We start from the raw sequence: 144,179 nt of genomic DNA, 5'->3' as shown, positions 1-144,179 counted from the left end.
TTCTAGTATAGCTAATAATACTGAAAACATACCCCAGATGAATAGCTAGCTAATGTCATGTATTACCCCCCATGAAGGGTTGTGCAGCCCGAAGGCGGGACCCGACAATGGCTGGTCGACCACTGCCAAGTCAAAAATGTCTGTAAGTACGATGGGCCCGCCACACCCTGGTTCGAACTGCCAGGTGGACGTCCACACTCTACACTGAAAGCCACATCGACTATCCGTCTCCCACCCCCTCGTGGGGTGGTTAGTACCAATATGATCATAAATATCTTATCTATAAGCTACGGTACCGTGCTCTTGAACTGAACTAAACTAACAACCGGGTTCGGGTAACATATAGTACATGATAAAATAAAATTTAACGTAAATAGATTGATAGAATTTCTATAATTTCATAAATATGGCCTTGTGCCGAACATTTCATAAATATGGTCTCGTTCCAAACATTTCATAAATACGACCTCGTGTTGAATATTTCATAAATACGGCCTCGTGCCAAACATTTCATATATAAAACACAGCCTCGCCCCGGCTATCAATCACGGTCTTGCGCTAAATATCTCATACATATCATTCTGAATAATAAATCAATTATCATGTATTTTCAACATCATTTTGTATTGTAATATTTCATATTCCTGAAAACATGCTTCAATCAATCATATCATAATACTTCTCACGTAAAGTAATATTCATGCCACACATTTTTTGTATAAAACCATACTTAATATTCTAAAATCATAATTTCTGGCATCTCATACATATATATAAATACATTTCAACATAATAGCAGTATTTTCTCAAATATACATTTCCTTCATAATATACTTAAATAATACATGCTTTCTTGAAAATAAATTTACTGATAAATAATAATAATTTGCATAGAAAGTAACTGCTTTAATTTATTCCCTTACCTGACATTGAAAGAAACCCCCTAAAATTTTCGGTCCTGCACTCACAAGCTTCCCCGTTCAACTCCCTAAAAACGATAACTCACAGAACTAAACTTCGGTATTTTTATGTGAATATCATTTCCTATAACTGCAGTAAGACCAAATTTGGCATAAAAAGTGTTGGCCTAATAAGGTCTTTCAATCGGTTTTGGTAATAACAAACAAAGGACTATTTAACCTTTCCAAGTAAAGACAAATTCAGACGACTGAACTTCAGGTTCAAACATCTAAAGAATTACTTTAGACGTCTGAAGATTAAGTGCAGACGTCTGAAGAATTTATGGAGCAAAAAAAAAAGAGGCAGTAGCAGTTCAGACGTCTGAACTCGTAACTTCAGACATCTGAACCTAGCACCTCAGACGTCTAAACCTTATCTTTAGATGTCTGACCCTGTGTCCAGTTGAATTTTTAAAGGGTTTTATGAACTTTAGATGTCTGACCTCGAAACCTCAGACATCTGAACACTGTTCAACGGCAAATATTTTAAAATCTTATTTTTTAAATTATAGCCGTTTGAACCCCAAATTTTCTAATAAATTGGGAAATTATTTAAGGAAACTCTTGCAACAAGGAAACAAGTTTTGAAGCCCATAAATACATGGTTCTTGTTAATCAAAAATTACACCAAACATTGAAATTCTCTCAAGCTCTCTTGCTCTTAAAATCTCTCTTAATCAAACTCTTGCAAGCTGAAAGTATTGTGGTTCTAATTTTTTTACTCATCAATTCCTGAAGAAAGAATACTGATTTCTCATCTGGAGAAAAGGAATTTGGTGAAATCTCGGTTAAAGCTTCAAAAGTTTATTTCTCTCTTGATATTTACCTTTTGAAGTACATAGTTTCTATTTGTACTAATCTGCTCTTTGTGTGAGCATCTCTTATACACCAGCTTTTTAATATCTCTCTTGTAGATTTTGGACGATTCCAGGCTGTTGGATCGCTGATCAAACAAGGGTATATTTTTTGGAGAAGACGGGCTCTAGCCTTGACCAAGGAGTGGTTGTAAACAGGCATTGTTCCACCCTGTAACGAAACTGCTATAGTGGAACCCTTCGGTGTTTTGCCAAGGGCGAGGACGTAGGTTGTGTTGAAGCCGAACCTCATAAAAAATCTTGTATCTTTCTCTCTTCTTTACTTTATATTCTGTACTTGTTATTGTTGTATGATTTAAAAGTGCAGGTTGCAGGTTTTAAAGTGAGAAAGAAACAAAGACTCTTGATATTTAGAAAGTACGTTTTGATTAACCGTTTGCAGAAACCCAAAAGGGAGTATGTTGGTTAATCTGCGGAAACCTTGATCAAGAGAAGTACATACTAAGAGCTTACTCAAAGAAAGTGGCAAATATTTACAGGGAAATTAACAAAAGCACTAATCTTCTTGGTTGAATGGTTGAATTGCTTTGATTTCATTGATTGGCTTGTTGGTTTAAATTTCAGTATTTTCAAGTTTGATTATCAGTTTTCAATTGTGTTTTTCTTAGTATCATAAGAAAAAACTCATAATATTATTAAAATCGAAAAGAATCCAATTCACCTCCCCTCTTGGGAAGCTATTCCTAATTTCAGAAAGTCTTACCTCAACTCAGGAATGAATTTCGACTAGCTTCCACCAACGATCCGCTCTGGTAGATTTGGAGAGAACTTCCCCAGGAGCATCGTGGTGGCCTTAGATCGTCAATTTGACAAGCGATGGAGCCGAAATCGAAGAAAGAAGGGAGAGAAACCGAAGGGAGAGAAAGTTATTTTTCCTTATTTTTGTGTGTTTAAAATCCGAGTTTTACTTTTTATAGGGCTGGATTCATCGACGAGACATGTCACCTCATCGACGAGTCCTGTGGAAAGTTTGTCAATGAACCTGCACCTTCATCGACGAATTTCAGACTTCCCTAAAATCCTCTCTCGGTATCTTCCCGTTGACGAAACTTGGCTTCATCAACGAGGCCCTTTTGTACCCTCATCGATGAATCCCCTATGTTTGTCAACGAGGACCTCATAAATTCCCTCAGTTATTACTCCCAAAGTGCAATGTCGTTGATGAACGCGAAGCGTTTGTCGACGAAGTCGACTGCCTCCTTCTATTACTGTTTCCATTTCCCTTCCTCTCTATTTAAATTACATTATCATTATTCGGGTCATTACATGAACAACACCTCTCTCCTATTGCAGTCAATACTGGCATAACTGGATGACAACCAGTCCACCCCAAAGATGATATCAAAGCCAAACATGTCATACACCACAAGGTCAACCGGTAGCATCTTCCCTTGTATTTCAACTGAAAAGTCATGGACTACACAGTTACACCCGACCGCAGATCCAGACGGTGTAGCTACTACCAGTTCATAATCTAACCGTTGCACCTCTAATCCACACAATTTCAAAAATCCATGGGAAACAAAAGAATTCATTGCCCCAAAATCAAATAATACAACAGCTTATGAGAAAGCATGTAAATGATACCTATGACAACATCGCCCGCGTTCTCAACATCGGCTAGAGTCAGAGAAGAGACCCTGGGCCATACCTTCTTGCTGACCACCATGTTATGCCTGAGTATTACCCCTGTATGGCTGCTATGAGGTTCCACTATTCCTCTACATCTGACAATCTCTCATCTGATGTCCTTGCCTACCACACCACATACAAGCCCCTGTAGACAACCAACACTGCCCATGGTGTTTCTTACCATACAAGGAGCAACGTTGAACACGTGCGGTATTCTGGGACATACCACCACTCTTCTTCTTCCACTTACCCTGTCCTGCCCCAGACGAAGAATTAGGAGGTGCTGGCTTTTTCTTCGAGGTCTAAACGTCTGCGTCCTCTAGCAAACACTCCTCTGCTACCGTGACTTTATCAACCAACGTAGCAAAGTCCTGTAACTACAAGATCGCGGTCTTCTTACGGATCTCGCTCCCTCAGACCCCCCTGAAACTTCCAGGCTTTCTTCGCTTCATCAGGAATCACAAATGGAGCGAATCGAGATAAGTCCTGGAATTTGGCAAAATACTGCTGCACTGTCAGCGACTCCTGCGTCAAATTCATGAATTCCTCCATCTTCGCGTTTCTAACCATGGCCGAAAAATAATGTTCAAAGAAGAACTCTTTGAATCGGGCCCACATCAACGGTATTGGTATCGGTCGGTGCTCCTCCATCTGCTTTACAAACACCCACCATCTCTCAGCCTCCCCAACCAACTTGAATGTGGCGAAGGTGACTTTCTACCTTTCGGTGCAGTTCAAAATGTCCAGGATCTTCTTGATCTCCTGGATCTAAATCTCAACACGAACTGGATCTGCACTGCCCACAAAAGCTAAGGGCTTTAACCTAGTGAACTGCTCAATAAAGCAACCCAACTCAGTTGTAGGATGATCTTGCCCCTTATTCGTTCGCACAACCTCAGCCATAAGTTGTTGTGCAAAGTCACACAACACAGCCTCAGGGTCGGCACCCTCACTACTACTGCCTCCCACGTTGACAGTAATATCCCTGGATTCCATCCTAAAAACAATTACGAGAATCCATTAGAAAGGTAATAGCCTAAGAATTGACTGGTATTATCATGCTATAGACTCAATCCCTTAAATTCATATCCCCGATATTAACATACTCCATTCATTTGACATTATCATTCTAACTTGAATTCCGCCCTTCTACTAGGAAACGAAATCATCGATGGATTGCCGTGATTTCCTGAAACTTTCAACTAATCCAGAAAAACACAGAAGCCTATCAATGAATTTCCATTTCTAGATATACAAAACAAAATCCAAGGTCTTATCCTTGTCTTATAGTATTGTATATTCTAAACTACAGAACTAACAACTCCTAAATCTTAAACATATCCCTAACCAAACAACATGTATCAAAACACACTTTCGACTGGTTAAGGGCTCTGATACCAACTATAACGACCCAACCCTTTATCCGGACCAGCACCATTAACCCAAATACAAATTACATGTACATGTTCAAGATACATAGACAACCCGCCCTAAATAGGGACAAATGGGTGTAAACCATACATAATTACAATGTAAATGTTGCAGAAAAATATAAACATTCATTGGGATTTCTGCTAGACTTATACCATAGTTTACTATTACATCAAAGTTAGACATAAAATATAACCAGTTATTACAACCCTTCAAAAAAGAAACTTCATCTAAGTTTGATACATGACTTGAACGCTTACATAAGCTAAACCAAAAACAATCTCCCCAGTCACTCTAGCTACTAGGACCGACGTCTTGATGAACCTGAAAACAAAGGTTGTATAATGGGGTGAGACACCTCTCAGTAAGGAAGAAAGTGTTACAACAGTGTGTGACTGCATATATGCACATTTTCATAAAACTCATACATATTGTACATTTGTTTATAATACTTTAACATATAAAATTTATCTACACAATCAAGTATTTAAATCATGCATATGAATATTAGAACACTTCCAGCTTGGTATGACAATTCGCCTGTTTACCCTCGTGGCATGGGTTGTGCACTGATACCTCTGATAATGTCTTGTTCCTGCAGACAAAGCCGAGCATCTTTTATAGTCTGACCGCCCCCTAGTTTATTTTTACCAGTAGCTTACTAACTCCTCACAGGTTAACCATCTAAAGTACCCATACTAATCCCTCATGTATGGTTGTACTGTACTTCCAGCATCGGAACCGTGCTTATCATAGTTTAGAGTATTTTTCAACCCCATCACTGAAGTTTTTTTCAACTTATTTTGGTCGCAAACTGTGATTCCAGTATCATATATACAAATTATAGAAAAATATAGTAACCTGTGCAATTCCAGTATTTTCACAAATTCAGATAATCACATCGGGTTCAAACTGGTGCCTATCCACTCAGTTCACCCCTTTTTGTTTCATTGATACAGCTTGGTGTATAACCGGCCTCTGTTTTCCACATTTTCAGTATAAAAAATTGGAACTCCTTTCCCATAATCCATAGCATAGTATAGAAAATTCATACATTTCCATTTCAACATATATCACACGAGTTAAATCCAAAAATACGCTAAATGATAAAAATCCAGTAAACACCATTTAAATGGAAAAGTAAAGGATTCAAACATTTCCTAATACAGTATAAATGCAAATAAGTGATTTTTGTAAAATTTGGAGATCATATGCCAAAATCCTCATTTTTACCAAAAACAGTAAAATTGTAAAACCGGCATTTCTATTGTAGAATTTAGCAAATAAACATTTAAATCATAGATATAAGCATAACCTAACTTTTTAGCGGTTTAGTTTTCCAAAAATGTTGTTGTAATCAAATTCGCCTTACCTTAAACTTGAAATGAAACTATATACAAAACTAATCCAAACTGACAACTCGAGATCCTCAAAACCTAAAAATCACAAAACATAATCTTACTATAATTTCGACTACTATCCAAATATTCAATCAAAATTGAAATCAGATCCTTACCTCGATTTTTTGGGAAAACCTGAAAACCTTCAAAACAACGATCCAATTTGCTAAAGTTGTAGAACTTCCTCCACTAATCCCCGCAGGAACTTCCGTTTTTAGAAACAGACATCGAACGACGAAGAATCTTAGAGAGAGAGAGAGAGAGGATTTCCGCTGGTTTAGAGAGAGAGAGAGAGAGCTTTAGAAGAAACTTAGCTTCTCAGCAACCAAAAATTGATATTTATAGGGCCTTTGACTGAGTCAAACTCGTCAACGAGGCGGTGTCTTCATCGAAGAATCCGCCACACAGCTCGTCGACGAAACCATCCCTTTGTCGCCGAGCCCAAATTTTGGATGTTTCTCTGACTCGCTCGGTATTTGCTCGTTGACAACGCTCTGAATTTCGTCAACGAGGCTTTGAAGGATTTCATTGACGAATGTGACTGCTTCATTGACAAACCCAGATTATTTCGGGTTTGGGTCTCTACCTAAACTTCTAAAAGAACATGGACAAGCTGCTGTCAAGCTGTCAGCTTCGAGCACCCTTCAGTTTTTTTGTCATAACTTTTTATACATGACTCCAATTTTGACATTCTTGGTGTCAAACGAAAGTTAATAGAAAATCCCACATGAGAGATTTTAAAATAAGGAGTTTTTGATAGAGAAAAATGCACCTCAATGCGGATGTAGAAAAATTAATAACATTTGGAAAATCCTCTTTTTAGTGTTTTTCATTCCAAAAATGATTCTAACTTTTTTGAAATAATTTTTGACCTTATAAAAATATTTTCCAAGTATGTTAAAAGGTATCTAGGTCCAAGAAATTAACCTAAGAGCTTCATGCATCCATATTGAAATTATTTGAAGTACTTACATGAAATTTCCTATAGATTCTTTGAATTTTCAATTCTTGAATTCCTTAAGGTCTTTACACTTGCTTCATCTTTCTTTGAACTTTCATCAAGTTCTCTTTAATCCTCATGCTCTCATGATCTTCAAGCTTTATCTTTGAATCCATGCTTTAAGCTTCATATTGATCATCTTTCTTTGAAATATAAGTTTTCATGAATCCTTGTGAACACATGACCTTGCATTCATCATTGAATCCTGAAATGACATCACTTAACCAAATATGTTAAGTTCCACTTATTTGTTAGCATCAAAACAAGATGTTAAGCCTTGTAAGGCCAACAATATCATCTACGTATACTTGAACTAGGAGCATGTTATCATTCTTAGATTTTATGAATAGTGTTGTGTCTATCCTTCCTCTGATAAATCCATTATCTAGTAGAAAACCGCTTAGCCTTTCATTCCAAGCTCTAGGAGATTGCTTTAAACCATTCAAGGCTTTAGTTAGTTTATAAACTTGTTTTGGATACTTATGATTTTCAAAATCAGGGCGTTGTTCTACATATACCTCTTCACTTATGTAGCCATTTAAAAATACGCTTTTGACATCCATTTGATATAGTTTGAAATCCTTAAAAGCAACATAAGCTAACAACATATGAATGACTTCCATTCTAGTTGCAGGTGCAAAGGTTTCCTCAAAGTTTATTCCTTCTTCCTGGTTATATCCCTGAGCTACTAGTCTTGCCTTATTTCTAACAACTATCTCATGTTCATCTTTCTTGTTCTTATACATCCATTTTTTCCAATTACTGTCTTATCCTCAGGTCTTGGAACTAACGTCCATACTTTATTTCTCTCAAACTGGTTTAACTCTTCTTGCATGGACATCATCCAAGATTCATCCTTAATTGCTTCACTCACATTCTTAGGTTCTTCTTGAGATAAAAATGCACAATGACTAATCATATTTCTAAGTGAGGATTGTGTGGCTACTCCACGTGATGATTCACCTGTTATTTGATCAATGGGGTGATTATTTATGTACTTCCATTCTCTAGGTAGTTCATTAACCTCATTTTCAATTTAATTGATTTCAGCAGATGGTTCCTTAATTTCATTTCTCTTATCTGAATCATTTTCAATAGACAATTTTTCGAACTCCTTATTTATCTCAATTTCATCCTCATCAGTCTTTTTAGAGAAAGGATTTGACTCATCAAATACTACATGGATAGATTCTACAATAGTTAATGATCGTTTATTATATACCCTGTAGGCTTTACTATCTAACGCATATCCTAGAAAAATACCTTCATTTGATTTCACATCAAACTTTCCTAAGTGTTCATTGTTTCAAGCACAAAGCATTTACAGCCAAAGATATGAAAATATGAGATGTTTGGTCTATGGCCATTCCACTATTCGTAAAGAATTTTATTTAGAGATGGTCTAATCAAAACTCTATTTAAAACATAGCAGGCGGTATTCACTACCTCAGCCCAGAAGTACTTAGGTAACTTATGTTCATTAAGCATAGTTCTGGCCATTTCTTGTATAGACCTATTCTTTCTTTCAACTACACCGTTCTGTTGAGGTGTTCTAGGAGTTGAAAAGTTATGAGATATTCCTAATGAATCACAATATTCTTCCATACCTTGATTTTTAAATTCTCCATCCCTATCACTCCGGATATTTTTTATTGTATATCCTTTTGTATTTCAAATTTTCTGGCATAGTTTAATGAATTGTTCACAAGCTTCATCTTTTTGACCTAAAAATAGCACCCATGTATATCTAAAATAATCATCAACTATAACGAATGTGTATGTTTTTCCTCCTAAACTCTGAATTGGGTTTGGACCAAATAGATCTAAGTGTATCATTTGAAGTGGCCTAGTAGTAGAGATTACTTTCTTCTTCTTAAAACTAGATCTTGCTTGTTTTCCTAATTGACATGCATCACAGATTTTATCTTTCACGAATTTTGCCTTAGGCAATCCCTTAACTAAGTCTCCCTTAACTAGTTTAGATATTAAGTCCATGTTTGTGTGTCCTAGTCTCCTATGCCAAATCCAACTAATCTCATTCATAGCAGAAAAATAAGTTACGTGTTAAGAAGCAAAATTGTCAAAGCTAATGGTGTAGACATTTTCATAACAATCAGTAATAAACAATATTTTGTTTTTAGATTTGTTCTCTAGAGTGCATTTGTCATGTTCAAATGAGACTTTATAACCTTTATCACACAGTTGACTTATACTCAATAGATTATACTTTAATCCATCAACTAATAACACGTTATTAATGACAAAACAAGGTTCCTCACCATCCTTACCAACTCCAATGATTTTACCTTTTGAGTTATCCCTAAATCTAATGAATCCTCCATATTTGGATATGATAGTTGCAAATTTAGCTTTATCTCCTGTCATATGTCGTGAGCATTCACTATCCATATGCCACTTGTCCCTTGAAGTGGACAATCTCAAACACATCTACAAAGCATAATCAGATAACTAATTTTGGTACCCAGATTTTCTTGGGTCCATAAGGGTTAGTGTTAGACTCTCCTTTGACTTTCTAGATCTTTTTAATTTTAACATCTTTGTTCTTAAAATGACAGTCAAATTTTATGCGACCTGACCTTTTACATTTAAAACATGATATATCTATAAAAATCTTCCATTGGAATATAAAATTTTGACTCTCTTACAAAATATCTCATGTAAAGATGTCTCTGTTTTAGGTTATCCTTTCCATTAAAACCAAGACATTCCTTTTCTAGGGAGTTTCTTTGAGTTCCAAGGAGTTTTTCAAAATTAGTTTGACCTTTAGTAAATTTACAAATAATCTTAGATTTATCTTTCAAATTTTTTTCTAAATCCTCAATTTTCAAATCCTTGTCTCTTATTAAGGATGCATGAGATTCATTTTGACTTTCTACTAACTTTGAAAGTTCCTTCAATTTTAACTTCAAATCAAAATTTTTCCTATTCATTTTCTCAAGAATTTTAAGTGTATACAAACATTCTTATTGCAGTTCATCATAAAAGAGCATGCTATTTTCATTTTTTGAATCACTGGAATGATAAGATGAAGCAGAACAAACAGATTGTACCTCGTGGTCTTCGTGAGCCATTAGACACAGATTTGCAATCTTGTTATCATTGGATTCATATTATGAACTACTGGTACTGTGAGTATCCCAACCAACCTTTAGTGTCTTCTTCTTCTTCTTAGACGCTTTCTTCAGTTGGGGACAATCTGGCTTGATATGCCCAACTTCTCTACACTTATAGCACGTAGGGAGATCATCCTTTTGCTTCCTTTTGCTTAACTCTCCCTTTCTTATTTTTGAGCCCTTGAATTTTCTGGTGTATTTCTTGTTCTTTCTTAAGAACTTTCCAAATTTCTTAGTGAGAAGAGCCATGTTATCATCCGATTCTGAATCACTTCCTTCACTGGAGCTGTAAGATGATGCCTTAAGTGTTGTAACTTTCTTTACTTTATTTTGCTCATTCTTCCTTTCAGTTATTGCTAGTTCATAAGTAATAAGTGATACGATCAGTTCATCAACCGAAATCTCCTTCAGATTCCTTCCTTCTGCTGTTGCAGTAGCCTTAGCTTCCCAAACTGGCGGTAGTCTCCTAAATATTTTCCTAATCAACTCATAAGTAGGGTAAGATTTACCAATAGCTTTTAAAGAATTCGTGATGTGTGTGAATCTAGTGTATATGGATTGAATAGATTCATCAGCAGTCATTTTAAATGCCTCATATTCACTTGTAAGCATGTTTATCCTACTATATTTTACTTCCTTAGTACCTTCACATGTGACTTCTAATTTTTCCCAAATCTCTTTAGCAGTGTTACAGACCATTACCCTATTAAACTCATTTACATCTAGTGCACATAATAGCAAGTTCATTGCAGTAGCATTTATTTGCACAGATTTCCAGTCTTCCTATGTATATTCATCTTCAATCTTAGGAACATTTACCTTGTCAACTACTTTCATAGGAACATGATTTCCTTTAGATACAATTTTCCACACTTTCCAATCAACATTTAAAAGATATATACTCATTTTTCTTTTCCAATAGGTGTAATTTACACCGCAAAAAATAGGTGGTCTAGTGGATGAGTGTTTCTCACCGAATGGGGTTACACCGATGTGTGCCATGTGATCTTTTTACAAAAATAATGGGTAAGTCTATATAACCTCGCTCAAATACCAAATGTGAATTACGGTGTTATCCCAAGAGGGGCTGAATTAGGTATTTTTAAAAAACTATGATCCTTTAAAATCTAATTTCGAAAAACCTTCAATTACAAACTTTCAAGTTATCTAACAACAAGGTTAATGTTTCACAATTAATCAATCTAATATGTGTCTTTGTCAAGCACACACTTTTACCCTATTACTCACAGATGTAACAAGTGTTCAACACATACACAATGCATAAGTAATTTAAATACAATGCAAAAATTAAAAAGGAGTTAAAGGTCAGAGAGATGCAAACACGGTTTTACGAGGTTTAGCCAACCCGCGCTACGTCCTCGCCTTGAGCAACCCATTCAAGGATTCCACTAAATTCCTACTCCTTTAACCGGGACAGAGCTTCCCTTACAATCCGTTGCTTACAAGAGGTACAATTTCCTCCTACTTCGCTGCTTACAAAAGATAACAATTTTCTCCTCAAACCCGGTTCACAGCCCGAACCATGATTACAATATAGAATTATAATTATGCAAAACTCAATATTCTTTCTAACCAAGCTAGCGAGTACAATAGAAATTCCTAACACATATTCATATGATAGAACTTGAAACTCGGTATGAATATGACGATGTAATCGTTATATGAATGATATGCTTAAAAAAATTACCCTTTAATCAATATCTCCCAAAAATTGATTTTTTTAAAAATAAGAACTTTGGAGATCTTAGGGTTTAATTTCAAAAGACTTTATACAAGAATTGAAAAAAAGATCCTTTAAAATAATATTAAATAGTGCTCAAATATATGTTCTTGCTATCCAATAATTTGTAAGATTAAATCTTTGACTAAAATAAGTGACTTTGAATAATGCAAAGATTTAAACAAAACTTTTCACAAGATATTTCTCATGAATATATATTTAGAACCTTTAGACTTTTCAATCAAGAAGATTTCGCAATAACAAAATATCGAGTCTTTGAATGAAAATAGGAACTTGAAGATCAGCAAATATTCAATGTTTAGAAAATCCTTTCACAAATAAATTTTTATGTAACAAGACAAGGATTTTTCTTCTCAATAAGAATAATAGATGTATGAGTATAAGATATGAAAAATCTTCAAGATATCTATATATTGAAAACACAAACCAATCTCTTGTTTACCAAACCTCAATCCCCAAAGCTTGCTTTCAAGATGTGTAAATGAAATCCCTTTGAAAAGCTGAGATGATTTGCCTAAAGAGTATGAAATCAGTAGAATATTGGCAAAGTTTAGGTATGGAGACACACATAGCACAAGATGTGTGAATATCTCTCTAAAACTCTTGCTTCTTGCGTTTTTAGGGTTTTTTGGAATGTTTATAGATTTTTTAGAGTCAGTTTCATTGTTGCCCTTGATACTTGGAATATCCCCCCAGTTTTTATAACATTTAAATTTGAGAAAACTCATTTTCGGAAGTTTCCCGTTGAAGTTCAAAATTTAAAATCTCTGCAGGGTCAGTCAACTGAGTCACTTAACTGGACCTATTTTTGTATAGGTCAGTCGATTGGACAATTGGCTGAGACCATTCTGTATGTCCAGGAATTTTAGGAATTAATTGTCAGTCGTCTGAGTGAATATAGTTCAAATTGGTCAGTCGGCTGGACAGTCCATTTTGTCAATCAACTGTGTGAACATAGTTAATTCAAGTCAGTTGACTGGATAATTTAATTAACAATTTTAATTGTCAGTCGGCTGAGCAAGTACAGTTCATTTAGGTTAGTCGGTTGAACTGTTTCAACTTTTCAAAAACTTTCATTTTTAAGACTTTGATCCCTTATTGTTTGAAAAACTCAAATGTGACTTTTTAAAAAGCATTTTCCAAGGTTTTGAAATAAGGTCTCTAAGTCCATGTTTAACCCTAGAAGATTTTCATGAGATGCATGTGTCCTAAGATCAGTATAGGGTATATTTTGAGCTTCTAACTATATCATATAAAATATGCAAATACAATCAATTCTAAATACCCATTCCCATGACTATCTTGAACTTGACGCTTGCATCTTCATTCATCTACTCTTTTAGTTCAATGGATTATGCTAGGTTGTATTGCTTTAATTCTCGTGACTTCCATGACTTCCTCACCTTTTGTGCATGCTAAATAATGTTCCTTCTCACAATCTCAATGCATAGGTCAAATGACAAGTGATTTGTCATTATCAAAACAGGATTAGACTCATAGAGTCAACAGTTGAGCTATTGTAACAATCGTTTCAGAATTTCCAAGTTAAGCTATGTGAATAGTTGGAATTTTCTCCTAGCATGTGCATATTGTTGGAAGGACTTGAAGTGTGTCATTATGGAGCTCCAATGTCTAGTAGAAGTTTTTGTCTATAAAAGGAGGTCTTCAAAGGGATCCAAGAATAATAGAAGCATCATATACTTTGATATTTCATTCTCTCACAAGTCTTCAAGTTTCATTTGAGTTTTAGACTCAATTATCTCTCCAAGCTTTGTTCTTGATCATTTTCATTTTTGAGCTTAAGAGAGTTCTTGTGCTTTTATTTTCATAGCTAGTCTTTCAAAAGACTTTTATTTATTGTAATCATATTTAATGTAAGAAGATCATAGAGTTGAGCTTTCTTTCTTGGTTAGAATCAAGTGAGAGTTTCGGGTTTTTAAGCTTTCAAGCTTGGGGTAAACCAAGTTCGGTTTGGTTGTACGGGAAGTGTGGAGCTTGCCTATTGTGAAGGAGCCTCTGATTGGGAGTTTGTGTTTCGGTTCATTAGTGAAAGGTGTTAAGAAGAAGGATCTTAACATAAGTGAACATAGGCAAGTTATCGAACCTTTATAAAAATCCCAATGCTCTCCTCTTTACTATTCTTCTCTCTAATTTATTTACATTGCTTGTATTGTGCTTGATTGCTTAACTTCAATACTTTAAATACTTCACTTGTTCTACATCAATTAACTCATTTAGCATTCATACATTGGAACTTTGTGTTTTACTTGCACACTAGCACCAAAACATATTTGTTATGGAGAATACACACACTTAGCTACAAGACCATTACCACATTTTCAAGTCCCTCCAACCAAATTGCACATGAGTTTTCCTTCTCCCTCCCATTGCACCCTAGCATTTAGTTATAAAGAAATAAAGCTAGGGTTTGCCCAAAGACTGCACTCTTCCTTCCAAAAATACCCTTAAATACAAATGTAGGCTTCCCACCTTCTCTTAAAGGATGTTTAGAGACAAACCCCAGCTCGCTCAATGCAAAAAAAAAAAAATGCTTATAATAGGCTAAGGATACACAATTATCTGCTCAAAATTGACCTATAACCCATAACATGGAATTGGAGCCCATAATTGGCACAAAAGGCTTTAGTTTTCCCAAAAATAAAGAAATATGGAATATTCCAAAATTTTGAGGAAAATGCTAATTTAAAAATGTGTTCAGTCAAAATGGCCATTAATAGCTACCATATTTGGCTTATGCTTCACTTGAAGATATTATGCAAAGAAGGAGATGTCTATTTTGGCAGAGACTTCTAGAGCACAACAGGGTTGCCTTAGTAGACATTGAACCCTCCACTTGAACAAATCTAAAGAAAACACACTTGGATTAACCATTGGGATTTCAACCCCACCTTGAATGGATAAGAAGATAAACATATGTGGGTCATCCATAGGGATTTCAACCCTACCTTGGATGAATCCAAAGAAAATGTAAATGGATCATCCATAGGGATTTTGGCCCTACCTTGGATGGATTTGAAGAAACATGCATGGATCATCCATAGGGATTTCAACCCTACCTTTGATGGATTCAAAGAAATCATCCATAGGGATTTCAACCTTTTCCTCATATGGATCTAAAGTAAACAAAGCATAGATCATCTTTAAGGATATCAAACAAAGCATGGATCATCTATAAGGACATCTACCTACCTTGGATGGATTCGAAAGAAAAATATGCATAAATCACCTATAGGGGACTTCAACCGTACCTCAACTAATACGAAGAAAACATGTATAAATCACCCATAGAGATTTTTACCCTACCTAATATTTGATTTGAAAAAAAAAATACATGAATGATCTATAGGGATTTCAACCTTACCTTGGTTGGATCCGAAAGAAAATGATGCATAGATCATCTAAAGGGTTTTCTACCCTATCTTAATGGATCAAAAAGAAAAATTTGAATAGATCACCCGTAAGGATTTCAACTCTACCTTGGGTGGATCTAAAGGCAATATGTATGGATCATCCATAGGGATAACCCTAATTTGGATGGATCCAAAAGAAAGTGACGCATGGATCATCTATAGGAATTTGTGCCCTATCTCGGATGGATCTAAAAGGAAATTGTGCATGGATGTCCATCGTGATTTCAACCTTACATCGGGTGGATCCAAAAAAAATAAAATAAGACATGGATCATCGATAGGGATTTCATTTCGACCCCATAGTGGATGGATCTATAGGAAGCAAGCACAAATCATTCATAGGGTTTTCAACCCTACCTCAGATGTATCTGAATGAAACATAAAATGGATCATCTAAGGATTTTAACCCTACCTTAGATGGGTTCAAAGAAAGACAAATATAGATTATACATTAATTTTAACCTTACCTCAGATGGTTTTAAAGAAAAATATGTGTGAACATTTGGAGGAATTTCAACCCTACCTCAAACGAATTCAAAAAAAAACATGCGTGAATCATCTGTATGGATTTCGGCCTTACGTCATATGAATTTGAAGATGAACATGCAAGGATCATCAATAGGGATTTTGATCCTACCTTGGATGAATCCCTAGGAAACATGCATGGATCATCTATAGGGATTTCAAACCTACCTCGGATGTATATGAAGAAAACATGAATGAATCATCCATAGGGATTTTGACCCTACCTTGAATGGATTTAAAAAAAAAAAAAAAAAAACACATGGATCATCCATACAAATTTCTACCATATATTAGATGGATATGAAAGAAGTGGTGCATTAATTATCCATAGGGATTTCGACCCTACCTTGGATGGATCTAGAAGAAACAAGAATGGATAATTGTTGGTCTTACAAGGCTTAAAATCTTGTTATCTTGTTTTTATACTTACAAACAAGTGAAATTTAATGTATTTTTGTGAGTAATGATATTTTAGGGCTCATATATGATAAAGCAAGATCAAAGTGCTCACAAGGATCAAATGAAGCTTAAATAAGTCAAAACATGGATTTAAAGATGATATATCAAATCTTGAAGAATATGAGGTCATGCATGCCAAGGAATGTTTAAAGTTAAAAGATTCAAAGAAAGGCAAAGTGAGAAAGCTCAAAGAATATGAAAGCTTGAAGAAAAGATGGACTCAATCCAAGGACAAAGCATGAAGACTCAAGAACCTAGAATGAGAAAAGTCTTAGAAGTCTTTATGTAAGTACTTTAATGTTTAAAATATCATTTGAAATATTTTGAAACTCTTAGGTTAACTTCTTGGACCTAGATACCTTTTAAAATACTTGGAAAATATTTTTATAAGGTCAAAAATTATTTTAAAAAGGTTAAAATCATTTTTGGAATGAAAAGCACCAAAAAGAGTTTTCCCAAATGCTGTCAGTTTTTATACATCCACATTGAGGTGAATTTTTCTCTATCAAAAACTCCTTATTTTAAAATGTGTTCAACATGAAAGTTGTAGGTTTCTCTTAGATTTCTTTTGACACCAAAAACACCTAATTTGGAGTTATATAGAAAAAGTTATGGCCAACACACTAAAGTGGGATCACTTCTGTCAGCCATCTGAACACTGTTCACGGGAGGCACTTCAACTGTCTGAACAACACATAGAACCACTTCAGACATTTGAAGATTTTCTAGGACAAAAATAAAGCAAGCAGTAGCTATTCAGACGTCTGAACCCTACTTCAGACATCTGACCCTGTGTCTAGTTCATTTTTTAAAGGGTTTCAGGAACTTCAGATGACTGAACACAATTCTTCAGACATCTGAACACTGTTCAATGGGCAAATTTTTAAATTCTAATATTTTAAAATATAGTCGTTTTGAGCTCCAATTTTTCTAACAACTTGGAAAACTCTCTAAGGAAACTTTAGCAACATGGAAACAAGTTTGAAAGCCTATAAATACATGGTTTTGCAAATCAAAATACATCCAAGAATTGAAAAATCTATTTTGCGAAGCTGAAAGCACTCTTGTTCTTACAAGTTCTCTTGCTCACTCATTGCAAAACTCTTTTGCTAAGATATTCTGAAGTGCTAATCCTTCCTCCACTGAATTCCTACTGCTAATCCTCATCTAAGAAGGATATTGGTGAATTCTACACTTGAGCTTCATTATATTTCATATTGATATTTTACATTGAAGTATATAGTGCTGAAATTGTACTAAATTGCTCTTTGAGAGAGTATACTTGTATGCAAATTATATCTTGTTTTCTTGTAGTTCTTTGACATTCCAAGGATTGTTTGGATCATTGGTTAAGCAAGGGGATATTGCTTAGAGAGGCAGGCTCTAGCCTAAAGGAGTGACCGAACGAGGGGACATCGTTTAGAGAGGCGGGCTCTAGCCTAGTGAAGGAGTGTGTTGGCCTTACAAGGCTAAAATCTTGTTATCTTATTTTGATGCTAACAAACAAGTGAAATTTAATGTATTTGTGTGAGTAATGATATTTCAGGGTTCATATATGTGAAAGTAAGGTCAAAATGCTCACAAGGATCAAATATGATGGAAGCAAGGTCAAAGTGCTCACAAGGATCAAATGAAGCTTAAATGAGCTAAGACATGAATTACTTGTTGAAGAACATGAGGACATGAATAAGTTGTTGAAAGCCAAGGCATATTAAAGTCAAAAGATCCAAAGAAAGGCAATGTAAAAAAGCTTGAAGAAAAGATGGATTCAATCCAAGGACAAAGCATGAAGACTCAAGAACTTAGAATGGTAATATTTTAGAAGTCTTATGTAAGTGCTTTAATGTTTAAAATATCGTTTAAAATATTTTGAAACTCTTAGGTTAACTTCTTAGACCTAGAAACTTTTTTAAATACTTGAATAATATTTTTATAAGGTCAAAAATTATTTTAAAAAGGTTAGAATCGTTTTTGGAATAAAGAGCACCAAAAAGAGTTGTCAGTTTTTATACAACCGCATTGAGGTGAATTTTTCTCTATAAAACACTCATTATTTTAAAGAGTGGTAAACATGAAAGTTGTATTATTTTCTCTTAGCTTTCTTTTGACACCAAGAACACCTAATTTGGAGTTATACAGAAAAAGTTATGGCCAAAACACTGAAATGGGATCACTGCTGTCAGACATTTAAACACTGTTCAATGGGCAAATTTTTAAAATTCTAATATTTTAAATTATAGCCGTTTGAACCTTAAATATTCTAATAAATAGGGAAATTTTTTAAGGAAACTTTTGCAAGTTTGAAAGCCTATAAATACATGATTTTGCAAAACAAAAAAAAAAAAAAAACCCAAGAATTGAAAAATCTGTTTTAAGGAGCTGAAAGTACTCTTGTTCTTCCTAAGTTCTCTTGCTCACTCAATGAAAAATTCTTTTGCTGAGAACTCTGAAGTGCTGATCCTTCTTCCTTTGAATTCCTACTACTAATCCTCTTCTAAGAAGGATATTGGTGAATTCTACACTTGAGCTTCATTCTATTTCCTATTGATATTTTACATTTAAGTATATAGTGCTGAAATTGTACTAATTTGCTCTTTGAGAGAGTATACTTATACGCAGATTTTATCTTGTGTTTCTTGTAGTTCATTGACGTTCTAAGGTATTTGGATCATTGGCTAAGCAAGGGGATATTGCTTATAGATGCGGACTCTAGCCTATGTAAGGAGTGACCAAACGAGGGAATATCGTTTGAAGAAGGTAGGCTCTAGCCTTAACCAAGAAATGTTGTAATTGGTTTTGTTCCACCCGTCAACGGAACAGGTTTAGTGAATCCTTTGGTGGTTTGCCAAAGGCGAGGACGTAAGCTGGGTATAAGCTGAATCTCGTAAAAATCTCCGTCTCACTCTCTCTTTCCCTATTTTTTATTTTCAGTACATATTTAAAATTGCGTGGATGATTTAAATTAAAAATCAAATATACTACGCATATTTGAAAATCAAGTAACCTTAAAGATTAATTTTGATTTGGGTTGCGTAAACCGAAAGGGAGTACGTTGGTGAAACCATATCTTGTGGAAACCATACGGGAGTATGTTTCTTGGTTAAACACTCAAAGATAAATTAACTAAAAGTTTATTTGAGTTTTGAATATTTGGAAAGAGTGATTGAATGTTGTATTGAACATCATATTAAGCAAATCCATATATACAGGGCTTGATTAAAATTTATAACTAGGGCTTACTACAAAAGTTTTATTGTGTTTGTGAAAGGATTGTTGAATATTAAATTACATTCTTCACAAGGTTTTCAAATTCATAATCATGGGGCTTATATAAAAAAACAAACAATCTCAAGATTTTATATTACCAAAGTGTTAAAAACTTTATATCTTGGTTTGGTTGTTTGATGTTTAACTTGTATTTGGCAATTAAATTGATTGTTTGGTTTGAAGATTGTGTTTAATTGATTGGTTGTTTAATTATGTTATTGATTGGACAAAAGAACTAAGTTCTTGTGTGATTGGTGAAATTAAACAAACAAGTTAAAGAATTGGTTAAGTGTTTAAAGAAGTTAAGGATTCTTAAAAGAAGTTAAAAGAAATTTAAAAGCCAATTCACCCCCCCTCCTCTTGGGAAGCTATTCCTAATTTCAGAGTGTTTAAGCGTGGGGTATTGCTTGTAAAGGTTTTGTTCCATCCGTCAACGGAACAGGTTTAGTGAATCCTTTGATGGTTTGCCAAAGGCGAGGACGTAGGTTGGGTATAAGCTAAACCTCGTAAAAATCTCCGTCTCACTCTCTCTTTCCCTATTCTTTATTTTTAGTGCATATTTAAATTGTGTGGATGATTTAAATTTGAAAATCATATAAACTATGTATATTTGGAAATCAAACAAACTTAAGGTTTAATTTTGATTTGGGTTGCAGAAACCGAAAGGGAGTATGTTGGTTACACCATATCTTGCGGAAACCATACGGGAGTACGTTACTTGATTAACATCCCAAAATAAATTTACCAAGAGTTTATTTGAGTTCTAAATATTTGGAAAGAGTGATTGGATTCATCTATACAGGGTTTTACATCAGCAAACATAAAATTCTCATTCAATACGGGGCTTGGTTCAAATTTGGCTAATATCAACAAACAACCATTTTGAGTTTTTATATTCCATAAGTGCCGTGTATTGGCTTGTTTGTTTGCTTTCTAATTATAGTTGATTAGTTTGGTTGAATGATTGGATGTTTGTATGGTCAAGGATTAAATAAAGAAACTAAGTTCTTGAGTGTTTAACAAATTAAACAAATAAGTCACAAATTGGTTAAAAGAAATAAAATAATTTTAAGAATTCTAAAAATGAATTAAAAGAAATTTTTAAAAGCCAATTCACCCCCCCCCCCTCTTGGGAAGTTATTCCTAATTTCAATAATCTATAAGGATGTTAACTCTACCTCAAATGAATTGAAGAAAAATAGGATTGGATTAATCTCAAGGATTTGTAAAACCATAAACTATTGGCTTGAAAACACTAAAAGGGTCAACGTCATGGATTAGAGACTCTAAAATGATAGTTCTGGAAGTGAGGAGAGGTTGATCTCAAGGATTAGAGATTCAAATCTAATGATTATACAAACTGTGAGTAGTACTCATAAAAGGTATATGGGAGTGGAACCAAGAGATTTGGTGCCCTAAATTGTCACTTAAGAAATGATGAAGACTGGCCTTAGGGGTTAGGGACTCAAAATAATCAATTATGAAAATGATGGGAGTGGCCTTAAGGGTTAAGATCTTGAACTAACAATTATGGAATTGATGAAGGGAATGACCTCACGGGTTAGGGACCCAAACTTTTCGATTATGAAAATGATGAAATGATTAATCTTAGGGTTTAAGGACCCCAAACTAACTTCCCCAAGTGATAAAACAAGTGCATAGAGAGTAGAAGTAAGAGTTCTTATCCTGAACTAACAAATCTAAAATGACAATGAAAAATACAAAACAATTGCATATATATATATAGAAGGAGATGCAAGAATTGACATTACATTTACCTAAAAAAGCATCATGAAATTGATTTGCTTCATCATTGCCTGAAGCTATGGATTATGGAAATCTCTTGTTTATATTGACTTAGGAAGGCTTCAAAGAACCTTTTGAAAGATATTTGCATCAGGATGATGATTTGAATTAGGGTGGTTGATTCAATAGGCTTCTAACTATCTTAAAAAAATCCAAGACAAACATATGAGATTACATCAACAAGTATGCATGTAATCAATGGATTAATACAAATAAAAGATGAACATGAGAAATATATAGCAAATGCAAACTCAAAAAGAAAGAAATCTACTAATTCCCACTGACCACCTTCTCCAACCTCATGTTTTTTATTCTAGGGCTTTTCCCCTTAGTCTTTCCTCCCAATTGAAGGTGAATTTTCTTTGTCCTTTTAGTGCACACCTAGCCCTTATTTATAAAGAAATAGAATGAGGAATTGTCCTAAAGCTATGCTCCTTCAAAATACCCCTTAAAAATGAATTGAGGCTTCCCACCTTGCCCAAAAGGCCGTCTTGGTATCCTACCTTATTGTAAGTAAGGAATGTTTAAAATATGATATGGATACACAATTATCCTTACAAAATTGGTCTCCAACCCCACAACATGGAATTGGAGCCTAGAATTGACAAAATGATAAAGACTTTAGCTTTCCCACAAACAAATAAATATGGATTATTAGATATTTTGAAAAAAATGCTAACTTAAAAATGCATTCGGTTAAAATGGTCATAGATTAACAAGACTAATTTTAAAAAATATAGAATAATTTGTAGTATTCATCACATAAGATACCTAACTCTGCCTGTGATGCACTTAATGTCCTAATTTTTTCACACACAGCCGGTCCCAAGCCCGGGTAAAGGAGAAGGGTTGCGTTAGGTAGCTGACAACCATCGTAAAATTTGTCAGATCACTATGATATGAATCCTTAACGAATATTTGCTAGAGCATCCCCTATGACTGACACGTTGCATTTGAACCACCTAGGTGTAGCGAAAAGTTGGTGAGGGTGGGCTAGGTCGTCGCCTTGAAGCGATGCGCCATGTCGGCACCCGGGTATGGTGTCAAATATGTGAGGGTTCCTGCATCATTCTAGACGTGGGCAGGAAAAAATAGTAGTTCAAGAAACTAGGATTAGATTAGCAACTTGGAATATAAGGACACTTATGGGTAAAAACATGGAAATTGTGAATACAATGATTAGAATAAGAATAAATATAATTTGTCTTCAAAAACTAAGCGGGTGGGGGAGAAAGCTAGAAAAATCGATAAATCAGGATTTAAACTTTGGTACACTAGAAAAGAAAAATATAAGAATGGAGTAGGCCTTATTATAAACAAAAACTTAAAAGATAGCGTTGTGGATGTAACTAGAGTAAGGGTTAGAATCATAAAAATCAAGATGGTATTAGGACAAGAGATAATAAATATCATTAGTGCTTACGCTTCTCAAGTTGGCTTAGTAGAAAATCTTAAGAGACAATTTTGGAAAGATATGGATAGTATTATACAAGGCATACCAGGGACTGAGAAAAAAATTATAGGAGGAGATCTGAATGGACACATTGGAAAAGATAATAAAAATTATGAGAGGATACATAGAGGATATGGATATGGAGACAAAAATGAGTATGGGGAGATGATCTTAGACTTTGTTATGTCATATGATTTTAGTATAATGAATACTTACTTTCAGAAGAGAGAAGAACACTTAATAACCTTTAAAAGTGGACAAAATAGAAGTCAAATAGATTTTATTTTTATTTTTTTAACTAGGAGGGTAGATCATTTATCATGCAAGGATTGTAAAGTTATTCCAAGTGAAAGCCTAACCACACAACACAGAGTCTTAGTGTTAGATATATGTATTAAAAAATGGAAGAAAAGGGATAAAATAAACCAGTGTACGAGACTTAGATGGTGGAACCTAAAAGGAGGAAATATAATAAAATTTAAAGATAAAATGATCAAAGATGGGGATTGGACCATAGAGGATGGGATAGATATAAATACTCTTTGGAATAGATTAGCTAGCTCTATTAAAAAGATACCAAAATAGATTTTAGGTGAATCAAGGGGAAGATTCTCGAATAGTAAAGAGAGTTGGTGGTGGGATAAAGATGTACAAAAAATCACAAACAAAAAGAATTTGGTATAAAACATGACAAAAATGTAGAAACAGAGATAACTTTGAAAAATATAAGGAGGCAAGAAAAGATGCAAAAAGGGCCATTAGTGAAGCTAAATATAGATCTTTTAATAGTTTGTATGATAGATTACGTACAAAAGAAAGGAAAAGAGATATATTTAAACTTGCTAAAGTTAGAGAAAGGAAGAGTAAAGATTTAGGAAATGTAAAATGTATAAAAAGTGAGGATGATATTGTAACGACCTACTTCAATTTTCACATTTTTTTCCTTTTATAATAAAACCAATATAATAAATCTAGTAGATCATGATCCACCTGGACCCGTGGGTACCAGGGATACATCAGAAAATAGCACGGAAGCCTAAGCAGTAGGAAACATAAAATCATAAATAACTTATAACCATATAAAATACCATCTATCATAATACCAGAGTTACTATATCCATTGTAATTACATATGTAAACCACCCAAAAGAGTCCTAGGGTCACTTCCCACAAAAATCCATCTGACCCTATCACAAAATACATACCCTTCAAAGAGGGCAGATCAGCCGTAACTATCACAGTGGAGCTTTATCCGCTCTCCTATTCGGGGCTCCTAAAATGTTTATGAAATTTAGGGGTGAGACACCTCTCAATAAGGTAAATAAACTAATACTAGTGTGTGGCAACATGAGTTTGTTCGTGTTATACATAAAAGCATACATAAGCATATTAAGTAAATATGTTTGTATCATTTCTAGGAAAAACATGTATAAATATACCATGATAGAACATACTGGATTTTCATAACATAAATCATCTCATATAGTAATGATATGAAAACAATCCTAGTAGGTTAGCTGGTTGTTATCATGTATTACCCCCACATGACTGGGTTGTGTGGCTCGAAGGCGGGACCTGACAATGGTTGGCCAACCACTGCCAAGTCAAAAGTACAGTCTGTAAGTCTGATGGGTCTGTCATACCTAGTCCGTACACCAAAGGTGCTCACACTTCTCAAAAACCACATCGACTATCCATCCTCATGCTACTCCGTACAGCAGCGTTAACACAATATCGTGATGATCACGAACACATAGCAGCGGTATCGTGCAAATGCTAGCCTAGATCAAGCTAACCAGATTCTGATAACATATAGCATATAATCAAACTGTGATACATGGATATTTCATACTATTAATTTCCAAATCAATATCATCACATCATTTTGCATATATACATCATGAAAATCATTGGCCCGTATGCCGGCATTTCATATTTTTACGATAACTTGGCCCATACACCGGAAAATTATATCCATAGCTCAACTCGTACGCCAGAAAATCATATCCATAGCTCGGCCCGTACATCGAAAATCATATCCATAGCTCAGCCCATACGCCGACAAATCATATTCATAGTTCGGCTCATACGCCAGCAAAATATATCCATAGCTTGGCTTGTACGCCGGAAAAACATATATAAAATTCTCGGTCCGTACTCCAATTTTCATTACAAAAATCTATACCATTATTATGTTCCCAAAAAATAGTTATTCATAACAAATTCTACTCATGCCACACAAAATGGGTATTTCGTATATTTCAAACATATTGTCATTTTTAACAGTATTTTCCAACATAATGCCTAAATATATATAAAGACATATATTTCCTTGAAATCAAATGCTATAAAATCATACTTATAATTTTCATAATCAACTAACTTAGTTTATCCCCTTACTTGTTCTTAAAAAGCCCCTAAGATAAACAGTCATGCACCCGCAGGATTTCCCATTCAACACCCTGAAAATGATATTTTTCATAACTAAATTTCAGTATTTCTACGCGAACTATGCTTTTTACAACTATTAAGAAGTCAAATACTGAGTAGAAAACCTTACCCTAAATTTGGGATGAATTTCCAAACTCGACCCACCGACGATCCGCTCCAACAGATATGCAGAGAACTTCCCCAAGAGTGTTGTGGTTGCTTCAAATCGTCGAACCGGCAGAAGATTGGTTTGAAATCTTAGAGAGAAGTTAGGGAAAACGAAATAAGGAGAGAGAGAGAGAGAGAGAGAGAGAGAGAGAGAGAAAGAAAGAAATTTTCGCAGGTTTTCGGCCATAAAATGAGGGTTAAACCTATTTATACACTGACCTTCGTCGAAGAGCCACGTCACCTCATCGACGATGTCATGAAGACAACTCATCGATGAACTCTCTCCTCGTCGATGAAATTTAGAATCACCCAAAACCCCCTCTCGGTATTTTCTCGTCGATGAGCCCAATACGTTGCGTCATTGACGAAGACTTGTTGTGCCCCCTTTTTATTTCCTTTTATCCCTATTTTATTATTTAAATATTATAATTTCTTTGGATTGCTACATTCTCCCCTCATTATAAAATTTCGTCCTCAAAATTTGCTATTCACGTAGTTCATCATCCTTTAAAACAAAATGGTCAACTTATTTTATTACTTACCCTCACTTATGGCAAAGGAATACCATAGTTACATTCCGAGTCCTAGGGGATTACATAGACATAATAAAATTCTCCCAAAACTAAAATATCACTTACTAATTAAACTATTACACATAACTGCAAAAGAAATATAACCTAATTATTCACATTTTACCTTGGTTAAACTTCTTGAAATAATTGCGGATACTTCTGTCTCATTTGCTCCTCAGACTCCCAAGAAGCCTTTTCTTCGATATGATTCCTCCACAAAACTTTGACCAGAGGAATCTTTTTGTTACGTAACTCTTGTACTTTCCTATCCAGAATCTGTACTAGCACCTCCTCGTACACAAGTGAATCACTGAGCTCTAATTCACCATAACTGAAAATATGAAAAAGGTCTGGGACGTATTTCCTCAACATGGAAATGTGGAATACGTCGTGCATCTTGGATAATATGGGTGACAATGCTAGCCTGTAGGCCACCGGCCCAACTTTATCTAGAATCTCAAATGGACCGATAAACCTAGGGCTAAGTTTATCCTTCTTTCCAAATCGCATAACCCCTTTTAATGGAACTATCTTCAGAAATATATGATCCCCAACATCGAATTCCAATTCCCTACGGCGGTTATCAGCGTAGCTTTTCTATAGGCTCTAAGCTGCACTGATTCTGTCTCTGATAAGCCGAACCTTATCATACGCTTGCTGAACAAGCTCTGGTCCCACAATTCGCCGCTCATCCACTTCATCCCAAAATAAAGGAGAACGACATCTCCTACCGTACAATGCTTCAAATGGTGTCATGCCAATGCTGGTCTGATAACTGTTATTATACGTGAATTCCACCAGCGACATGAACTGAGTCCAACTATCCCTAAAACCTAATAAATATGCTCGAAGCATATCCTCTAATATTTGTATCTTCCTCTTAGTATGCCCATCTGATTGAGGATGGAATGTCATGCTAAACGATAACTGAGACCCTAGTACTTCCTGCAAACTTTTCCAAAAACATGACGTAAAGCACGAGTCTCGATGTGACACAATAGATATTGGCACCCCATGAGAATGAACTATCTCTTGAATGTAAATCACTGCCAAATGATTGAGGGAGTAGCTAATCTTGATAGGTAAGAAATGGGCAGTCTTAGTCAAACAGTCAACAATCACCCAAATGGCATTCTGGCCCTACAATGTCGTCGGCAGTCCTGACACAAAATCCATAGATATATGATCTCACTTCCATTCTAGGATAAATAATGGTTGTAACTACCCTACCGGTCTCTGGTGCTCAGCTTTTACCTACCGGCATATCAAGCACTGGGCTACATATTCAGCAATCTCTTTCTTCATACCACTCCACCAATACAACTCTCGCAGATCCTTATATATCTTCGTACTGCCACGATGAACTGTGTACAAAGATCTGTGAGCCTCTTCCAAGATAGTCTTTTTGATCTTAGTATCGATAGGAATGCATAATCTAGAACAGAACCGCAAAGCTCCGTCGTCTGCAACACTAAATTCCTCCCCCTGACCACTTTGCACTTTATCCATCACCTCTACTAATTTTGGCTCTTCTTTCTGAGTAACTTTAATTCTTTCCTGCAGAGTAGGTTGCACTACTAAACTGGCAATACATACCTGAGGATCACTTCCAACTAATTTGATGCCGAGTCTCTTTAGATCCATCATAATTGGATACTGGATCTCCATAACTACCAACGTTGATTCACTAGACTTCTTGTTCAACGCGTCAACTACCGCGTTAGCCTTCCCTGGGTGGTAACTGATAGTGCAGTCAAAATCCTTAATTAGCTCCAACCACAACTTCTCTGCCTCATGTTCATTTCCTTCTGCGTGAAAAAGTACTTCAAACTCTTGTAGTCAGAAAAGATCTCACACCGCTAGCCATATAGGTAATGCCTCCAAATCTTCAATACGTGTACAACTGCAGCCAATTCAAGATCATGGATAGGGTAGTTCTTTTCATATGCTTTCAACTATCTGGAAGCATACGCCACCACCCCTGCCATGTTGCATCAACATACATCCAAGTCCTTTCAAGGATGCATCACTGTAAATGACATAACCCTCACCCCCTGATAAGATGATCAATATTGGTGTTGTGACTAGCCTCTGCTTCAATTCCTAGAAACTCTACTCACAGTTGTCGTCCCACTCAAATATGACATTTTTCCTATTCAGTCATGTTAAAGGTCCTGATAATACTGAGAATCCCTCAACGAAATGACGGTAATACCCAACTAACCCGAAGAAACTCCTGATTTCCTAGACATTCCTTGGTCTAGCCCAATTCACGACCGCCTTAATCTTACTAGGATCCATAGAAATACCATCTCCAAAAATAACATGCCCCAAAAACATGACCTTCTCAAGCTAGAAGTCACATTTACTGAATTTAGCGTACAACTTCTTTTCCCGAAGCGTTTGCTGAACCTGCCTCAAGTGCATCTCATGCTCCTCATAACTCCTCGAATAGACCAGTACATCATCAATAAAAATAACAACAAACTGATCTAGATATGGATGAAAAATCATATTCATCAAATTCATAAATATAACAGGAGCATTCGTGAAACCAAATGGTATAACAAGGAACTCGTAATGCCCCGTACCTAGTCTTGAAGGCCGTCTTTGAGACGTCTTCGACTTTCACTTTTACCTGATGATAGTCGGATCTGAGGTCAATCTTCGAATACACTCATGTACCCTGGAGCTGGTCAAACAAATCATCTATACGGGGTAGAGGATATTTGTTCTTGACTGTCACTTTATTAATCTCCCTATAATCTATTCACATCTTCATAGACCCGTCCTTTTTCTTCACAAATAATACTGGAGCTCCCCACGGAAATACACTAGATCATATGAAGCCCTTATCAAGCAGATCTTGCAACTGATTCTTCAATTCTGCCAATTCTATCGGCGCTATTTGGTAAGGTACTTTGGAAATCGGCGTTGTACCTAAAAGTATATCAATAGGAAAATCTACCTCACGATCAGGTGGCAAGCCTGGTAACTCATCTGGGAACACATTTGTAAACTCTTTTACTATAGGCGTGCTAGCAAGTTTCAATTCATTCTCTGACATCTCCTTCATAACTACCACAAACCCCTAACAACCACTCAACAATAGTCTTCTGGCCTGGATAGCTAAAACTAGCTAAGGCGGGGATTGCACTTGCAACCCTACGAACTTAAATTCTGCTCGTCTTGGAGGTCTAAATATCACTTCTCGTGAATGACACTCTATGTTGGCAAAATTAGTTGCTAGCCAATTCATGCCGAAGATCTCATCGAATCTATGCATATCCAGCACTATTAAATCGACCTACAAGATTTTTCCTTGAATCTCTAATGAACAACCCCAGAGCATCCTATTACACCTCACTGCTATCTTAGTCAGTGTGGATACCAATAATTCAGTATCTAACAACTGTGTTTCTGCCCCACATAGTCTAGTGCACTCCAAAGACACAAACGAGTGTGTAGCTCCTGAATAAAATGATGCAATAACTTTAAAAGAAAGCATACTAACCATACTTGTCACCACGTCACCGACTATCTCAACATCATCTGGCGTCAGAGCGAACACTCTGGCTGGAGTCATATTCCTCTACTAAGCCCCACGTGGCGCCTGGTAACCTCCTTTGTACAGTCTGGGTGCAGGAGCTGCATCTGGTGGTGTAAGATAGTCTCGCACCATGTGCCCTGGTCTACCGCAGCGATAGCAGACAACTCCACTTGCTCGACACTCTCCCCGGTGTCTCCTCCCACAAGTCTAACAAATAGGGGGACCCTACACTGCCTGAACCTCACGTTCTCCAGTCTCCTGCCTCCATCCTCTGCCATGGTTTCCTATCCTCCACTGATTCTATCTAGGACTCTGCTAATAGTCTAAAGATGCAGATCTCTTCCTCTATCCGCGCTCCTCTGCATCCAGACACTCACCAACCTCTGCCAAGGTTGCTCTATCAACTAGCTTAGCAAAATCTTGGACTCGTAGCACTACCACTTGCTTGAATATACTTCGCCTCAAACCTCTTTCAAACTGCCTCGCTTTCTTCACCTCATCAGGGACAATATACGGAGCAAAACGAGAAAGCTCGATAAAACGCATCACATACTACTGGACTGCTAATTGTTCTTGCTTCAAACTTAGGAACTCCTCCACTTTAACCTCCCTGACAGTAGCTGGAAAATATCTATCGAAGAACAATTCCTTAAACCGATCCCAATTCATGGCTATCAGTGTAGTCCTCTACTGCTCCAAAAGCCTCACAGCAGTCCACCACCTCTCCGTTTCTCCTATTAGTTTATAGGTGACGAAGAGAACCCTCTGTTCTTCTGTACACTGTAGCACCACCAAGACTTTCTTGGTCCCCTGCATCCAGTTCTCAGCAGCTGCAGGATCGAGTCCTCTTGAGAATTTTGGAGGATTCATCTTCGTAAACTTCTCTATAATGCACCTATGGCCTGCCAACAGACCACCCTGCTCCCTAGAGCTCCTAGCAATCTCAGCCATAACCTGCTGAGTCACGCTACGTAATACTGTGTCAGAGTCTGTCCCACCTGCACCTGAGGGCCTTGCCCCATCACTGCCACTCGCATAGGCACTACCTCCTCCTGGATCCATCTTGAAAAACAACAAACACAACCTAGAAATCCTATCCTTATAATTTACCCTCTTAACCTAGCCTCTTATCTCAACACTCTCAACTTATTTCTAACCTCAGTTCTACATTCTAGGAACATAACCCGATAATAGTTTACTATGGTTTTCATGAAATCGTCACCTCAGAAAAAACATAAAAACCACCATGGAAGTCCCGCCTCTAGACTATAGAACAAAATCTTAAATCACTTTCCTATACTCTAGTATCGTTTCCGCTGCACTCTAGAGTCTATAGAACCTAGCAACCTAGGCTCTAATACCAGACTGTAACGACTTGCTTCAATTTTCACTTTTTTTTTCTTTTATAATAAAACCAATATAATAAATCCAACAGATCATAATCCACCTGGATCCATGGGTACCAGGGATACATCAGAAAATAGCATGGAAGCCTAAGCAGTAGGAAACCTTAAATCATAAATAATTCATAATATCATATACAATACCATCCATCACAACACTAGAGGTACTATATCCATTGTAATTACATATGTAAACCACCCAAAAGAGTTCTAGGGTCACTTCCCACAAAAATCCATCTGACCCTATTACAAAATACATACCCTTCAGAGAGGGCATATCAGTCGTAACTATCACAGCAGAGCTTTATCCGCTCTTCTATCCGGGGCTCCTGAAATGTTTATGAAATTTAAGGGTGTGACACCTCTCAGTAAGGGAAATAAACTAATACTAGTGTGTGGCAACATGCGTTTGTCCGTATTATACATACAAGCATATATAAGCATATCAAGTAAATATGTGTAAAGATCCGGAAGTTTAAAAGGATTAAAATAATTTAGAAATAAATAAAATAACAAATAAATAAATAAAAAGAATGACATGGGAAAAAAAATTAGTTAAGTAACTAAATTATTAGTTGTTAAATTAAATATTATCACATTGGATTTAAAAAATAATAATAATTAAAATAAGATATATATATATATATATATATATATAAGTAAGTTAATATATATATAAATATATAAGTTAAAGTAATATAATATATATTAATATATATATATATATATATATATATAAAGTAATTTGAAGAAGAAAGAAGAAGTAGAGAAGTAGCACGCGGCCCCCCACCCTCCTGAAAAATTTTATTTCTCCTGCACGCCAGCCACTTCCATCTCCGCCTTTCTCCTTCTCTCAATTTCTCGGTGAATTGGTAGCGGATCGGGAAACGGAAGGTGCCATTGGATTCCTAGTTTCGCTGCCGACATTTCTACTGGAGCAGATTGGTTGTGGGAACGACTTAGGCACTGCTCCTGGGGAAAGGTAATTTTTTCCCATTTTCTCAATTTTACTTTAAATCTGCTGTTAAATCGGTGAATGGGTACCACCACGTGGTCCTAGTTGTCGTCGTCGTCATCATTTTGATGTACGTAATTTTTCAATTGGGATTTTCTAAGCCCTACTTCAAAGCGAAAGTGGGATTTGGGAAATTTGGCAAATTAGTTAAATATGCGGGTATAACTGTAAATTGAAAATTATGACCCTAGAAAATATTTAAATAGTATGTTATTTAGAAATAATTTAAATGAAATTAGGGTTTTTGAATCAGGGCTCGGGTAAGCGCCGCGGGTGTAATTTTGGGTCCCGCAGGCATAATTTAGAAAATTAAGTGGGAGTGTTAAATATTAGTTTAAATGTTAATTTGAGGTGTGTGGAGCCTAGGGAAGGCTAGATGGGTAGTATTTTGGGGAAATGAATTAATTAATTTGGAAAATTTAGTAATTTGACTATATTTAAGGGTATATTTAATTATTTAGAATTTATGGGCCTAGAAATTATTAAAATAATATTTTATTCAGGAATAATTTATTGGAACTAGGAATTTAATTTCAGGATTCGGGTGAACGCCACAGGCATCTTTTCGGGGTCCCTGTTGGCGTAGTTCAAGAAACAAGGTAAGGGAGAAATTTATATATTAAATCAGGTTTTTCATGAATTAAAAATGAACATGTGTTATTTATATATATATGTTTTTATGTGGGTTTAAAATGCCAGCCATGAAATTTATGTTTTCTGAGCCTAGGAATGTTGATATAGTTATGTATGTGTGAAAGTAAACAAACGAAAGTGAAAGGAATTTTCTAAGGAATTATGTAAGAAATGAAGTGTATTTTGAGCATGTAAATGTTAAATGTGGGTTGGCTTATTTTATGAGAAATATGTATGACTTTTACTGCTAAATTATATGTTAAATGTGTGAGATGCAGACTAAGTAAGTAAAACAATGAGAATAAAATATGATATGGACAATGTTGCTTGTGTATGTTAAAGGCAACCATGTAAATGTAAGACAGCTGAAAGAGAGCCATGTTAGCAGATCTAACACACTTCTGTGAAGACTAACTGATGACAGCTAAAAGGAGCTGTGTTAGCAGATTTAGCACGTTTCTACGTAGACTAACTGATGATGGCTAAAGACCAGCTGTAGTATGAAGTAATGAAATGAAAGAGAGCCATGTTAGCAGATCTAGTACACTTCTGTGAAAACTAACTGATGACAGCTAAAAGGAGCTGTGTTAGCAGATTTAGCACGTTTCTACGTAGACTAATTGATGATGGCTAAAGACCAGCTGTAGTACGAAGTAATGAAATGAAATGTTATGCAATGAAATGACTGATGAAATGGTAATGAAATGTAATGACAAAGGCAAATGATGTAAATGGGAAAAAGTCACTTAAAGTGAAATGAAATGCAAAGTTAAGTTATGAACAGGAATGAATGTGCATGAATGTATAATGACAGAATAGAATGATGTATTATGATAATAGAAGTATGTATGTATGTATGTAGAACATGTTATGATTGGGCGAGGCATACTCTTCGCCTGAGGGCTTGCTGAGTAAGGCGAGTGCACTAGTAGCTTTAGATGTGGCAGTAGCTGCATAAAACACTAGGGCAGAGGGAACCTACTTGTATGGGCGGGTAGGATTCCCTATCCTTAGGGCCTTTGCCGGTAAACTATTGTTGAACTGTGTGAGTACGAGATTAATCTACCACTTGAGGGCTTACTGAGTAAGGTGAGTGCTCTGATATGTTTTAATTGTGACCTTAGGGTTACCTAAGTATCAAAGCAGAGGGGTGCTACTTGTATGGGCGGGTAATCACCCCTATCCTTGGGTAATCTCGTGCGTTAAATATTTGCATGTGATTGTTTAGGTTCAGAAAATGATTTCAATATTATATGATAATTTGCAAATGAAATAAAAATGATATCTATCTATCTCATATTGGCCACACGCTGTTTTAATATGTGTATTTCTTCCCTTACTGAGATGTGTCTCACCTGAATATGATTTTTTCTTTTTCAGGACATCCTCGAGGTCGAGCTTAGGGAGCTCGACGGTATTTATCATTTTGAGGGACTTAAAGAGAAAGGGTATATTTTCGAAACACTTTGAGGGAATGTAAATATTTATGTTTTAAGTTTTTATGTTTTAATCCTGTTGAGAACAGGATGGTTGTGAAAATACGGAAATGCTTTTGGAGATGTATGTATATATGGGAATGCAGGTGTTGGATGGATACTTTGGATTATAGATAGAAATTAGTAAACTCTGGTATTGTGCTATATGGAGATTTTGTTTATGTTTTCCGCTACGTATGTTATGTTAATTATGGATTATCAAGGATTTTATCCGATATAAAGCGCTGGACCCGGGTTTAAGGGTTTAGGGCGTTACAATATGTTTATATCATTTTTGGGAAAAACATGTATAAATATACCATGGTAGAACATTCTGGATTTTCATAACATAAATCATCTCATATAGTAATAATACGAAGACAATCTTGGTAGGTTAGTTGGTCGTTGTCATGTATTACCCCCACATGATTGGGTTGTGTGGCTCGAAGGCGGGACCTGACAATGGTTGGCCAACCACTACCAAGTCAAAAGTACAATTTGTAAATCCGATGGGTCTGCCACACCTGGTTCATACACTAGGGGCACTCACACTTCTTAAAACCATATCGACTATCCGTCATCACACTACTCCATACAGTAGTGTTAACATAATATCGTGATAATTACGAACACATAGCAGCGGTACCATGTAAGTGCTAGCCTAAACCAAGTCAACTAGTTTCTGATAACATATAGCATATAATCAAACTATGATACATAGATATTTCATACTATTAATTGCCAAATCAATATCATCACATCATTTTGCATATATACATCATGAAAATCATCGGCCCGTATGCCGACATTTCATATTTTTACCATAACTTGGCCCGTACGCGCGACAAATCATATCCATAGCTTGGCTTGTATGCCGGCAAATCATATCCATAGCTCGTCCCGTATGCTGACAAATCATATCCATAGCTTGGTCCGTATGCTGGCAAATCATATTCATAGCTCGACCCATACGCTGGCAAAACATATTCATAGCTCAACCCGTACGCCGACAAAACTTATATAAAATTCTCGGTCTGTATGCCGATTTTCATTTCAAAATTCCATATCATTATCATGTTCCTAGAAAACAGTTATTCATAACAAATTCTACTCATGCCACACAAAAATGGGTATTTCGTATATTTCAAACATATTGTCATTTTTAATAGTATTTTCCAACATAATGCCTAAATATATATAAATACATATATTTTCTTGAAATCAAATGTTATAAAATCATACTTATAATTTTGATAATCAACTAGCTTAGTTTATCTCCTTACCTGATTCTTGAAAACCCCCTAAGATAAATAGTCCTGCACCTGCAAGATTCCCCTTTCAACACCCTAAAAATGATATTTTCTAGAACTAAATTTCAGTATTTCTATGCGTACTACGCTTTCTACAACTGTCAAGAAGTTAAATACTAAGTAGAAAGTCTTACCCTGAATTTGGGATGAATTTCCAAACTCGACCCACCTTCGATCCACTCCAGCAGATATGCAGAGAACTTCCCTAGGAGTGTCGTGGTGGCTTTAGATCATCGAACCGGCAGAAGATTGGCCCGAAATCTTAGAGAGAAGTTAGAGAAAACGAAATAAGGAGAGAGAGAGAGACATTCCCGCAGGTTTTCAACCATAAAATGAGGGTTAAACCTATTTATACACTGACCTTTGTCGACGAGCCACGTCACCTTGTTGACGAGGTCATGAAGACAACTCGTCGACGAACTCTCTCCTCATCGACGAAATTCAAAATCACCCAATACCCCCTCTCGGTATTTTTTGTCGACGAAGTGCACCCTCGTCGACAAGCCCAATACGTCGCGTCGTCAACGAAGACCTGCTGTACCCCCTTTTTATTTTCTTTTCTCCCTCTTTTATTATTTAAATATTATAATTTCTCTGGGTCGCTATAGATATTGTCTTGGTTAAGGACGAAGATATTAAAGAAATATGGTGAAGTTACTTTAGTAAGTTGTTTAATGAAAACCAAATAGAAGGCTTAAACTAAGAATTGTCAAATAAGAAAAAGACTAAAAATATAAAATTTTTTCGCAAAATTAGAGTTAACGAAGTTAAGTTTGCACTATAAAAAATGAAAAATGGGAAAGCTATGGGATTAGATAACAACCCAATTGAAGTTTGGAAATGCTTGGGTGATAACAGAATTATATGGTTAACTAATTTATTTAATACAATTATAAAAACTAAGAAAATGTCAGATGAATGGAGGAAAAACATTTTAATGCCTATACACAAAAATAAAGGAGATATTCAAAATTGTAGTAACTATCGTGGAATTAAACTTATGAGTCATACAATGAAACTATGAGAAAGGGTAGTTGAACAAAGATTAAAGGTTAGAAACGAAGATCTCAGAAAATCAATTTAATTTTATGCCTAGGAGATCTACCACAGAAGTTATTTATCTTTTAAGAAGATTAATGGAAAAGTTTAGGGAAAAGAAGAGAGATTTGCATATGATATTTATTGATCTTGAAAAAGCACATGATAGGATACCTAGGGAAGTTCTATGGAGGGTTTTAGAAAAAAAAAAAAGGTGTATGTTATAGGTATACCGATATCATTAAGGATATGTATGATGGAGTACTGACTAGTATAAGGACTATAGATGGGGAAATTAGAGAATTTCCAATTATCATAGGTGTATATCAAGAATTGACTTTGAGTCCTTATTGTTTTGCTTTAGTGATGAACCAATTGACTAGGAGTATTCAAAAGGAGGTTCCATGGTATATGTTGTTTGTAGATGATATTGTGTTAATTGACAAAACTAGGAACAGAGTAGAGACTGAGTTAGAATTATGAGGAGAAGTTTTGGAATCTAGAAGCTTTAGTATATGTAGAAATAAAATAGAATATATGAAATGTAATTTTAGTAATGATGGGAGGAATATTGGAGATAAAGTTAAACTCGATGATGAAGAAATAAATAGCACTTGTAGATTTCGATACCTTGGAACTATTATGCAAGCTGAAGGAGAAATTGAAGATGATGTAATGCATATAGTTAAAACAGGTTAGGTAAAATGGAGAAGTACTTCAAGTGTGCTACGTAATTGTAGAATACCCTTAAAATTGAAAGGGAAGTTTTATATAACAGTTATAAAACTAGCTATGTAAAAATCCCAAAAACAGAGATATAAAAAAATTAGTGGATTGATTTCAAAAAAATAAATAAATAAATAAAATAAAAAAATAATTAATTAAATTTTTAATTAATTAACTAATTAATTAATTGGATTTAAAATAAAAAAATTAATAAAAAAATATTAATTAATTAATTAATTAATTGGATATTAAAAAAAAGAAAAAAAAAGAAAAAAATCATAATAATTAAAATTTATTTTTTTTATTTTTTTAAATAAATATATTATTTTTAATATTAATTAAATATATATTTATTATTATTATTATTATTATTATTATTATTATTATTATTATTATTATTATTATTATTATAAATCTAATATCCTGAAGCTTCAAACTTCTCTACAGCCACCCCCCCACCTTTCTTCTTCTTCTTCTTTTATTTTATTTTATTTTATTTTATTTTCTCAGCAACTCTCTGCAATCTCTCTCTCTCCTCACGTTCTCTCTCCCTCTCTCCTCGATTTCGTGACGGATTTTCGTCCGATCGAAGATCCGAAGATACCACTGGACTCCATTCGCCGTTGCCATCATTTCTACCGAAGTGGATCGGTGGTAGGAGCGACATAAGCGTATTCCCTGGGGTAAGCTATTTTTCCATTTTTCTTTAATTTCTTGCAAAATGTAAGCCCAATTGATGAACGGACACCGCCACGAGAATCTAGGGATGATTCTCTACAAGTCTAGTGGGACGGAATTCTCGTGGGGGTGTCGGGCCAAAACTCCAAATTTGGGGTGCGGTAATTATTAAGAGACTTATTTTTAATTAATTAGCATTAATTTAGAAATGCTAAAATATTAAGCATTTGGGACTAAAGTAGGATTTCTGGAATTTATGCCCCGGGTGAGCGTCACGGGTGTAATTTTGGGACCCGCAGGCAAAATTCAGAAAATTAGGTGGAGATATTAAATAATAGTTTAAATATTAATTTGAGGTATATGAAGCTTAGGGAAGGCTAGATGAGTATTATTTTGGAGAAATAGATTAATTAATCTGAGAAAAATGTAAATTGTAGGAGTTAAATTTCGGGCGCCAAGGGCGTGAAATTTTGGGTCATAAGGAATTTATCAATAGTTAGGTAAGAGAATAAACTAAAGCAGTAATTTTTCATACAAATTATTATTGATTATGAGTAAATTTATTTTCAGAAAAGCATATGTTATATTGTGTATTACGAATAAAATGTACAATTGGGAAAATACTGTTATGATGATTAAAATGTATATGTATGTATGAGATGTAAGGAATTCATGATTTTAGAATATGAAGTATGACTTTTAATAGCATATGTGTGGCATGAATATTATTTTATGTGAAATGTATTATGATGTGAAAGATTTTACGAACAAAGCATAATTTCAGGTATTATGAAAATATGAGTTATGTTGTGATGGTTTTGATGATTATGTGATAAATAATGTATTTTCAGTATATATATACCTGAAATAATTTTGGCGCGAGGCCATATATTTATGTTATCGGTACGAGGCCGTATTTATGTTTTTGGCGCGAGGCCATATATTTATGTTATCGGCACGAGGCCGTATTTATGTTATTGGCGCGAGGCCATGTATTTATGTTATCGGCACGAGTCTGTATTTATGCTATCGGCACGAGGCAGTATTTATATTATTGGCGCGAGGCCATATTTACTATGATTTTGGCGCGAGGCCATATGTATGATTTCGGCGCGAGGCCGTATCTATGTTTTCGGCACGAGGCCGTAATGATGTTACGTATGATCATGTATTATATGTTTTCACAACCAGGATGTTAGTTTATTTCAGACCAGGAGCTCGGTACCGTAGCTATGGGTTAATTTTGGCACGAGGCCTTATTAGTACTACCGTCCCACGAGGAGATGGGAGATGGATAGTTGATGTGGCTTTTAGTAGAGTGTGGACGTCCACCTGGTAGTCCGGACCAGGCTGTGGCGGGCTCATCGTACTTACAGACATATTTGATTCGGCAGTGGTCGACCAGCCATTGTCGGGTCCCGCCTTCGGGCTGCACAACTCGTCATGGGGGGTAATACATGACATCAGCTAGCTATTCATCCTGGGTTTGTTTTCAGTACTACAGTTATAACAGATGATTTTATATATGATATGAATTATTAACAGATGTGAAAATATATGTTTACCCAGTACGATATGATGATGTTTATGGAATTATGAAATGTACTATATACGTATAAATGTATTAAATATTCATGTTGTCATACAGCTGTATTTATTTTATTTTCCCTTACTGAGAAGTGTCTCACTCCCAAACTTAATTAATTTTTCAGGAGCCCCTGAGAGACCGATGGGTTAGGGCCGCCGTTGAGCTAGTGAGATTACCCTATGAGAAGGGTAAGATTTTGTAATAGGGTCAGAGTTATTTTGTGTTTGACCCTAGAGATATTTTAATGTATGTGAGGATGTATAGAATGCTTTGGTATTATGTTTTATGATTGGATGTTTGAGATTTTATGTTTACTGTTGCTAGGTTTTTCGCTGTGTTTGACAGGTGTCCCCGCTACCCACGGGTTCGGGTTGACCATTTTATTTATTATGTGATATTTTATGTTAAGAAATTGAGGGACGTTACAAGCTATGCTATATGGATCAGAATGTTGGGCAACAAAGAAACATAATATCCAAAAAGTAAAAGTTATCGAGATGATAATGCTTAGATGGATGAGTGATATAACATTGAAAGATAAATTAAGGAATGAACATATTTGTGGTAAATTAGGTGTAACTCCTATAGAAAATAAGATAAGGGAGAGACGACTCAGATGGTATGGACACTTGCAACGTAGGCCACATAGTATACCTGTAAGGAAGAGTGACTTAGTTACTATGAGAGACAATAGAAGGGGTAGAGGTAAACCTAAAATAACTTGAGAGAAGATAGTAAAGATTTAATATCTTTTAATCTATCAAAAGAAATGATTTATGATCGCACAAATTGACGGAAAAAGATTCATATCACCGACCTCACTTAGTAAAACTAAAATTTGGTTTTGTTGTTGTTGTTGTGTTGTTGTTGTAGTAGCATATAAGATACTTCTTTATTTTTTCTGAGTCCAATTAAAGGGAATTTATGTTTTTTTTTTTTTTAAATTAAGAAGGATAATCAAAAGCCTCCTAAGAAATCGTGACTAGGACACAGTTCTATTACTGCAGATTGCAAAACGAAGAAAATGTGGAGGCTGAGTAGCCTCTTGCTTATTGCAGAAGAGGGTGGATAGGATTAGAAGGGAGTTGATCACCGGGTGCCGGGTGGGGTGTCAGAGTCGGGTAACGGTTGCCTTCTTCGAAAACCCAACACTTACTCCCTGCGCTCTCCTTTCCCTCCAAACCCGCCCAGATTTGGAGCCGCTTCCAACCCGGCGATGAGAGTACTGCTGACCGAAGATCGTGCGGCCGGCGCCGTTGCTGCCGGTGGAGGAGGTTACAGAGATGCCGAATCCCTCTTCAGATCGAAGCCCATATCTGAAATTCGCAATGTGGAGGTCGCCACCAGTAAGCAGATCCAGGACAAGAAGGAGGAGCTCAGGCAGCTGGTCGGCAATCGCTACCGCGATCTCATCGAGTCCGCCGACTCCATCGTCCTCATGAAGTCCTCCTCCGAGTCGATCTCCGCCAACATCTCTGCCATCCGCGACGGTATCCGTTCGCTCTCCGGCGGAGACAATAACGCGTCCGCCTTCGAAATCACGCCCAAATTGAAGACTCCTGATCTCACCAGAGCCAGAACATACGGCATTGCCTGCCGAGTAAAGTACCTCGTCGACACGCCAGAGAATATCTGGGGTTGTCTGGATGAGTCGATGTTTCTGGAGGCCGCCGCCCGGTACATCCGTGCAAAGCTGGTCCACCACAGCCTCCTAAAAAATGCCGACACCGATAACAGCAACATCTTGTCCAATTTTCCATTGCTCCAGCATCAGTGGCAGATTGTGGAGAGCTTCAAGACTCAGATTGCCCAGAGGAGTCGCGAAAGATTGTTGGAGCAGGGGCTTGGCATCGGTGCCTATGCGGACGCTCTGGCTGCAGCTGCTGTCATTGATGACCTTGACCCAAAGCAGGTTTTGGGTTTGCTCCTTGATTCGAGGAGATCGTGGATATCCCAAAAATTAGGTGCTTGTTCCGCAAATGCCACTTATTCTGTCGTTGTTTGTGTTTTTTGCGATGTATTGAGCATTATTCAGGTTAGTATAGGCCAAGTGGGGGAGTTGTTTTTGCAAGTGTTGAATGACATGCCCTTGTATTATAAAGTGATATTGGGTTCTCCTCCTGCTTCTCAATTGTTTGGTGGGATCCCAAACCCTGACCAGGAGGTGAGGCTGTGGATATTATTTAGGGATAAGCTAGAGTCGGTGACAGTGGTGCTTGACCGGGAGTTCATTTCCAACACTTGTTTGAATTGGTTGCGGAATTGTGGCCGAGAGATAATTGCTCGGATAAATGGGAGGTATTTGATTGATGCTATTGGCAGCGGTGAAGAGCTTGCTTCGGCTGAGAAATTGATACGGGAGATGATGGATAGCAAGGAAGTCTTGGAAGGGAGTTTGGATTGGCTCAGGAGCGTTTTTGGTTCTGAAATAGAGTTGCCTTGGAGCAGGATTCGAGAACTTGTTTTGAGTAATGATTCAGATCTATGGGATGAAATATTTGAAGATGCTTTTGTTCAGAGGATGAAAGCAATTATTGAATTGAAATTTGAGGAGTTACCAAGAGTTGCGAATGTGATTGATTCAGTTCGAGCAATTGCAATTACTCCTGGAGACAAGATTGATTTCCAGGTCTACTTGAACAGGCCTTCTACTGGTGGTGGGATTTGGTTTATGGAGCCAAATGTTAAAAGGACGGGTCTAGTCTCTGGTTTTAAAGTTCAACCTGAGGAGAATGATTTCCTTGGTCGTTTGAATGCATATCTTGGTCCTGAAGTTAGTCGAATTAGGGATGCAGTAGATAGCTGCTGTCACAGAGTGCTTGAGGAACTGTTATGTTTCTTAGAATCTCCAAAGGCTTCTTTAAGGTTGAAGGATCTAGCACTGTTTCTACAAAATAAGTGTTATGATAGCATATCAACCATACTTATGGAGCTTAAGTATGAGCTTGAGCAGCTATATGTTGCTATGGACAATGGCAACAAAGAGGGTGAGCATGTGCCTCCAACTATAATTGTTGAAAGATCTCTTTTCATTGGGCGGTTCTTGTTTGCACTCCAAAACCACTCAAAAAATGTTCCAGTGGTCCTTGGTTCACCGAGGTTCTGGGTCAATGAAACTGTTGCTGCAGTTTTTGACAGGTTACCATTCCTGTTGAGACATTCTGGTGTCACCATGGATTCTCCTATGTCTGATAGTCCTGGACGGCAGATGCTAACTCCTTCCAGAAGGCATACTTCGTTGGCTACTGCTGCGTTGCTTGGAGCAATTGACACTGCAAGCCCAAAACTTGAAGAACTTAGTAATATTACCAGGGATCTTTCCATTAGAGCTCACAGCTTGTGGATCTCATGGGTATCTGATAAACTTTCAGCTATTCTCTTGCAGGATCTCAAAAAAGACGAAGCATTATCAGCAACAGCTCCCTTGAGAGTAAGTGGCTTTTGTTTTCACTTTTTTGATTATGTTTTTGTGGTTTTTTCTTCCTGTATTTATTCTCATATATTTTATGCACTCATGCCTTTATTTTTACCATGCCTCTGTTTTACTTTTAAGATTTATCAAAATTGAATTAATTCAAAAAGGTTCTTATAGACTCTCGGGAGATGGTTGCATGACCTCGTAGATTATCATCCAGTTGTGATAGAAGTTAGAGAACTTCACATAAAGTAGTAGATTTGTTGCTTCTGTTGTAAGATGATTGAGTGTTTTTAATCAGTTAGACTGTTAGAGTGATGGAACTTAGATGTAGCCTTTTTATAATTTAGCTTCTGATGCAGAAAAAAAATTGATAAAATAAACTCTACCACTAATCAGTTATAAAAATTGACAAACCCTTAGGCCTCTTTTGGAACTTGGAAATATTGGATAATGAAAAGGAAAATACGAAGGAATCCATTTTTTCATGTTTGGTTATCAAGGAAGTGAAAGACAAAAAAAGAAAAAAGTGCCAAATCAATGAACAAAAATTTGATTTTATACGTTATTAACATTTGATCTATCTCAATATTTAAAACAAATTTTCATTTTTAATAGTATTTGATGTAGAGAGAAAACACAGTGAAAAAATGAATTTCCTTCTTGTTTTCCTTTCCTTCCTTTTCCCGAATCTCCAAACAAAATTCTTGATTCAAATGGACCCTTGACCTTAACTTAGGGTTTGGCTACAGGTGGAAAAAGAGAAGTGGAGAAAATAATTAAAAGAAAACCTTAAAATAGAGATTAAGACAGGGCAAATAAAAAACTAGTGCCATGTGGGTTAAGAGATAAAATTGATGGACAGTGAATGGACAAGTTACCATCTGACATGTTGTTTTGCCAAAAAATCAAAAAGAAAAAAACTATAGAAAACTCGGGTTGATGTGCATTGGACAACTTAATTTTTTTGATTTTTTGAAAGTGAATTTTGACGGCTAATTTATTTATTTATTTATTTAATTGACTTTTACTGGATGCTTAGTATGCCTTACGAGTTTTTTGTGGGCAAAATTAAGGAAAAAGATTTAGGTGGGTTGAAGGTGCATGCTTCATTTTTTTAATTGTGAAGCAGGCCTTATCCCTCCCCCTTATTTCTCTTGTGCTTGATTGTATAACGGCATAACTGAAATGGTAGCATTTCCTTGAAAGTTTTTTTTTTTTTTCCCCTTGTGCTATTATGAGTAGACATCTTATGCAAAATATATTTATGGGGCAGATGCCAATAAAATGTTTTCATTTTGTTCCTTTATTTTGTACACAAACAGCATTGTTTGTTTTTTCCTGAAATGATTATGTTCATACTTTGTCATCATATTATATGGTAAAGACATTTATTTTACATCTCTAAAATATTGGGCAGGGTTGGGAAGAGACGATAGTCAAGCAAGAGCAATCTAGCGAGAGCCACTCCGAGATGAAAATTTTACTCCCATCCATGCCATCTCTTTATGTCACCTCATTTCTATTTCAAGCATGCGATGAAATTCATCGAGTTGGAGGCCATGTGCTTGACAAATCCATTTTGCAAAAATTTGCACTAACATTGCTGGAAAAGGTATGTAGCTTTTCTGGACTTAGTTCCTTGAGCTCTCATGCAATATCCCAGCCCTTTTGTTAATATTGTTGTTATATTTGAATCTTTATTGTTTCTCTCATGCTACATCAGACCCTTTTGTGGCTAGTTTTGTCTTAGGTGTTGACTTATGGATTATTAATATGGACAATGATATTGATGAGTACGAATATTGAGTACTTGGAATTCATCTCTTAGGAATGCCTATTGGATGTGTATCTACAGAAGTTGTTTGTCTTGCTGCCTAAATTTCACAATTTTAAAAGGTGAGGCACCCTTTTAGAAAACCTCTCCCGACCAAAGATCCTCCCTAAACTAAATCATATTTCCATTACCAACTTTGAACTGGGCAAGTGGAAAGAACAAATGAGCAATCTGGGAAACGGTCTTCAAGGGGCTTGTGTGAGAAACATCACCATTACCTCTAGCATCCACCCACTCCATCGAACTCCATACTTCTTATAACATTGTTTCACATGAATAACCTAGGGAAACCTCAATAACCAATTCCCAAGTCCCAAATCTCCGGTCATTTGTTTATACACAACCTTTTTTGTTTTTTGGAAAATATTATCATAGGTTATGTGCAAGTAATTGGAAAGGATGGATAGGGCAAATAATTTGAAAAAGGTGGTGCATAATTGAGTGTTGGACCTCCTTGCAAACAAGTTGGGCAAATAATTGAAAAAGGTGGTGTATAATTGAATGTTGGGCCTCCTTGCAAACAATTTTTGATACTACACTGTAATTGAATGTTGCCTTAAAAGCTTTAGCTATGGGAGGGATGGAAAATAGGGTGATTCAATTAAGTAGCATATGTAGTAGAAGCTGTTTGAATCTTGCTAGCTCATCAACTTTGTGTTTAATTGGGAGGTTTTTGTGGAAAAAAGAAGCACGAGCAATTCTATTAATTAAGCAATTGGTTTTGCACTATGAAATACTTTCTGAATTACAATCACAGAACAAGACCCTCTGGTAAATTGGAAATAACATGAAGGATGAACAACATAAACCAAAAATGCATCACATGAAGACAAACAGGAGAAAATAACAAATCTCATGTTATGGTTATCCTCTGGACCTTTGCTTTGTTGTTTGAGGTCTTCCATATTAGAGACTCCTATTTTGATGACACTTACTAATTCAAAAGCTTGCCAACTCACTTTGCCGATTTCTCTGAGATTCTGCAGGGGTGTATGGGTGCAATATCCCGATGAGCCAAAACCAAAGCTCTTATTTTCAAAAAGGTTTTTTTTTTTTGGATTGGATGGATTGATTACTTGATGAATCGTGGGATAAAAAAGACCTTATCAATTTTGTCAATTATTTGATAATTAGAATGGTTTGGAGGCTAATATTTTGTGTTATTTGATTAAAAAGGTAGGAAAATATGTAGTTATTGGTCAATTAGGCTTTCTGAGGGTGCCTTTGTTTTGCAGGCCAAGCTAGGATATAGGACAGGATGTGCAAACAGATAATTGTCCCATGCATGTGGTATAGGGGTGCCCACCCTGGCCTGGCTTCTCTTAGGCAGGGATAAAATCCCAAAAAAGATAAAAAAAGAAAAGAAAATTTCCAACCCTATTCCTTTTGTTTTAAATGATGGAAGAGAGTAGGGAAAATGTTGTGCAGCTCCATCCTCTTCCCTTCTAGTGCCCCGATTCTCATACCCCAGTTTGACCTTTGTGCTCAATTATCACGAGCTTCTTCCAGCATCATTCCAGATAATGTTTGCTGGCACCATTTTCCATTTTATCCTTCAACCATTGCCTCCAATCATAAGATCCTTTTCTCTATAAAGTTATATTAATTATTGTTGTAAAGTTCGAGATAGAGGAGAGAAGAAGAGAAGAAGAGGAGAGAAGAGGAGAAGTGAAAAGAGAAAAAAACTGGGTGATAGTTTCTGGCAGTCCATGGATAGCTCCAGGTCTGCCCTTCTTATATATTTTTAATAAGAATAGAGTGTTAAGGACAAAAATACGCCCTTAAGACAACCTAATTACTAAAATAACATGTTCTCTTCTAACACTTCCCCTCAATCTGGAGGTGTACAAATATCACCCTAATCCCAGCTTATAACAACAATTAGACAAGGCGGGCTTAAATAAAGGCTTCATAAACACATCGCCTAATTTATCTATTGATTTCACAAAGGGAGTCCTCACAGCCATCTTCAATGCAACATCCCTCACAAAACAATTGTCAACCTCTATATGCTTTGTTCTCTCTTGAAGTACTGGATTGCTAGCAATATAAATGGTAGCCTGATTATCTCAAGACATATATATTGGCTTTGTTACCAAGAATTCTATCTCAGACATAAGACACTTCAGCCACATAAGACATAGCTCGATATTCTGCTTCAGCACTAGATCTTGTTATCTTAGTTTGTTTCTTGCTACACCAGGTAACAAGATTACCTCCTACAAATGTACAATACCAGTAATAGACTTTCAATCATCAACAGATTTAGCCCAAACTGCATTAGAGTATACCACAATCTCACAATTTCTGTTACATTAATATATCTAACCTCTACCAAGGGAGCCTTTGAGATATCACAAAGTCTTACAAGTTGCATCCCTATGTGGTTGTTTGGGATTCCATAAACTGACTCACCACTCCCATTGCAAATGATATGTTAGGTCTTGCGCTAATCAAGTAGATCAACGTGCCAGTTAATTGCCTATATTGATGTTTGTCTTTGAAGTTCAGCCCAACATCCCTTGACAACTTTACACTGGGATCCTTAGGAGTATCAATTGGTCTAGCTCCCAAAAAACGAGTCTCGTTTAGTTAGTCCAATGTACATTTTTGTTGAGATAGATTCAACCTTTCCTGCATCGTACAATCTCAATACCAAGAAAGTAATGCAGATTACTGAAGTCCTTGATTTGAAATTTTGCTTGAAGCCATTGCTTAACATCTGCAATCCCGTGCTGGTCACTACCAGTGAGGATGATATCATCAACATAAACTACTAGAAGCACAACACTTGTCTTCTTTTTGCAGGCAAAAACTGAATGATCAAAGTAGTTTGGATAAAGCCAAATCCAGAGGCTATAACACTACATTTGTGAAAGCAAGCTCGAAGAGAGTGCTTAAGACCACAAATGGCCTTATGCAACCTACATACTTTACCATCCTCCCCCTGAGCAACATACCCAAGAGTTTGCTCCATGTATACCTTGTCATGCAAATCTGTATATAAAAATGTATTTTTCACATCCAACTGGTATGAGGGCCAATCAAAATTCATTACCAATAAGATTAATACATGAACATAATTTAGATGAGCAACAAGAGTGAAGGTCTCAAAATGATCTATCACATATATTTGGGTGTACCCCTTGGCAACCAACCAAGCCCATGAAGATATTGGTGTAGACACCTAACCAACTCCTTACTAGGAGAGACATCCACCAAGTCCTATGCCCTCGTGTGGTCAAGTCATCCATTTTTACATCCACTGCATGCTTCCACCAGGGTTAGCCAATGCTTCAACATTAGAGGAAGGGATAGAATCTTGGAAATAGACGAGGCAAAAGAATGCTTAGGACTAGGAAGGTGAAGAACTGAAGCACAATGAGCAATAGGAACACAATTAAGGATTGTTGCACATGTTCGAGTTCCTTTCTAGTGAGAAATTGGCAAGTCCAAGTTACACTTGGATGGATCTCCAGAATCAGAAGCCGAATTAGTGATGGGTAAAGGAGGTGCCTGCATGGTGGTGTGTGATGTTTGCGCTTGCTTTTTGCATCATTTATAAACCCTCAATTGTTCCTTTGGATTAGTAACTAATGGATTTGGATGAGGAGCAGAAGATTTCTCGAGAGGGACAAGGGTAACAATAGGAGGATAAACACAAGAGGGAGGACCATAAATCATTGATGGAATCAAAATAGATCCATCCAATATGACACTAGAGAAGTAAGTTGTCCCCTCAAAAAAGTTGTGACATCAGCATTAACATTAGTGTGAGGATCATAACTTCTATATCCTTTCTAAGTTCTTGAGTTCCCAACGTAGATGCATTTAACAGCACAAGAGAAATTGTCTTGACTAGTATGTGGAACGTGAACGAAACATGTGCACCCAAAGACTCGAGGCACAATAGAGAACATGGATGTTTCTAGGTACATGATGGAGAATGTCCTCCTAGAACACTTGAGAGCCATCCTTGTTGAGTAGAGAACAAGCTGTAAGAAGAGCATCAGCCCAAAAGTGTTTAGGAACATACATATGAAGGAGTAGAGACTGTGATATGTCAAGTAAATGTTGATTTTTTCATTCAGCTATTCCATTCTGTTGAGGGGTATGTATATATGATGTTTGATGAATGATCCCTTTGGTCAAGCTAAAAGACTGAAGCTCATTTTGAAGAAATTCTAGTGCATTATCAGATTGGAAAATTTGAATAACAATGCTAAACTAAGTTTTTATTTCCTAGTAGAGTTGAGCAAATACATTAAATAAATTCAGATCTATCTTGTAACAAATAGATTCATGTCATATGCAGAAAATTATCCACAAAGAACACAAAATAGTGATGACCAATCAAATTCTTGACTCTACATGGACCCCAAATATATGAATAAGAGAAAACAGTCATTTACTGCGAGGTTTGACTCTGGATGGAAAAGATGTCCTAATTTGCTTACCCATTTGGCACATAGAACACTCAAAACGAGAAAAAAATTTGAACATAGGGAAAACTTGTGTAGCTTTTGAAGGGATAAATGACCCAAGCGAGCATGCCACTGAGCAAGAGTAGAAATCATAGAATAGTTAGGAGACTTAGTTAATGACTAACTGATAGCAGGTTCAAGGGAAACTAGGCTCATATGACACAAACGAAAGAGTAGTAGAAGGAATTGAAAGAAAATTGCCGGAACTAGAAACCAATGTAAACTGAACCATTAGCAAGAGTAACCTTATAGTGTAAAATAGTGGGATTCAATGACTTAAACAAAGTAGTACTACCAGTCAAATGAGAGGAGGCAACAAAATCTATAACCCAAGGTGAGGAGGATGAATAGGCAAGAAGCCCATACCTGAATGGGCCATAGAAGCATTAGGTGTAAAAGATTGAGTTTGGTGTTGAACCGTGCTAAAAAGATTGTTAAACTCCTCTTGGACATGGTAGATTATGTACTCAAACTCCCAGTAGAGTTGCTAGGTGCATTTGAAGTGTCAATAGTAAAATCACCATAGCAAGAGACTTATTGGCCCGAGTTGTCCCAATGAGATCCCAACAGTGATCAATGTTATGATTTTCCTTGCTGCCATGTGTGCAAATGTGAGATTTGCCATGACGAATTCCTCGTCCTAACACAGATTTGTTGCCATGACCACTATCCAAACCTCACCCTTGTCCTCCAAAACTTCCCCTATATGGTTAAGAGGCAATATCCATTGCTGAATTATCATGGTAAGGAGCTTGAGAAGAAATCAGGCAGCACACACTAGCACAAAACAGCACTTTCAGGACCTCAAAAAACCAAAGCTTAAAACAATTCAGACCTTCCAAATTTCCAGAACTTCAAACAGAAGCTATGGCTACAGAAATGAGCTTACAATACCCTAGGAGGAATAATTTAACCACAAAGAACTGGGCAGACCACTGCAAAGTACTGCTGACATTTAATGAACTACCTGGCAGCAGGTATAGACATTTTGTGGCAGCAACTGGAAACGAATGCTGGCAAGAACAGGTAACAAGTCTTTTAACACCAATCGAAACCAACCAGCAATTGGTACATGATTGCAAGTAATCAATCACAAATGCATGGCCTCAAAACAGCATTATCAGCAAATCACAACTTGAGCACATCTGGTAGCAAGCCTGTGGAACAGAGGAACAGCAGCAGCAGCATACTAGAAACAGAATATAACTGACTTCACATTGGAAAATCACATCGAAAGCGCACTGCTTCCTACCAAGGATGCTGCACAACCTAACCTAGAAGAAGGGTGTTTTTAAAAACTCTCAAACCAGCCAAAAAGTCAGTTTTGAGGATTGATTAGGGGAGGATAAAAAAAAAGAAAAAAAAAGAAAAAAAAAGAAAAAAGCAGAGTATAAAAATCAATTCAGATAAATCAGATATGAAAGAGATCAATGCTTTGATACTATGTCAGATTACCACTTTAACTAAAAGCTTAAACTGTTTGGTTGTGGGTCAATGATGTATATCAAGCTTTAACACTCCCTCACATGTGCAGCCTGAGTACGTGGAGAGATAAACGCGTAATATATGACACTCATTACAGGGAAATAATTTTTTAAACCCCACATAACAAATGTGGGCAACTAGATTAGAACTCAGGACCTCCTAGTAACTAGCTCTGATACCATGTTGTGAAGTTAGAGATGGAGAGAAGAAGAAAAAAGAAGAGGAGAAGAGAAAAAAAGGAAAAACTGGGTGGCAGTTTCCTGGAGTCTATGTACAGCTCCATGTCTTCACTCTTTTGTATTAATAATAATAATAAAGTCTGAAGGACAAAAATACCTCCCATTCAATTACTATTGAAGGATATTTTAGACCCTTGAACAATTAGCCTGCACTATCTTGTGTTAAGCCAGATGTTGTCTCAGATAGGATATAAGTATAACAATTATCCTACCCCTTATCTAATGCTGACTAAACACAGTGAGGATAACTGTTATATCCAGTCCAGTCCAGTCCAATCTAGTCCTGTCTTGGCCTGTTCAGTCCAATCCAGGTAAAGGGGCTATAGTATAGGATTATGATTAGATGAAGAAATCTTTTAAATCTAGGGAATTGGAGATGTCCAGAGCTTTTGAATGGTAGCTTCAAAAATATTTTGTAGATTTTGGATCTAACTGAAAGAAATATGGTCAAGCTTTAAAGGTAATAAATGTGGGGTTTGTTTATGGTTGAATTTAGATGAAATTTCGAAAATTAGAAGAAAGAGGGAGTAACAGATGTTGCATGGCAGGAAGAAGGTGCTGTGGCCATTAATTTTTCTTGAAGCATAAAAAACCCTTTTAATTGGTGCATTTGCATGTTTTAAGCCCTTTTCCTTGAAAAATGTTCTTTTTAAAATGTATTTTGGATCTTTTAGTAAGGTTTGTAATTTTTTTTTTTACCATGGTTTTAAAATAATATTGACAGAAAATATAGATATTTTCATTTTCATTAATCATGTAGAGCACTTGTGAGGAGGAGTGAGTTAGGTATTGTAGTTAGGATTTTGCAGCCCTTAATATAGTAGAGGAAAATGCTGTCGATTAGGTGAATTGGAGAAAAAGAATTCATGTAGCCAACCCCACCTAGTGGGACTTAAGGCTGCTTCTTCTTCTTGTTGTATTTTTCATTAATCATGTGTTATAAATAAATTAATGAAACTAAATACACTAGCTTGTCATATGATATACTTGATTAATCTATTAGGCACACAACACGTACAATAAATTGAACAAGTTCCACCATTTTTTTTTTCTCCAGTCAGTAAAGATAAAATTCATTGCAGGGCATCAAGGGGGGTGCCGTCCAGCGACTAATACAGTGCCAAAAAGAAGAAACCACCCTTAAAACATGGTTTGAAGAAGTCCAGAATAGTACTGAGTGCCTATCATGCATAATTCACTATACCAATTTCCAATTGGCTATAGTGCTAGCCCATTCATCTTTGATCATATTCAGCTGGGTTGCTGATCCTTTGAAGGCTCTCCCATTTCCTTCCCTCCCCACAATACAAAAATGACAAGGGGAATAAGAGTCAAAGCTTTCTTCCTTTGCTCGACTGAAATCCTTCCCAAGATCATGTTTCTTTCTCCACTGTCATAACAGTGAAATGGCCAAATTCTAGAGGTGTCTGGTTGAAGAACAGCATAGAAGAATCTGGTCAATTCTCTTAGCATTTCCTTGCAAAAATAACATCTGTTAGCCAGGGGTAGTCCCCTTTTCTGCAAGTTATTTAATGTGAAGGTTTTTCCAATGGTTGCCTCCCAAGCAAGAAAAGCAGCATTTATGGAGGCAGGGGTCTTCCGAATTAGCATCTGGGGGAACTTTCTGCTGGTTGCCACTGGGGATATGCTGCAGTAGGAGCTGAATGTAAAGCTGCCATGTTGTCCAACGTCCACTTTGGTTCATCAGGGACATTTTGGAAATGAACTGCAATCGCAAAGCTCTTAATTGCCCAATCATGGGATTTCCTTACAAGTCAGATGTCTCAAGTGATCCCATTGGTTGAAAGTTGGAGATGGCTGCTTATAACTGCAACTGCATCTTTATGGCAGGCCAAGCTCATAATAATAGGAAACCTTGTGCTAAGAGGAGAGAGGCCACACCAATTGTCATGCCAAAAGAAAATGTTATCCCCATTTCTAAATTTGATGAAGGATAAAAAAATCTTCCCAATCCTTTCAAATATATTTCCAAACTCCTGCACCATATGATTCTCCAACTTCTTTAGAAATCCAACCATTGTGGTCAAGACCATATTTTGAAACAATTTTTATCCAGAATTGACAAGCCTCCAAAGCTGTTTCCCAAGGAGGGCTTTGTTGAAGGCAGAGTGGAAGTTGAGCCCTAAGCTCTTATTTTCTATAGTTTGCTTGACAACCTCACATATGAGATGATGGTGTTTGAACTCATCTCCAATGTTTCGTCAACGTAATCTTCTTTCAATGTAAATCTTTTTGCACAATTGAGCAAGAAATGGGAAAGAGAGACATGAAGTAGACCGGTAAATTTGGGGGTACTCTTGATGAGCTTGTCTACGCCCTTTTGATAGGTAATTGCTTTTTCAATCAGCAAGTTTTTCTGCAAATCCCTCAATGATAGGATCCCAAATTCCTTTGTAAATTTAGCTCCAAGAGGGAGACCAAGGTATGTTAGATGAAAAAGATCCTAGCTTGCTGCTCAATATGCCAGCAAGGAGGGTACTCTCAGTCCTGTGCCCATTGGAATAATTTTGCTTTTTTTCAAACTGACTTTCAGCTCTGAGATTGCTCCAAAGCAAGAAGAATACACATTAAATTGAGGATTGGCCTTGCAGAAAATAGTTGTTTCATCACTTGTAAGCAAAGAGAAGTTGGGAGACGTCCATTTCTTTACCATTCTTCCAATGCTAAGACCTTTGAGGGGACCTTTCTTGGTGGCTTTTTGCTGCAGGAAACTCAACATTTACATTACTATGATGACCAATAATGGGGAGAGGGGGTCTCCTTGCCTTAACCCTTCGGAAGATTTGAAAAAATCATGGGGACAGCTCTTTGATGGGCACTCAAAATGTTGGAGTGGTAAAACATTGATGCAGTGTTTTAAAAGGCAAAAGCATATGGTGAGGCATTTTACCCCTGATGAGGCAACACATAAGCTTCAAGATGTTGAGGCATAAGCCTTTTGAGAATTTAATTTTTTTTTTTTAATTTTTAAAATAAGTTATATATACTAAAACCAATATGAAATTTATTAAGGTTAAAATTTTTGTTTGAATTTTAAAACTAAAAAATAGTTTAGGAAAGAAAATTTAAAGTCTATATGCATAAACCAAGCTAAGCTAAGTGCCCATACATGGTGTCACGGGCCAAATATTTCACACGATCGTGCGATGCTAGCTAAAACCCTCTTGTTTAACTAGCCAACCTATCGTTTACCACAATTGACCCACAAAACACTTTCATTGTCATTCAAGCAAATATGAGCAGAAGTAGTAAGCAATTAATGAAAGCAGTGGTACTTAAGCAATATTCATTGAAGCAACGTAATTCATTAACAATCCCTCCATTAACATTGTGTTTCTAGCGAGAGAGGCAAGTAGGCTAAACATGTTGACAATAGCTAGTGAGTTTTACAAGTTGATGAACACTCACCCTCCCCTAAAGAGCTTTTTATGCTATTCTCACTTTGGCACTAGGAAACATCAAAGTGACTGAGGAGTCATACTGCCTTTTTTAGCATAAGGGAAAACTATTTTTGAAAAATAACCCTACACTAGTATTTACGTGATGAAAACTTATCCCAAATGCATGAGACAAGCGAGCATAGGCAAGCATATGGGCCTGAACAAGCTCGGCTCGTGATGCTCCCCCACTTATGCGGTTGACGTCTTCGTAGGCTTTGACGCTAGGTACACTTCAACTTTGTCCATGAATGGTTGCATATCTTCCGCAGAAACCTAGCTGATTCTTCATCGCCAAGGCCTTTCCACTCTCTAAGAACTCCTGCCACTTCTTTCTTGTAGATGTGAACTCTCTATCTGTAAGGATGTCTTCAACTTCACATCTATTAGGTTGCATTGTCTTCGATTTTGCTCTATTTGATTGACTTCTGCTTGGATCTTTCGGCAATGTTTTAAAAGGCGAAGGCGTAAGGCGAGATGTTTTACCCTCTGCGAGCTAGGTGTAAGCCTTAAGCATGGTTTTAAATAACGGCCGTTACATAGCGTAACGGCCGATACGTAACGGAAATCAGAGGGCCCGCAACCGATACGGGCCGATATTGTGGTTCGGAAAAAATTCACGGCCGTAACGGACGTTACGGAGGCGTAACGGCATGTAACGGCCGATACTCCAACGTTACATGTCGTAACGTCCGTTACGGACCGTTACATGGCCGACAGGTAGCATATTCGCTGAAGGGCAGCAGGCAGCAGCGCTGCTTTCCTCCTCTCCCCAGTCCCCACACCCATCTGCCATTCAAAGGGTAAAAAGGAAAGTTACAAAAACCTTGAAAATTTGTTGGCCTTCGGCAATAAGAAGGCTTCGAAGCCTGAGAGTGAGCACACCGAGGCTACCGAGCAGATCTACTCAGAATTGCAGACTTGCAGTTCCAGGCTTCCAGTTCCAGCAACTTGGCGAGTCACCGGCGACGGCGAAAGGTCTCAGCAGCTCCGCCAGTCGTCGCAGTCGGCACCTTCCTCCGCCAGTCGTCGCAGTCGGCACCTTCCTCTGCCAGTCGTCGCAGTCGCCACCAGCCAGCCTCTCGATTTCAGCTTCGGAGGCTCGGAGCTTGGAGTCATCGCTGGCTCGCTACTTTGTGCTTCGCTCCTTCGACTGTTCGAGGCTCCTCCGAGTTCCCTCGAATCCCTCCCCTCTCTCGGTCTGACTCGACTACAGGCCTCAGCGTATGAGACACTCTAACACCCACAGCACTTTTCATTATGTTTTTTTTGTTTTTTAAATTATATTTTGTTGTACCACAGCCCTTTTCATTCTTTTCATTCTGTTTATTTTTTTAAATTATATTTTGTTGTAAAATAGGTTTGTTAAATTGAATTAAAAAAAAAGTAATTTAATAGAGTAAAAAATTAGAAATCATTAATAATTATGTAAAATAAAATTTTCTTAATTTATAAATATTTTAATTGTATTATATTTTTTGAAAGATAATTATGAAAATTAATTCCATGACATAGCAAGCAATTATTAATATTATATAATTAATATTTTTTAAGGTTAGTAAATAATTAATATTTACCAATAATAATTGAAGCCTTTTTTATAATAATATTTGAATATCAATAATCCACTATTGCATTCACCATCTAAACAAAGCATTAAAATAATGTATGTACACAAGACATCCATGTGATGGCATTTTATATTATCTAGGCTTAATTGAGCTCTATTTTTCACCATTCTTAAAGAATTCCAAGGAATACTCTGCACAATTATTATAATATTTAGTCTTAGGATTTGCCAAACTTATAGAAATAAAATTAATTCATGGCACCAATTGGCTAACATACTATTTATGTCAGCTGGATAAAGTGGTCATTTTGATAAAGAAGATATCATATTCACTCCCATCTATTGAAAAAATATTAAATAATATTCATATTATAAAAGAAAAAAAAATTAAATAACATCTGTCACCCATTTTATGTTACATGTGTATCTACTTGCCATTTCTTGAGTAGGTTGACCCTGTTTATTAATATTTTTTAAGTTTTAAAACATTATTTTGACCTTAAATTTAAAATTAGGTAAAATAAATGTTTACATCTATTTTTTGTTTTTAGTTATCAAATAAAGTAAAAATTAATAACTTAATAAAAAAAAAATTAACCTAATAGTTAATACATTAATAAATTTGATTTTTACTAATTACTACTGGAATTTGTAGAAAAATTTAATTTTAATCCATATACTGAGAAAATGTTTAAAAAATTAAATAGTCAATTTGTAATGTATGGATCTCTATTTGTGATGCTATGATGTATATGAAAGTAGAGCAAAAATCTTTTTCACCTGTTAATTTCTTATAGTTATAAATGAAAGTAAAATCAAGCTATAAAAAATAATGAAAATATCTTTTTAAAGATAAAGGAATATATTTTTTTTGTAATAAAATATCTAATATTTTATAATTTTGTTTATTTAAATATAAAAATAATAAACATTACTTATTATTTTTAATCAAATATTATACTTATTTTTACGTAATAAGTATTTAAAATTAGGACTATTTAGTACTTATTATTTAATATTTACTAAATTACTAATTATATTATTCCTGTCATTGTAGGAAGGTTGTAACTTTGTATTTTCTTTATATTTTGTGTAGAGATCATCAAATTAAGTCTATCAATATGTCACGTGATAGAGGAAATGAAAACTTACCTAGTGAAGATATTGGATGGCATTTTGGTACTGCGGTAGACGGTAATAGACATGTTATTATGTGTAAGTTATGTGGGAAGATAATCAAAGGGGGCATTACACGCTTGAAACAACACTTGGCACATAAAAAGGGTCAAGTAGTTTGATGCTCAAATGTGACCACACAAGTAAGAGAACAAATGATGAAACATCTACAATAGTATGCTGAGAAGAAAAGAGATAAACAAAAAAGGCAAGAAGAAGTAGAAGCCCAAATTAGAGGAGATTTTGAGAATTTGAGCGATGAAGAAGACTTGGAAGAAGAAAGTATGAGATTTGCTCGACAAGAAAGCATGCGATCACAACAACAATGGGAAGAGAGACAAAGATTTCGAGCAAGAACAACTGGAAGGGGTAATATTTATGAAGAGGGAGGTGGCTCTGGCAGTGGTGCTACCAGTGGTTTCAATAGAGCAGGAGCTCGATCTTATAGTGGTCGAGAAGCTGGAGGTAGTGGACGACAATGGATCAATCCTGATGCCCCTGAAGCTAGACTAAAGGCAATGGATCTATTTTAGAAAGAAGCAAGAGTGCGAAACAACCAAAACTCAACACAAAGTTACTGAAAGGTTTAAGAAGTAAATTAGGAAAAGCGGTTGGAAAATTCCTAATTTATAATCGGATTCCAGCGAATGTAGCTGACTCTCCATTTATGCAGCCTATGCTTGATATTGCTGCAGAGGTTGGAAAGGGGGTGAAGGGTCCATCACCCTATGAGATATCTGAAATTTATTTGGAGCAAGAGTATCAAGAAATGAAAAATTATATAGCTTCTTTTGCTGGAATTTGGAAGGAAAGAGGTGTAACACTTATGTGTGATGGTTGGTCAGGACCAACTAGAAAACACATTATAAACTTTTTAGTTTATTGCGATAGAGGCACCGTGTTTCATAAATCAGTTGATGCCTCTGATGTGCCAAGCAGAACAACTGATAATTATTTCAGGTAATTTTCTAATTTTAATTGTATATGCAAATAGTATTATGGACTTGCATGTTTTTAATTAAATAGTAGTAATTATTGAATTTATAATTTCATTTCAGATTAATGGATGAGGTGGTTGAAGAAATTGGAGAGGAGAATGTTGTCCAAGTAGTGACTGATAATGAAGCTGCAATGAAGGCAGGAGGAAAATTATTAATGCAGAAGAGGCCCAATCTCTATTGGATAGCATGTGCAGCTCATTGCATAGACCTTATTCTTGAAGATATTGGTAAGAAAAGTAACGTGAAGAAGGTCTTAGAAGATGCAAGAACAATAACCTCATTTATTTACAACCACACATGGACAGTGAATTTCATGAAGAAATTCACAAATAATAGAGAGTTACTTCGCCCTGCCATCACTCGATTTGCCACAAATTTCATTGCTTTGGAGACTATTGTCAGGCATAAACAAGCACTAAGGGAAATGTTTACATCTGATGCTTGGAAAAACTCAAGGTTTGGAATGGCAAAATCAGGCCCAGCATATGATTCAAAGAAAATTATCTTAGGCAAAGAGTTTTGGCAAAAGGCCTCTGATATAATTAAAGTGCAAGAACCCTTGGTGAAAGTTCTTAAATTGGTTGATGGTGATGAAAAACCAACCATGGGCTTCATATACGAGGCAATTGATAGGGCAAAGTTGGTCATTCAAAAAGATTGCCGGTTTTACAAAGACTATTGGAAAATTATTGACAACCGGTGGAGTTTTCAGTTGCACCAAGATTTGCACGCTGCTGGTAAGTGTAAATCAAATACAATTTCTTATTATTTTAACTTTTAAATTATGCATAGTTGCATTAGAAAACTATTGATTAATATGTTTCTAAATTTAATTGTAGGGTATTTTTTGAACCCACAATTTCTTTATGGTGCCCCACCCTCTCCTGAAGTTGCTAGAGAAGTCATGGATGGAGTTAAAAAAGTGATAACCAAGTTGGTACCCGATATAGATACTCAAATTCGGGCTATTAATCAAGTAAGTATTGGTTCCATTAAATTGAATAATGAATTGTTCTAGTATTCTGTAATACTTTCAAGAATAATTATTAATACATCTAATTAATTAATTATATTTCACAATCATCATTTTTTAGTTGTTGCTATATCGAGATAGGCAGGAGACTTTTGGAACCCCGTTGGCTCAAAGGGCAGTGAAACAAACAAATCCTGATAAATATGGCTATATAGCTAAATAATGGAGAATTACTCTATTTTCTTTCTTTGTGTTCAAGTTTGACTGTTGAAATACGCTATACTAACATAAAACTCTTTTTAATTATTCATACTGCTGAATGGTGGATTCATTATGGCTTGTGTGCTCCTGAGCTCCAAAGAATAGCAATTAGAGTTCTAAGCCAGACCACATCAGCTTCGAACTGTGAGCGTAATTGGAGCACCTTTAGCCTCATCCATACGAAAACAAGAAATAGATTAAAGTACATGAGACTACAAAAACTTGTTTTCGTACATTACAACATGAGGTTAAAGTTAAGACGTACAATGAGAAGAAGCCAACGAGAAATTGAAGAGGGTTTCAATCCTATCAATTTGGACTACATTTTCGAAGAAGATGATCCTTTAAGTCAATGGTTAGAGGAGAGAGAAACACCACTACTCGACGGTCAGGACAATTCAAATTGGTTAAATGAAGAGGTTGGTGGTACTACAGAAGGAGGTGATCAACCACCAATAAACGCGCATGATGATTCATGTTCAAGCCCTGAACGTACACAAAGTGATGACAATCTTGGTTTGAGCCCACCAAGTGATGATGATGGTAATAGTGGTGCTGGAGCTGGGGTTGGGGGGGGTGGCAGTGGTGGTGGTGGAGGCGGCGGTGTAGAATATAATTATGGATATGATACAGGGACATCATTTGGAAGGGATATATATCCTTCTGATCCTTATGGACTACATGACATACCTGAAAATTATGACTTGGGTATTCCTCCAGGGAACCAATCTTCACAACCCAGGAGAAGTAGGAGTGCTCGTGGTGACCCTAGCGATTCTACTGAAGATTCATATGGTGTGGTTCGTAGTTTTGGCGACTTTGGTTTAGATGGTTCATCATCACAATCATATGGATCTCATCCAGCATATCCACATTATGCATCTCGTGACTCACATTTTTATCCCAGTGGATCAGGAATCTCAGGATATAGTGAGTCTTCTTCTACACACTACCCAGAGCCAGCCCCTGCCCCAACTTATAGACATTATTCAGGAGAATTTTCATCACCAGTACATTTTCAAGAGCAACAACAAAATGATGCAAACTTGGGTTCATTCAACTATATATTTCCACAAGGATGGGGAGATAATTTCCCATCCCAATCTCAAGATACAGATGCAAATTATGAAGACCCTCCACGTCATTCTTTTTGGTGGTGACATGTGTTATATTATAAATTTGTAATATTGTATTCATGTATTTTCAACTATTTATTGATATTTGATATTAATCACTTTTTAAATTCATGTATGTGTAATGTGTATATTGAGTATTAAGTCTATTGAGTATTGATTCATTTTTAGTAACTTTATGACTTAAATTAATTGATTCTTACATTTCTACATCTTTTTACTCATTAAAGTAATGTAAACTATAAAAAAATATGCTTTTTTTTGTAAACAACGCACTAAAATTAATATAAAAATCATAATGCCTATTAAAAAGCATTTGTAGGTTGAATGAAAGCCTTCAAAATTCATTAAAAATCATGTATTAATGGATTTCATGCTTATTTTTTAATTTTCGCATGGTTGTGCATGCGTGAAAAAAATTCACGACCGTTACGCCCGCTTCCCGTTACGTAACACCCGCGTCTCCCGCGACCCGCGACACTCGCGACCTTTTCGCGACGTTACCCGCGACCGCGATTTCGAACCATGGCCTTAAGGCATTGGGGGGTAAGCATTTTGGGACTATATTTTTTTAAAATAATTAATAATTAAAATTAATTTATATATAGTAATAAAATGAGAAAAATTTTAGAATAATGGAGAATGGGTCGAGAGACGAGAGGTTCGAATGGGTTGTCAATGAGAGATGAGACGTCGGAAGGGGTCGTTGGAGGCAAATGAGAGGTTGGAAGGGATCGTCGACTCGTTAGAGAGATGAGAAGCTGAAGGAGTCTTTGAAGCCAGATGTAGGGCGAGAAAGAAACGAGAGCTCCGAAGGGGTCGTCAAAGAGATATAATACGTTGGAAGGAGTCGTCGGAGGCAGATCAGAGGTTGGAAGGGATCGTGGACTTGTCGGAGAGAGATGAGAAGCTTGGCAGAATCGTCGGAAGTCGTTGTCGAAGAGAGAGGAGTTGGAGGAATTGTCAGAGAGATACGAGAGCTTGTAGTAAAGAAGCTTTGTTGAGAGAGGGGGTTTTCACGCTCCTATCAGGTTGCGCTTTATTTATTTATTATATATATATATATATATATATATATATATAATCTTAAATCAGGTGCTCCCGAAAGGCGTACGCCTTCCCAAATGAGGCGTAAAAGGCGCGCCTTACGAAAGCCTTTTAAAACATTGATCTTTGGTGTCAGCGTTGAATGATTTGAGGTAGCTGACGTGAAACACATGATGCTATTTCATCCAAGTTGGTGGTTCAATTCTGTAATAGGCCTTCCCGACTTTTGCCAAGATGGGGACTGGTCCTTCATATTTACGAAGTAGTCTCTTATCTCGTCCCTGTAGTGACCTGATCTGTTTAGGATTGAGCTTAACAAGCATCAAGTCACCTACGTTGAAGTGCTGCGGTCTTTTCCCTTGATCTGCCCAATTCATTCTTCATCCGCTGAAAAGCTTTCTTCAGGTAGTCTTGGGCAATCTCTGCATTCTGTCTTCGTTCTCCAGTGAAGATGTGCGCCCTCGAACTTTTTCCTCTGCATGGCTCATTCACTGTGTGAGGTAACAGCGGTTGCTGGCCTGTAACGAGCTCAAAAGGGCTTTTTGAAATGGAACTGAGCCACATCAAGTAGTTGCACCCAATTCTTTTGATTAGCGTTGACGAAATGGTACAACTACTCTTCTAGTAGCCTATTGAATCTCTCCGTCTATTTGTTTGTCTATGGATGGTTGCTCGAAGAGATGTCAAGATGTGAACTGAGGATTATGAAAAGTTATGTCCAGAAGTTGTCGGTGAATCTTGAGTCTTGATCACTAACAATATCTTAGGGAACACCCCAATACTTCACAATATTCTTGAAGAGTAGTTGTGTCATCTCCTCTGCCGAACAGTACTTTGGTGTGGGTATAAACGTACCATACTTCGAAAACCTATCTATAACCATAAGTATAGACCTTCCGTCTCCCACTCCGGGTAAGTTGGTGATGAAGTCCAGTGAGACACTTTCCTATGGTTTGGATGGTACTAGTAGGGGCTCTAGCAGCCCTGCAATCTTCTTTCGTTCCAACTTGTCTTGTTGGCAGGTGAGACAAGTTCAGGTATAATCAACCACATCATCACACATGTGCAGCCAATAACACCTCTACTTCAGTAAGGCCAAATTGCGCTGCCATCTTGGATGTCCAGCCCACATGCTATCATGATACTTTCTCAACAACATCTTCCTCAGATCTCCTGCTCGTGACACAAAGAGCCAGCTACTATGGGTCATCAACAATCCATCTTCCATCCAGAATTGACGTGATTTCCCCTCTTCGGTTAACTTCATAAGGTTCTATGTAATTGGATCTTAGGCTAAATTTTCTTCAATGCGCTCCTGCATCATCGTGGTAACAGTACTCATGGTCAAGTGTGTTACCATCTGCAAGGCTTGCCAGCTTGGCCTCGGTGCATTGGCAACTTGGTTCAGGCGCCCTGCCTTGTGCTTAAATGAGAAATCAAATTCTGCCAAGAATTCCTGCCATCGACCTTACTTGGGTGTCAACTTCGGCTTTGTGAAGAAGTGGCTAACACCTGAGTTATCCGTTTTCACCACAAACCTTGACCCAAGTAATGCTACCACATGCAGAGACAATGCATCACCATTAGCATATTCTTCTCTTGATCCGTGTACTTCCGTTTCGCTTCACAAAGCTTATGACTCTCGTACGCAGCTGGATGCCCGTCCTGTAACAAGACTCCTTCAAGGGCATAGTTTGATGCATCTGTTTGTATCTCGAAGGGTTTCACGACGTCCGGAAGAGCAAGTATCGGATCTCTTATCATGGCATCCTTCAAGTCATCAAAGGATCCCTAACACTTCTCTGTCCAGTTCCACCCTTGACTCTTATTTAGTAGTTTTTTCATAGGAGCAGTTCTCCCTGAGTACCCCTCTACGAACTTCCTGTAATAGTTGGCAAGACCAAGAAAGGAATGCAGCTCCTTTGCTGTTGTTGGAATCTTCCATTCTTGAATCCCTATTACCTTCTCCATGTCCATCCTGATATAAACTTGCTCAATCACATGACCAAGGAATTTGATGCTTTGCTGAGCAAAAGAGAACTTCTCTTTCTTCACATATAGATTGTTCCCCTTCAGTCTATTGAGCACCTTCCATAGATGCTCTTTTTGTATCTTTGGAGTGGAACTGTAGACAACAATATCATCTAGGTACACCATGACAAACTTGTCAAGATACTCACAAAATACCTGGTTCATCAAAGTACAGAATGTTGCAGGCGCATTTGTCAACCCAAATGGCATCACCATGAATTCATATGCCCCATACCGTGTCACAAAAGTTGTCTTCGGCACATCCCCATCACCAATTCTCACCTGATATTAGCCTAACCTCAAGTCGTGTTTAGTGGAGTACTTGGCATGACTCAGCTGATCCAACAGATAAGCAATCAATGAAATAAGATACTTGTTGCGCACTGTCACCTTGTTAAACGTGTGGTAGTCTACACACATTCGCATGCGCCCATCCTGTTTCCTTTGAAACAACATCGGTGCTCTGAACGGTGCTTTGGAAGGGCGAATATATCCTGTTTCCAACAAATCATCAAGTTGTTTTCTCAACTCTGCTAGCTCTGGAGGCATCATCCGATGTGACCCCTTAGTAGGTGGTTTCACGCCTGGCAATAACTCGATCTCATGCTCTACACCCCGTTGTGGAGTCAAGTTATGAGGCAACTTATCCGACATCACCTCCTTGTACTCATATAGCTTGGATGGTCGTAGGCACCGGCTCTTGGCCTACTTCTTCATCTATCAACACTGTGGCTAGATATGTCTGCTCACCCCTTCTCATCCCTTCTTGAGTTGCATGGCTAAAGGAACTTCTCATCGTCTCCTTTCTTTGCAACAACTTGCACCATGTAAGGTTGATCTCCCATCAGACACAGGGAACCAGTAAAAGGCATCGGCACTGCCTTAGTCTCCCTTAAGAATTCCATTCCCAAAATGAGTTGGAAGTCCTTCAACGGCACCGCTGTGAAATTCGCATGATGTGCCCACTATCCAAGCTTCACAGTCACTTTCTTGGCTACTCCCAGAGTAGGCTAGGTTATAGAATTCACTGCTTTCATGCATCTTGAATCCTTCTCCAAGGATAAGTTGAGTCCCTTTGCTTCTGCCTATGAAACAAAAATATGGGTAGCCCCGGTATCTACCATAGCACAGGTACTCTTCCCATTGATCCTCAAGTCCACAAACATCAGTCTTTTCGCTTGTGTAACTTTCGGTGCTTTCACCTGCTTTTCCAATGCATTCACCAGCCGCATTGCACCCATCCTTGGGGTATTTCCCATCACTTTCCACTACTTGCTCTACAGTGGAAGCTTGTAAGACATTGAGTGATAACTTTGTGAGGGCCTTGACACAAGTAGCATGAAATTATACTTTTTCCAGTGGGTGTGTTGAACCCTCGAGACAATGAAGCTTCTTTTGAAGTTGATGTCTTATAGTCGGCTCCCCCGCTTTTGGGTTTGCCCTTTTGAAAAACTTTCTGCTATTTCCTCGTACGCCAAACTCTTTGGACGAAGTGGTATAATCACCAGCGTAGTCAATCAAGCATTTTGCGGCAACTTGTGCGATAGACTAGTCTTGAACTCTTTGCCTATGAAGTTTTGTTCTTGCTCACAGTTTCAATCCCTCGAGAAAGTAGAACAACTTGTCCTTTTCCGGCATGTCCTTGATATCCAACATCAACGCATAAATTGTTTCACGTATTCCCTGATTGTCCAATATGCTTGAGGTCTCTTAACTTCTTCCTAGCATTGTACTCATCATTCTCAGGAAAGAATTGGGCCTTAAGTTCTCTTTTTAAGTCTGCCCAACAATCCACTGCACATCGTCCATTTTCAATTTTAGTGTACTTAGTACACCATCACAGTTTGGTGTCACCAACCAAGTACATAGTCGCAGTATCCACTTTCACCTGTTTTGAGTTCGTCCTCAAAGCGCGAAAATACTGCTCCATATCAAACAAGATGTTCTCCAACTCCTTGGCATCATGGGTACTCCCATACATCCTGGGTTTTGGTACCTTGGTCTTACTAAACCCCAGAGTATTAGAGTTTCCCATAGCAAGAATCATCATATTCATCTTTGCAGTCAGATAAACTATCCAAGCTTGCAAGGTTTCCACAATGCGGTGAAAGTCCTCTGACATTTCCACCATAAACTTTGTTGATGCTTTTGTGATCCCTCCAATTCATCAACACGTTCCGTTAGTCGAGCCATCTCTATGGCCACATTGTTGGTTGCCGTCTCAGCCTGTGCTTCCAGCACACTAATTCTCTCAGCATTGGTTGGCATGATCATTTACCAATGCTTTACCAATCCCACAACGAAAGCAACTGAATTCATGTAGCAACTAATCGAGCTCTAATACCAAGTGTTACGAGTTGAGTATTTCACCCCTTTGTAAAAGGACCGTGCAGCACTAGCTAAAACCCTCTTGTTTAACTAGCCAATCTATCATTTACCACAGTTCACCCACATAACACTTTCATTGTCATTCAAGCAAATATAAGCTTAAGCAAATATAAGCAAAAGCAGTAAGCAATTTATGAAAGCAGTGGCAAGCAGTAAACATTGAAGCAACGTAATTCATTAAAAACACCTCCGTTAACATTGTGTGTCTAGTAAGGGAGGCAAGTAGGCTAAACACTTTGACAATAGCTAGTGAGTTTTACAAGTTGATGAACACTCACCCTCCCCTAAAAAGCCTTCTATGCTATTTTCACTCTGGCACTAGGAAACATCAAAGTGATCGAGGAGTCATACTGCTTTTTTTAGCATAGGGGAGAGCTATTTTTGAAAAATAACCCTACACTAGTATTTACATAATGGAAACCCATCCCAAATGCACTAGACGAGCTGTCAAAGGCAAGCATAATGCCTTCAACAAGCTCGGCTCGTGATGGCTATGCTGCAATCGAGGGACAAGAGGGAGAGGACAGTTGAAGAGAGGTCTAGACGAGTGGTGTGTATATATATCAGTTATAAATTTTGTTGTCTGAATTTTAAAACTAAAAAATAATTTAGGAAAGAAAATATAAAGTCTAAATGCATAAACCAAGCTAAGCCAAGTGTTTATACACTGCAATGCTACAGCCGAGGGAGGGGAGGGAGAGGATAGTCGAAGAGAGGTCTAGATGAGAGGTGTGTATATATATATATATATATATGGAGAGGGAAAGCGAGAGGGAGATTTGAAGATGCCTTGCAGTTGTCTAGTTGGTGAGAGAGAGTGCAAAAAAAAGATTGGGGATTATGGTCTGCTGGAGAGCAATGACAGCGTTAGGGAAGCAGTGAAAGAGAAGATTGCGAATTGTACTGTTGGAGAGTGACGATAGGCATTGGTAGGGCAGTCTCATCAAAGAAGATTGAGAGCTTCATCGAAGGAAGGCTGCATCTTTGAGGGAGCTGCTTTGCTAAGGAGGAACATTGTAGCTTGCACAAACGATGGGCATTTGATCCCTAATTTGTATCTTTCTATTTTTTTAATAGATTTTAAATATTTTTTAAAATTAAGTTAATAGCTTGGAAGCACTTGTTGCAAAAGAGATACAGGTGATACAACAAATTCAAGAAAATGATGATACGACATGTAGGGATATGCTAATTAGTTTGTTGAGTAATTGGGTAAAATGGAAGACCAAAACTCAATGTAAGTCTCTCCCTCTATTTATAATATATGTAAGTACAATTGGAATGACCATAGTACCCTTACTAACTAGCACTTATTACTAACAAAACTATCACATAAAAATAATAATGCTAAAAGACTAAAGAACCATTAACACTCCCCCTAAAGCTGGACCATATATATCATATGCTCCTAGCTTGCTACAAATGAATTTCACATGTGCACCTCCCAAGGCTTAGTGACAAATCAGCAAGTTGAAACTCAGACTTCACATGAGTGGTCGTAATGAGATTGTGTACAAGTTTCTCTCGAATAAAGTGGCTATCAACTTTAATGTGCTTTGTCCGCTCATGGAAGATACGGTTGGAGGCAATATGAATAGCAGCTCGATTATCACACATCAAGTCAATAGGTTGAGAATGTGGAAAGCCTAGTTCTTTTAACATGTTCTTTAGCCAAACAAGTTCACATGTAGTGTGTTCCATAGCCCTGTACTTCAACCCAACACTCAACTTGGCAACAACAATTTGTTACTTACCTTTCCAAGACACCAAATTACCACTGATAAAGGTACCATATCCGGTTGTGGATCTTCGATCTGAAGGTGATCCGTCCCAATCTGCATGTGTATATCCTTGAATATGAGTGTGACCCCGATCCTGATATAAGAGACCTCTCCCTGGTGCACCTTTGAGATATCTCAAAATGCAAATTACTGCATCCTAGTGACTTGTTCTCAGGGAACTGAGAAAATAACTCGCAACACTTGTTGCGAAGGATATATTTAGTTGAGTGACTGTGAGATAATTCGACTTTCCTATGAGTCTTCGGTATCGACCTAGGTTGGGCAACAAATCACCCATATCTGGCATTAACTTACTATTGGTATCCATAGGTGTATTAATATGTTTGGATCCCAACATCTGCGTCTCATCTAAAAGATCAAGAACATACTTCCTTTATGACAAGACAGTTCTCGTATGAGATCTCGATACTTCTATACCTAAGAAGTACTTCAATGGTCCTAAGTCTTTGGTCTGAAACTTACTCTGTAGAAAAAGTTTTAGGTCTTGGATGCCATGATCATCATCACGAGTGATCACAATGTCATCCACATATACAATAAGAAAAATACTGCTTGGTGGAGTATGACGATAAAATGCAGAGTGATCTAGTGTACACTGATGAAGGCCAAACTCAAGTACTACAACACTAAAATAGTCAAATCATGCTCTCAAAGATTGTTTTAATCCATACAATGACTTTTTGAGCCAACATACTAAGCTTGACTTCTTTTGAGCAAAAAAACCCAGGGGGTTGCTCCATATATACCTTCTCATGAAGATCACCATATAAGAAAGCATTCTTCACATCTAACTGATGTAGAAGCCAATGACAAGTGGTGGCTAAAGAAATGAACAAACACACTGAGACAAGTTTAGCAACTTGGGAGAATGTGTCTGAATAATCCAAGCCATACACTTGAGTATACGCCTTAGCAACAAGGGGGGCTTGCCGACAAGCTACTGAACCATCAGGATTGACTTTCACATTGTACACCTGGCGACAACCAACTACATACTTATTAGGAGGAAGAGGTACCTAATCCCAATTATCATTATCATGTAGTGCATGCATCTCTTCGATCATTGCCGTCCTCCACCCAGAATGGGATAAAGCCTAAGAATAGATCTTGGAAGACCAACAGAAGACAGAGTACTGGAAAAACAGTAATAAGAGGGTGACGAGAAATCATAACAAACAAAATTAGAGATAGAATGTTGGGTACAAGTGCGTTTACCTATTTGAACAACTATTGGAGGATCAACATCACGAGAAATAGGGTCATCTACAAGGGAACTAGAGGAATGGTAGTAGAAGTTGGAGGAGGCACTTCCCCCTTGAGTCGCCGTGTGTATACCTTCAAATTGGGATGATTTAAGCGACGAGAAGGACTCAAAATGGAAGAAATTGTAGGAGGATTGGACACAGATACTAGGTTTGGATTTGGAAGGCGAGGCAGAGGAAGGGGCTCATCAAGGTCAACAAAACTCAAGGAATCAAAGTAGTTTGGTGTAGACTCAAAAAAAGTGACATTAGCAGAGACATAATCGATGTAAAGTAGGACTATAACATTGATATCCCTTTTGAGTATAGAAATAATCTAGAAGAATACATTTGATAGCACGAGGATCCAACTTAGCCATTCTTGGAGACAACTGATGGACAAAGGAAAAAACCAAATATAAGAGGAGGAAGGGAGAAAAAGGAGCCTTAGGAAAGATAATTGAATATGGGATTTTACAACCTAGAATAGAGGATGGCATTTTATTGATGAGGGAGCAAGCTATGAGCACAACATGTCAGCAACACTCCAAAAGACTTTGGGGACATTCATTTGATACAATAGGGTATGAATGATTTCAAGAATATGTCTGTTTTTCCGCTCTACAACTCCATTTTTTTGTGGAGTGTGGGCACTAGAGGACTGATGGATCATACCAAAGTTAGTCATATAAGTACTAAATTGGGTACTGAAGTACTCCTTAGCATTATCAATACGAAGTATCCAGATTGACATGTCAAATTGAGTCTTTATTTGGGAACAGAAAGCAGAAAAGATATCAAACAACTCGGAACGATCTTTCATTAAATATAACCAAGTCATCCTAGAGTAGTCATCAACAAATGTAACAAAGTACTGAAACCCTAACTTTGATGTCACATGACTAGGACCCCAAATATCAGAATGGACAAGCATGAAAGGACTAACTAGCCATTTGTCGACCTGGGGAACAAAGGGAGCACAATGATGCTTGCCTAATTGATAGGACTCACACTCAAGATTAGACACAGAATTCAATGTAGGAACTAGCTGTTTCAATTTGTCCAAGGATGGATGACCATGGCGACAATGGATTTGAAGTGGTGTAGCTATGACTATGGAGGCAATGGGGTGGAGAAGGCGACTCAAAGTAGTAGAGTCCACGAGCCTTACGTCTTGTGCCAATTGTCTTTCCAATCTTTAGATCCTAAATAACCACAGAAGCAGGAAGGAATGGGATAGAACAATTTAGTGACTTTGTAAGCTTACTAACTGACATAAGATTGAAAGGAGATTTAGGAATGCGTAAAGCAAAAGAAAGAGAGAGAGAGGAGTAGAATTTACTGTTCCTACCCCCTTAACAGCAATAGTAGACCCATCAGCAAGGGTAACTTGAGGGAGACTTTTAGGATATTGGAGATCAGAAAAAGAAGCTGGTTGCACCTGTTATATGCTCAGTGGTAGCCGAATTGATAATCCAAGGACTGGAAGGATCCATATGACATGCAGACTGTAGGACTACCTTTCTGGGCAAAAGAAGTAATGTGATAAGATGCTTGTTGAGACAATTGATACTGTAGAAACCTTGAATACTACTCCTCTGATATAGTCACAGTACGCAGTTCACTCAAACAAGTGACTAACGAAGAAATCATGCTTTCGGGATTTGCAAACGCCATCCCAACATTCACAAACTCAGACCAATGATTATAAGATTAATTGCTGGAACAATTGGAACAACCACAAACAAGGTGACCCACCATGAACAAGCCACAGATAAATCAGTACACAGCTGCCATAGCACCAAGAAACTCACATGCAGCCCCAAGAAAGCAATACTCAGCACTAAAACAATTGGAGAGGTGACCCACTGAAACTACCACGAACAATCAACAACGTCAGGTGCAGCCACAAGAAAGCAACACTGCCACAGCCTCACAAAAAAAGGAAAAGAAAAAAGAACAGCTTATGAGCAGTGCCACTGCCCCAAGAAGGTCACTAATGACCATTACCCAAACAACAACTAATGAATTACCATGAGTGCATTGTCACAACAAAAATTGGATCTTGGAGAAAAAACACATGCCCAACAGCTTTATTTTTTAGTAAATGGAAGGAATTAGAATAGTGAATCAAAAAACACAGAAAATCCCATTGTTTCAGACCCAATAAACTCATTAACAATTGATTCACAAAGCATCAAACAACCATTCCTTGGGTGCCGTACTGCCACGGACGAGGTGAGCAACTTAGTGACGCATATAGCATCGCCGCAGACTCAACTGAACATATGAATGCTGCCACGGTCCAAAAAACTCACAAAGAAGCCTTCACAAGCCTTGAACAGACATTAACGGAATGCCGCGAGTGCATAGTTGGAAAAGGTTGATTTTTTGTGCAAAAAACTGATCTAACAGCTTGATAATATAGTCTAGAGAAGGGATCAGAGCATGGCAGAGAGGAAAAAAAGAAAAAAAGGTGGCAGGAAATTCACTCACGCACCAGCGCGTGGGGTCTGCCCTGCCAGCATTTGGCCAGCACTGGGGGGTGCATGGGGGCTCCTACGGCAATGAGGTTTTGTGGGGCGAGTCGTCCCGCCGGGGGGGGGGGGTCTTTTATGGGTGTATCGCTGGTTTTGTGAAATAATATGGGATGGAGGTGAATCTAGGAAGGACAGCCGCAGGAATGGTGTTTTCTGGTGACAGCTAAGGAGAGTAGGGTTTAGTTTGGATCATGCTCTGATACCATGTTGAGTAATTGGGTAAAAATGGAAGATCTAAACTCAATGATAGGTCTTTCCCTCTATTTATAATATATGTAAGTACAATTGGAATGACCATAATACCCTTGCTAACTCACTTATTACTAACGAAACACATAATACTAATAATGCTAAAAGACTAAATAACCATGAACATAGTTAATATAAAAAATATATATTTTGGCATGTTTTTCCTTTTAAATGACAAATACTGTGGTAATTTTGATTTAGAATGAAATATAAGCACCATGCATTCAAAATTATCATACATATTTTATAAACTACGCTTGTACAATCATCAACTGCATTCTCAAAACAGAATATTGGTCCAACAACAATGAAACAACTTGAAGGGCATGGCTGATTTTGGGCAATGGGTATAGCTTATCAAGAAATTGAGAAAAAAAAATAGATTTAAAGGAGATTGGTAAACTAATGATGGCTTTAGAGAAAAGGGGGAATTCTAGAGGCTGGAAGGTCCAGTGCTCTACAAGGTTGGTGCGGTGGCACTAGGGTTCCAAAGTCCCAACTACCCTAATGTCAGAGAATCTTTCGACTCTTGAGTCTCTCAACCTCTCCTAAAATTTTTTCTAAGTTTTTATTGGCAGAATTAAAGGGCTCACACAAAAAGATGCAGGGTTCTGGTGCAAGAAGTGTCCTTGCTGCATCGGGAAGTGTTCCAGATACAGTGTTCTGTACATAGAAAACACCTGTTCACCATGATTTTGCCCTTTCTTTTGAGGGTGATCTGTAGTCAAAATTCTCTTGCAAGTTGCTTTCCAGGCAGAGAAAGCAACATTAGTATGGACCCTATATATACCCAGATAGCCTTCCAAGGGAAGTTTTCCGGCCTATCATTCTAGTGTTCCTTAGGTATCTTTCTGTAGCGTAAGTGCACTTTAAAGTAATCCCTTTCGGTAGCATCTGTCCTTGTGCTCACACACATCAACCACTTTCTGGTACGACAAATTAAAAATCAAAGCCACATTGCAGAGCACAACTGTTGGCCTGTGTATTTTACATTCTCTTTGTTTTGAAATGAAAAACATCAATATTTATCTATTAAATTTGCTGGGCAATAATGCAATTGTTAGTCTCTGAAGTTGGACTTCTTGTGATGTGATGTTGAGATGTGCTAAACATGTATTCCATTTTCAATTTTTGTTATTTTCTTAATATGTCTGCAGTCTGAGTGCCGGGTTGATCTACTTGGATATATTTGTTTTAAATGCTCATGGTCAACATACAAATTGTGTTTGTTCTTATATATTGAAAATGCAAGTGTTTGTGTAGGTCGTTGGTGCTTATGGGGACTTCATTTCAAGTAATCAGGCCTATGAATCTCAAGTGTCAGAGAAAGGAGTTTTGCAAGTTTTGTTGGACGTGAAATTTGCTGCAGATGTTCTCTCTGGGGGAGATTTAAATACAAATGAGGACTTACCTAAAAGTCAAAAAGCAAGATTGCCTTTAAGAAGGAAGCAGGATCAAAACCAGACGAAGTCGATCATTAGAGAGCATGTCAATACGTTGGTAAATCGTCTTTCGCAAAGGCTTGATCCAATAGACTGGCTAACGTAAGCTTTTGTTACTAGGCCTTGACCTTTGCTAAAGATTTGATTTAGAAATTTGTTCATTATTGTTGTCATAGATTTTAATTTGTGTTACGATTACAAGTTAGGATCAGAGGCTGAAGTCCTCTCTTTTCTTGCACGTTTTTCTTTTAAAGAACATAGCTACCCATTCTGGATTTCAAAAGAGATCTTTATAACCAGATGGTTGTGGTTTAATGTAGTGGTTGGCCAAACATAGAACTATATATTGTCAGGGTGTAAATGGATTAATTAATAAATTCTAGAAATTAGCACATTTGAGTGTAAAAGAGGGTTTAAAGTCCAACTGTGATAATAATATTATGTCAAAAGCAGAAGCTTTGTTGTTCCATATTTTAATCCAAAAAGCCATATTTTTTTCTTCAGTATATATACAAGCATAAAACACTTGGTTCCTAATGTGAACTTTTTTTTGTTATTACCAAGGATTGGCATGCAATCTGCATTATTTAAACAATATCAACGAAATTTTTTAATGTTAGTAGAATAGTAGATGTATTTTTCATACTATATTTGCATGAAGCATCCTGCTTCCTGCAAATTTTAATGCTAAGAAAAATAATCATCTCTATATATTAAAGACCTGGACAGGAGTGAATATTGAATGTGGTCAATTTTTATGTGCTACCTATTTTGCCCCCATTTTGTGGCCCCCAGGCTACTTTTATGGGCATTTTTGAGTAAATAAAGAGGGAGTGGGGTGCTAGAACTGATAGCTTCTACGGCATGCACAAACGCACGCATTCCTTTCTTGGCCATGTGATGCAGGGGCAGCATCAAGGTTCTGCAGCCATGGAGAAATTATAAGAGAAGAAGGAAGGGGAAGGGAGGAGAGAGGATATACCAGGGTGAACACTCACATTCACTTCAATTCAAATTCATCAAAAACTGCCTTCAACATGACTTTCACACACCATTTATAAGAAAGCCTCTAAGCATATGAAATTACACACATAGCCCTAAAACTACACAATTACTACAAACAGGACCCCAACATAAATAATCCTAATACAAGCAACTACACACACATACTTAAAATAACTAAATAATTGGCACATTTGGCTCTGAATAATTCACCCTATTCTTTGACATAGGCCTCGTAATTGAGTCGAAATGATCCATCCAAATAGCCGCTTCTTGTCCTATATCAATTCTCTCCTTCCGAAAAGAACTCGACGTTGGGGAAAGTACCTAGGAGTCCATCACCGTGAATAGAATCATCTTGTTTCATAAGAAAGGAACCAACAAGTACGCTTCAACTTGGTGAGTGGAAGAATTCGTGATGGCATCAACTTATACTTCTTTTTGTCAATGAAGAGAGAATAAGAATTCTCATATCCATCATGCTTCACCTTCCTTCAAATAACCATGGTTGGTCCAAAAGAATGTGACAAATTTTGAGACGAAGGATAACACATTGCACTGTCCATAATGGAACCATTCTTGAAAGTAAGTAAGCAGCGATCATGGACCTTCAAGTTGGTGTTATTCACCCAAGAAATTTTGTATGGTTCAGGATGAGGCTCAATTTCCAAAGTTAACTTCTTCACAGCTTCTTCAGAAACTACATTTGAGCAACTACCAGGATTAATAACCAAAGTACAAAGTTGTTTTTGGTATATTACTTGAGTTTAAAAGATGTTGGTCTGCCTCCAATCCTCTCTCTTTAACCTTGTGGGAAGAAGAGCATATATCGACCTTGTGGGAAGAGAGCATATATCGACCTTGTGGGAAGAGAGCATATATCGAAGCACTAAATAAGTTCTCAAAATGCCATCATCATCTAAGTCACTTGGAATTTCTGTTTCAGCTTCAACTACCTTAGTATCATCATCTTCATCTTCTTCCTTTTCTGCAACAGCCATGAATTGGTTAGGACATTGTGCAGCTCGATGTCCAAAACCTTGACATTTAAAGCATTTGAGTGATGGTTGGCTCTTAGAAGTTGTTCCAGAATGTTCAGGAGTGGTATTAGTCTGAACACCTTTACCCAATTGCTTGATTGTCTTCTCTCATACCACTCCACTAGTGCTCTTCTCAAACCGAAGGGCTGATGTAGCTCTAGGAGGATTGCATTGCATGTCCTCCTCAATCTGAGTGGCAACCTGTGTTGCATCCCCAACTGTGATGAGATGACATGCAGCAAGTTTGGAGGCAATGGCTGGCTTCGACCCTTTTCTGTACAAATCTATCAAAGAATAGGCCTCCTAATTGGGTTGAAATGATCCATCCAAATGGCCGCTTCTCGCCCTACTTCACCATCTCTTTTTCTTTTTATTCTCCTAACTGAAAGTAAGAACCTGGAATACAAGTTTGAGGAGATGAATTAAGATGGTGGATGAAGGCGCAGCTTTTGTTTTGGGAGGGAGGCTGAATTTGCCCTCACCGGCCTGGCTGTTCCCACCTCCACCGCCTGGCCTCGTTTTCAATCTTTTCCCACAGTTGATAGGATTTCATTATTGCATGTAGTTCTCCTCCAAAAAATTATCCATTTTCCTAACAGAAATTCTGGTTAATTAAACAGTTCTTTGTGCAGCTTTGGTTTTGTTTTAGCTCTAGCAATGGTTTGTCCTCCTTTTGTGCTTTTCCTTTCTTCCTTTTCTCTTGTGCATATGCCATTTTTAGTATGTTCTTGTGGTAATGAAAAGGGTTAAGAAATTTAATTCATGTCTAGAACATGTTCCTAACAAAGCGTTTCAGGCCTAAAACATTTCAAGTTGGAAAAATCTGTAGCCTTGGCCAAAATATAGTAATCAGTTTGGCATATGACAAGATAGGAGACAAGATGCTTATGAATGTGGAACTGAACTAAACACATGATTTATGTTAGTACTGAAATGTTGTTGGAATGGTGATATGCATTTGTAGGCTACTAGTTTTTGTACTTGAAGGTTAGTGGTTTGAATAGCATTACTAAGTTAGCAAGTGAAAAACAAGGAAGAACTCATGGTGATTCTATATTTCTTTGAATATTTTCTGTACATCAGGCAGTGTCTTCTTTTGGTCTTTTTTTAATGTGTATGTATTGTTTTGTAACACCATAATGTCAACACGAAAAAATATTAGAAACCTCTTCTTGACTTTCAAGATAAAAAAATTTATTTTTTGAAAATTTATTTGTTTGCATTATTTTCCACTATTTTCAGCTAATTATCAGCAAGCTCTTTGGTTTCAATCTTCTCTGGATTTCTTTGTTCTATATATACTAGCCATGGGCATGTACTGTGTGCGTGCTCCCTGGCTTTCTATTTTTAAAAAAATTTTAAAAAATTATAAAGAAAATAACAAAAAATTAAATAGTACAAGGGCATTTTGGGATAGTTGTAGATAGTTATAAGAGTATTTTAGAATAATTATGGGTAGCTATAGGGATCAATTTGACATAATTATAAGGGTATTTTGGGATAGTTGTGGATTGTTAAAGGTGCATTTTGGAATAATCATTGGTAGTTAGCTGCAATGCAAAGCCTCCCCCCCCCCCCCCCCTACTAGTCTTCATAAACACATGAAATACTTGTGTTGATGAGATTTGATAATAACTATAGGCATTTAAGTCGCGTTATAGTTTTATATTGTTTCATTTAAAAACAGGGTGCATTCTAGCTATTAAGTGTTAGGCATTTGAAAATTTGAAAACAGATGTATATTGATATTACAATCTTGCAATTGTTTTAGGGACAACAATAGAAAATTGCGACTTAACTTTTCCACTCAGACATAATTTTTTTTCCCGGATGGTTAATCATATTGTTAGATGTGCATCTTATGTAGTGTAGAGGCATGTTTGGATATTATTTTTAATTAAGATAATCATCTCTTCTAACCTCATCTTTTGTTTGAGCACATTTTAGGTATGAACCATACCTTTGGGAGAATGAGAGGCAGTCGTATCTGCGTCATGCTGTCCTTTTTGGTTTCTTTGTGCAACTCAATCGAATGTACATGGATTCAGTACAAAAGTTGCCTACTAATTCTGAATCAAATATAATGAGATGTTCTGTGGTCCCTCGCTTCAAATACCTTCCTATCAGGTTTGATGCTTTTATTTTAAATGCAACATTTGTACACTTATTTATTGCATCATGTTTCTTTTTTTTGGTATATTTTATTCCACAATTACAAATCTGTTAACTTGGTTGTATTTTCCTCAAACTGGTATTGAATACCTAATAAGTTCATAGCAAACTTTACTCATGCTCACTTAGATTGTTTACTTAGCACTTCACATTGCATTCCTCCCCTCCACTTCCCTCCTTTGCTTAAAAATAGGAGGCTGTGGGTTTGCTGCCATAGATTGACCATATTTGGAGTGATTTTCTTACATTTAAGCTCATCTGTTATCCAGTGCTCCTGCATTGTCTTCAAGGGGAACAACTAAGACATCTATTCCCACCTCTCTGGATGATGTTTCACGAAGTTCCTGGAAGGCTTATTCGAATGGAGAGCTCTCTCAAAATATTGATTTTGATGACAACATGAGTTTGGGGGTTGCTGCACCATTCTTCAAGTCTTTCATGCAGGTAAAGCTTTCTATGGTTTCCATTTTCTACCCTATAATGATCTGTCTTATAGTCACTCATGCAGGTAAAGCTTTCTATGCTTTACATTTTGACACTTTGGGATATCCTACTGCTAAGCGCATATTGAGGGTTGTCTTAAGGGCATACCCCCAAGCTTTTTGTGGGATGATATATATAATGAGTTCAATTCTTGTGATGCAGTGGGATGACTGGATTTAGTGTATGACCCTTTTTCTTATATCTCTAGCTTAATGCCATTATGCCCCTGGTTAGGCTGAGCTGTTGAGCGAAAGCCTGCTGTCCTTATAGTGGTCTACTAGATGAGGATCTCTGTCTGGGCTGTCTGTCTAAATCCTTCCCAGTGGGTACAGGTTTTGGCTCCTTTGGTTTGGGCCTGTCCATCCAAGTCCCTTCTCGTATTTGTTCTCCAGTTAGCTCTTATGCCCAAGGAGTGTTGCCATGAGCATTTACTGTTTGCCCGGAGCCCAAAAAAGAAAGAAAATGAAAAGTGATGGTAGATTTGAGAATGCAACGAAGCATAGTTATTATTATTATTATTATTTTGTAAATTGTAATAACTTCTACTTCATAGTTTGCTTTCAATAATGATGCTAGTCAACTGTGTTGGAATTACTTTTGCAATCATTTCATCGACTTAAATGAAGCAGCTCTTTCTTTACATGTACCAGGGAAATATACTAAATTGCTTTCTGCTGAATTCCTTGTCCTAGATCTTATTCTTCTTCTCTAATAAACTCCTTCTGCTATGACGTAGTATCTACATCTAGACTCAAAATTTGTGAGCTATTGGAGCCGACAGAGACTTAGTCTAGTCATTTTGTCTGGCTGAGAATTAATTATGAAAATCTTGAAGACAAGAAAAAAATGGGAGTACAAAAAATTCAGTTGAGCAATTATTTTAAGAATATAAAATTTTCATTTACTAGATTTGCTCAAACATAGTGAATGGAGAAGTTTAAGATCTTGCTATAAAAAGCTCTCACTGTTGTAGATACTGCTCATTATGATCGGATGGCCTAGCAGTAATTTTCTTGGGCACCTTTCCAGTAAAAAACCCCTCTTACAGACTAGTTACTGCCTGAAATTGGCAGGTGCTCACCTAACAAAATTTCAGTACTTCGACATTTCTTTCCAAAAGGCTGATGGCTTCTGCATTGTTTTGGGTGTTATTTGACTTCAAAATTAATTGAAACTGGAAAGCCTGACAGCAATTTTCTTTTTTGTTTGAAAATGAGCAGGTTGGAAGCAGATTTGGAGAGAGTACGCTGAAACTAGGATCTATATTAACTGATGGGCAAGTAGGCAGATTCAAAGACAAGTCAGCGGCTGCCATGTCGACATTTGGAGATATTTTGCCAGTTCAAGCTGCGGGTCTTTTTTCCTCCCTTACAGCCAACAGATCAGATACTTGATTACTGCTAAACCATTCAGTCCTTGTTTAAGCTTCAATTGAAATTCATCCATGAAAAGCGGCTCTACAAGAATTTGCAGAAGGGGATTTTGTTGCAGATACAGGGTGCACTTCACTTGAGAGCATTTAGAGAGCAAACATGTACAGAATACGCAGTTTGAGAATGGAGAGATGGAAACTTGAAAGTGATTCGGGAAATGAAATGTTGGAAAAACGGATTACTCGATGAATGAAAAGGAGTGAAGAAAAGGACAACTAAATTAAGCCAACTGCGGGAATCACCAGAACTTCTGTAGGCCTGGCATTTATCAATCTGGGACTTTTAGGGACTGAAGGTTATAAAATCAAGTGAGGTTTGGCCAGTATAAATTTTTTTTTTTGAGTTATTTGTGAAATGTGTGAGATTAGTTCAAAGGAAAGCAAATATATACAGATTATCAGGTCAGCTCGAAAGCCCATTCCGGAATTACCAATGTGCCTGGGGATTGGAATTACACTCCTCTTTTTTGTTCGCGCAGATGTATGCACTGGTGTTTCATACACATGTATTTTTTTAAAAAAATTTATTCCATCAACTTGCTCATTTTCATTACTTTATTATTATTATTATTATTGCTTTTTGTGTGCCAGATTGAGAAACCTACAACATAAAACAGGAAAAATAAAGGAGAAAAGATTACAACTGCCAAACAGAGGATAGACGGCCACTAATAAAAGGTGTCTTCGCTGCAGAGGGAGAGCTATTTTTTTCCCCTTCAAGATTTTTGGTGATTGAGCTGCTGCGTTGTGTTTGTAGGAAGTCTCTGAAGGCTAATGGTATGATATCTGAACATTTCAACAGATTTTACGTAGAAGAATTTAGTGAAGAAGGCAAAGGTGAGAAAAAGAAAAGGATCAAGAGATAAAAGAAGTAAATTTTCATTTTTACGATTACATTTTATTTATCTAAGCTTCAATGTCAAATGACCATGGAGGTTGAACTCAAGATTAGTTGAAAATTTGGGCTACTTGTCAAATTTCTATAATAATTCTTGTTTGTTTTTTTTTTCTCTACTTTTTGAACCTTCTATTCAAGTTATAATCAAATCTCTTCAGTTGGAGCAATGCTGCTACCTTTTGTTCCAAGAAAAATCCAAAGAGTTCAAGTTATGTTGATCAGTGCATATGATGAAATTTTGCATGCATGATGTTTAAGTTTGTGATTGTCTTGGACTAAGTTGAGCTTTTCCATGTTCGAGTCTATTAAAAGTTTAATTGAACTTGAGTTCCAATTTATACCACACTTTAATATGCTTTGTTAAGCTTATTTATTATTTAAATGAATGAGTTGACAAACTCTTATTGTGGTTAGCTGGTGAGATGCTCAGAAACAGATTGATTCTTTCAGAGCTTTTTACTTTGGCATGTGAGAGGGTCTTAGGATTTTGTTAGACAAAAAGGTTAAAGGGGTGAGAGTTACCCGGGGGGGGGGGGGGGGGGGGGGGGGGGGGGGGGGTGGGGGGTGGTGTTGGATATCCTAATTTATATACAATCAGTATTTTACAATCTAGGGTCTTACTAGTAATCTCAAAGCAATAACAATTTAAATGCTAACAATATTTAAGCAAGCACAATAATCACAATAAAATGAAGCATACAAGTGTGGAAATAAAGGGAAGAGAGCGCAAACACAGGATTTTTAACGAGATTTGGCAAACCCACCTACGCCCTTGCTTTGGACAAAACACCCGAGGATTCCACTATCCGCTCTTTAAAATAAAGCGGAGCTTCTCGTTATGTGAAGAGTATCTACCTCTTTACAATTCGTCGCTTACACGAGGCGTAGCTACCTCTTTACAATTCATTGCTTACACGAGGCGTAGCTACCTCTTTACAATTCGTTGCTTTCACACGAGACGTAGCTACCTCAGTACAATTCACAATCTGAACAGTAAATACAAATGACATGATATTTAGTGCGTATAAGAAGATGCTTCTTAAACAAGCTGATTTGTACAAAGAAATCCTAAACACTCTCAAATGATATTACTTGAAGTTCAATAGAGTAAATGTGAATTTTTCTCAAGAATATATTGTAATCTTTGAATAAAATATATATGATAAGAACTTCAAAGATTTAAACCCAACTATATATTCCTTTTAAAATATATTTCAAAATGAATGTAGGAGAAGTTGGAGTTTGGCTCTCAAAAAATATTTTTGCAAATAAGAGAACATGAGTGTAGATTTGAAAATATATGCTCCTAGAACTAAATGATGTTCTCCAAATATGATTTTCAAAAAGTAGGAGAATCAAAATAATCTTTCTCAAAGGAATTTGCAAGAGAAGAGAGTAGGAGAAAGAATATGCTCTTTAAATTTTTGAAATAGAGGATGAAAAATATGCCCAAATGAATAAAGATATGAATCAATATGCACAAAAGTCATTTTAAGTCTTGTGTGCATCATATTTATAGTCAGAAATCATTTGTGACCGTTTTATGATGGGAGGAAGAAATAATATTATATTTTGAAAAGTAGCCATTGTCGTAATCCGATAATATATATATATATATATATAAAATAAATAAAGGAGATATTTTGAGATATTTATATATAAATATCTTGGAGGAGATATTTATTTTGATTACTTAAAGGCTAAGTTAGGTTTTTCTTTATAAACTCTCTCTCTCTCTCTCTCTCTCTCTCTCTCTCTCTCTCTCTCTCTCTAAGATTTCCAAGCTGTGTGTTGTCGGAATCGACGATCCAATGTCGCTACGTGGATCAGGGAAGGAATCTCTACAGGTTCTATGGATCAAAATTTCATTTCGGAGTCAATTTTTGCTTTTGGTCTGGTAGATCTGAAGTATATGAGATTATAATGAAGTGTTGTTCTTTGAGTATTAGGTTTTGGGGTTTTCATGCTGTTGTTTTGAACCGTTTAGGTTCGGGGTTCGGAAAGCTAGGGCTTGAGTTCTGAGCCGTTTCGGACTTCGATTCACACGCAAGTAAGGGGGTTATGTTAATACAGTGATTTATAGAATATGAATTGATTGAAATGTTGAAATAACTTTTAGATATCGAGTTACGACGATTTTAGTGTTTTCAGGCTTCGGTTCGGTAAACCGACTTTATTTTCAAAACCAACTGGTCAATTTCAAATGTTATATTTTTAGAATATTGTACTTGTCATTCCGGACCTTTTCACCATTTGGAAATGTTGTTTTCGTTGTTTAAAACCCGTATTGTCATATTAACTGTTTATATTTACTTTTGGGTTGTTTTTGAATGTGGAAAATTGTGTGGCAAGGGTTGATGTTGTGAAACACTAGAACTGTTGTGAAAATGTAGGAAGTTTATTTGATGGCTACGGGCTGGATTTCACGTAATGATGTGTTTTGTGAAATGATTTCAAAAGAGTGTTTAAATTGTTTAAATTGCATGATATGCTTTAGGGACCCTGGGGACTGATAGTGTAGGCATGGATCTGTTGCCAGTGAGTGCACCATACTTTTGATCTATATGAACCTAGACTATATTGAGACAATAGGGGCAGTCTTAGTGTGAGTTTGCCTCTTGATTGTGTACCCAGGCTATATTGAGATAGTAGGGGTGGTCAACCCTTATTGTGGGAATTTATACAAGGTATAGAGTTTGAGGGCGTGTCCTATCTTGCATATCTGTACATTTATATAATTGTTGTTGTATACTATGGGGCTGTTCATATGATGAAAATGGGCTACGTATTTTACAATTATGAAAACAATTATTATATATGTTTATGTTTTTGTTAAACACTTAAAGCATGCTGGCCACACATTGTTATTAGCTTAATCGCCCCTTACTGAGAGGTGTCTCACCCTATCATACAAACTATCTTTTTAGGTCCTTATCGAGGTTGAGATTAGTAAGGACTAGGGCGGGGTAGCGATCTATTTTTTAGTGAGCGTCTCCACAAGCTCGATTTTGTAGGTTATGTTTAGGTTTTCAAACCTTGTAAAATGTTGTAAGACTTGAGGATGCATTGAGTATCATACAGTATTGTATACGGATGTTGGAATAACTGTATGTATCTATCAGGAAGTTAGAACTCTAGTAATAGTTTGATCGATGTTTATGTTTTCCGCTACGTATATATCTTTTAAGAAGTATATCAGGTACACAGAAATCACTATAGTAACACCCGGATCGTAAGTTGGGATTGGGGCGTTACATGTGGTATCAGAGCCTAGGTTTGCTAGGTTCTGCAGACTTTGACCCTCAGTGAGTAAATTACCAGAGTTTTGGTTGTGATGAGATAGAGTTAGAGAGTTAGTCGGGTTTTAGTTTGGAGGCTTGGAGGTGGGATTTCTTTCAATGGTCTTCTGTGCTCTTTTAGGAATGACGATTTCAGTAAAACCATGGTAAATCCATCGATGTTTCATTTCTAGGTTGAGAGATTTGACTTGAATGTCGAGATGAGAGGTTAGACGGTCTAGTGTGTATGGGCTGTCGGTGTCTTGAATACATGTTGTTTAATCTTCTTGTTCCATATTTTGCATTTATCGTGTTAAATGTGGAATGATTAAGTTGGCTTTTACCTGTGTACACGATGGAACCTAGAGGGAAGGGGATTATGGTAGGAGGCGATAATCACCAGGATGCCTCCAGTGAGGATGAGACTGAGGCTTATGTGTTCCTCTGCGATATAGCGAGACATGCCAAGAAGGAACCCAGGAGGGGTTCCAGGGAGCAAGATCAGATGGTTGCAGATAGAGGCTGCACGTACCAGCAGTTCTCCAGAACGAATCTGCTGGCATTTTTGGGAGGGCCGAACCCGATTGCGGCGGAGGACTGGTTACAAGAGATGAAGGATTTGATGGAGGTGTCTGAGTGCACAGAGGAACATAAGGTTAAATACGCCGCCCTCAAGCTGGTGGGGGAGGCTAAGAGATGGTGGCGATTAGCTAGGTTGGTTAAGGAGCAGTGCCTAGGGTACGTGTCGACTACCTGGAGTCGCTTTAGGGAGGTTTTCTTCACACGATACTTCCCCATTGCCACCCATGAGGTGAAGTTTGAGGAGTTCCTCCACTTGACTTTGGGATCGATGCCGGTGCAGTAGTATGCGGCCAGGTTTGTGGAGTTATCTCGATTTGCGTCTCACATGGTTTCAAATGAGCCGAAGAAGGCTCGTATGTTTGAGAGGGGCCTAAAGTAGGCTATACGCGCGCAGGTGGCAGCGTTGATAGTCCAGGGCTTTTACGAGCTTGTGGATAAAGCCATGGTGGCTGAAGCCAGCATGTAGAAGGGGGAAAGAGAGGCGAATCAGAAGAAGAGGCCTTTTCCCTAGAATTTGTAGTCAAGCTCCGGTAAGAGTTATTGGAAGAAATCCAGTGGTCTTTCGGGCCAACAGCAGCAGCAGCAGTTGGGATCTTAGGCTTCCTAGGGGAGTTCGGAGAAGCCAATGTGTCCCAAGTGCAAGAAACAGCACTGAGGCGAGTGCAAGTCTCGATTCATGGGCCGCTACAGGTGCGGGGAGTCAGGGCATCTGATACAGGACTGTAGGGTGACAGTGACTCTCCCGTCAGCATAGGCTCAAAACTGAGGTGGTAACCAGGCACCTTGAGGTGGTCACCAGGGAGGCACCACTAAGGCTAGGGTGTACTTGATGACACCGAGCGATGTGGAGAATGCCGACAATGTGGTGACAGGTACCATTTACAGCTTCCCATATAATGATGTAGTTCTTTTTTATTCTGGTGCAACCCAATTCTTTATATCTTGAGAATTTATTAAACGGCGTGGAGTGGAGGCTGAACCGTTAGAGGTCGAGTTAGGTGTGGATACACCATCAGGGTTAGTGGTGGTATGCAGTAGAGTGGTCAGGGATTAGCTGATAGAGATTTAGGGGAGGAGGCTTCCTGCTAGTCTAATCGTGTTTGATATGCACGAGTTTGATGTAATCCTAGGGATGGATTGGTTGGCATCCAATTTTGCAAGCATTGACTTCCATAGGAAGGAAGTAGTGTTTAGGCCTCCCAGAGAGCAGGAATTTCTATTTGTTGGGTCGTGTGTACGTTCTGCACCACGGATCCTCTCGAAGATGCAGGCGAGACAGTTGCTTCTTAAGGGTTGTCGGGGATACTTGATGAGTGTGAAAGAGTTACCTAAGGAGGGATTGAAGTTGGAGGATATCCCGGTGATAAGGGAGTTCTCTGATGTCTTTCCTGAAGACTTGTCAGGGTTGCCTCCAAACAGTGAAGTGGAGTTTGCTATTGAGTTAGCACTGAGGATGGCACCAATCTCCAAGGCGCTTTACAAAATGGCTCTAGATGAGTTGAAAGAGTTAAAGGAGTAGTTGCAGGAACTTTTGGACAAGGGGTTCATCAGGCTGAGCATGTCACTCTCGGGTGCGCCTGTGTTTTTTGTGAAAAAGAAGGATGGGTCAATGAGGATGTGCATCGATTACTGGGAGATCAATAAGGTGACCGTGAAGAAGAGATATCTGTTGCCTTGATTGACGACTTGTTTGAGCAGTTGCAGGGCACTCAGGTCTTTTCGAAGATCGATTTATGGTCTGAGTATCACCAGCTGAAGGTGAAAGTAGAGGATGTATCAAAATTGCTTTCCAAACCCGGTATAGCCATTACGAGTTTTTGGTTATGTTGTTTGGTTTGACGAATGCACCTGCAACATTCATAGACTTGATGAATAGGGTGTTCCATGAGTACCTGGATAAATTTGTGGCGGTGTTCATCGATGACATCTTGGTGTATTCGAAGAGTCCAGCAGAGTATGATGCTCATCTTAGAGTAGTCCTTCAGGTACTTAGAGAGAAGAAACTATTTGTTAAATTCAAGAAATGTGAATTCTGGCTTAAGCAAGTTGCATTTCTAGGGCACGTGGTGTCCAAGGAGGGGATTTCAGTTGACCTAGGTAAAGTTAAGGTGGTAGTTGACTGGGCGAGACCAAGGAACGTGCATGAGGTTCGTAGTTTCTTAGGTCTGGCCAAGTATTATTGTCAATTCGTCGAGGGCTTTTCTAAGCTGTCGGGCCCCTTGATGCAGCTTACCAGGAAGAGTAGCAAGTTTGCGTGGACTGGAGACTGCGAGTAGAATTTCCAAGAGTTGAAGCGGCGCTTGGTCACAACTCTAGTGTTGATCATTCCATCAGGGGATGGTGGTTTCGTAATCTACAATGATGCGTCCTTTAAGGGACTAGGTAGTGTTTTGATGCAATAGGGTAAGGTAGGTTCCTACACTTCTCGTCAGCTCAAGGAGTATGAGAAGAATTATCCTATGCATGATTTGGAGCTGGCGGCAGTTGTGTTTGCTCTAAAGATCTGGCGGCATTATCTGTATGGTGAGAAGTGCGAGATCTTTACCGATCATAAGAGTCTCAAATACTTCTTCACCCAGAAGGAGTTGAATATAAGACAGCGCAGGTGGCTCAAATTGATCAAAGACTACGACTGTACCATAAGCTATCACCCCGGAAAAGCTAATGTGGTAGTTGATGCGCTGAGTTGGAAGTCAGTGGAGGCGTTGGTTTCAGCAGTTGTGGGGCAGCATCAGATCAGGATAGATCTAGAGAGATTGAGGATAGAGCTAGTGGACAAGGATCCCCAAGCCTTCGTAGCCGGGTTGGTGGTTCAATCAACCTTATGAGAACGAATCAAAGCTGCTCAGTTGAACGACGCGAAGTTGGTAAAGATTGTGGAGAAACTGCAGAGTAAACCATATTCAAACTTTAATGTCTCTGAGGATGGAGTTCTCAGATTCCACACCAGGATGTGTGTACTAGACGACGCAAAGATAAAGAGGATGATTCTGGAGGAGGCTCATCGCTCTCTCTATACTGTTCATCTAGGGAGCACGAAAAATGTATAGAGATCAGCTAGAATCATTTTGGTGGAGTAATATGAAGAAGGAAGTGGCCGGGTTTGTTGGGCAATGCCTGACATGTCAGCAGGTGAAGGATGAGCATCAGAGACCAGCAGGACCACTAAAGTCGCTTGACATTCCCAAGTGGAAGTGGGAACACATCTCGATGTATTTTTTTTCGGGGTTATCTTCAGCGGTGCCCAGACAACTATCTGAGTGGTGGTGGATTGGTTGATGAAGATGGCACACTTCATTCCAATCAGAGTCAGCTCTTCTATGAATAGACTGGAAGAATTGTATGTACATGAGGTAGTACGGCTCCATGGCGTCCTGGTGTCTATCGTTTCAAATTGAGACCCACGTTTCACGTCTCAGTTCTGGAAGGGGTTGCAGGATGCCTTGGGGTCACAGCTCACATTTAGCACAACGTTTCACCCGCAGACGGATGGGCAGTCTAAAAGGATGGTTTAGATTTTGGAGGATATGCTGCGGGCATGCGTGTTGGATTTCTGTAACAGTTGGATCAGTTATCTACCACTCATAGAATTTGCTTATAATAACAGCTACCAGACCAGTATTGAGATGGCACCATATGAGGCCTTGTATGGTCATCGGTGTTGATCTCCGTTGTACTGGGATGAGGTAGGTGAGCAGCAGATTTTGGGACCGGAGTTGATTCAGTAGACCTCTGTGAAGGTCGAGCTTATCAAAGAAAGGATTAGATCAACTCAGAGTCGGCAGAAGAGTTATGCCAATACTCGCCAACGAAAACTGAAATTTGATATTAGAGATATGGTATTTCTGAGGGTTGCTCCTATGAAAGAAGTGATGAGGTTCGGGAGGAAAGGCAAGTTGAGTCCTTGGTACATTGGGCCATTCGAGATCCTGGAAAGGATAGGTCCAGTTGCTTATCGGGTAGCCTTACCCCCGACCTTATCTAGGGTGCATGATGTGTTTCACGTATCAGTGTTGAGGAAGTATGTGCCAGATCCATTGCACATGATCAGTTATGAGTCCTTAGAAATCAGTGAAGCGCTAGATTCTGGTGAGGTATCAATTCAGATTTTGGATCAGAAGGTATGGAAGCTACGTACCGAGGAGATACCATTGGTAAAGGTGCTATGGTATAACCACGAGATTGAGGAGGCTTCTTGGGAATTAGAGGTCGAGATACATCAGAAGTATCCTAAACTATTCAGAGATATTCAGAGTTAGACAGGTAATGTAGATATGTGAGTGTTTCCCTTTTTGCTTATGGTAAGGGTATGTGGATTGTCTCTAGGAGAGTTTGTATATGTAATGTGAGCTTCCGAGACTATTGTATGTAACCACAGTATTCCTCCGCCATAAGTGAGGGTAGGTAATGAATTTGAAACAGGGTTGCTATGTGGGTGGTCGCCGGCTCTTCTTAGAGATAGAACAGTTAGAGTTCAGATGATGTGGTAGGAACAATTAGCAAATTTCGAGAATGAAATTTTAAAAGGAGGGGAGATTGTAGTAACCATATTAAAATATATATAATAAATAAACAAATAAAGGAGATATTTTGAGATATTTATGTATAAATATCTTGGAGGAGATATTTATTTTGATTACTTAAAGGCTAAGTTAGGTTTTTCTTTATAAACTCTCATTCTCTCTCTCTCTCTCTCTCTCTCTCTCTCTCTCTCTCTCTCTCTCTCTCTCTCTCCAAGATTTTCGAGCCATGTGTTGCTGGAATCGATGATCTGACGTCGCTACGTGGATCAATGAAGGAATCTCTACAAGTTCTATGGATCAAAATTTCATTTCAGAGATTTCCGAGTTTTTTTTCAAAAATTGAGGTAAGGGTGGATTTTCGCTTTTGGTCCAGTAGATTTGTAGTATACGAGATTATACTAAAGTGTTGTTCTTCGAGTATTAGGTTTTGGGGTTTTCGTGCCGTTGTTTTGAATCGTTTAGGTTTGGGGTTCGGAAAGCTAGGGCTTGAGTTTCAATTCGTTTCGGACTCCAATTCACACGAAAATAAGGCAGTTATGTTAATACAATGATTTATACAATATGAATTGATCGAAATATTGATATAACTTTTAGATATCGAGTTACAGTGGTTTTAGGGTTTTCGGGCCTCGGTTCGATAAATCGGCTTTATTTTCAAAACCAATTGGTCAAATTCAAATGTTATATTTTTAGAATATTGTGCTTGTCATTCCGGACCTTTTCGCCATTTGGAAATGTTGTTTTCGTTGTTTAAAACCCGTACTGTGATATTAACTATTTATATTTACTTTTGGGTTATTTTCGAATGTGGAAAACTATGTGGTAGGGGTTGATGTTGTGAAATACTGGAACTGTTGTGAAAATGGAGGAAGTTTATTTGACGGCTACAGACCTGATTTCACGTAATGATGTGTTTTGTGAAATGATTTCAAAAGAGTGTTTAAATTACTTAAATTGCATGATATGCTTTAGGAACCCTGGGGACTGATAGTGTAGGCACGGATCCGTTGCCAGTGAGGGCACCATACTTTTGATCTATATGAACCCAGGCTGTATTGAGACAGTAGGGGCAGTCAACCCCAATTGTAAGGATTTATACATGGTATAGAGTTTGAGGGTGTTTCCTATCCTACATATCTGTATATTTATGTAATTGTTGTTATATACTATGGGGTTGTTCATATGATGAAAATGGGCTACGTATTTTACAATTATGGAAATGATGATTATATTATGTTTTTGTTAAACACTTAAAGCATGCTAGCCACACTGTTATTAGCTTAATTATCCCTTACTGAGAGGTGTCTCACCCTATCATACAAACTGTCTTTTCAGGTCCTTATCGAGGTTGAGATTAGCAAGGACTGGGGTAGGGTAGTGATCTGTTTTTGAGTGAGCGTCTCCACGAGCTCGATTTTGTAGGTTATGTTATAGGTTTCAAAACTTGTAAAATGTTGTAAAACTTGAGGATGCGTTGAGTATCATACAGTATTGTATATGGATGTTGGAATAACTGCATATATCTATTAGGCAGTTAGAACTCTAGTAATAGTTTGATGGATGTTTATGTTTTCCGCTGCGTATATATCTGTTGAGAAGTATATCAAGTACACAAATGTCACTATAGTAACGCCCCAGGCCGTAGGTTGGGACCGAGGCGTTACGGCCATTTTATAGCCGTTGAACCAGTCTATCACCGTAGAAAATCGTCGACGGTTTTTCTGGGCTTTCCCAAACCGTCGACAATTTCTCGTAGGCCGGACTCATTTTTGAAATTGATATATATATTTATATATTATTTCAAAGATATATTGACAATACAATCGCATGCTTGATTTCTTATCGACATCACTTTGAGTGTTGTTACACATATTTGCATTGAGCTTATAGTTCTTATCTGGTTAATGTGCATCGGTTAATACTGGTACAAATTTTCTTATTAGAGAAGCACATATTTTATACACAAAATTTATATTGTGAATATGTTGTATTCTAGGCAAGGCTTGAAAGGGTGATAATCTAGTCCAGAAGGATTGTATGTAAAGGTTAAGGTTAGCCCTGATAATTTGACCTAGTTGTATACGGTGCCGCTCCACCCGTTAAGTGAGCATTAATGGAATCCTTGGGCTTACGAGCTAAGGTAGGGACGTAGGCAGTATTGGCCTAACCTCGACATCATATCTTGTGTGTGCTTTTAAATTCCTGCACTTTAATTTCCTGCACATGTTTGCTTATATTTAATTTATTATGAACATGTGCATGATTCAAATATTGTGAATGATTGGGATGAACTGAGCCTGTTGAACTTGCCTTGATTATCAGCTTAGTTAAATTCTTGTTGAGTAATTGGTATTTGTTCTATACAAACCCTAGGTTGTGGTATACTTCTATTGGATTAGTTATACCTAGGAAATAAGTTTTAAAATTCCAATTCACCCCCCTCTTGGGAATACACCAATTCCAACAATAAATCATATGACTAAAGAGCTAATAAGGATGCAAGCAAACTACAAAGGAATAAAATATTTAGAAATACTTTGCCTTGAAAGTAAAATTGAGGATTGAAATAAAATAATTTACAACTTCACTAAAGGAAAGGAGAACTTTGATAAAATGATTGAATCACAAATAATGTCTTTGGATAAAGAAGGCATAAGATTCAATGGAGTTGAGAACACAAGGAAAAAGAACCTTTACATGGGGTACTTTGCAAAAGCCTCTAAAGACTATGCTAACACCTCTTCAAATTCTTACACTCACACCACATGCTTCCTATGTAAGAAGAAAGGACACATAATGTAATGCCCCGAACCCACCAAGTGGGGCCCAAAGGTCACGTGTTTCATTCACCTGTTCCTGATACCATAAACTACAATCATGCAACGGAAATAAATAAACAACCTCTATTTAAATACTAGAGTTTATCTATAAATTCCAAAAAAAAAATAGCATATATCTATTTATATTACATCACAGTATTTAAAAACATAAACTATACATAAACTGTTCTTACAATCGCCCCAAAATTTACCAAAACACTACCCTGCCCTGAACTCTAAGGTCGATCACCTGGTGGACCTGAAAATATAATCATTTGCTAGGGTGAGACACATCTTAGTAAGGAAGAATAAATTATAGCAGTGTGTGACAAAGAGTTTAATTAAATAAAGAATATAATCATTTGTATTTCATCATTAGTAAATAAAGCACAATCAAATTACACTTATACATAATTACTTTTAGTGAAAATTTTTGAAAATAGGGAAGATTACCCGCCCATACAAGTAGCTTCCCTATGCTCTGATACTAATATCAGGGCACTCACCTTACTCAGTAAGCCCTTGGGTTATGTACATAGGTAAAGTCTCCGAGAATAGGGAAGGTTACCCACCCATACAAGTAACTTCCCTCTGCTCTAGTACCTAATTGAAAATTACCAGGGCACTCACCTTTCTCAGCAAACCCTCGGCAGAAAGTTTTACTTTGCCATAAATATACATATTATTAAATCCACATATCATTTATCTTATCAAATCACATTCCATGTAAATTATCCACATAGGACAATATTGTCCACACATGACTCACATCCACACAAAATACATGGTCCACACAGGACTCACATCCACATAGAATACACGGTCTACATAGACTCACTCCAGCTTCCGCAACACGTGGTTCACACAGACACCACTATTCACCAATATCCAATCCCCATGACCTACCCGTAGTATATTATTAGAATAATCTCCTCAAGCCTACCAATGCTTTACCACAATATATAATGACAATATATGAACTCCTCAGGCCTGCCAACATATATCGTGATTATATCTAGGCAATATAACGAACTCCTCAGGTCTACCAACGTTATATTGTGATACACACGAATAACCACACAAAATGACCCAATCACACATACCACATTATTCATCACAACAATCACAAATAGATAGTATTCATAACCAATCCATATTCATAAATAAACTGTATCCACAACCAGCGGATATTCACAAGCAGTCAGTATTTACTACCAATCAACATTCACAACAGCCAGTTAAATTATGAAAGTTGTATTCCTACCACATAATTTCTTTTCCAAATATATATATATATATATATATATAATAATTATTTTTCCAAATGCCTATTTGTTTAGATAAATCATACATATATATTTATACTCGAATTTAACCGGTTTAAAATTAAATAAAAATCTGCTATAATTAATCCCCCTTACCTGCTTTCTAAAAAGCCTACTAAAATCCAAACTACACCCGAGGCGTACAAAACTCTAAACCCTGAAATTACATTATCTCCAATAAAATCAACTCAAACCCATTATTAAAATCATTTATTGCCTTTCCTAGGCTAGCATACTCCAAGTACGCACATAGACCCTAAAAATATATCACTTACCCTCATTTCAAGATGGCGTCTCAGAACCCCAAATTGGAAATCTGCTCTGCCTAATTGCAGAGAATCTTCCCAAGAATCTCTTGGTGGTTACTGATTGTCAATTCGGGTTTTAACGGAGCCGAAATCGAAGAAAGAGAGAGTAAGGGAATCGTAGGGTAGAGAGAGAGAGAGAGAGAGAGAGAGAGAGAGAGAGAGAGAGAGAGAGAGAGAGAGAGGCATGAGGAGAGAGAACTTCTCACTTAAAATGAAAGCAACACTATTTATAGGCAGGGTTTCGTTGACGAGACACGTGGGTTTGTCAACGAGCCTAAGAAGACCGTTCGTTGACGAATCTCAGAAATATCTGAAACCCTTCTCAGTAAATCTTTGTCAACGAGACACGTAAACTTGGCGACGAAATCCAGAAGGACGCTCGTCGACAAGGAGAACTAGTTCGTCGACGAGTCCCTACTTGATGTCCTTTTCAAATTTTCTTTTTCCTTTCTTTTATTCTCACTTTTTCCTTTTTACTTTATTCATTTTTATTTTATTTACCAGGTTCAAGTTGCTACATTCTCCCCCCCTTACAAAATTTTATCCTCAAAATTTGTTATTCCATCATTTTTTACAACTTAAAGGCTAACTAACCACATTCACACAGTTCAATCTATTCTAACATGTGAACCATCAAATTACTTAAAATCAAACAAATATATCGTTTATCCAAATGTAACATATTACCTACACCTCCAGCATTGTTCCCATTAGTCTGGTTAAGCATGTAGACACCAATCGGGCCTCCACCGCCGTGAGGTACCAAGTTATTCCTCCTATTTTGGTCAAGAGCGGGTGCATTGCTCGGTGGAGCACAACAATCATGAGTTATGTGGTCATATATGCCACATCTATAGCACACCGTATTCCCATCCCGGCATTCTCCCCAATGCCACTAATTACATCTGACACACAGGGGGTGGAATGAATTGTTCTGATAGTCTTGATCAATCCTATTTGACCTCTAACACTTAACATCTTGATCTCCCCTCCAGGAATCCTATCGGACATTGGTATATGAGTTGGAAGATATGGATCTCTTCTTCTGTTTCACTTTTGTCTCACTTTCCTACATATTAGCCTTAACTGCCATGGCCATGTCCACTAACTCAGAGAAACTTTGAGTCATCAATGCCACCACTTGAGCGTGTATCCCCTACCTCAGTCCTCTCTTAAACATCCGAGCTTTCAGCAGCTCGTTTGGGACCATGTGTGGAGCAAAATAAGATAACTCCACAAACTTGGCTGCATAATATTGTACAGTCATGGACCCCTGAGTCAAATGTAGGAACTCCTCAGCTTTAGTTGCTCGGGTGGTAGCGGGAAAATACAGGTCAAAGAACACCTCCCTAAAGCTACACCAGGTGACAACCGCAAGTCCTAGTCGCTGCTCCTCTACTAACTTTACCGCCGGCCTCCCCAACCAGTTTAAAGGTGGCATATTGTACCTTATGTTCCTCTGTACAGTGCAGAACTGTTAGGAGTTCTTCCATCTCCTAAATCCAGTCCTCAGCTAAGATCGGGTCTGCACCTCCTTCAAAAGCGGGTGGACTTGTCCGGGTGAACTGTTGAAAAGTGCAGCCCTTATCAGCCAGTGGCTAATCCTGCTCTCTCCAAGCTTCCTTCCTATCCTAACATGCTATGCTACGCAGCAGCACTGAGGCATCAACATCATCCTCACTGGAGGTATCCACATGTTTATCTCCTCCGATGTCAACATCCTTCCCCCTAGAATCCATCCTGAAGATAGGATAGAAACAAACTTAAAATATCCTCATTTATCATAACTGAAACAAATTTAAATCAAAAAGCTACTTTAGCATAGAAGTTCTAATCTACGATTCGTTCATATCGTCTTACCACAAAATCGTAACACTGACATGATAAACATACTCAACCGACCTAACGTTCCGACTTACGAGCCCAAATTCCAATCTCTTAACTCAAAAACGAAACCATTAATGGATTTACCATAGTTTTCCAAAAATCATCATTGCTAGAAAAATATAGAAGACCATCAAAGGATCTCCACCTCCAAGTTTCCATACCACTATTCCTCCTAACCTACCCACTATTATCCTTATCCTAACTTGGACCTATACTCTAGTATTAATCATCCTTAAAGTCTACACAACTGTTAGGCTCTGATACCAACTGTAATACCCCAAACCCACCAAGTGGGGCCCGAAGGTTACGTGTTTCATTCACCATTTTCTGATACCATAAACTACAATCATGTAGTGGAAATAAATAAACAACCTCTATTTAAATACCAGAGTTTATCTATAAATTCCCAAAAACAACAACATCTATCTGTTTATATTACATTGCAGTATTTAAAAATATAAACTATACATAAACTATTCTTACAATCACCCCAAAATTTACCAAAATACTACCTTGCCCAGAGCTCTAAGCTCGATCACCTGGTGAACCTGAAAATATAATCATTTGCTAGGGTGACACACATCTTAGTAAGGAAGAATAAATCTTAGCAGTGTGTGATAAAGAGTTTAATTAAATACAAAATATAATCATTTGTAATTCATCATCAGTAAAGAAAGCACAATAAAATTACACTTACACATACATAATTACTTTTAGTGAAAATTCCCGAGAATAGGGAAGATTACCCGCCCATACAAGTAGCTTTCCTCTACTCTGATACTAATATCAAGGCATTCACCTTACTCGGTAAGCTCTCAATTTATGTATATAGGCAAAGTCTAAGAGAATAGGGAAGGTTACCCATCTATACAAGTAACTTCCCTCTGCTCTAATACCTAACTGAAAATTACCAGGGCACTCCCCTTTCTCATCAAACCCTTGGCAGAAAGTTTTACTTTGCCATAAATATACATATTATTAAATCCACATATCATTTATCTTATCAAATCACATTCCACGTAAATTATCCACACAGGAGAATACTGTCCACACAAGACTCACATCCACATAGAACACATGGTCCACACAAGACTCGCTTCTGCTTCCGCAACACATGATTCGCCTAAACACTACTATTCACCAGTATTCAATCCCCATGACCTACCCATAATATATCAGTAGAACAATTTCCTTAGGCCTGCCTGTAGTGACCTGAAGAATAATAGTATTTTAATAATAAAGAGGCAGGAAAATAGAAACATGAACAGAAAGAGACAGTAGCCTTCGTTGACGACATTGCATTTTGGAGAATATAATAATTTTAAGAAATTTCCAAAATTCTTCGATGAATATAGGGGTTCGTCCACAAGTGCATAAGGGAATTCGTCGACGAATACAAGGGTTCGTCGACGAGAAAATACTGAGAGGCGGATTTAGGCTACTTTGAATTTCGTCAATAAATACAAGGATTCGTCGACGAGGTGACGTGTGTCGTCGACGAATCTGACCCTATAAATAGCTAAAAACTGGATTTTTATCCATTTTCAACGCCGCTCTCTCTCCTCTCTCTCTCTCTCTCTCTCTCTCTCTCTCTCTCTACGCCCCTCTCTCACTTCTCTCTTCGTTTCCGGGCCTATCCTTGCCGGATTGAAGATCTGAAGCCACCACGACGTTCCTGGTGGAGTTCTCTTCAAGTTTGCTAGGACGGATCATTGGTGGGATTGAGTTGGAATTGACCCCAAATTCAGGGTAAGACCTTTTAGTCCATTTTTGGCCTTATGACAGTTATAGGAAATGATGTACATGAAGAAATACTAATATTTCATTCTGGAAAACGTTGTTTTCAGGGAGTTATGTAGGAGGCCCGACGGGTGTTAGGCCAGTATACCATAAGGGCTTTCCAGTAGTCAGGTAAGGGAAATATGCTATGCTAGGTATTTTTAAAATATTATACAGTTTATTAAATTATGAAAATTATATATTAAAGCATGGTGTGGCTTGAGAATATGAATATAGTATGGGATATATTTTACGAATTTTAGTACCATGATGATACGAATTTTAGTACCATGATTTTACGAATTTTAGTACCATGATTATACGAATATCAGTACCATAATTATACGAATTTTAGTACTATGATTATGCAGTTTTCAGTGTTATGATTATACAGTTCTTAGTACTATGACGTATGGATTACAGTTACAGTTTATTCAGTATCATGGTTATTACGATTATTTCAGAAACATGGTAAATCATATAGTTGTATATAGAGATATATATTATACAGTATCAGACCCTGTTAGACCATACAGTTACAGAGCATGGTACCGTTGCTACAGATATTTATGTTATGAGTGCAACCACCTATTTAGATAATACGTGGTAGTAGGTCAATCACCTAGGCCCTTGACGTGGACAAGCTCCCCATCAAATATGGGTTGAGGTGGGCAGATCAGACCGATGAAGTATAGTGATTTATTCCTGGTTGGTCAACCAGGGTAAATCCCGCCTACGGGCCGCACAACCCTGTCATGAGGAATTAAATCATGACACACAGTTATCCACAGGGAAAGTGTTCAGTTACTATTACGTATATACAGATTTACAGAAACAGGGAACATACTTATGTATAATAGAAGTATCTTGAATAGTAACCTACACTATTGTTATGTTAAGCAACAGGAAAAGGGGGTGAATTTTATTACTTATACTGTATTTACATTTTCAGTTATACATGTTTATATGTAAATGAATTTTCATAATACTATAGCTCATTTGCTACACACTAGTGATTACATGTTTCATCTTACTAAGCGTTGGCTCATCCCAGAATTGAACCATTTTTCAGGTGATCCAGGTAGGCGAGCAGAACAGACTCGCAGATAGAAGGGCTTCGGTACTGCCCTCACAGTAAAGTGAGTATTTTGGGAGTGTTTTTGTATAGCCCTAGCTAGATGAGGGTATTTTGGGGATACCATTATATTTGTATATTTTGGGAAACATTTCAAAACTCTGGTATTGTATATAATTACGTATGGATATGTTATTTCATTTCTACTTCTTGCTACTTAGGTTAATATATGTTATGGTATCAGAGCATGTTAAAAGACATAGAATATATGTATATATAAAAAAAAAAAAAAAAAGAACATGAAAATTAAGCAGGTTATTACACTGCCAATGCTCTGCCCCAATATATAATGACAATGTACGAACTCCTCAGGCCTGCCAACATTTTATTATGATACACACGAATAACCACACAAAATGACCCAGTCACACATACCACATTATTCATCACAACAATCACTAATAGACAGTATTCACAACCAATCCATATTCATAAATAAACTGTATCCACAACCAGCCCATATTCACAAGCAGTCAGTATTCCTACCACACAATTTCTTTTCCACATATATATTATATAAAAAATTATTATTTTTCCAAATGCCCAACTGTTCAGATAAATCATACCTAAATAAAATCCTAACTACACCTGAGGCGTATAGAACTCAAAACCCTGAAATTACATTATCCCTAATATAATCAACTCAAACTCAGTATAAAAATCATTTACTACCTTTCTTAGGCTAGCATACTCCAAGTACGCACATAAACCCTAAAATATTTCACTTACCCTGATTTTGGGATGGTACCCTGGAACCCCAAACTGGAAATCTGCTCCACCTAAGTTGTAAGGAATCTTTATAGGAATCTCGTGGTGGTTCCTGATTGTCAATCCGGGTTTTAACAGAGCCGGAATCGAAGAGAGAAAGAGTAAGGGAACCGTAGGGTGGAGAGAGAGAGAGAGAGAGAGAGAGAGAGAGAGAGGTGTGAGGAGAGAGAATTTCTCGCTTAAAATGAAAGCAACACTATTTATAGGCAGGGCTTCGTCGACGAGACACGTGGGTTCGTCGATGAGCCCAAGAAGATCGTTCGTCAACGAAGCCGTGAGTTCGTCGACAAATCTTAGAAATATCTGAAACCCCTCTCGGTAAATCTTTGTTAATGAGAACATAAACTCAACGACGAAATCCAAAAGGACGCTCGTAGACGAGGAGAACTAGTTCATCGACGAGTCCCCGCTTGATGTCCTTTTCAAATTTTCTTTTCCCTTTCTTTTATTCTCCCTTTTTCCTTTATTCATTTTTATTTTATTTACCGAGTTCGGGTTGCTACACATAAAGTTTGAATGTCCATTAAAGAGAAAGGGTGTGAAAACTAAGCAGGTTTGGAGAGTAAAGGAAACATCTCTTATTAAACCATTAAGCTCGAAGAAAGTATGGGTACCTAGATAAAAAGCCTAATTCACAAACCAAGGACTCCATAGATCTTTGGAATAGTTGTTCTTGTTAGGAATTGAGAAAGATAAGTTTGTACTTAAATACGGTAATGCCTTCATAGCCTACATGGTTTAAAGTAGCCAATTTTAAGAGATTTAGAAAATAACTATAAATATGCTCTGATAGTAGATAAATGCTTTGAATGTAAGTTACTAATAGAAATATCTACCATAATAGAAGACCTAAGAAGCTAAGAAAATAAAAGAAATCTAGAGAATTCAAAGATTCCAAAAAGAAAATTTATCCTTGTTCAAACTATTGAAAAGACAACTTTAATACAAGGATATTGAATGAGTTGAAATGGATAAACTTAAAGAAGAGTTTATGAGCTTATTAATGACTATTATATTGAAACAAATAAATACAAGAATGACATTGTTGGCCGCAAATCAAGAAAGTTTGGATTGTATAAGGCTTAACTTAGAAAGTATTGGGACTTGAAAAGCCATATGAATTTTGGTATCATATGCAAAAGAATTACTTGAAATCAAAAGAAAGAAAATCTGAAGCAAATTGAGTTTATTACATAAGAATTTCAAATAAGGAATAAGGATAAGTGTTTGAAGAAAGCATGAGCATGAGCATACAATTCTGATGGAAATGCAAGATGCGTATATATTTTGTGAAACCAAACACTAAGCTTGTTTGAAATACTATTTTATTTTGCTTAGTTCTTTTATTTGTTTTTCTCTTGACCATCTTAGTGATGGATGATCATATTATGATTGAAATATATGCTGGATTATGGACTTTATTATTGTAACTTAAATGTGAATTTTTTGGTCCTTATTACCTTTGCATAATATTTCTTTTGGTTTATTTATTTATTTTTTGTTGATATAAAAAGGGGGAGAAAATGTAGCAAACTGAGCATGAGCATGACATGATGAATTTACAAGCATGATTGAGAAAGATGATAGCTTCTCATGATATTTACACTCATACAATACATGGATACATAGTTTGTCCTTCAAGAATGATATTATGAATTTATTGAACATGAAATACATTTCATTTAGGGGGAGTTAGATTTGTTAAGTTATGAAATCATGATTTATGGAGATTATTGAAAATTCTGATATATAATCGTTTGTATTTTTTTCATGCTATTTTGGGACTTATTGTCTATCTTTTTATGCATTATGAATGCAAAGTTTCTACTTTGTGCCTTCATTGGATATATACTTTTGCTTATGGTTACTCTTTGCCTTAACATTTATTTATATGTTTTTCTTGATATCTTACTCTTTTTGATTGATGTCAAAAAGGGGAGAAGTTTTGGGCAAAAGTTGAGCATGAGATTGCATACCTAAGCATGTATATTCACTCAACTATTAAATGAAATATATGAGCATGATATTGAAATTTATTATGAATTCTGATATGTTTATGGAAATTGATCTTGATATTGCAAATATTGTTAAGATAATGGTTATTGTAAAGGGAGCCTTTTTAATGCTTATTATAAGGCGGAGCCTTTTTAAGGCTTACTCATTTTTTGCTCCCTTTTTAAGGCTTAAGATAATGCTTATTGTAAGGGGGAGCCTTTTTAAGGCTTACTCATTTTTTACTCCTTATTTGTTATCATCAAAAAATGGGAGATTGTTGGTCTAACAAGGTTTAAAATATTATTTTGATGATAACAAACTAAAGGAACTTAACATGTTTTGCTAAGATAAGTTTCAAGGCTCAAAAGCTTTTATGAAGAGATCAAGCTCAAAAGTTCTTATAAAAGATCAAGTTCCTAAAAGATCAAGGTCAAGTGTTTAAAGAAGATTACTTATACTTAGAGACATGACTCATGATAAAGCAAAATTCAATTGAAGGAAGAAGCTCAAGAATGAGAGCAAAACATACATGAAGACTTCATGTTTAGAAAGTTTTAAAGTTTTAAGGAAGTCTTGTGTAAGTACTTTAATTAAATGTCAATATGTATGTTTTGAAGCTAATTAGGGTTAATTATTGACTTAGAGACCATATTTTGAAAACCCTGGAAAGTATTTTTAAAAGGTCTCAAAACAAATTGGTAAGAGTTTTTGGAAACAAGTTTAAAAAAAGTATTGTTCTTACTGCCCAGGCGACTGACCCTTGTCTGGTTAGGCGACAAACATTTATGCTAAATTAAAAATTGGGAAACAGAATAGGTCCAGTCGACTAACCCCTATGAGTTCAGGTGATTGATCCCATTCCGACTTTAATATTACGCTGAATTTCAAAGTCTAGGTAACTGACCTCGATGAGTCCAGTAGACTGAATTTCATAACGGTTATTCTAAAACAGCATTTAAAAGTTTCCAAATTATATTGCTTCTGCCCCAAACTTTGTCAAAACTTGGGAAACTCTCCAAGTATTTTGGGTAACACGAAAGCTCCATCCTACTTGAAGGAGTGTGTAAATGTTTGCTCCGCCCGTAAAAGAGTGGCATAGCGGAATCCTTAAGTTTGTTGCCTAAGGTGAGGACGTAGGTGGGTACAGACGATACTCGTAAAAATCTGGTTTCACTCTCTTCCCTACTCTCTTTAATTTTTTGCATATATATAAACTACGTGGTTGTAAATTTAATTTTCTACAAATCTATAATCTGTGTGGTTGTGTATTAAATTGTTGAAAATTAATTTGCTTTTGAGAATTGCAGAAATTGAAAAGGAGTACGTTGATTTATGAATACATATTACAGAAACTGTAGGGAAGTGCGTTGATTGATTAATACCCAAGACTCATTAATTCTTTGATTGATTGATATCAAAGCTCATTAACATTCAAAGTGGGTTGACATATTCAAAAGTTGAATCTTGGAAGCACTGCTGGAGTTCATATATTGTTTAATTGATTAACTTGTAGATTGTGTTGACTGATTGATTGATTGATTGATTGAATTCATTGATTGAGTGTTAATTTAAATTGCTAGAAGATCAAATTAATACTCTTTCATAAATATTTAAAATTAAATTTGATAATCATATGATATTGTAATTGAAATTCAAACCATCTATCTTTGAGTTACTACACCTTACTTTTCATGTTATTCATCACATTGTCAATGAGAAGTCCTAATGACGAGTAGGAGGACCCTCCCTCCACCAGGGCTTTCCTACTTTCCTCTCTCTTTTGCTGCACCTTCCTCCTAATCTCGCTATCACACTCCATCACGCACTTGATTCCTCTCTCTATATCATCTGCGCTCACAATGCGACTTGCCTCTTGCATAATCTCTTTCTTATAATCTAATGTAATCTCTACAGCCAATCCCAACTCTCGCACCATTTCAAAGGCGTTCATCTGTTGTTCTGCATAAATCGGCCACGAAGCCATAGGCACACCACACCAGATACTTTCCAAGGTAGAGTTCCACCCACAATGGGACACAAATCCTCCAATTGCCGGGTGGGACAAGACCGCCACTTGCGGGGACCACCCAATCACCCTTCCCATATCGGAAGTCCTATCCAAGAACCCTTCCGGCAACACATCTTCCGGATTTGTATAGTCGGTCGGAAATTCAATCTTATCCTTCGGTGGAGGTCGACGCAAGGACCATAAGAACTTGTGGCTGCTACGCTCGATTCCATGTGCAATCTCCCTAACCTGGTCCTCCCCAAAGCTTCCCTTGCTCCCAAAACACAGGAACACTACTGACAGTGGAGGCTGATCATCAAGCCATTTAATGATTTCTAAGTTCTGATTGGTACTGCTGTGGAGATTGACTATGGGTCCTACAGGATAGACGGGTGGTACTTTGGGATCATCTAAAATGGAGCCGACAGCGTAGGGTTCCAACTCCCTGAACGTATTAACAATAATACCCTTCGTTTCCCGAAACCTTCGAGCGTGGTCAAAGAACATCTTGGAGGCTCCTTCATCTAGCGCCACGAGCGGCATGATCTTTGTCGGAACTGGGTTGACAAAAGTCGGAATCGCCAACTCGGCATCCGAGTCCTTTAACTCAGTCAAGTCTTGATTTCGCCCGTCTAGCAAACACTGAAGATGGAGCATGAAACCAAGAAAGGCCGCGCCGGATGTGAAAAAGACATAGGAAGGGAGGTGAAACTCGTCGGCGATGTCAATCATGGGTGTGCAGAACATATCGATGACAAACCCGGCGAGTCGGATCGAGTCAGAGGAAGCGAGTTCGGCGACGGCATCTCTGACTCGGGGTTTGTAATACTCTATGAAGTTAGAGAGGATTCTGCGGGTGGAGGTGGCGGAAGCGAGGTGAGCGAGGGAGTGATCGTCGTAAGGGAGGTTGAGGAAGCGTATGCGTCCGGCGGGGAGGGAGGCGGCGAGGGAATCAAGGTGGGCGCTTCCTATGGAGTCGAAGGGCAACTTCATGACCAGGATGGTGATGGAGAAGTCCCTGTTTCTAGCAGCGAGGAGCTTTGCCATCTCCACTATTGACACCAAGTGGCCCATTCCCGCCGACGGGATGAACACGAGCTCTGCCATTTTCTCTGGGGCGGCCGGAGTACACATCTTTTCCTAATCACCTAGTTTTCTGAGATTATCTATGCAGGGACAGATGCCTGTGGGGCTGTTCAAGGTGATAGGGGTGGAACCGCGTGGTGGGCAAGATATATATAAAATAAATAAATAAATAACTTACAAACAGAATGATGTCATGCCTTTGCTGTAACTCACTTGCACATGCCCATCTAGAAATGCTTTCGAAAGGATTTAACTCTTAAAACATTTTGAGCGAACAGCCCATGATGTACGGTGTATTTTTTTTTTTTTTCTGAATTTAAATTTATTTTAATTAAAATGATTTGACAACCATTGGAGTGAAACTTTATTTCGAAAAATGGAACGTCCCAAAAATTTGTAGATGATTCATCATATTTTTTTACAAAGAGACACTAAATGGTCCACCATCTTTTGTTCTGAACAAGAGTTACTGTCCGCTAACGCATGGCGGTTAAAAGACGCTATCTCATGTAATATTTTTTAATCGCTTAAATCATTTCTTCCTCCTTCGTCTCTGTTTGCTATTCGCAGAAGAGGTTGAAAGCGGAGAGAGCTGAGAGGGGGGGTAGTGACCTAACGTGAAGCAGATCTTGCGGATGAACGTTGGATTCAGATTGTACAATTCGAACGTTCTGCCCTGAAGTACAATCTGAACGTTGGGAATATAACAAATAAAGAATGGAAATGAGATATGTTTTCCTACATCAAGTTGTTTAAAACTAGTTCTTGTTGTTTGCTAGCTGTGATTTTGAAATTTGAGTTGAAATTTGTATTAGTTTGTAATAGAAATGTATATTTTATATCTTGAATTAGGTTATATTGAAGTCAATTTGGTGACTTAAAGCATCCTTGTTGAACTTGTTGTATTGAATCATATTTGCACAGTAGAATATCAATGCAGCAATAATTGAAAACCAAATACAGAACACACCCACGCAATATGTAACGCCCCGAACCCATAATCCCGAGTCTGGTGCGTTATTCCTCATCATATCATGATAAATCATAATTCAAAACATATGCAGCGGAAAACATAATCATAATCTTCATAAACATAGTTCTATAATACCAACATTCCATAATACCAGAGTTTGCTATATCTTATCTAGAAATCCAGAAAATTATCCATCACCTACATGTCCATAAATACATACATCTCCAGAACATTCTAGTATTTTCACAACCATTCATCCTTCAACATCCTTAAAAATCATAACGACATAAAACATAAAATATAAATATTTACATCCAAAATGTCAACAACCTATACCCTGTTTCCTTATTTTCCTCAAAAAGGATAAATACCCTCGAGCTCCCTAAGTTCGACCTCGAGGATGTCTTGAAAAAAAAAAACATTCATATTCGGGTGAGACACATCTCAGTAAGGGAAGAAACATACATATTAAAACAGCTTGTGACCAATATGAGGTAAATAAACATCATTTTAATTTCATTTGCAAATCATCACATAACATTGAAATCGTTTTCTAAACCTACACAATCATATGCAAATGTTTAGCTTACGAGATTACCCAAGGATATGGGTGATTACCCATCCATACAAGTAGCACCTCTCTGCTCTGATACTTATTAGGTAACCCTAAGGTCACAATTAAAGCATACTAGGGCACTCACCTTACTCAGTAAGCTCTCAAGTGTTAACTTGATCCCGTACTCACGCATTCAACAATAGTTTACGGCAAAGGCCCTAAGGATAGGGAAATCTACCCACCCATACAAATAGGTTCCCTCTACTTTAGTACGTTATGCAACTACTGCCACATCTAAAGCTACTAGTGCACTTGCCTTTCTCAGCAAGCCCTCAGGCGAAGAGTTCGCCTTACCCAATCGTAACATGTTTTACGTGTATACATACTTCTAATATCATAATACATCATTCCTTTCTATCATTATACATTCATACACATTTGTTCATGTTCATAACTTAACTTTGCATTTCGTTTCACTTTAAGTGACTTTTTCCCATTTACATAGTTCGCATTTGTCATTTCATTGCCATTTCATTGCATAACATTTTCATTTCATTCCTTCGTACTACAGCTGGTCTTTAGCTATCATTTATTAGTTTCCACATAAAAATGCGCTAGAATCTACTAACATGACTGTCTTTCAGTTGTCTTACATTTACATGGTCACATTTAACATACACAAGTAACATTGTCCATATCATATTTTATTCATAAGCTTTACTTACTTAACCTGCATCTTGTATAGTTAACATATATTCACACAGAATCTCATGTCACACAATTTAACAGTAAAATTCATATACATTCCTTAAAAAAAAAAAAGTCAACCAACATTTAACATTTATATACTGAAAATACATTTCCTTCCTTACTTACTTCCTTAGAAAATTCTTTTTCACTTTTATTCGTTTACTTTCACATATACATAACTATATAAACATTCCTAAGTTCAGAAAACATAAATTTTATGACCGGCATTTTAAACCCACATATAAACATATATACATAAATAACACATAATCCATTTTAATTCATGAAAAACCTAATTTAATATATAAATTTTCCCCTTACCTGACTTTCAAACTATGCCTCTAGGATCCCTGAACTGATACCCACAGCGTTCACCTAGACCCTGAATCCAAAAATCTTAACTTAATTCAAATAAATTTCAATTAACTTAAATCTTAAAGAAAATACTTATTCACTACTTCCTAGGTTCCAAATAACAATATTCCTTAAGTCAATCTCAAAATAACTAACTTACCCTATGTCACGCCCCGAACCCTGAAATGAGACCCAGGGTGAATTTATTAACCTAACCTATCTCTGTATCAATATAAAACATACATGATACCATATACAAGAGGGTCCAACCCCGTGGGGTAACGGATGCCCTATATACATACATACAATACATGTCCATACTCATCAATATACGCAGCGAAAAACGGTCTTTCTTTACATCGAACTGTACCATACCAAAGTCTATACCATACAGGGTTAAACATACCTACAAATACTATACATACCACGGGTGTCTACAAAATCCATCAGAACAACCCAGTTACAAAATTCGTACCTATCAGGTACTAACAGTAGCTAAACACACCCCCCGCTTCCGGATGCTAGGATGCTAGTTTCGGCTACCCGAAGGACCTGAAAAACATTTGTATATATTCAAGGTGAGACACCTCTCCGTAAGGGAGAAAACAGGTTATATCAGTGTGTAGCATACCAGTGTCATTTTCATACTTCATAACACATACATACGATACAGTTTGAAACACATACGTACAGTTTCAAAACAAGTTTCATACATTTCCATACAATTCCATACAGTTCCAGTATTTCCACAAAATCCATTCCAGTTCATACGATACTCAAATACATACATACATACATATGGTCAGTGTCGTCACATTACTCACAACTACACAAGTCACCTAGTCTCACAGCGGTTATGTTCCAACACATTAAACTACGAAGGTTTCCGACTCAGGCCCACTGTGAATCCATTGCTACACATGCAACTACACAAGATCACCTGGTCTAACCCCGATTACATTACCATGTGCAAACTACGCTGCGTCAACCAAGGCCCACTGCGGTCCGTTGCTATATTCGGTGACCAACCGAATCATACTGTTGATATTTCGCACCCCGGATATAGAGCCAGCCACTCTTGCCCATGGTAGTTAGCCGTTACAAGGCACAGCGTACGGTAGTTAGCCGCCTCTAGCTGTTACAGCGTACGGTAGTTAGCCGCCCCTAACTGTTACGGCGTACGGTAGTTTGCCGTCCCTAGCCGATTTTCACAAAACTTGGAATCACTTTGGAACTCACGTCCCTATACATTTCAGCGTACAGTAATAAGCCGCCAAATACCTGGAACATTTACATACATACACACGTACCACACTTATTTGGTTTACGGCAAATCATATCGTTTACAATTTCAAGTATACAGTTTATGCAAATATGGATTACAATCACCTCAATAATATAGTTTAAATAACATAAATGGTTTTCAAATCAAATAAGAGATGATACCCGAAATCCCTCAATTTTCCCGAAAACTATAACCCGAAAATCCTGTGTTTTTACCTGATAGATTCCCCCAAATAAGTAGTCAAAACATACATACGATCATAACCCACAGGCTTACCAATTCTGATTTAAAAAATGAACTGATATAAACAGAATCCCCTTACCTCAACCTGAAACCAAACCACGAACTCTACGGAGCTCAAAACTACGAACCGAGACTCCAAAATCTACAAACCATAATACTAAACATGTTTATAATCCATACTACTACACATATACCGAACCAGAAATGAAAACCGAGTCTTACCTCGATTTTGGCCCGAAACCCGAAAATGCTCAAACCGAGATTCCGATCCACAGAAGCTGTAGAAAATCCCTCCACGATCCTCATGCTAACCTCAGATTTCTGATTCTATTAACGACCGGCAAGGAAATCTAGAGAGAGAGAGTAGGGAAACTTAGTGAAGAAGAAAAGTAATTTTCCTTTTATACCCCCTTTGACCCGCCCGATTTTCATCAACGAAAAGTACCTTCGTCGACGAAAAGTCAAGGATTTCGTCGCTGATGTCGATAGCCTCATCGACGAAGTCTGATATTTAAACTTTTCCAGACCTCTCGGCTTCTCTTCATCGACGAACCTTTGAATTTCGTCGACGAAAAGTCTACTACCTTCGTTGACGAAATTTGGCTTCGTCGACGAAATCTACAGAAATTCCTTTTATATTTTCCAGGTTCTTACAATCTCCCCTTCTTACAAAAATTTCGTCCTCGAAATTTGAAATCTCTCATTACAACACATTCATACTACCACATACATACTCACTCTAAAGCGAAACCAAACTGTCATGACAAACATATACGTACCAAGCTGTCACAATACATATATACTGATACCAAGCGGTCACCATCCATACATACATTCTCTAGAGGACACGGCGGCCATTTATACGCAGCCCCGTTACAATATATACATACACACTCTAGAGAATACGGCGGCCATGATACCCAGCTGTTACAATACATACATACTCTACAAATATGGCGACCATTTATACGCAGCCCCGTTACAATACATACATACATTCCCTCACTTATGGCGGAGGAAAATACCGTGGTTACATACATATAAAGTCTCGGGAGTTTACAATACAACAAAACTCACCCAAAGACTAACCATTAATACCATACGATAATAGGGTATTACATACATACATACTCATACTACCCTGCTATCAAAATACTACTCAAACAGCTATGGATACTTCCGGCGTATCTCCGTTTCTAGTTCCCAAGAAGCCTCCTCGACCTCGTGGTTTTGCCACAATACCTTCACTAACGGTATCTCTTTGGTACGGAGCTTCTGAACTTTACGGTCCAGAACCTGAACAGGTATCTCCTTATACGCTAAAGTATCCTCAAGCCCCAACTCATCGTAGCTGATAACATGTGAAGGATCCAACATGTACCTTCTCAGCATAGATATGTGAAACACATCGTGGACCCTCGAAAGTGCTAGAGGTAATGCTACTCTGCAGGCTACTAGATCCACTCTCTCAAGTATCTCGAATGGTCCGATATACCTCGGGCTCAACTTGCCCTTCCTGCCGAATCTCATCACTCCTTTCATTGGAGCGATATGCAGAAAAACCTTACCTCCCACTTCGAACTCTAACTCACGACGGCGAACATCCGCATAACTCTTTTGCCGACTCTAAACTGATCTAATCCTCTCCCGGATCAAACCCACCTTCTTAGACGCCTGCTGTACAAGTTCAGGTCCTAAAACCTGACGTTCACCGACCTCATCCCAATACAAAGGAGATCGACACCTCTGACCATACAAAGCCTCAAATGGTGCCATCCCTATACTAGCCTGGAAGCTGTTGTTATAGGCAAACTCCACTAGTGGCAGAAACTGAATCCAACTACCACCGAAGTCCAATACACAAGCCCGTAACATATCCTCCAAGATCTGTATCGTCCTCTCTGACTGTCCATCAGTCTGGGGGTGGAACGCGGTACTGAAAGTAAGCTTCGTCCCCAATGTTTCCTGCAAGCTCTTCCAAAATCGAGAAGTAAACCTCAGATCCCGATCTGAAACAATGGACACCGGTACCCCGTGCATTTTTACAATCTCACGTATGTACATCTCAGCTAGTCTACCCAAAGGGTAGCTAACCTTCATCGATATAAAGTGAGCAGATTTTGTCAACCTGTCCACAATTACCCAAATAGCATTCTGCCCGTGAAGCGCTGTCGATAATCCGGTAACAAAATCCATGGAAATATGCTCCCATTTCCACACCGGAATAGGTAAAGGCTACAACGGTCCTGTCGGCCTCTGATGTTCAGCTTTCACCTACTGACATGTCAGACAATGCTCCACAGATCGGGTAATATCCCTCTTCATACCACTCCACCAGAAGGACTCGCGCAAATCTCGATACATCTTCGTACTACCCGGATGTACCGTATACAAAGAACGATGCGCTTCCTCCAGAATTGTCTTTTTGATCTCCTCATCGTTTGGAACACACAGCCTGGTCCCAAACTTCAACACACCTTTGTCAGAGATGTTAAAATTCGCAGCCAAACCCTGTTGTACTTTCTTTACAATCCCAGCTAACTCCGCATCACTAGCCTGTGCAGCCTTAATACGTTCAAACAAAGTCAGTTGAATCACCAAGCTAGCAATGAAAGCCTGATGATCACCAGACACCAACTCCACACCAAGGCTTTCCAAATATCGTCTGATATGATGCTGAGCTACAACTGTAGATACTACCGCATGTTCTGACTTACGACTCAACGCATCAGCTACCACGTTAGCCTTTCCTGAATAGTAACTAATCGTGCAATCGTAATCTTTGATCAAATCTAGCCACCGCCTCTGCCTCATATTCAGCTCCTTCTGCATAAAAAAGTACCTGAGGCTTTTGTGGTCCGTGAAGATCTCACACTGCACCCCGTACAGATAGTGTCGTTAGATCTTCAGTGCATATACCACGGCAGCTAACTCCAAATCATGCATAGGGTAATTCTTCTCATATTCTTTCAGTTGTCGAGAAGCATACGCCACTACCTTACCCTACTGCATAAGCACACATCCCAAACCCTTTAGAGACGCGTCGCTATAAATCACATATCCACCATCCCCCGAGGGAATAGTCAACACTGGAGCAGTAACCAACCGGTGCTTCAACTCCTGAAAGCACTGCTCGCAATCACTAGTCCACTCAAACTGAACTCTCTTCTTGGTTAACCGTGTCAGAGGTCCAGACAGTTTAGAGAAACCCTCTACGAACCGACGATAATAACCCGCCAGTCCCAGAAAACTCCGAACCTCCTGCACACTCTTCGGTCTAACCCAATCAACCATAGCTTCGATCTTGCTAGGATCAACAGAGATACCGCCCTCAGACACCACATGGCCTAAGAACGCGACCTGATTCAACCAGAACTCACATTTCGTTAGCTTAGCATATAACTTCTTTTCTCGCAACCTCTGTAGCACTAACCTCAAATGACCCCCATGATCTTCCATACTCCTCGAGTATACCAGAATGTCATCAATAAACACCACCAAGAACCGATCCAAGTACTTATGGAAAACCCTGTTCATCAGATCCATGAACACCGTCGGCGCATTCGTCAACCCAAAAGGCATGACTAAGAACTCGTAGTGGCCATATCTGGTTCGGAAAGCAGTTTTCGCTATATCCTCTGTTCTAACCCTTACCTGATGATATCCTGACCGCAAATCGATCTTAGAAATGACCTGCGTCCCCTGCAACTGGTCAAAGAGATCATCTATACGAGGCAAAGGGCAACGGTTCTTCACCGTCACTTTGTTCATCTCACGTAATCAATGCACATACGCATCGACCCGTCCTTCTTCTTTGCAAATAATACTGGACCTCCCCAGGGTGAAACACTAGGTCGAATATATCTCCTGTCCAGTAATTCCTGCAACTGCTCCTTCAACTCCCGAAGTTCTGTTGGAGCCATCCGGTACGGAGCTTTAGAGATCGGTGCCTTACCAGGCAGCAACTCAATCGTAAACTCCACCTCACGATCCGGAGGTAAACCGGGTAAATCATCTGGAAACACATCCGAAAATTCGCTGACCACTCGAATATCCTCGAGTCTCAACTCATCCCGCGGCGCTTCCTGCACACAAGCTAAGTACCCCTAACATCCGTCCAAAAGTAACCTCCATGCCTGTAGTGCCGATAAGATCTGTGGCGTCGAATGCACACACGATCCCAAAAACTCATACTCCTGCTTCCTAGGAGGTCTGAACACTACTACCTTCTTTCGACAATCTATCACCGCATAACTGGAGAATAACCAATCCATTCATAGTATAACATCAAAACCCAACATGTCGTACACCACAAGGTTTGCTGGTAACAGTCTATCCTGAATCACAACTGGGCAATTTTCTAACATCTTACTATAAACTGATACACTCCCAATTGGCGTAATCACAGACAACATCTCATTCATCACACAGGTTTATGCCTCACATAATTTCACAAAACTAGCAGATATGAACGAATGGGTTGCCCCCGAATCAAATAAAATAACAGCTTTATTCGAAAGCAATAACATGGTACCTGTCACCACGTTCCCAGTGTGTTCCGCATCTGCTGGAATAAGTGAATATACTCTCGCCGGAGCCATTGCAGAGCCGTGGTTGCCTAATAATTTCCCCGAGGCACCTGATTACTCCCACGGTTCTGGCTCTGTGCAGGCAAAATCCTTCTCTATTCCAGACAATACTTCGCCATGTGGCCCGACTGGCCACAGTTGAAGCAAACACCTCTGAATGGCTAACACTAGCCTTCGTGCCATTTATGGCACTTCGCGCACAGTGTGGAGGATGGATCCCCCTGAGAACTCAGTCGCTCGGTGTTCTGCCGATACCTGGAACTATAGCTCTTCTTCTTCTTCCACGATCCCTGCCAAGAACTACTCTGAGGACCAGAAGATACTGGCCTCTTCCCCTACACCTATACAACCTCATCTCCTCAAAGGTCGGTCTCAACTATGGTGGTTTTATCCACCAGAACAGAAAACTCACGGATCTGCAGCATCCCCACAAGACGACGGATGTCTTTCCTCAGACCCTTCTCGAATCTCCGAGCCTTCTCGTGCTCATTTGAAACTAAGTATGGTGCAAATCGAGATAACCTGGAAGCATATCTCTACACCGACAAAGTCCCTTGCGTCAGGCCTGAAAACTCATCTGCTTTCGCATCTCAAGTGGAGACTGGAAAGTACCTCTCGAAGAATACCTCCTTGAAGCGGCCCCACGTCACATCAGATGAACCAGCTCTCTGCCTCTCAAGCAGACTCACTGCTGTCCACCATCGCCCTGCCTCCCCAGCCAGTTGGAAGGTAGCGTACAAGACCTTCTGCTTCTCAGTGCAGTGGAGGACTCCCAAAATCCTCTCGGTCTTCTCAATCCAATCTTCTGCCACAATCGAATCTGGTCCTCCCGTAAATTTCGGAGGGTGCATGCGTGTGAACCTCTCAATGGTACACCCCGCACCAGTAGGAGAGCTCTCGCGTCTCCTAACACTCCGCCCAATTTCCCTGATCACCTGTCTCGCCATACTACGAGACACAGAAGGAGACTCATCACTTGCCGTCTCCTCGGAGCCACTTTCCAAGTTATTATCCTTGGGCTCCATACTGAAAACAGAATAGGAATCGGTTAGAATCCCTACAACCCATACAACTAACACAATGATCTACACTAATCATGTTAACTACTTCCTGCCAGGTCCAGGTCTGTCTTATCGCACTGACACGAAAGTCATCAATGATCTGCCCTGCTTTTACTGGAATCGTCATCCTAGAAAAACACGGAATACCGTTGACAATTCCCGGTCTAGCAACCGAACAACCCACAACCAACTCTACTCATATCCACATCCTATACTCTGGTATGTACACATCAATACTCCTAACCAAGTCTACAAGACCTAATACTCTCTCGGGATTCCTTCTTCGATGAGAAATCGAGTTCGTCAACGATCTTAGTAAGACACTTGTCGACGAATACAGGACATTCGTCGACGAGACCTGTTATTTTCTTAAAAATTCTTCCTTTCTTCCCTTTATTATTCATTAATCCATTTTATTCATTATATTTCCTAATTATTTAAATTTCTGGGTCATTACATTCTCCCCTCCTTAAGAAATTTCGTCCTCGAAATTTTACCAACTAATCATGCTTTCACATTATTTTACATTCATTTGCTAACTACTATCATAAGAACTCAACATGCATATCATCATATAAATCATTCAATCATTTTCCATTAAATAAAATTGTATCATATCTGCTTCTCTGATGGCATCCTCCTAAGCTCAGAGTGTGTACAAATGAGGCGGACCACCTCTTCCAAGTGGTATCTGCTGCTTTCCCTTATCCTGAATCTGAGCAGCTACCATAGGCAAGGGTTCTCAACAATCTTTTCTCTGGTACCCTGGCTTACCGCACCTATAACAATTCGAAGTGCCATACCAGCATTCGCCCATATGCCTTTTATCACATTTTGGGCATACAGAGCTCATTGCTTCTTTCCCTTTCTTCGTCGATCCCTGACTGGCCTCAGACTAAAAACCAAATGGTGCAGGTCTCTTCTTTTGCTCTGAAGGCTCAGTACTACCCTGGATACTCTTCTCTGACACTGAGGCCTTATCAACTATTTCTGAAAAACTCTAGACTTAAAACCCGACCACCAGCTCGTAGATTCTGCGCCTTAGGCCTTTCTCAAATTTCATGGCCTTTCTTACTTCATTTGGGACCAGAAATGGAGCAAAACGCGACAACTCCACAAATTTTTCCGCATATTTCGCAATTGTCATGTCTCCCTGGGTCAGATTGGTAAACTCCTCAATCTTTTCCTCTTTGACAGATGAAGGAAAATACCTGTCAATGAAAAGCTCCTTGAACCTCTCCTAGGTAAGAGCTATCTTTACGACCCTCTAATCCTCCAACAGCTTCGCAAAAAGCCACTAGAGCTTCGCCTCTACTATCATTTTGAAAGCAGCATAACGGACCTTCTGCTCGTTCATGTAGTCGAGTACACCCATGATCTCTTCTATCTCCTGTACCCAGTTCTCTGCTACCACTGGATCAGGTCCTCTTGTAAAGGCTGGAGGGTTCATCCTCATAAACTCTTTTATGCTGCAGCCCTATCCTATAGGTGGACAATTCTGTTCCTTTGGATCCTTCTTCATTTCTACTTTAACTTGACGGACGATACCTCGCAGCACCTTAGAGGTATCTATTTCTTCCTCGCTAGAGGTCACTGAATCCTCCCTTCCTTCAGCCTCTATATTCTCATCTCCAAAATCCATCCTAAAAATAGGACAAAGAAGAGATCTGACCTGCTATTTAACTGGGTTTTTTTTTTTATATACTATGATATTTAACATGCTCTGATACCATACTGGATTGAACCCAATCATTAACCTAAGCAGTAAGAAGCGAAAATCAAATAAACATATCCATATAATTATATACAATATCAGAGTGCTAATAGGTTTCCCCAAAATACACATATTTGACTGTTCCCCCAATATCCTCAACCGGTGAGGGTTATACAAAAATACTCTAAAAAATATATTCACTCTCTCTCATAGGGCAGTACTGTGACCTCTCTATTTGCGAGCTTGGTCCGCTCGCCCAACTGGCTCACCTGAAAAATAATTCAACACTGGGATGAGTCAAAGCTCAGTAAGACAAAATATGCTAGTCTTCATCTTTTTCCTGTTGCTTAACATTTCTGTACTTTAGGTTTCTATTAAAAATACTACTAATGTATGTATATATTTTCTGTTTCTGTAAAGCTGTATAAACATAATAATAACTGTAAACTTCCCTATGGATAACTGTGTGTCATGATTTAACCCCTCATGACGGGATTGTACGGCCCATAGGCGGGATTTACCCTAGCTGGCCAACCAGGAATAAATTACTCTACTTCATGGTCTGATCAGCCCTCCTCAACACATATCTGATGTAGAGCCTGTCCACTTATGGGCTCTATGCGATCGACCTTTATACCACGTATTATCTGAATAGGTGGTTGCACTCTATAAACTATATGTAGCTATGGTACCGTGCTCTATAACTGTATGGTCCAACAGGGTCCGATACTGTATAATACACCTCTATATACAACTATCTGTTTTACCATGATTTTGTAATAACTGTATAAACCATGACGTTGTAGAAAACTGTATCTCTATATCAACTGTGTTTCTGTAATTAACTATGAATCTATATGTCATGGTACTGTAAAACTATATAATCATGGTATTTCTGTAATTGTTGAAAAATACATTCACTATCTGTATATTCTGTAAAACACATCTCTGAAAAGTACTGTAAAGCATGTTTCTATACTAGGTACATATTCTCAAGCCACACAGTAATTTTAAAACATATTAATTATATTTGATAAACTGCATAAATCTCTGTTGTAGAACAATACTCTGGTGAAACATTTATAATTTTATACTGAAAACATTCTCAAATAACCTAGCATAGCATATTTCCCTTACCTATATCCTGCTAAAAATCCCCTACTATAACGGGTCCAACACCCGCAGGGTTCTCCACTCAACACCCTAAAAATCATAAATTTCAGAACAAAACATCAATATTTCTTGACCTACATCATTTCCTACAACTGCCAGGAAGCCAAAAACTGAATAAAAGACCTTACCCTAGATTTGGGATGAGTTCCAACTTCATTTCACCAATGATCCGTTCCGGCAGACTTGAAGAGAACTCCGCGAGGAATGTCGTGGTGGCTTCGGATCGTCGATCCAACGACTGGAGGGGCCTAGATTTAAAAGAGAAGGGAGAGAGACCGTATGAGAGAGAGAGAGAGAGAAAGAGAGGAGGGAGAGAGAGAGAGAGCACTGAAATTTGAATAAAAATATGAGTTTGCACTATTTATAGGGTCAGATTCATCGATGAGACACGTCACCTCGTCGACGAGTCCTTTAGTAAATTTGTCGACGAACCTTACCATTCATCGTCAAAATTTAGAGTAGCCCAAAATCCTCACTCGGTATTTTCTCTTCGACGAAATGGGACCTCGTCGACGAGATCCTGAAGACCTTCGTCGACAAATCCCTATATTCGTCAATGAAGCTTGGTAGTTTCCTGAAATTATTATTACCTTAAAATGCAATGTCATCGACGAATGCAAAGCGTTCGTCAACGAAGTCTACTGCCTCCTTCTGTTCCTGTTTTCATTTTCCTCCCTCTTTATTATTATAATACTATTATTCTTCGGGTCACTACATAAGATTTCCATTTTAAAACTCCAAATAACATAATCATTAAATTAAATCCAAAATCTCCATATAAGGACTAGTCTCACAATTCAGAAATAAAAACATCTGAGGTTTACCATGGCTTTTCTGAGGCCATCGACTGCTTCAGAAAGATCATAGGAAATCGTCGATGTATTTTCGCCTCTAAATTACAAAACACAATCCAATACTTTCCTACACCAAACCTATTTCTCAATACCTAACCTATTCATCTTGTATCATTATCTTAACTATTTCCTATACTCAGGTATAAATCATCCCTAAATCCTCAAAATCCCAAAAGCATTGCTCTGATACCAAAATGTAATGCCCCGAACCCATAATCCCGGGTCCGGTGCGTTATACCTGATAATATCCTAATAAATCATAATCCATAACATACGCAGCGAAAAACATAATCATAATTTCCATAAACATAGTTCTATAATACCAACATTCCATAATACCAGAGTTTGCTATATCCTATCTAGAAATCCAAAAAATTATCCATCACTTGCATGTCCAAAAATACATGCATCTCCAGAGCATTCCAGTATTTTCACAACCATTCATCCCTCAACATCCTTAAAAATCATAACGACATAAAACATAAAACATAAATATTTACATCCAAAATGTCAACAACCTATACCCTGTTTCCTTATATTCCTACAAAGGCTAAATACCCTCAAGCTCCCTAAGCTCGACCTTGAGGACGTCCAGAAAAAAAAAAAACATTCATATTCGGGTGAGATACATCTTAGTAAGGGAAGAAACATACATATTAAAATAGTGTGTGGCCAACATGAGGTAAATAGACATCATTTTAATTTCATTTGCAAATCATCACGTAACATTGAAATCGTTTTATGAACCTACACAATCACATGCAAATGTTTAGCCCACGAGATTACCCAAGGATAGGAGTGATTACCCACCCATATAAGTAGCACCCCTCTGTTCTAATACTTAAGTAACCCTAAGGTCACAACTAAAGCATACTAGGGCACTCACCTTACTCAGTAAGCCCTCAAGTGTTAACTTGATCTCATACTCATGCATTCAACAATAGTTTACGGCAAAGGTCCTAAGGATAGGGAAATCTACCTGCTCATACAAATAGATTCCCTCTGCGCTAGTACTTTATGTAACTACTGCCACATCTGAAACTACTAGTGCACTCGCCTTTCTCAGCAAGCCCTCAAGCGAAAAGTTCGTCTTGCCCAATCGTAACATGTTCTACGTATATACATACTTCTAACATCATAATACATCATTCCTTTCTGTCATTATACATTCATACACATTCATTCATGTTCATAACTTAACTTTGCATTTCGTTTTACTTTAAGTGACTCTTTCCCATTTACATCGTTTGCATTTGTCATTTCATTTCATTGTCATTTCATTGCATAACATTTTCATTTCATAACATTTTCATTTCATTCCTTCATACTACAGTTGGTATTTAGCCATCATTTGTTAGTTTCCACATAGAAATGCGCTAGAATCTGCTATAGTTAGTTTCCACATAGAAATGCACTAAAATCTGCTAATATGGCTGTCTTTCAGCTATCTTACATTTACATGGTTACATTTAACATACACAAGCAACATTGTCCATATCATATTTTATTCATAAGCTTTACTTACTTAATCTTAGTATCTCATATAGTTAACATATATTCACATAGAATCTCATGCCACACAGTTTAACAGTAAAATTCATATACATTCCTTAAAAAAAATAAGTCAACCAACATTTAACATTTATATACTGAAAATACATTTCCTTCCTTACTTCCTTAGAAAAGTCTTTTTCACTTTCATTCATTTACTTTCACATATACATAACTACATAAACATTCGTAGGCTCAAAAAACATAAATTTCATGGCTGGCATTTTAAACCCACATATAAACATATATATATATATATATATATATATATATATATATATATATATATAACACATAATCTATTTTAATTCATGAAAAACCTGATTTAATATATAAATTTTCCCCTTACTTGACTTTCAAACTACGCCTGTAGGATCCCCAAACTAATACCCACAGCGTTCACCTAGACCCTGAATCCAAAAATCCTAACTTAATTAAAATAAATTTCAATTAACTTAAATCTTAAAGAAAATACTTATTTACTACTTCCTAGGCTCCAAATAACAATATTCCTTAAGTCAATCCCAAAATAACTAACTTACCCTAATTTTGGGATGTTTCCCAAACCTCATAACCCAACGATTAGCTCTTACAGCCTTGAAGAGAATGATCCCACGAACCTCGTGGCGGTTTCGAATCGTCAAATCGGGTCAAAATCGGCTCAAAATAGAAGAGAGAAGGCTGGAGCTTTGTTTTATAGAGAGAGAGGAGAGACGGTTTGCAAAATTCACACTAGAAAATGAAGAACAACCTATTTATAGGCAGGGCTTCATCGACGTGACACGTCGATTCATCGACGAGGTGCTATTGACACTTCGTCGACGAAAAGATACCTTCGTCGACGAAATTAAAGAGTTCCAAATATACTTTCTCAGGATTCCTTCATCGACAAGAAATTGAGTTCGTCGACGATCTTAGTAGGACACTCGTCGATGAATACAGGACATTCGTCGACGAGGCATGTTATTTTCTTAAAAAATTCTTCCTTTCTTCCCCTTATTATCCATTAATCCATTTTATTCATTATATTTCCTAATTATTTAAATTTTCGATTCATTACACGGTATATATGAAAGCAAATAAAATCAACACAAGGAATTACGTGGTTCGGCAATGCCTACATCCACTAGAGCAATCGGCAAAGTACTTTACTATCTTGGTGTCAAAAGATACTTACTGTAACGATACAATTTTTCCACTACATTTATATATATATACACATGAAACTCTGATACCATATATAAACCACTCGACCCCCAAGTGGGTTACCGGGTGCAACTATTCATAAGCTATACTACAACACGGCGGAAGCATAATATACATAAATCCCATATACAATATCAGAGTACTAATGCCATCATAATACAAAAGTATCTCTCTCCAAAAACCCAAATATACAACCCAAGGTACATAATACAAATCCATGCACAAATAAATAGCAGTGTCTCATTGGTACTAACTTTAACCCCAAAATCACTAATCCTGCACGAAGCTCTCTAAGCTCGTCTCTCTAGGTTACCTGAAATGTTAAGATTAGAAGGGTGAGACACCTCTTAGTAAGACGAAATAAATTATTGTCAGTGTGTGGTAGCCTGAGTTTTAATTAATGTATCATAACACATTCATTTAATAATTAATTTAATTGAGTAATCATGAAAATTGTACTTATATCCATATACATATATATACATTTGCAAACATATATTTTTATCAAAAATATGCACATGCTCAATACGTTTCTCTGGGCTTGAAGCCCAACATGTCTGTAAACGCAGATTTATCATGTCTGTAATAAGGAACCAACCTGAGTGGACATTCATATATTACTATCATGTAATCACCCCACATGACTGGGTTATGCGGCCCGAAGGCGGGACTTAGCCATGGTTGGCCTACCAGGCTAAGTTAAACAATCCTTGTCTGTAGTACGATTGACCCACCACAGCCTGGTCTGGACCTAGGAGCAGTCAACATCTCTCTGCAGGCCCAATCGACTTCCAATACCAACACTCTCCCCGAGTAGTGTGGTTACACTGACTCATTTCCTAGCAACGGTATCGTACTCTCATATATATCACTGGTCCATCAGGGTTCTCATTTCCACAATTCCACAGTAATCTCAGTATAAAAACTGTCATTTCATTTCTCGGTATAATACCGTCATCAAATATCTCAATATAAAAAATATCATGTCTGTATTTCGGTATAAAACCTTCATCATATATATCAATATCAAAAATAGCATATCTGTATTTCAGTATAAAACCGTCATCACATATATCAATATCAAAATATCATATTTCATCATTTCATATTATCTGTCGTATTTTCAATAATTCCCAAAAACCAGTATAAATCACATTTCATTGTAAAATATCCCCACATGTTTATTGTACAATAACAAAATCATTTCTCATGCCACACAAATTTTAAGTAATATTTCATAATATAAAAATTTTTTAAAAGAATTTATGATAATCCAAAACCAATGTTTTCAAATGCCTAATACATCAGAAAATCATATACAATATTTTCATATTCTTATGCTTTAAATTAATTAATTAATTTCCCAAATGTCTGAGATAATTTATTCCCTTTACCTGTTTACCAAAGATGTGCTTGTAGGGATCCTAAATCAACGCATGCGGCATTCGAAGCACAAATCTTGTATTCATATACCTTAGTTTAATCAGTTCAACCCCAAAATAACAACTATTTAATTAACATTCCTAGGCCCACACATTCCCCATTAACTGATTAAACTTTCAAAAATATCTTCCTTACCCTAAATTTGGAGTGGTGCCTAGGACTGCCAAACAACTAAACTACTTCGGTTAAACTACAGAAAAACGTCACCAGACTCCCAAAATGACGTTCCTTCTTCAATTCGGGCTTATACCGGGTGAGAAATTGAAGAGAGAGGGGAAGAGGGTCATAGCCCTAGGAGAGAGAGAGAGAGAGAGAGAGAGAGAGAGAGAGAGAGAGAGAGAGAGAGAGAGAGAGAGAGTTTTAAATTTTGTCCCAAAAAAAAGACTTGAATTCAATTCATAGGCTGCCGGCCAGAGGAAAATTGTTGACGGTTTTCCTATAACCATCGACGATTTGGTTTTAACCAAATCGTTTTTTTCACCGTTTTATCCTTACTGCCCCTTAGTAACTCAAAATCATCAACGGTTTTCTCTGAGCTCATTGGTCTCCAAACGGTTAGAACATTTTGAGCGAACAACCCATGACGTTCAGTTTTTTTTTTTAATTTAAATTTATTTTAACAAAAATGATTTGACAACAATTCGGCTGAAACTTTATTTCTAAAAATGGTGTCCTAAAAAATTGTAGATGATTCATCATTTTTTTTTTAAAGAAAAAAGATGCTAGTTGATCCAACATCTTTTGTTTTGGACAAGAGTTACCGTCCGCTAACGCGTGGCGGTTAAAAGAGGCTATCCCCAGTAACATTTTTTATTCGCTTAAACCATTTCTTCCTCCTTCCTCTTTTTCTACTATTCGTAGAAGAGGTTGAAAGCGGAGAGAGCCGAGAGCGAGGGTTGTGACCTGACGTGAGGGAGATATTGAAGATGAACGTTGGATTCATATTGTACAATCCGAATGTTCTGCCCTGAAGTACAATCTGAATGTTGGGAAGGTAACATATAAAGAATGGAAATGAGGTATGCTTTCCTACATCAAGTTGTTTAAAACTAGTTTTTGTTGTTTGTTATTTGAGCTGAGATTCGGAAATTTGAGTTGAAATTTGTATTAGTTTGTAATAGAAATGTATATTTTATATCTTGAATTTGATTATATTGAAGTCAATTTGGTGACTTGAAGCATCCTTGTGGAACTTGTTGTACTGAATCATATTTGCATAGTGGAATATCAATGCAGCAATCAATGAAAACCAAATACAGAACACACCCACGCAGTATATATGAAAGCAAATAAAATCAACACAAGGAATTACGTGGTTTGGCAATGCCTACATCCACTGGAGCAATCGGCAAAGTACTTTACTATCTTGGTGTCAAAAGACACTTATTGTAACGACCTGATTTTTTGACTACCTTTATATATATATATATACATACATGAAACTCTGACACCATATATAAACCACCCAACCCCCAAGTGGGTTACCGGATGCAACTATTCATAAGCTATACTACAACACAGCGGAAACATAATATACACAAATCCCATATACAATATCAGAGTACTAATACCATATCATAATACAAAAGTATCTCTCTCCCAAAATCCAAATATACAACCCAAGGTACATAATACATATTCATACACAGATAAATAAAAGTGTCTTGCCAACACTAACTTCAACCCCAAAACCACTAATCCTGCCCAAAGCTCTCTAAGCTCGTCTCTCTATATTACCTGAAATGTTAAATAAATTATTGTCAGTGTGTGGCAACCTGAGTTTTAATGTATCATAACACATTCATTTAATAATTAATTTAGTTGAGTAATCATGAAAACTATACTCATATCCATATACATATACATATATATACACATTTGCAACCATATATTTTTCTCAAAAAATATGCACGTGCTCAATACATTTCTCTGGGCTCAAAACCCAACATGTCTGTAAACATAGATTCATCATGTCTGTAATATGGAACCAACCTGAGTGGACATTCATATATCATTTCCATGTAATCACCCCACATGACCAGGTTGTGCGGCCTAAAGACGGGACTTAGCCATGGTTGGCCTACTAGGTTAAGTCAAAACAATCTTTGTCTGTAGTACGATTAGCCCACCACAGCCTAGTCCAGACTCAGGAGCGGTTAACATCTCTCCGCAGGCCCAATCGACTTCCAATACCAACACTTTCCCCGAGTAGTGTGGTTGCACTGACTCATTTCTTAGCAACGCTACCGTACTCTCATATACATCACTGGTCCATCAGGGTTCTCATTTCCACAATTCCACAGTAATCTCAATATAAAAATTGTCATTTCATTTCCCGGTATAATACTATCATCAAATATCTCAATATCAAAAATATCATGTCTATATTTCGGTATAAAACCATCATCATATGTATCAATATCAAAAATATCATATCTATATTTCGGTATAAAACCGACATCACATATATCGATATCAAAATATCATATTTCATCATTTCATATTATCTACCGTATTTTCAATAATTCCCATAAACCAATATAAATCACATTTCATTGTAAAATAACCCCACATGTTTATTGTACAGTAACAAAATCATTTCTTATGCCACAAAAATTTTAAATAATATTTCATAATATAATAATTGCCAAGAAGAATATATGATAATCCAAAACCAGTATTTTCAAATGCCTGATATATTAGGAAATCATATACAATATTTTCATATTCTCATGCTTTAAATTAATCAATTAATTTTGAAATTTCCAAACATATTTTATTCCCCTTACCTGTTTACCGAGGATATGCCTATAGGGATCTTAAACCAACGCATGTGGCATTTATCCTGTATTCATATACCTTAGTTTAATGAGCTCAACCCCAAAATAACAACTATTTAACATTCCTAGGCCCACACATTCCCAATTAACTTATTAAACTTTAAAAAATATCATCCTTACCCTAGTTTTGGAGTGGTGCCTAGGATCCTCAAACAACTAAACTACTCCGATTAAAGTACAAAGAAATGTCGCCAGGATCCCGAAATGACGTTTCTTTTTCAATTCAGGCTTATACCGAGTGAGAAATCGAAGAGAGAGGAGAAGAGGGTCGCAGCCCTAGGAGAGAGAGAGAGAGAGAGAGAGAGAGAGAGAGAGAGAGAGAGAGAGAGAGAGAGAGAGAGAGAGAGAGAGAGAGAGAGAGAGAGTTTTAAATTGTTTCCCAAAAAAAATGACTTGAATTCAATTTATAGGCTGCTGGCTAGAGGAAAATCGTCGACGGTTTTCCTAAAACTATCGATGGTTTGGTTTTAAACAAGCCATTTTTTTACTGTTTTACCCTTACTGCCCCTCAATAACTCAAAACCGTTGACAATTTTCTCTGAGCTCAAAAAACCTTCAATGGTTTGGCCCTTGCCAAACTAAATTTCCTATTTTCTTTATTATTTTTATTATTTATTATTATTTTCCTTTTCCACGGCTCTACACTTACAATGATCTTCTCACAATGAAAATACACCCATATATACCAGTGTATATATAAAGTTTCCAAAGGGTTTCCCTCCAAACCTCAACCAACTTAACATCCGTTATTCAAAATTCAAAAATCTGTGTTGGATTCCTGAGCCAAATTGTTGTCTGATTGGGCTAAACTGTTGACGATTTCCAATAGAATGTAAATTGTCTAAATTCTTATTCCAAACTGTTGATGGTCCTAGCCACACCGTCGACGGTTTCCCTACTGCTTCTCAGCACATTGATTTTCCACCATGACTTCTCCTTGTACATGCATCCCATCAAGTATATAAGCCACATATCACAACAATCTCCACCTTGGTGAGTATATGCCCCTAAGGAGAACTTGAAAATATAGCCTGTTGCTCCACCTTGACCTTAGGACTTAGGTTAAGGACCGTCTCCCTTCTAGAACTTAGAGACATGAAGCAAGTCCAAGCAATGCTTGAACTTTTCAATGGTAACTAACTTTTTCAAGATATTTATTGTGTTCTCAAATGTGTGAGCTTTCTCAAGTACAAGTTCACATAAAAAAATCAATTTCTGGACCCTATGAAACCTTACATCAATATGTTTGGTTCTAACATGGTATTCTTGATTCTTTGCCAAATAGATTACACTCTGACTATCACAATGCAAGACAACTCCACCTTGCTATATACCTAGCTCCTTAACTAAACCATTAAGCCATATGGCTTCCTTTGCAACTTGGGCAACTGCCATATATTCAAACTTAGTTGTAGACAATGCCACTAGGGATTGTACGATAAACCTCCAACAGATGAGTCCTCCTACAAGGATGAATACATAGCTCGTTGTAGATCTTCTATCATTCATATCCCCTATATAATCAGCATCAACAAACCCCAAAACTGATGGACTACACTGTTGCTTGCCGAACATGATGCCATAATTAGAAGTACACCGTAAGTATATATATGAAAATCCATTTGATGGCTTCCCAATGTTGTCTACCCAGATTAGAGAAAAACATACTCACCACACTTACTGCATGTGTGAAGTCTAGTCTTGTACACACCATGACATATATTAAACTCTCTACAACGGTAGCATAGGAGACCTTTGACATGTCCCTAATTTCATAATCCGTCCTTGGGCATTCAATGGTAGACAATTTAAAGTGATTCTCTAGAGGTGCACATATCGGTTTAGCATCAGCCATGCTGAACCTTTCCAACATTTTCTCCACATAACTACCTTGAGATAACCACAACCTCCCTATAATTCAATTTTGATGAATCTCCATCCCAAGTATCTTTTTGGCAGCGCCAAGATCCTTTATGTCAAACTACACCGAAGGCGTATAAAACTCAAAATCCTGAAATTACATTATTATCCCCAATAAAATCAACTCAAACCCAATATAAAAATCATTTACCACCTTTCTTAGGCTAGCATACTCCAAGTACGCACATAAATCCTAAAATATTTCACTTACCCTGATTTTGGGATGGTGTCCCGAAACCCCAAATTGAAAATCTGCTCTGCCTAAGTTGCAAGAAATCTTTTCAGGAATCTTGTGGTGGTTCCTGATTGTCAATCTGGGTTTTAACAGAGCCAGAATCGAAGAGAGAGAGAGAGAGAGAGAGAGAGAGAGAGAGAGAGAGTAAGGGAACCGTAGGGTAGAGAGAGAGAGGCGTGAGGAAAGGGAATTTTTTGCTTAAAATGAAAGCAGTACTATTTATAGGCAAGGTTTCGTTGACGAGACACGTGTGTTCGTCGACGAGCCCAAGAAGGCTATTTGTCGACGAAGCCATGAGTTCGTCGACGAATCTCAGAAATATTTGAAACCCCTCTCGATAAATCTTCATTAACAAGATACGTAAACTCGGCGACGAAATCTAGAAGGACGCTCGTCGTCGAGTCCCTGCTTGATGTCCTTTTCAAATTTTCTTTTCCCTTTCTTTTATTCTCCCTTTTTTCCTTTATTCATTTTTATTTTATTTACCGGGTTTGGGTTGCTACACATAAAGTTTCAATGTCCATTAAAGAGAAAGGGTGTGAAAACTAAACAGGTTTGGAGAGTAAAGGAAACATCTCTTATTAAACCATTAAGCCCGAAGAAAGTATGGGTACCTAGATAAAAAGCCTAGTTCACAAACCAAAGACTCTATAGATCTTTGGAATAGTCGTTCTTGTTAGAAATTGAGAAAGATACTTAAATATGGTAATGCCTTCATAGCCTACAGGGTTTAAAGTAGCCAATCTAAAGAGATTTAGCAAATAACTAAAAATATGCTCTGATAGTAGATAAATGCTTTGAATGTAAGTTACTAATAGAAATATCTACTATAATAGAAAATCTAAGAAGCTAAGAAAATCTAAGAAATCTAGAGAATTCAAAGATTCCAAAAAGAAAATTTATCGTTGTTCATACTATTGAAAAGACAACTTTAATCCAAGGATATTGAACAAGTTGAAATGGATAAACTTGAAGAAGAGTTTATAAGCTTATTAATGACTATTATATTGAAACAAATAAATACAAGAATGACATTGTTGGCCACAAATCAAGAAAGCTTGGATTGTATAAGGCTTAACTTAGAAAGTATTGAGATTTGAAAAGCCATATGAATTTTGGTATCATATGCAAAAGAATTATCTGAAATCAAAAGAAAGAAAATCTAAAGCAAATTGAGTTTATTACATAAGAATTTCAAATAAGGAATAAGAATAAGTGTTTGAAGAAAGCATGAGCATGAACATACAAATCTGATGGAAATGCAAGATGAATATATATTTTGTGAAACCAAACACTAAGCTAGGTTGAAATATTATTTTGTTGTGCTTAGTTCTTTTATTTGTTTTTCTCTTGACCATCTTAGTGATGGATGATCATGTTATGATTGAAATATATGCTGGATTATGGACTTTGTTATTATAATTTAAATGCAAATTTTTTGGTCCTTATTACCTTTGCATAATATTTCTTTCAGTTTATTTTTATTTTTTACTTTTGATATAGAAAGGAGGAGAAAATGTAGCAAACTGAGTATGAGCATGACATGATGAATTTAAAAGCATGATTGAGAAAGATGATAACTTCACATGATATTTACACTCATACAATACATGGATACATAGTTTGTCCTCCAAGAATGAAATTATGAATTTATTGAACATGAAATACATTTCATTTAGGGGGAGTTAGATTTGCTAAGTTATGAAATCATGATTTATGGAGATTATTGAAAACACTTATATATAATCGTTTGTATTTTTCATGCTATTTTGGGACTTATTGTCTATCTTTTTATGCATGATGAATGCAAAGTTTCTGCTTTGTGCCTTCACTAGATATATACTTTTGCTTATGGTTGCTCTTTCCCTTAACATTTATTTATTTGTTTTTTTTGATATCTTACTCTTTTTTATTGATGTCAAAAGGTGGAGAAGTTTTAGGCAAAAGTTGAGCTTGAGATTGCATACCAAAGCATGTATATTCACTCAACTATTAAATGAAATACATGAGCATGATATTGAAATTCATTGTGAATTTTGATATGCTTATGGAAATTGATCTTGATATTGCAAATATTGTTAAGATAATGGTTATTGTAAGGAGAAGCCTTTTAAAGGCTTAAGATAATGCTTATTGTAAGGGGGAGCCTTTTAAGGCTTACTTAGTTTTTACTCTTTATTTGTCATCATAAAAAAAAGGGAGATTATTGGTCTAACAATGCTAAAAATATTATTTTGATGATAACTAACTAAAGGAGCTTAACATGTTTTTCTAAGATAATTTTCTAGGCTCAAAAATTTTCATGAAGAGATCAAACTCAAAAGTTCTTATAAAAGATCAAGTTCCTAAAAGATCAAGGTCAAGTGTTTAAATAAGATTAGTTATGCTTAGAGACATGACTCATGATAAAGCAAAAGTCAATTGAAGGAAGAAGCTCAAGAATGAGAGCAAGACATACATGAAGACTTCAAGTTTAGAAAGTTTTAAAATCTTAAGGAAGACTTTTGTAAGTGCCTCAATTAAATGTTATGTTTTGAAGCTCATTAGGGTTAATTATTGACTTAGAGACCATATTTTGAAAACCCTGGAAAGTATTTTTAAAAAGTATCAAAACAAATTGGCAAGAGTTTTTGGAAACAAGTTTAAAAAAAGTATTGTTCTCACTACCCAGGTGACTGACCCTTATCTGGTCAGGCGACTGATATTTACGTTGAATTAAAAATTGGGAAACAGAATAGACCCAGTCGACTGACCCCTATGAGTTCAGGCGACTGACCCCATTATGACTTTAAAATTACGCTGAATTTCAAAGTCCAGGAAATTGCCCCCGATGAGTCCAGTCAATTGAACTTCGTAACGGCTATTTTAAAACATCATTTAAAAGTTTCCAAATTATGTTGCTTATGCCCCAAACTTTGTCAAAACTTGGGAAACACTCCAAGTATCTTGGGTAACACAGAAATATGACTTTTTAACTCTATAAATACATGATTTCACAAATCGAATCATATACCAAGAATTCAAATATGCAATCAAGCTTATAATTCTCATACTTTTCAAAAAGTCTTCTTGCTCACGTACTTGTGGAAGCTTTTCTGAGATTTGCTGAGTTATTTTTCACCGGTCTTTGAGCATAAATTCTGAGTTTGATCAATCAAAAGAAAGATCTCAGTGATATATTCTCCGAGCTTCAATTATATTCTTTATTGATATTTAAATTGAAGTATTCTTAGTCGTGCTATAATTTGTACTAATCTGCTCTTTTTTAGAGTGATTCTTGTACGCAAGAAGTTTTCTTGTTTTCTTGTTTTCTTGACAATTCACAGTTGTTGAATCATTGGTTTATCGAGCTTGAGGTATCGCTTGGAGAGGAGAGCTCCATCCTAATTGAAGGAATGTGTAAAGGTTTGGTCCGCCCGTAAAGGAGTGGTATAGTGGAACCCTTAGGTGTGTTGCATAAGACGAGGACGTAGGCGGGTATAGCCGATTCTCGTAAAAATCTGGTCTCACTCTCTTTCCTACTCTCTTTAATTTTTTGCACATATATAAACTACGTGGCTGTGAATTTAATTTTCTACAAATCTATAATCTGCGTGGTTGTGTATTAAATTACTGAAAATTAATTTGCTTTTGGGAATTGTAGAAATCAAAAAGAAGTACATTAGTTTATCAATACATATTGCAAAAATCGTTGGGGATTACATTAATTGATTAACACCCAAGACTCATTAATTCGTTGATTGATTGATACCAAAGCTCATTAACATTCAAAGTGGGTTGACATATTCAAAACCTGAATCTTGGAAGCACTACTGCAATTCATATATTGTTTAATTGATTAACTTGTGTATTGTGTTGGCTTATTGATTGATTGGATTCATTGATTGGGTGTTAATTTAAATTGCTAGAAGATTATATGGATATACTTTTTTATAAATATTTAAAATTAAATTTGATACTCATCTGATATTATAATTGAAATTCAAACCATTTTTGTGTGATTGCTAAATGTACAACAAGTTGGGAAAAGAACTTTCAAAAAAAAAATTAAAAAAAAATTTTAAAACCTAATTCAACCCTCTTAGTACTACACCTTACTTTTCATGTTATTCATTACATTGTCAATGAAAAGTCCTAATGACGAGTAGGAGGACCCTCCCTCCACCAGGGCTTTCCTACTTTCCTCTCTCTTTTGCTTCACCTTCCTCCTAATCTCGCTATCACACTCCATCACGCACTTGATTCCTCTCTCGATATCATCTGCACTCACAATACGACTTGCCTCTTGAATAATCTCTTTCTTATAATCTAATGTAATCTCTACAGCCAATCCTAACTCTCGCACCATTTCAAAGGCGTTCATCTGTTGTTCTGCATAAATCGGCCACGAAGCCAGAGGCACACCACACCAGAGACTTTCCAAGGTAGAGTTCCACCCACAATGGGACACAAATCCTCCAATTGCCGGGTGGGACAAGACCGCCACTTGCGGAGCCCAACCAATCACCCTTCCCATATCGGAAGTCCTATCCAAGAACCCTTCCGGCAACACATCTTCTGGATTTGCATAGTCGGTTGGAATATCAATCTTACCCTTTGGTGGAGGTCGACGCAAGGACCATAAGAACTTGTGGCTGCTACGCTCGATTCCATGTGCAATCTCCCTAACCTGGTCCTCACCAAAGCTTCCCATGCTCCCAAAACACAGGAACACTACTGACAGTGGAGGCTGATCATCAAGCCATTCGATGATTTCTAAGTTTTGATTGGTACTGCTGTGGAGATTGAGTATGGGTCCTACAGGATAGACGGGTGGTACTTTGGGATCATCCAAAATGGAGCCGAGAGCATAGGGTTCCAACTCCCTGAACGTATTAACTATAATACCCTTCGTTTCCCGAAACCTTCGAGCGTGGTCAAAGAACATCTTGGAGGCTCCTTCATCTAGCGCCACGAGCGGCATGATCTTTGTCGGAACTGGGTTGGCGAAAGTCGGAATCGCCAACTCGGCATCCGAGTCCTTTAACTCAGTCAAGTCTTGATTTCGCTCGTCCAGCAAACACTGAAGATGGAGCATGAAACCAAGAAAGGCCGCGCCGGATGTGAAGAAGACATAGGAAGGGAGGTGAAACTCGTCGGCGATGTCAATCATGGGTGTGCAGAACATATCGATGATAAACCCGGCGAGTCGGATCGAGTCAGAGGAAGCGAGTTCGGCGACGGCATCTCTGACTCGGGGTTTGTAATACTCTACTAAGTTGAAGAGGATTCTGCGGGTGGAAGTGGCGGAAGCGAGGTGAGCGAGGGAGTGATCGTCGTGAGGGAGGTTGAGGAAGCGTATGCGTCCGGCGGGGAGGGAGGCGGCGAGGGAATCAAGTTGGGCGCTTCCTCTGGAGTCGAAGGGCAACTTCATGACCAGGATGGTGATGGAGAAGTCCCTGTTTCTAGCAACGAGGAGCTTTGCCATCTCCACTACTGACACCAAGTGGCCCATTCCCGCCAACGGGATGAACACGAGCTCTGCCATTTTCTCTGGGGCCGCCGGAGTATACATCTTTTCCTAATCACTTAGTTTTCTGAGATTATCTATACAGGGACAGATGCCTGTGGGGCTGTTCGAGGTGATAGGGGTGGGTGGAACCGCGCGGCGGACAAGATATATATAAAATAAATAAATAAATAACTTACAAACAGAATGATGTCATGCCTTTGCTGTAACTCACTTGCACATGCAGACGACAATAAACAATGACGTTCGGTGTATTTTTTTTTTTTTTTTTGAATTTAAATTTATTTTAATTAAAATGATTTGCCAACCATTCCGGTCAAACTTTATTCCTAAAAAGGGAGCGTTCCAAAAAATTGTAGTTGATTCATCATTTATTTTACAAAAAAACGTTAGATAAGTCCAACATCTTTTGTTCTGAACGAGAGTTACCTTTTACTAATGTGTGGCGATTAAAAAATGCTATCTAAAGCAACATTTTTTAATCGTTTAAACCATTTCTTCCTCCTTCCTCTCTATCTGCTATTCGCAGATCAAAAGTGAAGAGAGCTGAGAGAATGGTAGTGACTTGACGTGAAGCAAATCTTACATATAAACGTTGGATTCAGATTGTACAATCCGAACGTTCTGCCCTAAAGTACAATCTGAACGTTGGGAAGGTAACATATAAAGAATGGAAATGAAATATGTTTTTCTACATCAAGTTGTTTAAAACTAGTTCTTGTTGTTTGCTAACTGAGATTCTGAAATTTGAGTTGAAATTTATATTAGTTTGTAATAGAAATGTATATTTTATATCTTGAATTTGGTTATATTGAATTCAATTTGGTGACTTGAAGCATCCTTGTTGAACTTGTTGTATTGAATCATATTTGCATAGTGGAATATCAATGCAGCAATCAATGAAAACCAAATACAGTTACACCCACGTAGTACATATGAAAGCAAATAAAATCAACACAAGAAATTACGTGGTTCGGCAATGCCTATATCCACTGGAGCAATCGGCAAAGTACTTTACTATCTTGGTGTCAAAAGACACTTACTGTAACGACACGATTTTTCTACTACATTATATATATATATATATACATGAAACTCTGATACCATATATAAACCACCCGACCCCCAAGTGGGTTACCAGGTGCAACTAGTCATAAGCTATACTACAACACAGCGAAAGCATAATATACATAAATCTCATATACAATACCAGAGTACTAATACCATCATAATACAAAAGTATCTCTCTCCCAAAACCCAAATATACAACCCAAGGTACATAATACATATCCATACACAAATTATAGCAGTGTCTTTGTAACGTCCCTCAATTTCTTAACATAAAATATCACATAATAAATAAAATGGTCAACCCGAACCCGTGGGTAGCGAGGACACCTATCAAACACAGCGGAAAACCTAGCAGCAGTAAACATAAAATCTCAAACATCCAATCATAAAACATAATACCAGAACATTCTATACATCCTCACATACATCAAAATATCTCTAGGGTCAAATACAAAATAACTCTGACGCTATTACAAAATCTTACCCTTCTCATAGGGTAATCTTACTAGCTCAACGGCGGCCCTAACGGCGGCCCTGACCCGCCGGTCTCTCAGGAGTTCCTGAAAAATTAATTAAGTTTGGGGGTGAGACACTTCTCAGTAAGGGAAAATAAACTAAATACAACTATGTGACAACATGAATATTTAATGCATTTGTACGTATACAGTACACTTCATAATTCTATAAACATCATCATATCGTACTGGGTAAACATATATTTTCACATCTGTTAATAAATCATAACATACATAAAATCATCTGTTATAACTGTAGTACTGAAAACAAACCCAAGATGACTAGCTAGTTGGTGTCATGTATTACCCCCCATGACGGGTTGTGCAGCTCGAAAGCGGGACCCGACAATGGCTGGCCAACCACTGCCGAATCAAATATGTCTGTAAGTACGATGAGCCCGCCACACCCTGGTTCGGACTGCTAGGTGGACGGCCACACTCTACTGAAAGCCACATCGACTATCCATCTAACATCCGCTCGTGGGATGGTTAGCACTAATCTGACGTAGATATCTGATCTACACATATAACTACGATGCCGAGCCCCTGAACTGAACTAAACTAACATCCTGGTGGTGATAACATATAATACATGATCATATATATAACATCATTACGGCCTCGTGCTGAAAATATAGTAATTACGGTCTCGTGCCGAAAACATAAATACATGGCCTCACGCCAATAACATAAATACGGCCTCGTGCCGATAACATAAATACGGCCTCGTGCCGGTAACATAAATACATGGTCTCGCGCCAATAACATAAATACGGCCTCGTGCCGATAACATAAATATATGGCCTCGCGCCAATAACATAAATACGGTCTCATGTCGATAACATAAATATATGGCCTCGCACCAAAATTGTTTCAGGTATATATATTCTGAAAATACATCATTTATCATATAATCGTCAAAACCATCGCAACATAATTCATCTTTTCATAATACCTGAAAACATGTTTCGTTCGTTAAATTTTTCAAATCATAATACATTTCCACGTAAAACAATATTCATGCCACACATGTGTTGTGAAAAAAAAAAACCATACTTCATATTCTAAAATCGTGAATTCCTTACATCTCATACATACATATACATTTTAATCATCATAGCAGTATTTTTCCAATCGTACATTTTATTCGTAATACACAATATAACATATGCTTTTCTAAAAATAAATTTATTCATAATCAATAATAATTTGTATGAAAAATTACAGCTTTAGTTTATTCCCTTACCTGACTATTGAGAAATTCCTTATGACCCAAAATTTCACGCCCTTGGCGCCCGAAATTTAACTCCTGCAATTTACATTTTCCCCAGATTAATTAATCTATTTCTCCAAAATAATACTCATCTAGCCTTCTCTAAGCTCCATATACCTCAAATTAATATTTAAACTATTATTTAATATCCCCACTTAATTTTTTGAATTTTTCCTGCGGGTCCCAAAATTACACCCGCGACGCTCACCTGGACCCTAAATTTCAGAAATCCTACTTCAGTTCCAAATGCTTAATATTTTAGCATTTCTAAATTAATGCTAACTAATTAAAAATAAGCCCCTTAATAATTGTCGCACCCTAAATTTGGGGTTTTGGCCCGATACCTCCACGAGAATTCTGTCCCACTAGACTTGTAGAGAATCATCCCTAGATTCTCGTGGTGGTGTCCGTTCATCAATTAGGCTCATATTTTGCGAGAAATTAAAGAAAAAGGAGAAAATGGCTTACCCCAAGGAATACACCTACGCCACTCCTACCACCGATCCGCTCCGGTAGAAATGACAGCAGCGGCGAATGGAGTCCAGTGGTATTTTTGAATTTTCGATTTGATGAAAATCCGTCATGAAATCGAGGAAAGAGGGAAAGAGAATGAGAGGAAAGAGAGAAAACTTGCAGAGCTGCAAGTTAAAAGAAAAGAAAAGAAAAGAAAAGAAAGAAAGAAGAAGAAGAAGATAGGAAGAAAGGGGGGGGGGGCGGCCTGCCTGCCAAATGCATTCTTGAAGCTTCTAGCTTCAGGATTAATAATAATAATAATAATAATAATAATATATTTAATTAATATAATAATAATATATTTTATTAATAAAAATAAAAATAAATTTTAATTAATTTTTTTTCTTTTTCTTTTAAATCCGATTAATTAATTAGTTAATTAATTATTTTTTTATTTTTTTATTTTTTAGAAATCAATCCACTAATTTTCTTTTTTATCTCTATTTTTGGGGTTTTTACAGTCTCACTGGTACTAACTTTAACCCCAAAACCACTAATCATGCTCGAAGCTCTCTAAGCTCGTCTCTCTGGATTATCTGAAATGTTAAAATTATAGGGGTGAGACACCTCTTAGTAAGATGGAATAAATTATTGTCATTGTGTGGCAGCCTGAGTTTTAATGTATCATAACACATTCATTTAATAATTAATTTAATTGAGTAATCATGAAAATTGTACTCATATCCATATACATATATATACATTTGTAACCATATATTTTTCTCAAAAATATGCACGTGCTCAATACGTTTCTCTGGGCTCGAAACCCAACATGTCTGTAAACGCGAATTCATCATGTCTGTAATAAGGAACCAACTTGAGTGGACATTCATATATCATTGTCATGTAATCACCCCACATGACTGGGTTGTGTGACCTGAAGGCGGGACTTAGTCATGGTTGGCCTACCAGGCTAAGTCAAAACAATCCTCGTCTATAGTACAATTGGCCCACCGCAACCTAGTCTGGACCTAGGAGCGGTCAACATTTCTCCGTAGGCCCAATCGACTTCCAATACCAACACTCTTCCCCAAGTAGTGTGGTTACACTGACTCATTTCCTAACAATGGTACTGTACTCTCATATACATCACTGGCCCATCAGGGTTCTCATTTCCATAATTCCATAGTAATCTCAGTATAAAAACTGTCATTTCATTTCTCGGTATAAAACTGTCATCAAATATCTCAATATAAAAAATATCATGTCTGTATTTCAATATAAAACCATCATCATATATGTCAATATCAAAAATATCATATACGTATTTCGGTATGAGACCGTCATCACATATATTGATATCAAAATATCATATTTCAACATTTCATATTATCTGTCGTATTTTCAATAATTCCCATAAACCAGTATAAATCACATTTCATTGTAAATATCCCCACATGTTTATTGTACAGTAACAAAATCATTTCTCATGCCACACAAATTTTAAGTAATATTTCATAATATAAAAATTGCTTAGAAGAATTTATGATAATCCAAAACCAGTGTTTTCAAATGCTTGATACATGAGAAAATCATATACAATATTTTCATATTCTTATGCTTTAAATTAATCAATTAATTTCCAAAATATCTAACATAATTTATTCTCTTTACCTGTTTACCGAGGATATGCCTATAGGAATCCTAAATCAACGCATGTGGCGTTCGAAGCACAAATCTTGTACTCATATACCTTAGTTTAATAAGCTCAACCCCAAAATAACAACTATTTAATTAACATTCCTAGGCCCACACATTCCCCATTAACTGATTAAACTTTCAAAAATATCTTCCTTACCCTAGATTTGGAGTGGTGCCGAGGACTTCCAAACAGCTAAACTACTCCAGTTAAACTGCAGAGAAACGTTGACAGGATCCCGAAATGACGTTCCTTCTTCAATTCGGGCTTATATCGGGTGAGAAATCAAAGAGAGAGGGGAAGAGGGTCGCATGTCTAGGAGAGAGAGAGAGAGAGAGAGAGAGAGAGAGAGAGAGAGAGAGAGAGAGAGAGAGAGAGAAAGAAAGAGAAAGAGAGAGAGAGTTTTAAATTTTGTCCCAAACAAAAGACTTGAATTCAATTTATAGGCTATTGGCAAGAGCAAAATTGTCGATGATTTTCCTAAAACCATCGATGGTTTGGTTTTAACCAAACCGTTTTTTTCACCAGTTTATCCTTACTGTCCCTTAGTAACTCAAAACCATTGACGGTTTTCTTTGACGATTTTCTCTGAGCTCACAAAACCGTCGATGGTTTGGCCTACACCAAACTAAATTTCCTATTTTCTTTATTCTTTTCATTATTTATTATTATTTTCCTTTTTCGGATATCTACACTTACAATGATCTTCTTACAATGAAAATACACCCATATATACTAGTGTATATATAAAGTTCCCAAAGGGTGTAGTAACCCGACCCCGAAAATAATAATAATAATAATAATAATAAATAAATAAATAAATAATGAATAATAAATAAATAAATAAAGAGATATTTTGGAAAAGATATTTTGAAAGGAGATATTTTGAGATATTTGTATATAAATATCTTGGAGGAGATATTTATTTAGTTTACTTAAAGGTTAAGTTAGGTTTTATTCTATAAATTCTCTCATTCTCTCTCTCTCTCTCTCTCTCTCTCTCTCTCTCTCTCTAAGATCCTTCGCCGTTCGTCGTCCATTTCCAAAAACGGAGGGTACTGCGTGGATCAAAAGAAGAAACTCTACAATTTTAGCGGATCGGATCGTCGTTTCAGAGATTTTCGTATCTTTTCCAAAAATCGAGGTAGGGATCTGATCTTAATTTTGATTGGATATTTGGATAGTAGTAGAAAATATAGTAAGATTATGTTTTGTGGTTTTAGGTTTTCGGGATTCCGGGTTGTCGGTTTGGATCATTTCCAAACATAGTTTCGTTTCAAGTTTAAGGTAAGGGGAATTTGATTACAACAGTCATTTTTGGAAAACTAAACTGCTAAAAAGCTAGTTTATACTTATATATATGATTTAACTGTTTATTTGCTATATTCTATCGAGTAGAAATGTCGAATTTACGATTTTTTGTAAAAACGAGGATTTTGGCGTATGATCTCCAAATCTTACGAAAATCACTTATTTGCATTTATATTGTAATAGGAGATGCTTGAATCCTTTACTTTTCCTTTCAAATGATGTTTACTAGATTTATATCATTTAGAGGATTTTTGGATTAAACTCGTGTGATATATGTTGAAATGGATACGTATGAATTTTCTATACTATTGATATAGATTATGGGAACGAAGTTCCAATTTGCTATATTTGAGTATGTGGAAAACATAGGCCGGTGATACACCGAGTTATATTTGTGAAAAGGGGTCAACCGAGTGGATAGGCGCCAGTTTGAACCCAATGTGATTATTTGAATTTGTGAAAATACTGGAATTGCACAGGTTACTATACTTTGTTATAAATTGTATATATGATAAATGGAACCACAACTTGCTACTAAAGGAGTTGAAAGATACTCCAATAATAGGAGTTGAAAAATACTCCAGCTAGAAATTGAAAAAGTTTCAGTTATGGGGTTGAAAGATAACCCCCAATGGCAGGGAATATTCCTCAACTGGAAGGGTACAATGCAACCACTCATGTTTCAAATCAGTGTGGGTACATAGATGGTCGGCAAGCAGGTGTAATGAAACCACTGGGGAAATAATAAACTAGATGGGGGCAGTTGGACTATATATAGATACTTGACATATGCCTGCATGAACAGGGTATTGTTGGAGATATCGGTGCACAACCCGTGCCGCGGGGTAAATAGGAAAAACATGTATGACAAGCTGGTAGTTGTTCTAATATTCATATGCATGATTTAAATACTTGATGTGCAGATAAATGTTACACGATACAGTATTATAAACAAATGTTTCAAATGTATGAGTTCGTATGAAAATGTGCATATATGCAGTCACACACTGTTGTAACTCTCTCTTCCTTACTGAGAGGTGTCTCACCCTATTATACAACCATTATTTTTAGGTCCATTAGTACGTCAGTCCTAGTAGAAAAAGGGCCTGGGGAGATTATTTTTTGTTAGCTTACGTAAGCATTTGAATCTTGTATTAAACTTCGATGAAGTTCCTTTTTTGGAGGGTTGTAATAACAAGATTTATTCTATGTCTGATTTTGTGTAATTGTGGATGTATTAGTAAACTCTGGTATAAGACTAATAGAAATCCTAATTGATGTTTATGTTTTTCCACAACATTTACATCGAAATTACGTATGATTTATACTCGTATGTCCCTGGTTAGGGCGGGTTGTTTACGTATCTTGAACAAGTACAGGTATTGTGTATGAATGAGTGACACCTGGGTCTGTATGAAGGGTCAGGTCATTACAGTTTTCCTCCAAACTCCAACCAACTTAACGTCCTTTATTCAAAATTCAAAAATCTGCGTTGGATTCCTAAGCCAAATCATTGACTGATTGGGCCAAACTGTCGACGGTTTCTAGTAGAATGTAAATTTTCTGAATTCTGGTGCCAAACCGTCAATGATCTTTGCCAAACCGTCAACGATTTCCCTACTGCTTCTCAGCACATTGATTTTCCACTATGACTTCTCCTTGTACACACATCCCATCAAGTATATAAGCCATATATCACAGCAATCTCCACCTTGGCGAGTATATGTCCCTTAGGAGAACCTAAAAACATAGCTCGTTGCTCCACTTTGACCTTAGGACGTTAGGTTAAGGACCGTCTCCCTTCTAACACTTGGAGACATGAGGCAAGTCCAAGCAATGCTTGAACTTTTCAATGGTAACCAACTTTTTCAAGATACTCGCTGCGTTCTTAAATGTATGAACTTTCTCTCAAGTACAAGTTCACCTGAAGAAATCAATTCCCGAACCTTGTGAAACCTTACATCAATATGTTTGGTTCTAGTATGGTACACTAGATTCTTTGCCAAATAAATGACACTATGACTATCACAATGCAACACAACTCCACCTTGTTGTATACCCAGCTCCTTGACTAAACTAATATGTCATAAGGCTTCCTTTGCAATTTTGGCGACGTCCATATATTCAAAATCAATTGCACACAATGCCACTAGGGATTGTACCATGGACCTCCAAAAGATGAGTCTTCCTACAAGGATGAATACATAACCTGTTGTAGATCTTCTATCATCCATACCCCCTGCATAATCAGCATCAACAAACCCCACAATAGATGGACTACTATGTTGCTTGCAGAACATGATGTCATAATTAGATGTACACCGTAAGTATCAGAAAATCCATTTTACGGCTTCCCAAGACTATCTACCTAGATTAGAGAGAAACTTACTCACCACACTTACTGCATGTGACAAGTCTGGTCTTGTACACGCCATGACATATATTAAACTCTCCACATCACTAGCATAGGCGACCTTTAACATGTCCCAGATTTCATCATCCATCCTTGGGCATTCAACGGTAGACAATTTAAAGTGATTCATTAAAGGTGTGCATATCGGTTTAGCATCAGCCATGCTGAACCTTTCCAACATTTTCTCCACATAACTGCCTTAAGATAACCACAACCTCTCTACAGTTCAATTCCGGCATGTCTCTATCCTAAGTATCTTTTTGGCAACATCAAGATCCCTTATGTCAAACTCTTTGTGCAATAGTATCTTCAACTGATTAACCTTAGCTATGTCCTACGCAGCTATTAGCATGTCATCGACATACAACAATAAGAAAATAAGAGAACCATCATCAAGGTCTTTCACATACACTCATCAATCATACTCACACCTCATGTAGCCTATCTGGATCATATAGGAATCAAACCATTTGTACCATTACCTCGGAGACTGTTTCAGCGTATAAAGAGATTTCTTCAGTTTGCAAACTAAGTGCTCTTGCCCGGGTTGACTAAATCCCTCTAGTTGTACCATATAGATTCGCTCCTCCAAGTCACCATGGAGAAATGTCATCTACATATCCATTTGTTCCAAGTGTAGGTCATAATGAGCTACTGATCCCAGAACTATCTTGATGGAAGTGTGTCGAACCACAGGCGAGAAGATCTCATCATAATCTACTTCCTTCTTCTATGAGTACCCTTTTGCCACTAACCATGCCTTAAACTTCTCTCATTCCTTTTCTAAAATTGCTTCCTTCTTCCTATATACCCATTTGCAACCTATCGCCCTCTTCCCATCTGGAAGCTCCACCAAATACCAAGTCTGATTCTTATGTAACGACTCAATTTCCTCAATCATAGCACCCATCGACCAACTTTTCTCCTGGACGTGCACTGCCTCTTGAAAAGTAGCTGAATCCTTGCAACTAGTAATGAAAGCATAAGATACCAAATCATAAAATCCATGCCTATGCAGTGGTCTGATAGTGCATCTAGATCTTCGTATAGGTACACTATCGACTTGCTGGTTTCTTGAGCTAGAACTCCCTATAACCGGGGGACCAAGATCATTAGCATTGCCCAGAGTTTCTAACTTCACTTGCACAACATGCTCATCTTTGCTCCAGTTTTTTGGCTCTTGTTTCTCTTCATCATCTGTTTGAGTACGTGTAATGACCCGAAAAATTAAAATGATTAAAATAATTAGGAGAAAATAATAATAAATGACCAGATAAAAGGAATAGTTTGAAAAAATAATAATAATAAAATAAAATAAAATTAGATTAATTATTAATTAATTATTATTTAATTGAATTAATAAATTAATTAAACATTATCTAATTGAATTAATTAAATTAAGTATATGATACTTATATATATATATATATATATATATATATATATATATATATACATGTGTGTATGTAAGGATGAAGGAATATATATATATATATATATATATATATATATGTTTATATAATAAGGTATAATGTTATAATATTATAATATAATATATTTTGTTATATATGTATAAGAAATCTGGATGCTTAGAAGCATCCAAATTGAAGGTTGGATTTCAAACAGAGGGAAGCCGCCCCCTCCTACTCGTGTTCTCTCCGTTTCCATCTCTCTCTTCCCTCATTTCTCGACGGATATTCGGCTGATTGGGAAATGGAAGGTGATGTTGGATTTCTAACTCCGCCACCGACATTTCTACCAGAGTAGATTTGTCGTGGGAGTGGCGTAGGCACCATTCCTGGGATAAGGTAAATTTTCCCTAATTTCTCAATTTCGCTTTAAATCTACCACTAAATCGATTATCGGGCACCATCACGTGCTCCTAATAGCGATTGTCGTCATTTTGGCGTGAATAAATTTTCAATTGGGGTTTTTTAGGCCCCACTCCAAAGTAAGAATGGAATTTGGAAAATTTGGCAAATTGGTTATATTTGAGGGTATAATCATTTATTTTAAGTTTATGACCCTAGGAAATATTAAAATATTATTTTATTTAGGGTTGATTTAATAAAATTAGGATTTTTGATTCAGGGTCCGGGTGAGCCCCGCAGGTATTTTTCGGGGTCTCTGTTGGTGTAGTTTAAGAAATCAGGTAAGGGAAAAAATATATATTAAACTAGAATTTTTTATGAATTTGATGAAAATTTATTTGTGTTATATATACATGTATATGTTTCGATATAGGTTTAAAATGCTAGCCATTTAAATTATGTTTTTCCGAGTTTAGGGTTATTTATTAGGTACGTATATGCGAAAATGAACTAATGAAAGTGAAAAATATTTTCAGGATAATTATGTAATAAACGAAAGGTATTTTCAGTATATAAAACATTAAATGTTGGTTGACTTATTTTATAGGCAATGTATGAATTTTATTACTAAATTGTGTGGCATGAGTAAATAGGAATGTTGTGTGAAAATATGATATATGTATGAGATGCATGATATTTAGGAAATGAACTGAGTATGAAAATGTTATATGAAATATGATGCATGTGAGTGTTAATGCAATCATGTAAAGTAGCTGAAAGTTGTTGGGTAAAACAGTTGAAAGATGTTAGGTAAAACAGTTGAGAGATACTGGGTAAAACATGTGAAAGATGCTAGTTAAAACAGTTGAGAGATGCTGGTAAAACAGTTGAGAGATGCTGGGTAAAACAGTTGAGAGATACTGGGTAAAACATCTGAAAGATGTTGGGTATGAAATGAAATGAAATAACAATGGAAATGAATGAAATGGAAATGAAATGTGAAATGTGAACAATGTAAAATGGGAAAGAGCCACGTAAAGTGAAATGAAATGAAAAGTAAAAGATGGAAACATGAACAGTTGAGAGATGCAAAATAATGTATTATGGTATTATCAGTATTTATGCTAGTAGAACATTTTACGTTTGGGCGAGACAAAGTCTTCGGCCGAGGGCTTGCTGAGAAAGGCGAGTGCTCTGGTTGTATCAGGTGTGGCAGTAGGCTGCATAACGTGCTAGGGCAAAGGAAAACTACTTGTATAGGCGGGTAGATTTCCCTATTCTTGGGAGCCTTTGCCAGTAAACTTTTGTATGAACTGTGTGAGTACAAGATTAATTTATCACTTGAGAGCTTACTGAGTAAGGTGA

At 37.4% G+C, this 144,179-nt stretch overlaps 4 protein-coding genes across 5 annotated transcripts; 2 read left to right on the top strand and 2 right to left on the bottom strand.

The window, feature by feature from the left end:
• The first annotated feature begins 40,704 nt into the window (after nt 1–40,704).
• Nucleotides 40,705–80,727, top strand: LOC131160007 (conserved oligomeric Golgi complex subunit 1). 2 transcript variants are annotated; one of them, XR_009137908.1, is made up of 7 exons: nt 40,715–43,150; nt 44,556–44,750; nt 73,314–73,594; nt 77,482–77,661; nt 77,976–78,150; nt 79,410–80,102; nt 80,213–80,727. XR_009137908.1 is itself a non-coding variant. In XM_058115289.1 (6 exons), the coding sequence occupies exons 1-6, from the start codon at nt 40,937–40,939 to the stop codon at nt 79,581–79,583; spliced, it is 3,219 nt and encodes a 1,072-aa protein (XP_057971272.1). In that variant the 5' UTR covers nt 40,705–40,936; the 3' UTR covers nt 79,584–80,157. The 2 variants fall into 2 exon arrangements, 1 of the variants encoding a protein (XP_057971272.1); XM_058115289.1 differs by lacking the exon at nt 80,213–80,727 and having other exon boundaries at nt 40,705–43,150; nt 79,410–80,157.
• On the top strand, nt 57,271–59,546 carry LOC131160008 (uncharacterized). The gene is made up of 2 exons (XM_058115290.1): nt 57,271–59,122; nt 59,225–59,546. Exons 1-2 carry the CDS (start codon nt 58,447–58,449, stop codon nt 59,401–59,403), a joined length of 855 nt encoding a protein of 284 aa, XP_057971273.1. The 5' UTR covers nt 57,271–58,446; the 3' UTR covers nt 59,404–59,546.
• A 21,777-nt stretch (nt 80,728–102,504) lies between the features above and the next one.
• Nucleotides 102,505–104,354, bottom strand: LOC131160288 (anthocyanidin 3-O-glucosyltransferase 2-like). The gene has a single exon (XM_058115768.1). It carries the CDS (start codon nt 104,058–104,060, stop codon nt 102,594–102,596), a length of 1,467 nt encoding a protein of 488 aa, XP_057971751.1. The 5' UTR covers nt 104,061–104,354; the 3' UTR covers nt 102,505–102,593.
• Nucleotides 104,355–130,728: 26,374 nt separating this feature from the next.
• On the bottom strand, nt 130,729–132,569 carry LOC131160457 (anthocyanidin 3-O-glucosyltransferase 2-like). The gene has a single exon (XM_058116158.1). The coding sequence runs from the start codon at nt 132,311–132,313 to the stop codon at nt 130,847–130,849; it is 1,467 nt and encodes a 488-aa protein (XP_057972141.1). The 5' UTR covers nt 132,314–132,569; the 3' UTR covers nt 130,729–130,846.
• Between the last annotated feature and the right edge of the window lie 11,610 nt (nt 132,570–144,179).

This window comes from Malania oleifera, chromosome 7, assembly GCF_029873635.1.
Source record: "Malania oleifera isolate guangnan ecotype guangnan chromosome 7, ASM2987363v1, whole genome shotgun sequence".
Lineage (NCBI taxonomy): Eukaryota > Viridiplantae > Streptophyta > Magnoliopsida > Santalales > Ximeniaceae > Malania > Malania oleifera.
The sequence above is the reverse complement of the archived record's forward strand: the minus strand, read 5'-3'. Positions and strand labels throughout refer to the sequence as shown.

Coding starts and splice junctions, on each gene's coding strand:
- LOC131160007 (XM_058115289.1), top strand. CDS start 40,937: ATGAGAGTACTGCTGACCGAAGATCGTGCGGCCGGCGCCGTTGCTGCC. Junction 43,151..44,555: donor CAGCAACAGCTCCCTTGAGA/GTAAGTGGCTTT, acceptor AATATTGGGCAG/GGTTGGGAAGAGACGATAGT. Junction 77,662..77,975: donor TTCAAATACCTTCCTATCAG/GTTTGATGCTTT, acceptor TCTGTTATCCAG/TGCTCCTGCATTGTCTTCAA.
- LOC131160008 (XM_058115290.1), top strand. CDS start 58,447: ATGGATGAGGTGGTTGAAGAAATTGGAGAGGAGAATGTTGTCCAAGTA. Junction 59,123..59,224: donor CCAAGATTTGCACGCTGCTG/GTAAGTGTAAAT, acceptor ATTTAATTGTAG/GGTATTTTTTGAACCCACAA.
- LOC131160288 (XM_058115768.1), bottom strand. CDS start 104,060: ATGTGTACTCCGGCCGCCCCAGAGAAAATGGCAGAGCTCGTGTTCATC.
- LOC131160457 (XM_058116158.1), bottom strand. CDS start 132,313: ATGTATACTCCGGCGGCCCCAGAGAAAATGGCAGAGCTCGTGTTCATC.